Consider the following 144,179-nt stretch of genomic DNA (forward strand, 5'->3'; position numbering starts at 1 on the left):
GTTCAATTTTAATAATAATGTATATAAATATTTCAAACCTGTATTACAATACATGTGATAAAAATATATGATAAGGACTTAATTGACTAAAAAAGAAAATAAATAAGGAATTCTTAGAAAGCCTCCTAAGGTATCCACCCTATATCCTATTGAGTATGAAAAAGCTTTGTGGAATGCTTTTCCACATAAGGAGGCTTCTTTAAACTTCTAAAAAATATATAGAATTGATAAAGTGAATATTGTAAAAATTTTTCTAACTCCTAAAGATCAGATACAGTTTGGATAATTTCGAGTATTATTCTAGAAAGTTTGATGTTAAAAAATTGAGATTTTCCTATCTAATTATATTAGATTAAGATCCCTTAACTATGAGCCTTGAGCCACTCACGAAATTGTTCTAATACTTTATGCTCAGTAAAGACTATTGGAAAGTCTTTTTCATAGATGCTCCAGGATACAGATTTGCTAAAGTAAAACTTAGACGAGGAACTTAAGATAAATATTGCAAAGCTGGGCCTGAGAGATAATACGGCTGGTAAGATACTTGCTTTGTATGCAGCTGACCCAAGTTCAATCGCAACACTACATGTGGTCCCCTGAGCCTGCCAAGAGTGATTGCTGAGTGCAGAAACGGTAGTCAACCCCCGAAACACCACTGATTTGATTCAAACACAAACAAAAAAATGTTTCAGAGTTTATAAAAAGAATAAAGGCGTATCATAAAGTAAAGGGTATACAGATTTAACAACTATAAGAGAAATTGAGGAAAATTATAACTTTTAAGTTTTTTGTTTGTTTGAAACTATACATTGTTTTCAGATTTAAAAGCTATACCTTTGTGATCTATGACCTATAGCAATCTACTATATCACATCTTATCAAGAGAACTGAAACATTTATATACTCCTGAACCTTTAGTAATTTTTTTATTGAATCACTATGAGATACAGTTAAAAAGCGTTTGTGTGTGGGATTCAGTCATTCAATGTCCCAACACCCATGACTCCACCAGTGTATATTTCCCATCACCAATATACCCTGTATCCGTCCTTCTACCCCTCCCCCAGAGCACCTCTATGGAAGGCACTTTCCTTATGTCTCTCTCTCTATTTTTTTTTTGTGTGTGTCTCTCCTTCCTTTTGGGGCATTATGGTGACATTACTGGGCCCACTTGAGCAAACCGATGAACAATGGCAGGACAGTGCTATGGTTGTAATACAGATACTGAAAGGCCATCATGCTTGGTCTTTGCCCCCATTCAGCACACATCTCCCATCCGGAGCTATCTCTTCCAATTCTTATTGTCGTAATGGTTCCTTCTCTATCCCAACTGTCCTCCCCAGCCCTTAAGGCAGGCTTTCAACTCTGAATCATTCGTCCTGGCCCTTGTTTCTACTATGTGTTTGTCTCATACTATGTTTTATTTTTTATATCCCACAAATGAGTGTAGTCATTAGTGAGTATATCTGAACTTCATGGCAATGTATCTGCATAAATGTAAGAATAATTTTTTTCTCCCCCAATAAACAATTTGTAAGCAGGCTGTAATACTGAGGCTGGAACATGAGAGACAATAGTGCTTCAGGAACTAAGAGGTACCTCCAGCTAATGAGGATAAAATAGTTTGCTGTCTTGAAAATAGGGCTCCAATTTAGTGAGATGGCGACAAAGGCTGCTCCTTGGCTGTTAGACCCACAACCCAAGTGATACAGGCGAATCCTGGTGGAGAACAAAATGTCTTTTTACAAAGCCCTAAAAACTTGTCACATCGTCCAAGCCTAAGAATCCATTGTCCCAGATTTATTCTTGTTCCTTAACAGTTATGATTCTCACTGAGGATCTGGATAAACTCAAGTCACTTTGGCTTCAAGAAGAGAGGACTTCAGACCCCCAAAGTAGTCTAACTATAGTCAAGCAGTTATGCTGTTCTGAGAAGAATTTTACAAGAAGAACCATTGTAATGTAATCAGTCTTTTCTCTTTTCCTCCTAAAAAGGAAAGAGAAACTCTAGGATTGGGAAATCTAAAACAGACCTGTGTTTGGAAGGGGTAACAATCTCCCTCTGAGACAACCTACTGTGTTCCAGTTGGTTCATTAACTGTCGATATATTGTCATGTGATGATATAAATGGTCGATACCATCTACTGATTTTATAAGGTAAAAAGCTTAACACGGATAAGGACTTTATAATCCTCTATGAATAGTATTTGCTATTGGAGACTGCATCTTAAAAAGAACAAGCAGTATGACTAAGCCCTTGATGATCCTTGAGAGCTAAATCTCAAATTCCTAGATGAAAAATTCTAAGAAAAAAACAATAAAAGCAGCAAGTGAAGTTCAGTTCTTTTGAAAGATAGCTGATTAAATTTATAAAGAATAAACTCAATTCGCAACTACATTAAAAATTAGGGGTAACAATTAAGAGGAAAATATGTTTCAATAACATACCTTTTGATGTATATCAGATCTTACTTGTCTTAATCACTTCTTTTTGGCAATCATCCTTTTTAAAAATCCATGATAGTTGGAGATAAAGATACAGGTTTCAAATAGATCACCACAATGGTATTTGGGCAAACCTTTTCCTGTTTGGATGGAGGCTGTGTCCGTTGGAATTAAACTAATCTGTCTGTCTTTCCTTCTTGCGCTCAAGGGAAACGGGTATAGTGAGAACTTCATAGTCCTTTATAAGTAGCTATGTTCCCAGTCCTCCCCAAAGCTTTTTTGGCCATACGTTAAAAAAAGAAATTATGTCTTCATTCATGTTGAGAGATGCTTGGACACTAATGACTCAAATATATACTTCAGTTTTCCAGGTAGTTATGAAGTGATAAAGGTCATCTCGACAAAGACTAGACTTTAAGTATTGCTTTTAGTTCTACAATAACATCTCAGCAGGAGGTAGTTAAAGAAATACCACAAAGCCATAAACCCCCAGTAGATTCTGGAATGGTGGTCAAACGGGAGAAAATTTTGTTAGTGTTATTGTTGTTGTTGTTATTATTATTATTATTATTATCACCATTTTGCTTTCTGGACCACACCTAGCAATGCTCAGGGGTTACTCCTGGTTCTGCACTCAGAAATTACTCCTGGAGGTGCTTGGGAGACCATATGGGATGCCAGGGATTGAACCTGGGTTGGCCGTGTGCAAGGGAGATGCCCTATCTACTGTACTATTTCTCTGGCCCCTATTATTATTATTATTATTATTATTATTATTAAAACCAATGACACCTACCATATCAGTACAAAATTTTTTCCAGGTAGAGAAGTCTGCCTCATCTGTGCAGAATATTAAGTTGTGTAGACTACGCTACGTGAGGGCCACAGGGTAGAAAAGTTAGCAAAGTGTTTAAATAGTGTTTTGATCTACCCCTCCTGGGAAGGAATCCAAACAAATATTGAATCCTAAGTATCTCTCTACTCCAGTTTACCCTCTAAGGTTAAGATGCTAAATTGACACCCTTGTCACAGCCCAGAACTCAGAGATCTAGAAGGATCCCTGCTGGACTGACATCTTGAAACCTATGATTTAGTGCTAGTTGGATTATGGGTTGGCAGGCAAATTTTCCCTCTTGGCTTGGAGAAATTAACCAATCTCTATCCTGTCCTGCAATTCTTCTTCAACTGAAATATAAAAGCCCACCCATAGTTGTAGGTATTTTCCCACTGACAGACTCCTCTTGAACTCTGTCAATAAGAAGATTACAACACAATATTTGAGATGGAAAAGGGTTACTCAAATGGAACATTATACTTGTAAATATTTAAAATACCACTGTCACTGTCAGTATCCTCCAGTTGTTCATTTATTTGCTTGTGCAGGCCCAGTAACGTCTCCATTGTGAGATTTGTTGTTACTGTGTTTGTCATATCGAATACGTCACAGGTAGCTTGCCAGATTTTGCCGTGCGGGCGAGATAGTCTCGGTATCTTGCCAGGCTCTCTGAGAGGGGCAGAGGAATTGAATGTATCAGAAAAAAATACTGATAGCTTAAAAGATATGAGATCTTTTGACCTTTGTCCTTTCAGTTAACATATTTCTATTGCATGGTTGGTACACACATATCACAAAATTTTCAGCTTGAAATAAGTAAATAATACTGCTTGTATAAGAGTATAGCTATTTGAAAAACATTCATCATTTGAATTACTTTATATCTTGATGAACACCTAACTATAATTTAATTGCTACATCTGAACTCTATCTCCATTTTTGCTATTCTTCCTTCTTTAAAAGACACAACGTCTATAAACCTTGAGGTAATAGCATCCATACACATAAAAAGCCTAATTAAAATGCTATAGTAACTTTTTCCAGACTGCATTTTGCTTATCTTTTATGAAATTTGAAACATATCATGCACACACACATCAAAAATCCATATTATGAGAAAATACATATTTGCTATGGTGATTACTTTTTCAAAGGCAAGTTTCTGGCAGCTGCGGGCACTCACACTTTATACATCATCCTCACAGCAATTTTGTTCTCATAAGAAATATATAAGTTGCCTACAAAGAAATGAGTCTGATTATTCAATATGCTACTAGAAAATATGCATATAAAGGAACTTTTCCCTTCAAAGTAGGTTTTAATTGTAAAGAGAAGATTTTTTTCATTGCCTTTTGAGATTCATCATCAAAACCAATCCTAACAGAAAGCAACCCATATCATTATTTCACTCAACAAATTTTAACAGTTCTTAATATGTGGCAGATTTTATACTAAACACCGGGGATATCATAGTACATAAATCACAATCAATCCCTGTTTTTGCACGATTTAGTTCAGAGCTTCACAGGGAAAGTCATATGGATAAATAACAAAAGACAAGTTGTGCTGATATGTGAATCCATGGAGGAAACTTTGGAAACCAGTGCTACACAGAGAAGAGAAAAACTGTCACAAATTTAGTTAGTCGGGGAAGGAAGTCATGCAGGATGTCAGCTGATCTGCTATTGAAAAACAAGGTGTTATATGTAACAGAAAATGGTCTGGAGAGATAGTACAGTGGGTAGGTTTCTTACCTTGCAAGTGACAGACCAGGTTTGATTCCCAGAACCCTAAATGGTTCCCCAAGTTACACTAGGAGTAATCTCTGAGTACAGAGCCAGGAGTATGCAATGAGTATTGCCCCCTGCCCCTCCAACACACACACAAAGCAAAAAAAACTTAAAAAGAAGTAAAGACTATTAGGTACAGGTAGCAAAATATTTAACACACGAAGAATAGCTTTTTTTCCTGGTAGCATACCAAAATGCTTGTTGAAATGTAAATATAATTCCATAGAAATCACACATATATTGTGATTGAAAAATAATGGGGCACTGTAGGATAACATTGTTTTGTCCTTCCTGCATGGCGTCAGTTAGTTTAGGTTTATTGGTTTGCTCCCATCACAGTGCTCCTATTTCTCTATGTTTATCTGTAATTTCTTTCTTTGTGCTCTGTTGACTTGTAAATATTGTTTTTCTCTTCTCCTTAAGTCCTTTGCATAATATATTCAGAGCAATGTCCTTTTTGTATGGACACAAAAAGACAGTAAATGCTATGCTTTTGTACATGGGAATTTATTGACTCTCAGGGATATTTTCCTCCTGGACATTTGTTCTCTCCACCTAAGCCTCAGCTGCCCTTACTTCCTAGCACCCCCAAAGGCAGGATCCCAAAGAGGGACTGGACGGAACAAGGGCAAGTGGTGAGCTATGTGCTACACTGACATTGAGATGGGCCTGGCCAAAGTATCTAATGCTTAACTATAAGCTAAGAGCTTGGTCATGGACAAATGCTGTCATGATCCAAAAAGTAATAATTATATTTAGACCCTTCTAGGGTTAGAAATGATTAATCGGGCTTGAGCACTGTAGTCTGAGTCTATGGCAAAATGTTCCCAGGAGAGCTGCCCTACAAGCCTCAATGTATCTCTTACTGTGTCCATACAAAAATAACCAATATTAAGATGTTGATTGAGTTATTGGACTGAGGAAAGGAGAAAAACACCTTAAGATGTATTTTGCCCATGGGCAGTCAGGAAGGGCTTTTGAATTCCCCTACAGTGGTGTTTCTGCCCTTGAGCCTGATAAGCAAAGGAAGGGCTTTGTTATATTGATTTTGCTACCTGACTAGGTGTAGCTTGGTCCCAGAGGGCAAGGTATAAAGAGACAAGTTGGTGTGGAGAGATGAGTGGGAGAGAGGCAGAATCCAGAGAACTGGGATCAAGGAATGAGGAGCTAAGGACGAGTTGGAGCGGGATGAGAGAAAGATCAGGGCTGTGAGATAGAGCATGGAGAGACTAGCAAGGTGGACAGAGGGAGAAGGATGTAGACGAAGAATGCAGGAGGAGGCACCTGGAGAGAGAGAGCCCAGGCTGTGAGAGGGAGTGCAGAGAGAAAAGTGGTAGAGACAGGAGGAGACAGGAATGAGGGGCAGTGGGAGACTAGAATGGGGGGCTCAGTGAGACTGGGGCAGGCACGTGGGGAGAATTGAATAAAAGGCATCTGATCAATATACATACAGACAGTGGATAATGTTAGGCTTTCAGAATGGAAGGAAGCTGATGAAAACAATGTTTTAGACACATCATTTTGGAATCTTTTTGGTAGGGGGGTAGCATAGAAGACTGACATCAAGACTTTAAATAAAGAATGGAGATGAGGGCTGAATATAAATAAAAGGTACATCATGGGTGGAGAATATAGAATATACTCATGAAACATTAATTTAGAAGTATACATTCTAGTATTCCATGTCATATATATTTATATAAACTGCATACATGTATAGTATGTTATATATGTTTAATAACACTGTAGCACTGTCCTCCCATTGTTCATCGATTTGCTAGAGCAAGCACCAGTAACGTCTCCATTGTGTGACTTGTTGTTACTGTTTTTTTGAGAAATCAAATACGCCTTGGGGAGCTTGCCAGGCTCTGCCATGTGGGCAGGATACATGAGAGGGCCATCAAGCTACTGAGAGGGATAGAGGAATTGAACCTCAGTCAGCCGAATGCAAGGCAAATGCCTTACCCGCTGTGCTATTGCTCCAGTCCATATATGTTTAGTATATAATATTATATCACTGCATCACTGTCACCCCTTTTTTCATCAATTTCCTCAAGCAGGCACCAGTAACGTCTCCATTCGTCCTAGCCTTGATATTTTAGCAAGTACCAAATTGGAGGCTCTTTCTGCATCAGGGGAATGAGACCCATCATTGTTACTGGGTGTTGGCACATCAATACACCATGGGGAGTTTGCCAGACTCGGCCATGCAGGCAGGATACTCTTGGTAACCTGCCGGGTTTCCCGAGAGCGAGAACTAGACAATAAGAGGCATTTGCAGCCTCGCAATTCCAGGAGCTTGGTCTTATAGTCTCTGGGTCTAGACCATTAATGGGATTACGCGACACCAGGGGCAGTTGGTGGGTGTAACTGTCTAGCTACTGGAAGATGGGGGATGTGGGTGGAGGAGGCCCAGTCCCGAACTGAGCAGGCTTGGAGATCCCAGCCCCAGGTCCCGCACACCTGAGTTCCTCTGCTGGTTCCTTCATGCATGAGGCTTGTGGAGCATATGGAGAGTGGTCTTAAGAACTTAAGTCTTATAATAAAAATATTGTATACATTAAATATATACAATATTATGCACGTTAATAGTATATATAGCATATATACATACATATACATATATGTGTATGTATAATATATCATATATCCATATATGATATATATGGATTTAACCCACACACATATATGGAATATATGGATTTAACCCACACACACATATATATGTATCATATGTGTGTATATATGTGTGTATGTGTGTGTGTTATTGGCCATGGGATGTGAGGAAAAGCGAACTATAACCTTTAGTTTCTTCGCACGAATTACATGATCAATTTTGCCATTTGTGAATTTTGAAAATTTAGGTTACTATTAACTGTCCTCCCATTGTTCATCAATTTGCTCGAGCGGGCCCAGTAACGTCTCCATTGGAGACTTTGTTGTTACTGTGTTTAGCATATCGAATACATCATGGGTAGCTGGCCAGGCTCTGCAGGCGAGATACTCTCGGTAGCTTGCTGGGCTCTCCGAGAGGGGTGGAGGACTCGAACTCGGGTCGGCCATGTTGACTGTGTGCAAGGCAAACGCCCTACCGCTGTGCTATCACTCCAGCCCTTGAAAATTTAAGTACTTAAAAATAAATAAAATAAAATAAAAAAAGAAAAATAAATTTAAAAAAAACTTTTATTACAGCACCGTGATTTACAAAGTTACGCATAGTTAAATTTTAGACATACAATATTGTAACACTGATGTCAACACTAGAGTCAGCTTCCCTCAACCAATGTTCCCAGGTTCCCTCTCTTATCCCCTACTCTCTACTTCCCAACATGTCATCTTGACAGACAGCTTTCTAAGTTGGGTTGTCGTTAAAGTTTGAGTCTCGATTTCACTCTCCTTGACTCTGTGGTTTGGATATTTGACACTGTCATTCCTTAACATCACCTTTGGTTTTTAATTCCCTGACCTGACACCATTGCTCCCTATCTGGCTCTTGTGCCCCTCATCTCCACTATTTCTTTCCTTCCCCTCCCTATATTCTGGGGCCAATGCTGACCTGGATGCCCCCCTCCCGCCCCTTTAAAGCATTGCATTCCCTTATCCAGTTAAGCAATGTTGAACTTGGCTTTCACCTCTTTAAGTTTAAGGCATGTATGTGATTTATTCAAATGGAGCTGTGCCATGTTTGACCAAATAGAAAAAAAAAATTGCAGTTTCAACAATTTTAAATTTCAATTTTAAATCTGTGGGTTAAATCAAAGTTACAATCTTTTGACTTTGTGAAGACCACAGAATGTTTCTAAAATTTGGTTCTTTATGTTTGAAATTGGGATAATAACACCAATCTTACAGGTCTGCTTGGGCAACTCTGATGTATATATAGTGCATGTCCATGCCTCTTAGAAAAACTAGTAGTGAATATAAAGGTCACAGCATTTCACCAGAAGTAGTTTCTGGTCATATTGTGGCACTTTAATCATAAGGGCACAGCTGATGTAAAGAACCATCCACAACTTGGCAAATACATGTCACAACTGAATGAAGTTCTGGAGTGCGAGGCTGTCTCTGTTGTTCAATGCTGAATCCTCAGCACCTCAAACATATAATAGCACCAAAGTTTCCTGAGTGGATACAATGATAAACATACCAGAAAATATTTGAATTTCCAAGATTTACCTGAGTCGGGTTGGAGCAATAGCATAGCATGTAGACTGACCCGGCTGACCCAGGTTCGATTCCTCGGCCCCTCTCAGAGAGCCTGGAAAGTTACCGTGAGTATCTCGCCTACATGACAAAAACTGGCAAGCTTCCCGTGACGTATTCGATATGCTAAACACAGTAACAAGTGTCACAATGGAGACCTTGCTGGGCCCATTAAACCAAATTGATGAACAATGGGAGAACAGTGACAGTGACCTGAGTCACAAAAACATTTATATTTTCTGGCAGATTTTGTCGACAATGTAGGTTCTTAAAAATACATCTATCTATAGTTAAACCAGAATATAAATATTTAAAGTGTTCTGTAAAGAACATCGTCACTGTCACTGTCACTATTCTCCCGTTGTTCATTGATTTGCTCGAGTGTGCCCAGTAACATTGTGAGGCTTGTTACTGTGTTTGGCATATCGAATACGTCATGGGTAGCTTACCAGGCTTTGTCATGCAGGCGAGATACTCTCGATAGATTGCCGGGCTCTCCAAGAGGGGCAGAGGAATCAAACTTGGTTTGGCCCCATGCAAGGCAAACGCCCTATCCACTGTGCTATTGCTCCAGCCCCTAAACAACAATACTCAGAAAAATAAAATACAAAATATTACAGATATATCAGACTTAATTCAGATGCTTGACAATTAATATCATACCCCCGATTCTTTTTTGGGAGGCATACCATGCTGTGCTAAAGGCTTAGCACTGACTCCTTACTCAGGGATTGTTCTGCAGTCTTGGAGTCCATATGGGGTTCCAGGGAACTCACATATGTTGGCCATATACAAGGCAAGCACCATGCCTGCTGTAGTATCTCTCCAGCACTCATACTCCCTATTCTAATGTCTTCCATGAGAACAAAACCCTTTGCAAAACAATTTTTATTGAATCTTGTAGTTTCTTTTTATCTCTCTCATTAACTACCATCCATCCCCTCCCCGCATACATCCTACAATAAGTGCATAAGGGAATATTTTTTATTAATCTTTTAAACCCTGTTGTTTACAATTTGCTTTCATTACACTGGAATAAGAGCAAGGAAGGAACAGTGATAAACTACAAACCCATGAAAGGTATTTAACAGATATACAAGTAAACTCAGAAGAGTCTTGAGAGAGGCCAGAAAAAGTTAAGCAAGATTGACGTAAAAATCGCAAATTACGCTTAGTTAAAATGAGAAATGATCTCTTGAGATTAAATATGAAGATTCTGAGTGTATCCTTGTGTGCCTGTTTTTGCCTGTGCAGAGATTTTATATATCTCTGTGTTACACGCAAATGGATATTCGATCACTGTCCTTAATTTAATAGGTCCCCAAAGTTGCACACTGCATAATGAACAGAGAATGGGAAAATGGTGATTGTAGGCATTAGAAACTTTAAGAGGCAGCAATAAGGTACACCTGTGTTGTCATGATTAATTATACCTGTTGTTAATTCTCAGATTTATTTCCTTCATCGACACTGTGATCTCACATGAAAGCATTTAAATATACTAAAAAGAATTAGGATCATTTTGGTGTGTGCAATGTTGTATTCTAAACAATTCTAGGCCTTTTCTCAGTCATTCTTGTCACCTTATTTCATTATTTTATTCTATTATTTGTAGCAAAATTACATTTTATTATTACCTATGCTGGGACCACTCTCCACACGTCCGGACGGGCCTCGTGCACGAAAGAACTGGCAGAAGAACCCAGGAATGCAGGTCCTGGGGCTGAGGTCTCCAAGCCTACTCGGATTTGGACTGGGCCTTATCCACCCAGACCCCCCATCTTCCAGTAGGTAGGCATCACACCCACCAGCTGCCACCAGCTCCAGGTTGGTTCCATCAACGGCCAAGATGCAGATACTATAAAACCCACCTCCAGAAGCGACATCTTATTATCTTATTTTTCCTTTGGAGAATCTGGCAGGCTACCAAAAGTATCCTGTCAGCATGACAGAGTCTGGCAAGCTTCCCGTGTCGTACTCAAAATGCCAAATACCAGTAACAATGATGGGTGTCATTCTCCTAATCCTGAAAGAGCATTGAAATGGCTCTTTTAAAATTTCAGGGCTAGGAAGGAGACGTTACTGGTGCCTGCTCGAGGAAGTTGACGAATAGCAGGATGATCGTGATCGTGGTTACTCATTTATTCATCTCTCACACTTCAGATATTTGGGGCTCATTCCCCTGTGTGCCTGTCCATGGTCCTTCACTTTCATTTTTTTAATTTAATTTAATTTAATTTTATTTTGGGCCAGAGCGATAGCATAGCGAAAGCATAGGCCGTTTTGCCTTGCACATGACCGACCCGGGTTCAATTCCTCCATCTCTCTTGGAGAGCCTGGCAAGCTACCGAGAGTATTTTGCCTACACAGCAAAGCCTGGCAAGCTACCCGTGTTGTATTCAATATGCCAAATTGACAGTAACAAGTCTCACAACGAATATGTTACTGGTGCCCGCTCAAGCAAATGGATGAACAATGAGAGGACAGTGCTATAGTGCTATTTTATTTCATTTTCTAAAAATTTTTTTAATGAATCACCGTGAGGTACAGTTATGGTTACAAACTTTCGTGTTTACGTTTCAGTCATATACATGGTCACCTTATTTCTCTGCTCATATTCAAACAGGTAATAATATTCAAACCAGTTGTAATAAGAGTAAACGAGACCAAATTCCCATGACCTGCGTCTCAGAGGAGATACACTTTTCTGGATGTTTTGCCTTTTTTTCCTACCACTTCCCAAATTACCAAAACTTTCACCTCTTTCATTCCCATTTCCTGAGTTTTAGGTCACTGACTTTTATTGATAGATGAGAGGACAGAAAAAGAAAATAAAAGTGGTCAAAGCAGGAGGTGAATGTTGAAAACAAAAAGACATGAAATTAGCAGATAGGTGTTCAAAACTCAGGAAATGGTAAAAAGGGAAGTTTAGGACATGTATAGTCGATATTAAAGATTGAGAGTCAAAAATGAAACCTCTCACCTCCAACTCAGCATTACTAGATGATATCCAATACCTTTAACACACTGCATTTTTTAATTATTAAGACCCACCTTAAAATATAAGGCCACTTTTCTCAAATATCTTCGAATTTTGAGAAATTTTTTATCCCTCCATAGCTCAAGTTATAATCCCAATGCTACCTCTTCTCCAGATATTTCTTTCACGCTACCCTGCAATTATGAACTATCTGCTCTTTTTTTGGTGAAATTTGTTTAAAATTACTTTAGCAGAGAAGCCAGCTGGCTAGGCAATGAAAAATTCTTCACATAAACCATGATCACAGGCATCACTTAAAAAACTTGCTCTTCTCTCCATTTTATGACTTTCAATTTAACCTTTTGAATACTTCCTTAAATTTGCAAGCATCCATCTCTTTTCTTTTTATGTGCCAGTCTTAGAATTTTGACTAAGATTCATACTGATTCTCCATCCTTCTAAGTTTTCATTTAAAGTTTTGGCAGCCCCATGTCATAGTCTTTACTTTGACCTTTAATAGGAAAAAATTTAATAGGATTAAATGCATCCTAGCCTCCAGGGATATATAAATATATATACGCTATACATTTTCTATGGTGCAGGTTTACAGGATCTTGTGAGTTTTGTCTCCTGAATCTCTGTTAAAGACCAATTAAACTAGGTATATAGCAAACCTAAATAAAAAATTTACGAAGAGTAAAAATAAATTTAGGACTTAATTTATTTGCAAAATCTTTGATTTTCGGAAATGCTAAAATAAAGTAAAAGTATATTAATATGTTATACAATCTATTAAACTAGCATATGTGGTCAGAGTCAAATCGATTTTGAACAGCTGTTATAAAACAGACATTTAGGGCCTTTAGCTACAGCGGGTAGGGCATTTGCCTTGCACACGGTCGACCTGGGTTCATTCCCAGCATCCCATATCATCCCCCAAGCACTGCCAGGAGTAATTCCTGAGTACAGCGCCAGGAACAACTCCTGAGCATCGCTATGTGTGACCCAAAAATTAAAAAAAAAGATATTTAAAGGGAACATGAGTCAGTGTCTATCATTTATTATTCAGGAAATTGTAATCCAAGTACAAATAATATATCACCTTACACTTTTGAAAATAGCCTATCAAACAAATAAAAAACTAAAAACACTGTATCTTGCTGAGAATGGAGAGATGAAGTAATGTGCTGTTAGTAAGAATATAAATTGATATAGCTACCATGAGAGAAAGGACAGAGAAGAAATGTAGAACTTCAATCTTATCCAACAATTCCAATCCTAGATATTTTGTACTAACAATTTGAGAACACTAATTCAAAAATACATAACTATACATATACATGCATTTGAATATACACATTGTATATGAAATATTGAAAAATGAAAAGAGTAAAGATAATCTGAAAACTAGAATCATCACAGGATTTTTTCAGTTTTGTTATATTTTAAAGCAACTAAGGATCTAAATGTATATAGTTGGTTTAGTCACTTTGCCCAGGGGAAGAAACCCATTAACAAGATGAGATGATACTACCAAAATAATCTTGGAGAAAAATACATCTAAACTTTCAAAGAAATGGAAATTATCACTTGTCTTTGGCAAAAAAATACATATACATATTTGAATTAGTGTCTTCATATACATACATATACAACATATCTCCTAAAACTTATGCAATATTCTAAGTCAATTATATATAAAACGTAAACAAAAATTGTATATTGAATGTTTCTATTCTAAAAATAGTCATAGTTTTGTTTGGTTTTGTTTTTTGCTTCTTTTTATTTAGGAAGCACAAAATATGTGACGGTCAAAGAATTTTTCTGAAGAGTTGCAATCTTGAACAAAGGACATAAGAATTACTAAGTGAGTCACATGCAGTATGTTTTATTGATTATTATTCAATTTGTTAAACAATCATAGACATAAGTCACCATGCCAACAATACTCCTTATTCATTTCACTTGTCCTCCATTAATGGTAGAAGAGTTTCACAAGATTGGAAACAAACGGCTCCCCTTCTCTGAGAAACCCTAAGAGAATCCAACAACTATAATATGTGTCCGATATCTTGTCAAGAGAAACTCATTATGCTGTTCTGCATTAACAGGATTAGGAAGGTTATGTATTTATAGCTCTTCATTTTAGATAATAACAATCTCCTTCTCTGTTATACAAAATACTTCTTTGTTGTACTGTCACTAGGCCAGCCAGGAGATTCTGATCAGGTTTCCTAGCAATTGGAAAGCACACTAAGGTAACAGCCCTTTGAGCAAATATGAAAATATCACTCTACTTAATTTAGCTATTGAATTAGTAATGGGCAATATGACTTCTCACAAACGTAGATTGCTGAAATTGCAGTGCAGTTCTTTGGCTAAAGCAAGTGATCATTTCCAATTTTTTAGAAAGTTTAGAAATATTTTTCCCCAAGGTCAGTTTGGTATTATCATCATGTTAATGGGTTTCCTCCCCTGGGCAAAGTGACTAAATCAACTATATACTTTTAGATCCATACTTGCTTTAAAACGAAACAAAACCAAGAAGAAAAAAAGCTCTGCTATGATTTTAGTCTTTGGATTCTCTTTACTCTTTTCATTTTGCAATACTTTGACAAACCAACAACTGTGCTGTCAAGGGAAGAATTTAAATAGACTTTCAAAAAAAAGAGAAAAAACCTTCATGAACACCAGCTGTAATGTCAGCAAAACTAATGCCATCTTTATTTTGTCTTTAAACAGAAAGCATAGACTCACTAACGGCTCTTGCCAGCCCCAGCTTGGGAGGTAGTCTGGAAGGGAGTAGTTCTTTCCATCTGTGGCAATCCAAACAGAATCACCAGAAAAAAATGTGGTGGAAGAAGTCTATATCCTTGGGAAGTCACATCGATGCTACTTTTAGAAGAAGAATGTTCTAAAGTCATCCTTGTTGGGCAATTGAATTAAATCTTGAGTTTGATATGGAATTCGGTAATCAAGCAGAAGCAATTGTGACCAGCCAGGCCAAACCCTTTCCATTGCTTTTTGGGACTTGAGAACTTTTGTGAAAAATTCAAATATCGTTCTCTTTCACTGGCCTGATGAAGGGAGAAAGAAAGGCAGGAAGTAGGGAACAGATGGAGATGGTGACAAACCAACAATCTACGGCTAGATGCAGTTGACAAAGGATGAGGATCAAGATGTTCAACCCTGTTCCATTGATCTACGACTCTGCCTTTGTTTCAGTACCCGAATGGTCAAAAGACACATAACAAATGCTCCTCGTAGTAACTAATCATCAGGGAGATGCAGATCAAAACAACAAAACAACAATGAGATATAATCTCATACCAAAGAGTTTGGCCCACATCCAAAAGAACAAAAGCAACTGGTGTTGGCACTGATTTGGGGAGAAGGGGACTCTGCTTCACTGCTTATGGGAATGCCGACTGGTTCAGCCCTTTTGGAAAACAGTAGGGATGCTTCTCAAAAAATTAGAAATTTAGCTCCCATTTGACCCAGCAATACCACTCCTGGGAATATATCCCAGAGAGGCAAAAAAGTATAGTCGAAATGACATCTGCACTTGTATGTTAATTGCAGCACTGTTTACAATAGCCAGAATCACACAATCAATCACAACCATCCTGTTATTTGTCAATTGCCTCGAGCAGGCCCCAGTAACATCTCTTCGTCCTAGCCAGAATCTGAAGAAAAAAAAAAACAGTGCCTGAGAACAGGTGACTGGTTAAAAACAAAAAAACAAACAAAAAAAAACTTTGGTACATCTACACAATAGAATACTATGCAGCTGTTGCACTGTCTGTAGTACTGTCCTCCCATTGTTCATCTTTTTGTTCGAGCGGACACCAGTAATGTGTCCATTGTGAGACTTGATGTTACTGTTTTTGGCATATCGAATTCGCCACAGGGAGCTTTCCAGGCTCTGCCATGGGGGCGGGATACTCTCGATAGCTGCCAGGCTCTCCAAGAGGGACAAAGGAATCGAACCCGGGTCAGCTGCATGCAAGGCAAACACCCTACCCGCTGTGCTATTGCTCTAGCCCTTAGGAAAGATAAAGTCATGAATTCTGCATATAGGTGGATCAACATGGAAAGTATCATGTTAAGTGAAATGAGTCAGAAAGAGAGGTACAGACATAGAAAGATTGCACTCATTTGTGGAATATAAAGTAACAGAATGGGAGACTAACACCCAAGAATAGTAGAGATAAGTTTCAGGAAGATTACTTCACAGATTAGAAGCTGGACTCACATGCTAGGGAAAAAGGGAGCTCAGATAGAGAAGTAAAGGGTGCTAGGAGGGCTCACTTGTGATGGGTGATCCTGGCTGAAAGTAGACTATAGATTGAACATGATATTGCAAACCACAACACCCAAAAGGAGCGAGAGGAAAAAGGAATGCCCTGTCACAGAGGCAGGGTAGGGTGGAGGGGATGGGGCGGTGGTGGTGGGAGAGATGCTGGGACCATTGGTGGTAGAAAATGGGCACTGGTGGAGGGATGGGTACTTAATCATTGTATAACTGAAATGCAAGCACAAAAATTTGTAATTCTGTAACTGTATCTCATGGTGATTCACTAATTAAAAAAAATTAAACAGACAGACAAGCAAAAGAAAAAGAAAAAAAAAGAAAAAGGATCAAGAAATAGGAGTCAAGAAAGATTGGACCAGAGTCTGGAGTGATAGCACAGCAGGTAGGGAGTTTTCCTTGTATGAGGTTGACCCAGGTTGGATTACCAGCATCCCATAGGGTCCCCAGAGCCCTGCAAGGAGTTATTCCTGAGTGCAGAGCCAGGAGTAACCTCTGAGCATCGCTGGGTGTGACCCAAATAGCAAAAGAAAAAAATGAAGATGGGACCAGAGAGATAGTACAGTGGGTACTACTTACCTTGTACAGAGTGGAATCAGATTTAATCCCTGGCATCCCTTCCCGAGGAGTGTCAGGAGTTATTCCTGAGTACAAAGCCAGGTATTACCCCTGAACATCTCTGGGTGTGGCTCCCAAGCAAACAACCACTCAACATGCCAAAAAAATATATAAATTAGAACAAAGGAGATCCAACAGAAGAAGGAAAATCATATTTAGCAGGTTAGATCGATGCTTTCTAAATTCTGGATATTATTTACTTTACATTAATATCTGGTGGAGAAACTTATCTAAGAGAACAAGTGAACCAATGTACGCATTGGAAAGAGAATAATTGAAATAAAGTACTGGACAAAACAGAAAATATAGAAACGTTTGTACTGAAGAAAGAGAGATTAAAGTGTGTAATAACATTCACATTTAGACTTGCAGAACAATTTTTTTAATTCGTACATTTTACAGGATAAGGAATTGATGATTATGTGCCTGTAATTGATGATTATTGCTCAGATATTTTTTATTGAATCACCGTAAGCTGCAATTACAAAACTTTCATGTTTGAGTTTCATTCATACAATAACTGAACACCCATCCCTCCACCAGTGTACATTTTTCATCACCAATGTCCCCAGCATCTCTTCCCATCCCACCCCTCCCCCTGACTCTGTGGCAAACCATAATACCCATAAACAGAGAGAGAGAGAGAGAGAGAGAGCGAAAGAGAGTAAGAGGGAAATTGTCTGCTCAGATTTTTATCTGCAGGAAAGTCTCAGCCACCATTCTGCATCCTGGTCTTCGATCTGCAGATTCTTGTGTCTGCTTGGGGTTCATGTGTGTTGGTAAGTGATGACAAGAATCTTCTATTTTATAATCACAATTCTTAGGTTGTACAGTGTAAAATTGAACTGTTTAGTATAGTAGACAGTAGACCATGTGGCTATCGAGTAGTCAAGTATATGACTGATCTAAATTGAGAGACATCGTAAATGTAAAATCCCCAATTGATTTCAAAGAATAATTATATAAATAAGAACATAAACTATGTCACTGGTGGTTTTGATATTGAGACTATGGATATGATCATAAATTCACATGAAAAATATAAATTATTAAAACAAATCCTATTATTTTTGTTTCTTCTTTGAATATCTCTCCCAGAAAATTTTAAATGTCAGGTATGTCTTACATTTGTACATTTTGTGATTTTTCCATTAGACAGTGCTAGTATAGAATGTCAAGGAAGAATAGGAATTTTACCTTTCTTCACACAATGAGTCCTACTTTAAATCAGATGTCAAATCATCATTGTAAAGTAAAACAGGTTTCAGACAAACAATCACTCATAAGGAAGCATATTAAGAAATGTGATTGGGGGAAGGCAGAAGCAAAATTTTTTTGTCCAGATGACCCTGCATTTATGGAAAATTAGTAACTGAAATTTGTGTGTTTAGTAAATCAGAAGGCTAGCAGCTGAAAATAGAACATTTGATTTCAGTAACAAATTTAACATGACCTCTTTATTATGGTTTGGGCTATTTGTTTTTCTGTCCTAGCTGGCAAAATCTCTGAATAGGGCATAGTAATAATCATTAAATTTTGATTAAACTTTGGGATTGATCTCATAAGAAATGCTATATTCCAATGTCATCCTGGATTTCCCTAAATATAACAAAACAGGTCCGAAGGATTTTTTCAAAAATCAATTCAGGAATTGGTTTATGGGCGTTATCTTACTTTGGCTGTGTGCTTCTGTATTCATTGATAGGATTCCCAAGTGTTGCTAGGATAAAATTGGGAGAAGAGCATTATCTTTATAGCGATGCCCTTGTGTCTCATGCACCTTTTATGTAGTGATGAATCAAGAACTGTGCTGTCAACGATATAGAAAACTCAGAGCTTTTCTAGTTTGCACATGCATAAAAATCACTTACTTATAGAGCTGACAATACTTACTAAAATGCCTTTGAAGTCAGAGGGGGAACTTAGAACACAGAATGTATCTTCTAACTCTATCAACAATTTCATTGTAATATCGACCTTCAGGCACAAAAGTAGATGCATGCACAAATGTTGTTTTTAATCCAACTAAGATCTTATTTGATGTTGCCACTGTAGGGCAAATTGTGGGAAACCAAGCAAAAAGATTTCAGGAAGATTAGAATTTATTGGAAAGATTTATTTACTATTCATGAAAAATTAACCATTAATATTCATATGGCTACTAATACGGAGGGCAGAAGGAACGACAGTTAAAATGACAGGTATTCTTCATTATCACTCTAAAGTTAGAGGAAGATAGGGTGAGTGAGTGAGGTCATAGACTTGATAGCATGCTAGTGCCTGAATCCACTTTGGTCCAATGCCTGGAGGTGGGGGGCATTGTGTGGTGTTTAAGAGCACCCGTATGGCTTGGGTGCTAGTGTCCCACAAGGCACACATCAATCTGCACTCAAGGTCCACTTGATCTACCAGGTATGAGAATTCCTCCACAACATCCAAGTTTTGGAGGATCTGTAGGCATCATGGCTGGAGTTAAAGCAAAGCGTGTCTCTCTCTCTCTCTCTCTCTCTCTTTTTTTTTTTGGTCTCAAAGTAGTTTTAAGAAATATAAAGGGGAAAGGTGGGAGGGAAAGAAAGGGAGAAAGGTGAGGGGAAAAGACTCTGTATGTGTGTGTGGCGGGGGTGGGTATGAGACAGTATGTGTGTGAGAGAGAAAGAGAGAGAGAGAAGGAAAGAGAGACAGAGAGGGGGAGAGAGAGAGAGAGAGAGAGAGAGAGAGAGAGAGAGAGAGAGAGAGAGAGAGAGAGAGAAAACAGGGGCTTTTTAAATTGGAGAGAGCACAAATAGGTTTTATAGGCATTTTTCCAGACTGTCCCAATTGGGAGGACTCCACACCAGGGTGTTTTAATGGGGTTCTCCAGAGGGAGCCAGGTGAGAGTCCTCCCTGCCCAAAGGGACAAAGACCCGGCAGCTGACCTCTAGAACCCAACAGCTGCCACGCTCTAGGCCGCTTTCCACACACTTGGGCTGAGACTCACATATGAGTAAACATATTCCTGGACACATCATAAGACATTCCCTATTCATTTTTCACAATTACCACACGATATTTGATGGGGTTCAGACAGTAAGCACACAAATATATGTATATATTTCTCTCTATGATGCACAGGGGTTACTCCAGGCTTTGCACTCAGGAATTACTCTTGGCGGTGCTGGGGGGACCATATGGGATGCTGAGAATCAAACCTGGGTCGGCCACATGCAAGGCATATGCCTCTCGGAGAACCTGGCAAGCTACCGAGACTATCCTGCCCGCATGGGCAGAGCGTGGCAAGCTTCCCATAGCATATTCAATATGCCCAAAACAGTAACAATAACAGGTCTCATTCTCCTGACCCTGAAAGAGCCTCCAATCATTGTTAAAGATGAGTAAGGAGAGGCTGATAAAATCTCAGGGATGGGATGAATAGAGATGTTACTGGCACCCCTCAAGTAAATTGATGAACAAGGGGATGACAGTGACAGTGACAATGACAGCTCCACTTGGGTTTTCCTATGCAGATCCAAGTTTATTGATATTAAGGAGGGGGAGAATTCTGGTGGCCTTTCAAATACTTACGTTAAGGCCTTTTGTCCCTGCTAAGTTTCTTCTCTCCTAAGGGGATTCAGCCTTCTCTGAGCTGGGTTGGTGCTTAATCATTAGTCTTATCAGACCTCAAGCACAGAAACTCCTCTCAGACTCTCATGCAGGACTGTAGGCCTCACTCGTCTGTTTTCCATCTGCAGCAGCTGATTGCAACTTATAATAACTCTGTTTAAATTTCAAAACCACAATGAGATATCATTTCACACCACAGAGACTGGCCAATGTCCACAAGAACAAAAGCAACCAATACTGGCGCGGATGTGGTGAGAAAGGGACCCTCCTTCACTGCTGGTGGGAATGTCCACTGGTTCAGCCCTTTTGGAAAACACTGGACGATTCTCAAAAAATTAGAAATTGAGCTCCCATTTGACCCAGCAATACCACTCCTGGGAATATATCCCAGAGAGGCAAAAAAGTATAGTAAAAGTGACATCTGCACTTGTTTGTTCATTGCAGCACTCTTTACAATAGCCAAAATCTGGAAAAAAAAACCTGAGTGCCTGAGAACAGATGAAAGGTTAAAGAAACTTTGGTACATTTACACAATGGAGTACTATGTAGATGTTAGAAAAGAAGTCATGAAATTTACATACAAGTGGTACTACATGGAAAGTATCATGTTAAGCAAAATGAGTAAGAAAGAGAGGGATAGACATAGAAAGATTGCATTCATCTGGGGAACATAAAGTAAAAAAATAGGAGACTAACACCCAAGAATGGCTGAGATTAGTACCAGGAATTTTCCTCCATGGCTTGGAGGCCAGCCACACATGCTAGGGGAAAAGGGAGCTCAGATAGAGAAGAGAGCACCAAATAAAGGGTGGTGGGAGGATCCTCCCAGAGTGGGAGAAGCATGCTGAAAGTAGACTATAGACCAAACATGATTGCCACTCAATGCCTCTTTTGCAAACCACTACACCCAAAAGGAGATAGAGAACAAAAGGGTATCCCCTGCCACAGTGGCAGGGTGGGATGGGGGGATAGGGGGTGGGAGGGATACTGGGATCCATGGTGATGGGAAATGAGCACTGGTAGAGGGATGGGTATTTGATCATTGTATAATTGAAACCCAAGCACAAAAATTTGTAAGCCTACAACTGTACGTCATGGTGTCTCATCAATAATAAATAAATAAATAAATAAATGTAGATTCCATCTTTTTTTTAAAATTTATTTTATTGAATCACTGTGAGTTTTCATGGTTCATGTTACAAGCTTTCATGTTTGGGTTACAATCACACAATGATCAAACACCCATCCCTCCACCAGAGCACATTCCCCACCACCAATATCACCAGAATACCTTCCCCTTTCCCACTCTCCCCCTGCCTCCATGGCAGACATGATTCCCCATAATCTTTCTCTACTTTTGGGCATTATGGTTTGCAATACAGACCCTGAGAGGTTATCATGTTTGGTCCTTTATCCACTTTCTTCACACATCTCCCATCCCAGCTAATTACTCCAACCATCATTTTCTTGGTGGTCCCTTCCCTATTCCAGCTGCCTTCTCCCCTTTGCTCATAAGGCAGGCTTCCAGCTATAGAGCAATCTATCTGTCCCGTGTAACTACTATCCTTAGATGTCAGCCTCATGTTATGTTGTTTTATACTCCACAAATGAGTGCAGTCCTTCTATGTTTGTCCCTCTTTTTCTGACTCATTTCACTTAGCATGATACTCTCCATATCTATCCATTTATAAGCAAAGTAAGCAAAGTTCATGACTTCATCTCTCCTGACAGCTGCATAGTATTCCATTGTGTAGATGTACCAAAGTTTTGTTAACCAGTTATCTGTTCTAGGGCACTTGGGTTGTTTCCAGATTTTAGCTATTGTGAACAGTGCTACAATGGACATATAGGTACAGAGGTCATTTCTACTGTGCTTTTTTGCATCTTCTGGATATATTCCCAGAAGTGGTATTGCGAGGTCATATGGAACACTCTTTCACTGTTGGTGGAATGACCACTAGTCTAGCCTTTCTGGAAAACAATGTGGACAGTCCTTCAAAAACTATATTCTGTCGCTTATTAGTTCCAGGCTTTCACACTTTGGCTTTTGTGCTAGTGTCAGAGTCAAATCTTTAGAACATCTCTTAGCTTTATGACTTCCCAAGAAGCTCAATGTTTGGATGCTTCATCTACATGCCTACCTCAACAGGAAGGACTATTCTCTGACAAGACTACGTATAGTAGTTTAAAGAATGAACAATGTGTGTGTGTGTGTGTGTGTGTGTGTATAGAAATATGGGATTAAGTTACTGTTACGCTACTTTAAAATCTGAGTAGATTGCCTTAACTCTGCACCTAGAAGTCAGGTTGTTGCCATTTGAGTTTATCCTCTTATAAAATTACACCTTGGACTCTGTTCATATCCTTGTATTCCGCAAGATCATGTGCTGGCCAACGTTACTAAAATTGAAGTCAGTAGTGAGACAGTGCAGCTATGCCAGAGGAAACCATAAAGTATATTTAAAACTAATAATCTCTTTAATCTCTTAAAGTCCTTTGATAATTTTCCTTAATAGGACATTTCCTAAGGTTCTCTTTCTTTCCTTATTTTCCAAATACAGTCTCTTGTGCCATTGTGTTTGTTAGGGGAAGTCCACTGAGATTTTGACAAATTGACTAAAATAAATATTTTATTGATGGTGGTGGGTTTTTGTTAAAAAATTCAATTACTTTTTTCTGATTATTATGCCATGATAGCTTATCCGTACACTAAGTAAGCTCAGAAAATAGTTTTTACTTATTTGGTGTTACATATATTTATGGTTTTCCTGTATTATTAATTCTAGTAAGACCGTCAAAATTCTTTATTTATAATCTCCTTCTACTTTCGATCTGCTGTGGCTTATTAAAGCTTATTATGAGTCTGTCTAAAGTTAAACTACCACTAAATAAGAAACCGCAACGTCCCCTTACGAATAAACTTATGACATGTATTTTGACTGCTGAAAGCATTTGTTTTGTTTACATCTCGGTTTTCACATTTGTTCTGAATACTTAAGCTGTGGACATGGGAGCTGGATAAGGAGGAACTAGTATAGTCATTCAAAAATAGAATTGTTAGGGACGGGAGCAATAGTACAGCGGATAGGTCACTTGCCTTGCATGTGGCCAACTTGGATTCTATCCCCAACACTCCATTTGGTTCCCTGAGCCCCATCAGGATTGATCCCTGTGTGCAGAGCAAGGAGTAAGCCCCAGTGTGGCCCCCAAACAAAACTAACAGTTGAAGGGAAAATACTATTAGGAAGAGCTAAAACATTTAATTATTTGCTCAAAATACAGGAAAGACAATATTTTATTAATGCACATTGCATATTAAATCAACTCCAGATTATAATAGATATGTTTCTAAAATGGGCTGGAGCGATAGCATAGAGGGTAGGGCGTTTGCTTTGCACGCAGTCAACCTGAGTTCGATTACTTCACCTCTCTCGGAGAGCCTGGCAAGCTACCGAGAGTATCTCACCCTCACAGCAAAGCCCGGCAAGCTACCCGTGACGCATTCGATATGCCAAAAACAGTAATAACAAGTCTCACAATTTGTTGTGAGATGTTGCTGGTGCCCGCTCAAGCAAATCGATGAACAACAAGAGGACAGTGCTACAGGGCTGTTTCTAAAATAATACATTTTTCAATTTTTAAAAGTAAAAATATTCAAAAGACATTACAGAACATTTCACTATATAGGGGCTGGAGCAATAGCACAGAAGGTAAGGCATTTAGCCTTGCACACGGTCAACCTGGATTCGATTCCCAGCATCCCATATGGTCCCCCTGAGCCAAAAAGCAAAAAAACAAAAAAAAAACAAAAAAAAAAACCAAAAAAAAACCAATAAACATTTCATCATATTTCAGAGGTACTCTAGCACAAGGTTACAATTATGCACTCATGAGCCAGAATCACTGGTTTTGAAACTGTAACCATTCTACTTTTTAGCTGTGACATTAAAAAAAATAACAGAATGTCTCTATGCTTCAGATTCTACATTTGGAAAATAAAGATAATTCAATTCTATATATGCCTATTGTATTTAGGAAGATAAAATGAGTTAATATATAAATATGTAAAATATCACTTGATATATCTTATCAATGGAAACTTTTACTACCAAAAGAGCTATTCTACATGATGGTTTTATTTTTTCCTTCAAATTATATTTCATGTAATTTATATACTTGTAACAAATATGAACTCTACAAAGTCAGGGACTTTTTAAAATTTGTTACTTAATTTAATATCTAGCATGGTGTTGATGACAGTAAGAAATCAGTATAGAGTTGCTGAAAGAATGACTGAATATATCATAATAGAAAATTATTTTAGGTATAACACAGAAATGTCATTGTGGATGATGCAGTGAAATGATTTTTGCTGTGGTAAAGAATAAAAGGTTAGTGTTGACAGGGTCAAATTCAATTATGATGAGTTATGTTATAAATACTTTGTTCTTTGAGAAGTTTTTCCTTAGTTTTTAACTAAACCTGATTATACGTTAATACCAGAAATGATGACCTAGTGCTGCATTATATTTAAATTATTCATTTTATCATTAATAAACATGAAACAAATAAAAAAATATATATACATTATATAAGCGTCTGCTTTGATTTATAATACTCTTGATATCTGAGGGAAAATTTTACAGGAGATAGTGAAAATTATTATAAATAGAAAGTTTTATAATGTTTTTGATAGCAATACAAATATCTGAAAATATTTTAACCAATTAAAGAAATCTTAAGATATTTTTATTAATATCAGAAATAATCTAAATTTTGAATTCTAAAATTCTGAAACAACCAATGTAGTGAAAACTTACAATGAAAAGTTGAAAACATAGAATCTTAACATATTCAAAATGTTAATATAGCAAAGAAAGCACACAAAGAGAAAAAGTTGTAAAATATGAAGATTACAGATACAAGAAAAATGTATATATAATGCAGATTATTGGTACAGATTTTAATGCCTTATTTTTGTACATCTATTTATTTCAATAAATGCTTTTGTATAATTTAAATAAATTGTTTACAAGTGAATAAACTTAATTGTTAAGTCTCTACAGTCATAATTAAGATCACTAAATCAAAGATCATTCTCCCAAAATATGGGAGTGCATACTGCAAGTGTTCTAATAGAAACTAGATGACATTTCCATTTAGTAGCAGATGTTTCACTTGTTTACTTCAATAGTTAAAATAATTTACTTCTAACACAGAACAACTCTATCCACTTTCTCATAAAGACCTGTCAGATAGAGTACAATGAATTGAAACATGGTTTTACACCATTAAATTTGCTCTTGCTTTCAATTCTTTCCTGTTTACCATACTTTGAATGAAATCATTTCATAATGGTGACAATAGTCAGTTTTTGTAATCTTTCAGTTCCCCAAAAATATCATGCTATCCTTTACTTGATAACTTTAATTCCATTCTTGCTCATAATTTTCATATTTTATGCTAGAATAGATAAGATAAAATAAAGAGGTGGCCTTGTTCTTATAAGTTCATATATTATATATATTGTAATATGATAAAGAATAACACCATAGAATTTGATCATAAAGTAAAATATGACCAAATATGTCATAGAGTAAAATATGACTGTGAATATTAGAAAGACATTGATTCTTTTCATTTAGTTATAATTAGGCACCAGAAGATCTCTTAGATTTTGTGGACCCAGCAACAAATATAACCTTGCTCTTGGTCCCTAGTGGCTAACAGTCTACCAAGGTAACCAAGAATAATTAACAGAAATAATTTCTTTTAGAGGCAGAGTGGAGCTTTAACTAATTTAGACTATGGGAAAGGGGATGAAAAAGATCATGGTTGATCTTTGACAAGCAGAGTATGATTAAGGGAGAAAACTTTTCTTAAAATTAATTTTTAAAGTCAATACATTGATTTGTATTTTCTGATATATTTCAACATCATTATTTTCATCTAGGGCAGGTTCTCCTTTTAATTGGCTTTTAATGTGTTACCATTTGAGATCTCACAAAATCATGATCATGTGGATCAAACTATTCCTTTAATCTTGAAATGACTTGAGTATTTTTTCCATGGAGTTTGAAAGTATCAAACGAAACTGTTTATAAGTTGATCAGAAATCAGTCATGTATGTGGGCTTTCCCTGAAGACCAAACACATAGTCTTTTCCACTAAAACCTTGGAATTCACAAGTTTCCTCCAGGAAACTTCTTGGGAAAAAAAAAAAAAAACATTAGACTGGATACAGCCAATGTTACTGATGGTTGAATTACAGTAACTGGAAAGTTTTTCAGCAAATCCAAACTCAATCTGCCCCCTACCCCCCATTACTGAATATTTGTGTGCTTTACTGCAGAACACACTTATCACAGTAAAGTGACCATGGTGATGGGTTATAAATTACTAACAAAAGAGTGATTGATGTCCAAATTTTGAACATTTGAGAAGAGTTCAAAAGTGTTGTGCCACAATAATCAGAGGAAGCACTGTAGGACTGTCCCCCCATTGTTCATCAATTTGCTCAAGCGGGCCCAGTAACGTCTCCATTGTGAGACTTGTTGTTACTGTGTTTGGCATATTGAATACGTCACGGACAGCTTGCCAGGTTTTGCGGTGAGAGCTAAATACTGTTGGTAGCTTGCCGGGCTCTCCGAGAGGGGCAGAGGAATCGAACCTGGCTCAGCTGGGCAGGCGGTTTGCAAGGCCAATGCCCGACCACTGTGCTATTGCTCCTATAATACCATTGTAGAATGTTTTTCCTTTTAGGGGAAAATCTTCTCATGTTGAAAGAAAACAGCATATACAATTGAGAGGATAATGGTTTTGAGAAATTGTAAGAATAATCATTATATATTCTTAAGGTAGTAACAAGCAATGGTCATATGAAAAATGGAGAATCTTCATGCAATGCTTTTATTCCTAATGCAATTATATCAGTAGGCCCCAAATTGATGCTCTCTCCAAAAAAACACTACACATGTAAAGGGGAAATAAAAAACATTTCCTTAAACACCTTTGCATATAATTAAAACAGAAACTCCCTAGTAAGAGAGAGGAAATGGGCATTTAACCTTCAAATATTGCTGAAAAGCCCAACAGATAAGGTCCCTTCCTTGATGAAACTCACATTTTAATACTGAAACAACCAAATCAAAAGCCAAAAATACTGACATTTTCATCGTGCATCTTTTTGATTGTTTTCACCTACTGTTTGCATATTCACAGTTGAGTGTAACTGACCCTGGAGACCAATAAGCAAAAATCTGGCCCTCATCTGGTAAGGTTGTTAAACAAGTAAGTGATAGTGAAGCAAATTAATCCTAGTGTACCAATTGGTGACATGTGGGAGGAAACAAAGGAGGGAAGATGCAAATTGCTCTCAACCCTATAGTCATGTGTAAGTTAGAAGGCTCAGAAGTGCTAAGTCCTCATATGGCACTGTAGCACTGTCCTCCCGTTGTTCATTGATTTGCTCACGCGGGCCCAGTGACGTCTCCATTTTGAGACTTGTTGTTACTGTGATTGGCATATTGAAAACGTCACGAGCTATCCGTTGTGTATTCGATATGACAAAACCAGTGACTACAACTGGTCTCATTCACCTGACCCTGAAGGCTTCACCGACATGGCAGCACTGAGAAGGATGAGAAAGGAGAGGCCGACAAAATCTCAAGGCCGACCTAGGCTGCCACAACGAAGGAAGACAAAAATGAACGTCTGTACTTTCAATGCACGTACACTAGCATCAGATGCATCCATCGAGGACCTGATGGTACAAGCATGAATGATCAAGTATGACATCATTGGTCTGACCGAAACAAGAAGGCACGAATCTCACCATGCCGTTTTCGACACTGGAGAAGAATTGTTCCTCGGAACATGCGATAAAAGAGGTGTTGGAGGCGTCAGTGTCCTTGTCAACACAAACTTGGCCAAGAGCATTGATTCATTCGAGTGCCTAACAACCTGAATCGGACGTTTACATTTGAATAGATGTGGCTCACTGCCTGCAGTTTCTATCTTCGTTGTCTATGCACCAACATCTCATTATGATGAAAGAGAAATAGAGAAGATCTACATGGAGCTAGAGAAGTTCTATAAAGAAGACCACACCTTCTACAAGATCATTGTGGGTGATTCTAATGCCAAGATAGAACCGAGAAGATCAGCTGAAGAACTTCACATCTGGATCCATGGCCTAGAATGGAACGAACAGGGTGAGAGACTGTCATGTCGACCAAGACCATGCATGGTAACTCACAGTTCCAGAAGGCAGAATCTAAAGGATGGACATGGGAATCTCCCGGTGGACAATTCCACAACAAAATAGACCACATCATATTCAATCGACGGTTTTGCCTGACTGATGTCACTGTTGTCCCAAAATTTCGAACGGGATCGGACCACCGTCTCCTTTGTGCAAAATTCTACTTCACAGAGTGGGGAGAAAGGGCTGCAAAGTTCAAAAAGAGAACTCCCAGAATGACCACCAACTGGGAACTCTTTGGTACTATTGCGGCAACATGGGAAGATGCCATTGTTGACAACATTGACGAGGAATACGATCGACTGGTTCAGCACCTCCATGAATGTGCGAGGAACGCCAAGAGAGAGTTAGCCACAAAAAATCGCTTATCTTCGAAAACTCTTGAGCTAATTCGCCAGCGTGGTTTGGCGCATGTCTCAGGCAACCGCAAGCTAATGTCTGAGCTCGCAAAGCAGTGCAGAGATGCGATCAAGGAAGACCTCAAAGAGAGAAGAGCAGAAGTACTGGTAGATGCGGCAGAAACTGGGAAAAGTATTCGTAACGCCCTCCTGTCCTTCGCCAACTACAAGACCAAGATGACTGCCCTCCGATGTCCTGATGGATCCATCACATCCTCCAGAACGGCAATGGAGAATATTATCCATGACTTCTACTCAAATCTCTTCTATAGGCATGTCTACTTGCCGACATACCAAATTCCACATGATGGATATGTCGTTCCCAATCTTCTCCCTTCCAAAATCCGACACGCCATTTCGTTGGTAAAGAAACAAACAGCATCCGGCCCAGACAAGGTCAGACCTGAACACCTGAAGAACCTGCCGTCAGTACTCAACAATACACTGGCTCGGCTCTTCACTCGCTACCTGTCTGAATGCAAGGTTCCGTCCCAATGGAAAACCAGCAGGACCGTACTACTGTTCAAGAAGGGAGACATCCATGACATTGGCAACTATTGCCCTATCTGCCTATTGTCTGTCATCTACAAGTTGTTCACGCGAGTCATCCTAAATAGGATTGGCAGAACACTAGATGAAGGACAACCATGCGAGCAAGCCGGGTTTTGCAAAGGATTCAGCACCATCGACCATATCCACACGATAACCAAGCTCATTGAGGTTTCTCGGGAGTTCAAGATGCCGCTCTGTTTAACGTTCATTGATTTAAAGAAGGCCTTTGATTCTGTTGAGACGGAAGTGGTCATTGAAGCCCTAGCCAATCAGGGCATTCAAGCCCAATACATCAGGATCCTCCATGAGCTGTATTGAGGATACACTACCAGGATCTCACCATTCTACAAAGAAGTGATCGTTGATGTCAAGAGAGGGGTGCGGTAGGGTGATACCATTTCACCGAAACTCTTCAGTGCCACCCTCGAGAACATCATGCGACAACTGGAATGGGAAGGAATGGGAGTGAAGATAGATGGTCGGCAACTACACCACCTCCGCTTTGCTGATGACATTGTTTTAATAACACCAAACATCAGCCAAGCGGCACAAATGCTGGCCGACTTTGACCGTGAGTGTGGAAAGGTAGGACTACAGCTGAATCTTACGAAGACAATGTTTATGAGAAACAGCCTCGTTCCTGACGCCCCATTCGCTCTCAACGGAAGACCATCTCCGAATGCAACAGCTATGTGTACGTAGGTCGAGACGTCAGCATGACAAATGACCTGGCACCCGAGCTGCGCAAGAGGAAGAGAGTGGCTTGGAACGCCTTCAAGAACGTTGAAGAAATAGCTAAGAGGACGAAGAACCTCCAGCTCCGGGCACATCTCTTTGATTCCACTGTTCTTCCTGCATTAACATATGCCTCAGAGACCTGGGCCCTATGCAAACAAGCTGAGAACGCTATTCAGGTCTCCCAAAGAAGAATAGAAAGAGCTATGCTTGGAATATCACGTTTCACTCAAATGAGAGAATGCATCCGGAGTTCTGACATCCGTTGATGATCAAGAATCAGGGACGCTGTCTCACTTGCCAAGGTGTCGAAAATCAGATGGGCTGGTCATGTAATGAGATTTAAAGACGACCGCTGGACTAGAGCTGTTACCAACTGGATTCCACGGGATGTCAAAAGACCGCGTGGCCGCCCACCTACCAGATGTTCAGACTTCTTCGTCAAGATCATGAACGATCGGTTTGAGGCCCTTCATGTTCCTGGAGCGAACAGATGCCACTGGGCAACACTAGCACGTGACAGGGACAAATGGAGACGTTACTGGGGCCCGCTCGAGCAAATCGACGACTAACGGGAAGTTAAGTGATTAAGTGATTAAGTGATTTCTGTGTTTGGCATATTGAAAACGTCACGAGTAGCTTGCCAGGTTTTGCCTTGTGGGTGAGATACTCTCGGCAGCTTGCCGGACTCTTAGTGAGGGGCAGAGGAATCTAACACGGCTCGGTCGGGCTGGCTGTGTGCAAGGCAAATGCCCTACCACTGTGCTATCACTCCAGTCCCCTCATATGGCAGTTACTGCTAATCAAGAAAAAAAATGCACCAGCTGCCCACAAGTTGACTCCCCTGTGGCACTGCTCTAACCATTTACCACTAAATCTCTGAGGAGATGTAAGTCACACAGTGAAAATTCATGAACACACCAGTGCTTTCAGATAAAAACTCTAGAGCAAAGTCAGGAGAGACAGTCGAGTCCCCACCCTACGAAAGCCCTGAAGGCAGTCCCCACACCTCAGCTCTGCAGCCATGCTGAGGGTTCAACTCCATCCTTCCATGGTACTGTCTGCAGAAACAGCAAACTGTGAAGTATTTCAGGTACCCCTTGACCAGGATGAGAGAAATCTGGCGTATCATGGAGAGTATCATGCTAAGTGAAATAAGTCAGAAAGAGAGGAACTGACAGAAGGATTGCACTCAGTTGTAGAATATAAAATAACAATATGAGACTGACACCCACGGACAGTAGATACAAGGGCCAGGGATATTGCTCCATAGTTGGAAGCCTGTTTTAGGAGCTAGAAGAGAAGGCAGATGGAATAGAAAAGGGATCACTAAATCAATAATCATTGTTAGGAACTACTCGGAATGGGAGATGTGTGCTGAAAGTAGATAAAGAACCAACATGTTAACCTCTCAGTATCTGTATTGCAAACCATAATGCCCAAAAGTAGAGATAGAGTATGAGGGGAATTGTCTGCCATGAAGGCAGGGGAAGGGTTGGAAAGGGGGGCTATACTGGGGACATTGGTGGTCAAGAATGTGCACTAGTGGAGGGATGGGTGTTTGATCATTGTATGACAGAAAAATGAAAGCTTTGTAACTATCTCAGGGTGGTTCAATAAGAAAGAAAAAGAAAGAAAGAAAGAAAGAAAGAAAGAAAGAAAGAGAGAGAGAGAAAGAAAGAAAGAAAAGAGAGAAAGAAAGAAAGAAAGAAAGAAAGAAAGAAAGAAAGAAAGAAAGAAAGAAAGAAAGAAATCTGACGTCTCATTGGAGAGGAGTGGAAAGCCTCCCTCCATACTTCCAGAACCCTTGAGAGCCACACCCACCTCTCACAGCTACCACCCTGTCAACTCATTGCCCCTGACCTTGGACCCTGGAGTGTCTGGACTATGTCAGTGGCTATACCATTTGAAATTCTTCAGTACTGGAATCCCAGCAGGGGCACATTAAATTAGATGGAAGTCACGTAAAAGCCAACTAAACTCAACAAAACAAAATAGCACTGAAGGCTCAATTAGCAACAAACAGATTAGTAGATCTTTAGACAAGGACTTAGAAGCCCCATGGTGAGATAGAAAATTTTATGCCAAAAGAAATTTAGTGTTCAGTCTGTCAGTTTTAATATTGGAGCGTTGGTATCTACTCAATTTTAACTCTAGAATTACATCAACAGTTGTGGCTTTTGTTTATGTTAAGAACTTAAATTAAAAAAAAGAAAAACACATAATATGCTGTCTCCATGTTCTCAAGGTAAACAACATAAGTGAAAGTATAAATGTTGATTAGTAAAGGAGGACTTCATAATGAAAGTGCAAAGAGTTCCTGAGCATCAATTTATGTCTGTCCAAAGGCAAATCACGAGAGGTATGAGGCAAATTAAAGAATGAAGGCCTATCTCTACAGATGTACCACATTAAAGGCATGCACAAGGGGGCCGGAGCTATAACACAGCAGGTAGGGCATTTGCCTTGAATGTGTCCCACCCAGGTTTGATTCCCAGCATCCCATATGGTCCCCCAAGCACAGTCAGTAGTAATTCCTGAGTTCAAAGCCAGGAGTAACCCCTGTGCATTGTCGTGTGTGACCCAAAAGGCAAACTAATAATAATAAAACAAAATAAAAATAAAGGCATGCACAAATGTCTTCAACTTTGCAGGTAGGAAAAGCTTCTCTAGGAACGGAGTGGCACAGATGCCACTGAGATTAGGAATGCCTGTTTGAGTGAATTCCAAAAGTATGGTTGCTATTAGGTGAGAAGGAAAAACACTGAAAATATTGCCGTTGTTTGTGAGACAGTTCATTTCTGAACACTCAACCTTCGAGTTTGTTTCTAAAATGATCTTCAATTCACATAAAAGTTGAATTACAAAAATTAGATTTCATCTTGGGCAGTAGAACCCGAGGCATGTTATTGCTTTGCTCTGAAGAGTTCTTGATGACAATGGAAATGGTCATCAATAGTATTGATGGAACATTTTCTCATCTATTTTTTTTCTATAAGAAAACTCTGTTACTAAAGTTGCATAAACAAAATCTATAATTTATGCCTGCTAATATCTGTATATACTCTTTGATCATGCGTATGGAAGTAAATCCTAGAAATCAGATAGGTGAAATATAAAATTTTATTTTTTTATTAAAGCTCACCCAGACTTTGAGTTAGGAAGAGAAAGAAACCTTGTAATCAAATCAAATAAAAGTGTATTATTGGTATAGACAGGATGCTCTTTTGAACACCTACAGTTTTTCTTTTGATCCCTGAGATTCTCCAAGACAGTCAATTACCAACATGCTTTTATTTAACCTTGGAGCTTTTACTGTTACCATGAAACTATATGTTAAGTGACACTTTCATTCAAGAAACTGTCACAAGACAGGAAAGGCAACAATTCAGGATATAGATATTTGACCAAGATTTATGAAGCTCTAAGAAATAAGTTTTCTTATATTGTATACCCCATTCTGTTCCATTTTTATCTTCCAAAATTGCACTGCTGTGATCTCTGCATTATCAGAAAAGATCAAAAGAATTTGTGTACCACTGCAATTTCAAAACCCTCCAGTTGGGAAATATTTGTTGTCAGCTTATGAACAAAGCACTTGATCTCTAAGCATCCTCAATGATTCAGCATTACAGATTTCTTCACATATCTAGACAACTTGACAAGTGAATCTACTCTTTATGTTCTGAATCATTATGACATTAAAAACAGCTACATAATAACTATAAGTTAAAAATGCCAGTAACACATTCAATTTTCCTGGGGTGAAACTTTGAAGCAATGAAAACACTTAAGTCTTAAAACTGGAAAAATAAATTAGGGAAAGATTTTGTGAGTCTTTCAGGACTGGAGTTGATAAACAGTATTGAAGATTTCCAAGATAAGTGATCAATGACAGATCTGAATTTTGAGTCTTATCATCATCCCTTTTCAAACCACTTTGTAGAGTAAGAATCATTGATCTTAGAAGGTCATCTGCCCTTCTGATGTGTTTAAATACTTTTATATCTAGCTTGTATTCTCCGGACTGTCCAGTAATGACCTATCTTTGTATGTCAACATTATTATTGATGACTTGAAAACATTTTCCATCATTTTCATGTCCCATTATTTTTAGTTCAAAAGAATGCCAATAAAAGTACACTTATCAATTGTTAGAGGGATACATTGAGATGAAAAAACAAACTTGTTTCAATAGAGTAACAAGGCTATTCTATTGTTAACTCTTTTTTTGAAACCTAAAAAAAATTAACCCTCAAGAGTGTAATTAATTAACATGTACATAGTGTCAGAATGTATTATCTGACTATTTGAGTAAATTTATTTTGATCCTCCCAAAATGTCAGTTGAAATTGCTGTTATAAAAACAACCTTCCTCAAACTGTTGATGAGTCCTATGTCAAGCCATCTGAAAATTAAAATCTAAAGAATGAAACAAAATTCAGCAACTCTTACATTGAAAGGCTGTCTTTTGATACACTATGTGCATTACAGTGACTTAAGCTAATCCAAGTATATACAAGCATGGCAAACTTAAAGTCAGAAAAAAGAGAAACACTGAATCATTTGATTTAGAGAAGGAGTGTAACTATTTTCATATGAGAAATTATTATAGGCTGGACTCTGAAGTTCTAACAGTTTTATGAAAGAAATAAATTTCAAGACAAAGTTTGCCTAGAAAATATGAGGGATAATGCTAGTTCTAAATATACAATTGTATAAATCTTAAAACATATGCATGGCATTATTATTATGAACCATCATATTCCTAAAATGCTCCATATTTTAACATACAATACTTAAGAAAGCACTTATCTTTTGTGAAACTAATTCACTGCTTATCTCCTTATGTATGTTCATTAGGAATTATCTGAATTTCTTTTGAAAACTTGGAAATATATCAAATATGCCTGGCATAAAATCATTACAAATATATATATATATATATATATATATATATATATATTTGTGGCCTGATGCATAGTGCAGAGGTTATATCAATTGCCTTGCATGTGGTGAATGCCAGTACCGCATATGGTTGCCCTGAGCACGGAGCCTTAACATTTCCACTGTAACCCTAAGACTTCAGGACCCAAATATACACATATGTATATTTCAAGTCAAACTAAATGAATCTTAATTAGCATCCTGGGGAGTGTGGACATGGTTGTTTGGCGGAATGCATGTTCTTGCATGGGTGATGTGGTAAGAGCTTCATTCTAACATGTCTAAAACAATTCTGTCTTGCCATGATATTCTTGCATACATAACCGACTTCTTATGACAAGATTTCATGGTGGCCATGTATGTGGTTCAAGTATGTCTCAGGCCCTGGTTTCTATTCCTGAGTACCACAAGGGATTAATCCTGAGCACAGATCTAGGAATTGCCCCTGAGCACTGATGGGTATCCCCCAACAAGATAAATGAGTAATTCTAACTGCTGTGAAGTGATTTTGGTTTCAACTTACAAGTTAAATCTTCTCACTTTTTCTTAGGTCTAATTCAAAATTATGAAATATCTTATACGAAGCTGAAAGGAAAACATAACTGAAGATTTAAGAAATACCTTAGCAGTTTGTCTGTTTCCTGTTATGTTGCCTTTGAATCATATGTTGCTACATCTCTGGAAATCATTAATTCCCACATATAAGGGAGATCATTCTTAATATGTTCTTTTCATGTGAACTAACTTAACTCAGCCTGATATCCTCTCGTTTTATCCATGTTTCTGTAAATGTAATGATTCTGTTCCTTCATAGGCTGCATAGTATTTCATTGTACCATATCATCTTCATCTTTTGTTGCTTTTACCTACGTCTTATGCTTTTGAAATTATATACATAAGAATACATGCATAGGGGCTGGAGCGACAGCACAGCGGGTAGGGCATTTGCCTTCCACGCGACTGACCCAAGTTCAATTCCTCTCTCCCTCTCGGAGAGCCCGGCAAGCTACTGAGAGTATCCTGCCCACATGGCAGATCCTGGCAAGCTCTCCGGGGTGTATTCGAAATGCCAAAAACAGTAACAACAAGTCTCACAATGGAGACGTTACTGGTGCCCGCTCAAACAAATCGATGAATAACAGGAGGACAGTGCAACGGTGCTATATGTCAGTATATCAATTCTATCTATCTCTCAATACTTATCTGTCTTTTGACCAGTGTATGGAAGTATGAATCAATGCATTCCATCATTACAGTGATTTTATTTTTTACATTTGTACAGAGATTAAAAAATTGTTTACAGTATTTTAATGCAGTGTTTCTTAAGTGGTGTTGTTTCATCCCAAAGGGGATATACACCCTTTTTTTGAAGGCTGCTTAATCTATCATGACTTTGGGCTGTTAGTGTGCTCCTAGCATCTACTGGAAAATGGTCAAGAACACTTGACAGTGAAAAAGAGGTCATGCATAAAAATGTTTATGCAATGCACCAAAGTGTCATCAATGCACAAGTTAGACGTTCCATCTGAGGGGTCTGATCCATAGTAAGGCAGGTAAGGATCTTGCCTTGCACACGGCAGATATACATGAGTCCCTGGCACTCCAATAGAGTGTCCTGGTCCCCACCAGGAGTGATTCCTGGGATGAAATCCAGCAGTTATCCCTGAAAACAGCAGGTCTGGCCCCAAAATAAAAACAACAATAACAACTAAAAAAACTTCCTTCTGGATGTTATGTACCTATTAATGAAAATTCCCAGTCTTATGGCATAACCATAATAACGTCTTCAAGATAATGTTAAAGTGTTTTTGGAAGCAGTTATCTCAATGTGTGGGATTTTTCAAGTCCAGAACAATTTTGATATAGTTATCATAAAGCATTAAGATAATTATAGGTGACAGATGAGTTGAATATTATTTACATACCAACTACTAATGTGCTTTACATTATTTATGTACTATATTATTGCATACTACATTGTTACTAATGAGTTTTATATTATTTACATACTAATTACAGCTTTTGCATTTCTTCTCAATGGAATGCCTGTGCCTCTTTTCCTTTATGAAATTTTACCACTTTATATTCCATACGTCACTTTAACTTACTGATGTATAAAGGGTCTTAGTATATTACCAATACTGTGAATTTTAGCAGTAATGAACAAAAATTTCTTAATTTTTTCTTCAATGTTGATGGTTTGTCTTTTGGGTTTATGCCCTATTTAATATATGGACTTACACATATTGTCTTACATATTTATTCTCAAACTATTTGAAAAATTTTTTTCAATATTTATTTGCTTAATGCATCTGAAATTAATTTTTGGCCATTAATTTTCAGCACATTTTGGTAAACGGAATCCTGAGAACTATTTACTGAAAAATCCATGATATTCCTTAATCAGCAACGTCAATTCTTTCACAAATTAGATGCCTCCACAAGTGTGAGTTGGTTCATCACTTAATCACTTAATCACTTAACTTCCCATTAGTCGTCGATTTGCTCGAGCGGGTGCCAGTAACGTCTCCATTTGTCCCTGTCGCGTACCAGTGTAGCCAATGGCATCTGTTCGCTCTGGGAACATGAAGAGCATCAAAACCGATCGTTCATGATGTTGACGAAGAATTCTGACCATCTGGTATGTGGGCGGCCACGCGGTCTTTTGACATCCCGTGGAATCCAGTCAGTAACAGCTCTAGTCCAGCAGTCGTCTTTAAATCTCATTACGTGACCAGCCCATCTGATTTTTGACACCTTGGCAAATGAGACAGCATCCCTGATTCTTGATCTTCGACGGATGTCAGAACTCCGGATTCTTTCTCTCACTTGAGTGAAACGTGATATTCCAAGCATAGCTCTTTCAATTCTTCTTTGGGAGACCTGAATAGTGTTCTCATCCTGTTTGCGTAGGGCCCAGGTCTCTGAGGCATATGTTAATGCAGGAAGAACAGTGGAATCAAAGAGATGTGCCCGGAGCCTGAGGTTCTTCGTCCTCTTAGCTATTTCTTCGACGTTCTTGAAGGCGTTCGAAGCCGCTCTCTTCCTCCTGCGCAGCTCGGGTGCCAGGTCATTTGTCATGTTGACTTCTCGACCTAGGTACACATAGCTGTTGCATTCAGAGAGCGAATGGGGCATCAGGAACGAGGCTGTTTCTCATAAACATTGTCTTCGTAAGATTCAGCTCTAGTCCTACCTTTCCACACTCACGGTCGAAGTCGGCCAGCGTTTGTGCCGCTTGGCTGATGTTTGGTGTTATTAAAACAATGTCATCAGCAAAGCGGAGGTGGTGTAGTTGCCGTCCATCTATCTTCACTCCCATTCCTTCCCATTCCAGTTGTCGCATGATGTTCTCGAGGGTGGCACTGAAGAGTTTCGGTGAAATGGTATCATTTTTTTAATTATTTATTTTTTCTCATAAATGTATTAATGCTATATATAGTTATATAATCACTGTCATCCTGTTGTTCATCGATTGCCTCAAGCAGGCCCCAGTAATGTCTCCTTCATCCTAGCCCTGGGATTTTAAAAAGTGTCACATTCCAGGCTCTTTCCGGGTCAGGAGAATGAGACCCATCATTGTTACTGGTTTTTGGCATATTGAATATGACACGGGTAGTTTCCCAGACTCTGCCGTGTGGACAGGATAGTTTTGGTAGCTTGCCAGGTTCTTCAGAGTAAGAACTAGATAATAAGATGTATAAGATAATAAGATAATAGGTTACATGTAATATATAATATCTAATATTATATATAAGATAATAAGATAAGATAATAAGATAATAGGTTACATGTAATATATAATATCTAATATCATATATAAGATAATAAGATAATTATAATAAAATAAAAGTTAATAAGAACTAGATAATAAGATGCCGGGGGCAGTTGCTAGGTGTAATGTCTACATACTGGAAGATGGGGCATCTGGGTGGAGGAGACCCAGTCCCAATCCGAGCAGGCTTGGAAATCTATGCCCTGGGTCCCACACACCTGGGATCCTCTGTCGGTTCCTTCATGCGTGAGGCTCTTCTGAACGTGTAGAGAGTGGTCTTAAGCATGGCTGTGGCTGGAACCAGAGGTCTTCAGCTGCTGGGACTCTGCTGGGGGTGGGGAGGGAAACTCAACCCACTCTCCTCCAAGGGGTCCTGGTGAGGACAGCCAGGCATGGAGGCAGGAGACTGCTCTGTTCTCTTCTGGGAGCTGGGTTTTTTAGTCTCTGGGTCTTGGCCATTGATGGGATTACATGGTGCTGGTGGCAGTTGGTGGGTGTAAGGCCTACACACTGGAAGATGGGGTATCTGGGTGGAGGAGGCCCCAGTCCCAATATGAGCAGTGGTCTTAAGCATGGTCTTAAGCATGGCTGTGGCTGGAACCGGAGGTCTTCAGCTGCCGGGGCTCTGCTCGGGGTGGGGAGGGAAACTCAACCCACCCTCCTCCAAGGGGCCCTGGTGAGGACAGCCAGGCACAGAGGCAGGAGACTCTGTTATACAAACCTGTCATTTATTAACATATACCATCCTATTTTTTCTCGTATCTGAAAAATGCCAGTTATTTTACTTATAAATCAAAAGTTTTGGTTTTATTGATCTTATAATCATAACCACTATTTAGTTCCAGAATAAACGCTGTGCTATTTATCTGTATTAGTTCTTGTTCCCCCATTCTTCTAAAGACTGGAAATCACTAATCTGCTATCTATGTCTGTGGATTTTCTGTATCTTGATATAACACATAAATGTAATCAATAAGTGTGAGTCACATTTGTCAGTTTTCTATATTCTTCATTTTCTGGTCCCCAGCTAAAGGTAAAGGTAAAGGTAAAGGCCCTCCCGTTGATCATCGATTTGCTCTAGCGGGCCCAGTAACGTCTCCATTGGAGACTTTGTTGTTACTGTGTTTGGCATATCGAATACTCTCGGTAGCTTGCCGGGCTCTCCGAGAGGGGCGGAGGAATTGAACTCGGGTCGGCCATGTTGGCCGCTTGTAAGGCGAATACCCTACCGCTGTGCTATCGCTCCAGCCCTATTATGTAATAGCTGGTCCTCAGCTATTACATAAAAAATCTAGTATCAATTTTTTAATACAAAAATGTAATTGAAAATTTGATAAAGATGCCATTTAGATCACTCTAGAAAGTGCTTCAGTTTTAGTGATTAAATCATGGATTCCATGAGAAAAAAAAAGCAATTTTATTTAGTTCTTTTATTCATGTGAGCAATAATTTTAATAATTTTTGTTTTGAGGTGATAACCAGCTCTTCTCAAAGATTATTTCTGGCTCTGCACTCAGGCATCACTCTTCATGCTACTTGGGGACCATACGCAGGGCTGAGAATGAAACACAGTAAGTTGAATTCAAGAAAAGTACCATACCTATTGCACTATCTCTCAGAACCAGTAAGTTTTATTTTAAATTGTTTAAGTTTTATGCCTCCTAGGTTAAATATATTCTTAATTGCATTATTCTTTTTTAATAGTGCTATGTATGGAAGCTTTCCTTAGTCTGTTTTTCAGATTGTTTAATTTTCATGTTTAGAAAAATGTAGGGCTGGAGCGATAGCACAGCCATAGGGCATTTTCCTAGCACGTGGCTGACCTTTCCTCTGCCCCTATTGGAGAGCCTGGCAAGCTACTGAGAGTATCTCTCCCACACGGCAGAGCCTGGCAAGCTCCCCGTGGCATATTTGATATGCCAAAAACAGTAACACCAAGTCTCACATTTGTTGTGAAATGTTACTGGTGCCCGCTCGAGCAAATCAATGAACAAAAGGAGGACAGTGCTACAGTGCTACAGAAAAATGTAACTGAAATTTTAATGTTTTGATGTTTATTAACTCCAATAACGTTTTTTATGTGCATGTATTGACTTCTTTGGGGTTTTCGACCTTAAAGATGATATTCATTATTCTTCTACATTTAAGATGTTTTTTGTCTAAGTTCTTGTCTATTTTCTCTGGTTTCAACTTCTAGATCCAGTATTAGTGGCAAAGTCTTTCACTATCAAAAAGATAGACATATAGATAGATAGTTAGATAGATAGATAGATAGATAGATAGATAGATAGATAATATCTATGTCTATATAAAGTAATATGTCTTGAAGTGAATAACTACCAGGTTGCTGGTGCTAGAAGAGAAAGGGTGGTTATTCACTCCAAGACATATTAACGTTATATAGATATAGATATTATCTATCTATCTATCTATCTATCTATCTATCTATCTTTTTGATAGTGTAAGACGTCTCCATTGTGAGACTTGTTGTTACTGTTTTTGGCATATCAAATATGCCACGGGGAGCTTGCTAGGCTCTGCCGTTTGGGCAAGATACTCTCGGTAGCTTGCCTGGCTCTCGAGAGGGGTGGAGGAATCAAACACAGGTCGACTGCGTGCTAGGAAAATGCCCTACTGCTGTGATATTGCTCCAGCCCTACATTTTTCTAAACATGAAAATTAAACAATCTGAAAAACAGACTAAGAAAAATGTTTCCAAGTAGTAACAATAGCTGCATGGAACTTAGCAAATTAAAGTGCTCCAGACCTTTCCCACCAAATCCAAGAGGCTTTTGAATTAAACATCCTCTTAGTTGTTGTCAGTTTAGGTTTATTAAGTTAAAAAACAATCCTCAAAAGTGACCTTTTTTGCTATCTTCCCTGCTACTTTTTGTGAAGAAATAGTATTTTAAGAGTTCCTTTCTTTGTCATTTTTATGAACAGCACTTAGATTAGTTTCTAATGTTTGGATCATCTGAGTGAAAACCAACATTGCTCTGGATAATCTGAAATGGTTTAAAATTCAAACATTTACTGATTACCTTCTATTTTGTGTCTCTGCTTTTGGTAAATAGCATGGCAATATGCTAATAAGTTTAGCTAATCACTTTAGGTTTGTTCTAATGAGTTATGTGCCTTCAACCTACACAAGTCATTAAAATTTTATCTTAGTATATATTTCACAGATGATAAAAAATGAAGCACAGTGATATTGAATGATTTCTTTAAAATCATTGGTAATAAAGTTATGGCTTCAGAATATGAATCCAAATGATACGGTACTAACTCTTGTTTTCTAGAATACTATCTTTACTACCATTACTATAGAGAAATATTTTTGGTGAAAGGTAATATCAATGAGAAGTAGCTTTAATTTCAAATTATTTATCTTTTTGAAATGATATTTTTCTGTCTCATTAAAGAAAAGAGTTTCAGCTTCATTGAAGATATTTGATTGATGTAGATACTCTTTTTTGTCATTCTGCATATACTATTTTGGTATAGTTTCATTATTTTTTGTTCTGATTTGATCTTTATAAATCCTTTTTAGATGAACTTAGAACCGAACTTATTTATGTATTTCACTTTATTTTTAAACATTCTCATTTTGTGGTCAATTAAGAGTTTGGATGGTTCTTTGATATGACATTTCTTCTAAATTTGAATATCAATCAAGGCTTTGACATTTGTATGAATCAATTTGGGTTTTACATTAACTTCTGGAATAATAACTACTACAAAATTAAGAACTTTACCCAAATTAAAGCAAATTTGGTGGGCAGTCACTTCCACACACAAGAATGGATTTACAATCTCTTTGACAGTTGTTGAAGTAGACCACTGAATTCGTTTGCATTAATGGTGGGGGTCTGAAGAAAGAAAGAATTTAAAATTACTAAGTGGAAGATGAAAGAATAAAATGAAAATGTCACGAAAATGGAGGATTTGTGGATTTGGTAACATTAGAGTAGATGTGGGTTTAGAAATACCGTAACCACAACATGCTTCAAATGGAAAGCTCTGAGATACAAGCAATTTCTTCATACGACTTGAAGTGAATTAAAGTTGGCAGCAAAACTCATGAAAAAAAAAGCAAGGTTTCCATGCACTTTGCTGGTACTTACCTGGAGAGCATCATATTGCTGAGTGAAGCTCATGAGAAGGAGGGACAAAAAAGGAATGATTTCTGTCATATGTGGGTTATAAAGAAAGAGAATGAGAAAATGACAAGTGCCTAAAGGCAACAGAAATTAAGAACTTGTCTTTATAGGAAGCTTATTTTGGGGTAGAAAATTAGAGAGATAGTATTGTGGGAATAAAAATAGGACAACAGAAGAGGGAAATAGGGAATGGTGCTAAAACATTTTATTCATAAAACCCTACTACTGTACACCACAATGCCTACGTTTTTTAAAAGCAAGGTTTCCTTTGGAAGTAATAGTACTTTCATGTTTTTTCCCTGTTAACTAATTTACAATAAATTATTTCAACAACTCTCTAAAATATTTTTCAGTGTAATCATTAATTGTGTGAATTAGATAAAAAAAACAATTATCTGGAAGATGGTTCAAAAATCCATCAGAGAAAAATGCTATGCTATGTAAGTGCTTAATTGCTAAACAAATTAAACACATATTATAGTCTAACCCAAACAAATCTGCATTAAATTGCTATAAATATGAGGAAAGCCTGAACCCTATTCTCTCAGGGATCAATATTCTCCAATTCTGAGAGGTGACAAGGATCGGGTCATTGACGCCTATAAATTAAAAGCATGTTTTTCTTCACCTGTTTGGGCTGTTAGAACAAAGCAACAGAGTTCTGATAGCTTGTTAACAACAACAACAAAAATCTTTCTTTCTTGACTTCTTAAAATTGTATTCTATATTTTTTTGCATTTTTCCTTTTATGTTTGTTGAGGTATCACGACTGTAACACTGTTAATGACAGTTTTGTGCTGATAGCATTCCAGCACCAGACTCCCTACCAGAGTGCTCATTTTCTTTTACCAAAGTCCTAAAGACTCTTCACATTCCCCCATCCCCCAAATCAGCTCCAATATTTAGACCAACACTATCCCTAACAAAGGAATTCACTTCGTAGTTCTTGTGCCATAAAGCACAAGATCAGAAAAAGAGTTATTTAGAGATTTAGTGGCCCGCGTAGAGCCAATTTTCCTAGCTTGTACGATCTCCTATGTGCTTAAATGTTGGAGGAGGAGGAGGAGGAGGAGGAGGAGTAGGGAACACTGAGAGGTATCTCTCTTTTTTTATTAAAGCATTATATTATAGTCATGAAATTTTTAACTTTTTGATCAAATGGCGTCCCAATATCCTCGATACTAGTGCAGCCTAATTACAAGATAAGATTTCAGCATATGAATTTGGGGAGGAGCCAAACATTCAGATTATAGTACTACCTAAGGTTTACTTTCATTGTTTTTGCTGCAATTTTTACTTAGAAGTCCTATCCTAAATACAGCAATGGGAAATCACACATAAAGCCCTCTCAGATCCATTTGCCTTTAAAAAGCTAGCTAATAGAATTAGTCTATGAGTTAGCAAAAGATTAGCAAGGCATTAGATATTAAGCACTTCAATAGGAGCTTTTTTTCATTGTGTGTTCCCAGAGTTCTGTTGAAATTTTTTTTGGAATATGACAAAAATGATATGTAGGATTAGGTAAGGATCTTCTTTATTTAAAATCATTATAATAGGAAAAGGTTTTCCATGGCAATAATGAGAATGTTCCAACCATGAAATTTGCAAATATCTCAAAGATATTGCACAGAGGAATTTTCTTTTGTTAGAAGGAAGAAGAAAGACAGAATGTGGTGCAGTGGGAGGGATCAATTGTGGAAAGATGGGAACAGAAAGATTTTTTCCTTGTGCCCATTGTAAACGCCTATTCTTATGATGAACCTTTTGCGTGAGAGGTTGATCTGTTATTTTTGTTTTGTTTTCTTTTTTGTTTTGCCTTTTTTTCCCACTTTTTTTATTTATTGAATCACTTTGGGAAAAGTTACAAAGCTTTCAGATTTAAGTCTCGGTCATGCAATGATGAAACACCTTTCCCTTCACCAGTACTTATTTTTCACCACCAAGAACCCCAATATACCCCCCTCCCCGCCTCCCAATGCTGTTTTGCTTTTTGGGTCACACCCGGCGATGCACAGGGGTTACTCCTGGCACATGAACTCAGGAATTACCCCTGGTGGTGCTCACAGGACCATATGGGATGCTGGGAATCGAACCCGAGTCAGCCGTCTGCAAGGCAAATGTTCTACCCACTGTACTATCGCTCCAGCTTCGGTGATAGGTTGATCTGAATTCCGATGTTTGTCAATTCCTGAGTCTGGTAGAGAAACAGAAGATCCAAGTTTGATCAGGTTAAGTTAGCAGACATTTTGTCTATATTGGTGAGTGGGTACATACAGATCAGCTAGTCATTTATAAAGTGGCAAATGAAAATGCAGAAAATCTCTGTGAAATGGATCCCCTCTGAGTCTTATAGAAGCATTATTATTATTATTATTATTATTATTATTATTATTAGTTTGTTTTTAGTGACTTCTTTTCTGGAGATGAAAAGGCCCTAGGATTTCTCACTTTCAATGTTTTCCAGCAACACAGTGGGTTCAAATACAGTTCAGTATTGTCAGATAAAAATGAAATAATGACAGCTGAGGTAGTGGATTAGCCAACCAATTTGAACACTTCTTGTTTATTATCAACCAATTTTTTGATACTAGCACCTACTGCTAGGCTGTTTAACCTACTAGGTCTCTGCTTTTGAGCTTCCTGTTTCACCAAAAGTGAGAGCCCTTGATTATCTTCCCATTTTACTTCTCTACCACATAATAATGAGGATTGATCCTGGGGTCCATTTCAAGCTTTAAGAGTAGTTTTCATGTACATTTCACCTCAGAGGCTAATATCAAGGGAAAATTGAGACACCCTTTGGCAAGCTAATTAAGTGATCAGCAACACTTAACAAATCTCCTCTTGTAAAGCCTAAACTATTAGCTGAGACCATTTAAGGATCAGATGCTTAGGCTACAGTCAAGATTCAAATCTGACAAAGTCATTTAGTGTCTTTGACTTCGCAGGCATTGCAGTCTTTAGAGAGATTTTAGCCACACCCCCTCAAGTTCATTGCCTCCTGTACAGGACTTTCTGCAGTTGCATTTGTTGGGAAGGAAATTAATCTTATTATACCTCTCTAGGTATATGCTGCTAGGAAACAATTAAATTGACACAAGGAAACTAGCAAGAGAAAACACAAACTGTAATTATATAGGCAAAGGATACATAGATAGAAAAATCATTCCGGTAAGTGTAGCTTTTAGAAAGGGAGTAGTGAATCTAGGAGGAATAAGCAGAAAAAAGAGTTTCATAGCCTGCGAGAAATAATTCTGTAGTGTTTTCTATATGTGCTTCAAAAACAGACCTTATAAACATTAAGCTGTGGTGATAAAGTTGTTTCTCTCTCTAGGACTACTGCAAAGAATATTTATTTCCTGTTTTATTTCCTGTTTTTAAGAAGACATATAATTGGGCAAAACATCATTTTTGGATCTGCTGTTTTTCAATTACCTTCAATTCAAAATAATCAGCATGCCACTTTGGCACATCCTGGGATAGCCTGTCCTTGGTCCCATCATGCTGATTATATCAGAATTAGCTCTTAGTGACTCAACCCCCAAAACAGACTTTCACAAAATGAGCTAATCAAGTCACCATTTATGTGTATATAAAATCACTGGCAGTACTTAACCGTGAATCTCATGGGTAACAATTTTATGGTGGTTGTAGTTTTATTTTATTTTATTTATTTGTTTATTTATTTTTGTTGCTTTGGTTGTCTTCTTTTTCTCCCAGGGAAAATGTAGAAGTATCGTGTTAATGAACAGCAATAAGAATCTTCAAATTTTAGCTGATTTGAACACTTCCGGCGCACCTATAATATTAAAACATCCTACGTGGATAAAGACACATTCCGAAAAAAATGAATTTTTCAATCAAATCAGCTCTACGAATCTATGTCCATTAGGAAGGTATTTTACTGGATAAGGCCAGGGTATTCAGAGGACAGACTTTCCAGAAGGTTGTATGCATTTGAGTTTTTCTTTGGGGGGCTTATAAGAAACCTATGCCATGTTTTGCCTAATCTTCCCACTTCTCTGCACTCTATGTTACTTCTCTAACCTCCTTTTTGAAGCATGTCCCACTCCCTCATTTAGCTCTGCTTCCCTGAATACGTTGGACAAACTCCTAATCATAGCTTTTTCTTTTTTTCTTGAAAGTGTCATTCTCGGCCTGGGATGTTCTTTACCCAGAAAGCCATTTGACCATCTTCTTGGTTAAGACTACCCTTAGGGGCTGGAGTGATAGCACAGAGGGTAGGGCGTTTGCCTTGCATGTGGCCGACCCAGGTTCAATTCCCAGCATCCCTTATGGTCCCCTGAGCTACATGCCCGGAGTAATTCCTGAGTGCTGAGCCAGGAGTAACCCCTGTGTATCGCCAGGTGTGACCCCAAAAGCCAAAAAAGAAGACTGCCCTTAAAGCACTGAATGCAGCTTGCATTACTTTGTTCTCCACTCTGTCATTCTGTTACTCTTTCCTCCAATCCACTTAGTAGATAGCAGTTATCATAGTCTAACATTTAATAGCATTGTTGTGTGTTTTTCATCTTTCTCCATTATAAGGAAGTTTAGCAAGTCTATCTACATCTGTACCTCAGCATGTGGAATCATGCCCAACAGATAATAGATGATCACGAGTTATATTCTAAGTCAATTAACTTTATAGTCAAAATTTTTTAATATATAATAATAGATGCACAACATAATTGAATATTATTTCATGATATGAAGCATTTTCTAATATGCATGCTCATTTTGAGCACAATATATTTCAGGTTAACAATTGATATCACAGTATTTTTTGTTTAAAATAATAATTGCTGTGTCTGGAGCAATAGCACAGCGGAGAGGGCGTTTGCCTTGCATGCGGCCAACCCGGGTTTGATTCCCAGCATCCCATATGGTCCCCTGAGCACCTCCAGTGGTGATTTCTGAGTGCATGAGTGCAGAGCCAGGAGTAACCCCTTTGCATCGTCAGGTGTGACCCAAAAAGCAAAAAATAAGAATAAAATAAAATAAAATAATAACTGCTGGGACTATTGTAAGAGAAGCTGGAAATATTTCCTGTATGTTGCAAATATTTATTCCTTTACTAGTTGTCATAAATGATATGTATTCTCTATTTTACATATATTTTCTGGCAGTAGGAAAGGTTAAAACTTACTTCTTTTCTATTAGGGTCTCCAACAACTTTATAAACAAAAGAAGAAAAATGTTTTGCTCTCCTCCCACTAGTCAAATACTCTTAGCTATGACTCTCACGTGATAATTCTAATATTCCATAAACACAGCTCTTTTTTTTGCTTAAGGCAGTCCCTTCTTCTATGTAATATCTTGCTTTCATTTAAAATGGCTGACTTGTGTCAGAAAACAAACTGTGAAGGAAAGATTCTTGCAACTGTGGAGTTAACAGCATGCAAAATCCCACTTTATTTTCACTATCTTAAAGAAAAGACTGATTATATTTGAAGAAATGATGGCTGGAAGGAAAAGAGGAGAAAAAATCAATTCCAACTGTCTCTAAGGAGCAAAGTAAATCTGAAAAAAAAATGTTCATTCAGAGTTCCTCGCCCCAAGAGAGAACACGAGAGGAGTCACAGTCTGTTAATCCCAGAGATACCAATCCTACAGAGTGAGAAATTCAGGAGGACCATATTGTTAAGAACCTCCTGAAATAGCACTCGAAACAGTGAAAATGGATGCTGGCTGTGAACTGTTCATTTGAAAGGAGCTTTCGAAGTACAAATGTTACAAATCTAAGAAAGTGCACAAACAGTGGTTAGAGACTCAAAGAAGAAATCACTGGACCCACGTTGGCTGGTGATGACCACATGTGTCCTTTCTTTCCAAAGGCATAGCATTAAAAAAATACAGGAGAGGCCACCACAACTGTTACAGAATTTCTCAAAATAGAATGTAAGAAAAGAGACTTCCCTGAAATCACTTAGTCTAGGTAGAAAAACGGTCTGATTTCTGTAATGGATATTTGCCTCAACCATCATCACAGCTATGTGCTTGCTACCAGTTCCTCAAGGGAACAGAAAGAGATTTAATCTGGGACAGCCATAGATTTAAACTGAAGGGTGAGTAGAAATGTTAGCAAGAGAAATCTTCTTTAGAGATTAGTAAATCCTGAGTGTGTCTCTTTCCCTGGAAAGTAACTTATTTCTCCATGTTCCCAGAGTCCAGCGAGAACTCATGAAGAGAATGAACACTTAGTAAGTCTGGAAGCACCAGGGCACTCCCATGTCTTCTGGATCTTTCTCTTTCATTGCTCTCAGGTATCACTGTATCACTGTCATCCCATTGTTCATCAATTTACTAGAGCTGGTGCCAGTAACATCTCCATTGGTCCCAGCCCTGAGATTTTAGCAGCCTCTCCGTACTCGTCTTTCCCAACCATTGGAGGCTCTTTCAGGGTCAGGGGAATGAGATCTGTTATTGTTTCTGATTTTGGCATATCTAATATGCCATGGGTGGCTCGCCAGGCTCTGCCATGCAGGCGGGTGGGATACTCTCGGTAGCTTGCCGGACTCTCCAAGAGGCATATATATTTTCTTCTATTATTTGTTGCCTACTATCTGAACCCCATAAAATATGATGTGGTAATTAGGGAAAATGAGTAGGGAGTGTCTCATGATGTGTTTCACGGTCCAGGAATATGTTCACTCATGTGTGAGGCTCAGCCCCAGCATGTGGAAAGTGGGCTGGAGTGTGGCAGTCATTGGGGAGTGGAAGTTGACTGGCAGGGCTGGGTCCCTTGGGGCAGGGAGGGCTCTCACTGCCCCCCCTCTGGGGCATGCTGAGTGAAAACAGCCTGGCGTGGAGTCCCTTGCTCTCAAGTAGGAAATTCCACTCTATTTTGTCTTCCTCAACTCTTGCAAAAATGTACTTATTGAGTCCCATTCATGTGACTTGATCAACAATTGAGACAGATAAGGAGGAGGTCAAGGTGAAGAAACAGACAGTGGAGCTGGAGTGATAGTACAGCGGGTAAGGCGTTTGCCTTGCATGCAACCGACCCAAGTTCGATTTCCAGCATCCCATATTCCCCTGAGCACCGCCAGGGGTAATTCCTGAGTGCAGAGCCAGGAGTAACCCCTTGTGCATCGCTGGGTTTGACCCTAAAAGGAAAAGAAAAGGACAGTACCCTAACCTCATTGGGTTTCTTTTGGAGTGGGGGCAGATAGAATGAATAATCATGAATCAAATCGTAAGTATACTGTGAGGCACAGGGAACTGTGACAGCTGTGTATGTATGCACGTGTGTTGCTGTGTCGGTAAGGCTGTGCCTATGCATTGGAGGGGCTGCAGGTGGGGAGGGGAGGGAGAGAGAGAGAAAGGTCAGGGAATTTCCACATAGACTAAAGAATAGACCTCGAAAAAGTCATTAATGAGACCAGATCTAAAAGATGAACAGAATGCAGCTCTATAAAGAAGAGAGAAACGGCATTTTCAAAGGCCTGGAGTTGACCTATTAACCTTCAGTGCTGAGTCTCCTTTTCACCAGCACACATTTACTTAGTCATTAAAAGAAGCAAAACTACACGTACCCTCAGATAAAAGGACACAAGGCTTTGACATTTCCTTAAATGGCAAGCAGTCATCCCAAACAGAAATTGAAATTGGGTAAAAAGGAATTAATATTTGATCAAGTCAAATATTCAGGGGTCATTTCTAATCATATCACACCAGGTCTCCCAGGCAGGAAGTGCTGGAGCAGAGATTTAAAGATTCGCTTTTTTATTCTGATTCCAACAGAAGCTGTTAGTTGAACACAATTTGAGACTTTTCTGATGTGATTAAGAGTCAGCACTCTGGAGCCAGATTGTCTGCATTTGAATTCTGGCTGTACCATTTACCAGCTCTGTGACTCTGAGCAAGTAACTTCAAACCACTCTCAGATTCAATACCCGCATCTGTAAATCACCGATAATGACAGTATCCAGTTCAGAGAGCTGTAGTGGTGAGTTACACTCATCTTTGCAAAGCACAAAGAACGGTGCCTGACACATAGTATTAAACAGGTGTTTGTTAAACACTCACACTTAAATACTTGATTATTATGGATGATCAGACCTAATGTTGATATAAACTGAAGTAATATTTACTGCAGGATAATAATTCAGCACTTCACATTAATGTAAATGCAAATTTATAGTTCCATATGAGTTGAGTAAAATTACTTTAGAATGATTCTTGGAGAAAGTGCTAAGCCAATCATTAGTAGTCTCTCTCTCTCTCTCTCGTTTACTTTTGAGGTGACACCTGGAGATTCTCAGGACTTACTCCTGGCTCCTCTGCACTTAGAGTTCACTCTTGGCGGGCTTGGGGAACCATATAGGCTCCTGGAGGTTGAACCCACATTTGCCACAGGCTAGGCAAGTGTGCTACACACCGTGCAATCGTGCAAGACCTCTCTTTTTCAATTAAGTTACGATTGAGGAAACTTGGTTTATAGTATTTTTTTTTCTTTTGGTACACAATGTTACTGCATCACAACCACTAAAGTGCCAAAGATTCTCCCTAACTGAACCTAGGTCCCCTTTTCTCCACTCTTCTTCCTTCTCTCCTCCCACCATCACTTCACACTAGGTGAAGCCCCAGTTGTAGGATTCAAAGAAATTTTCCCCTATGGACATGGCTTCGAAGTGTGGAGGACTTTGTCATGCATGTTAAAATTTCTAAAGGGACCATATTTTTTCTAAAGCATTTTAATAATATCTCTAAATGCTCATCTGATGTACTAATAATTACTCTTAAATAATTTATGAGATAACATTCTATAAAGTGCTGCTTCCTAATGATTGAAACTTGGAAGCTCCCTGGGGTATATTTAAATGACACCTATCATTTATTGATATCAATTTAACTTGATCTGCTCTCATTTATATTATTCTCTTTGCACTCTCACATTTACCATGTCCCACATCTGGGGAATAATGCAGAAGGCGACATACCTTAAGAAGGCAATTTTCAATATGGTGTTCTTTGTAAATAAAACAAGGAGCTGTAAGTTATCGTTTAGTGTTCCAATTCAACCCTACACACTGCACAATGATTCTAGAATTGAGTTGTTGAAGCTATTCCAAACATATGTTTCATGATTCTGTCAGACTTTGTTTTCTTGCCCAATACATGTGTCACAGTGTCAGTTTCATGTATTAGAGAGTAACTAAACATCTCCTCATAGGATTTATCCCACAGAAAATGTATTTTAAGAATAGTGTATAACATAACATATGTTTTATAATGTGGATTATGAATTCTACTGTGTAATGCAATAGTACATAATTAAATACACATTCTGTTTATATTATACATTTATAACATTAAAGAATATAAGGTATTTCATTATACTATATAATTATATTCTGTAAGCAAAAAAACATGTCTATCCATGTTGGACCCTACCCAGATTTAATATCTAATTTAATTTTATTTAAAAGCTTCTTCCAAATTGTGATCTTAATCTAATCAATCTAGAGCTTCCTGATCACTAATAGTGATTATATGAAAAAAATCCCCAATCCTGACTTCCTCTGAGAGATAGTGGTTTAATCTAAATTCTTTCTTTTCTTTAGCTAATGTTGTCTTTTTCTCTTTGTGACTGTAAGAACCTTCCATTCTATGCTAGCTCTTGCAATGTCTTTTTACTTGCTAGGTGGAATTCTGCTAGGTTTATGTATTCTTAATAAATTCAATTAGATTTCTATAGTTATTAAAAAGAATTTTTATTTTAACAATTGTATTTTATTTTATATAACTTATCTATTTTTAGAGATATAAGGAGCTGTCCTGGAATACTTTCACATTCTCCTGTGGAGTGGCCTCTTTCTTCTACATGCCTAATGTGACCAATTAATTTCCAGATAGCATCCGATTAATTATCTTTATTTTGTTTCTTCAGTGTTCATCATTTGGTCTCAAACTCTAACCCCTCTGCCTCAGTATCTGCTTTGCAAGTACACCATTGAATATAAGTTACTGTGAAGTCTTATCAAACTGTTCATGCAAATCTGGCTCATGTGCCCTATATAATACTGCATTGACACTCCTATTCCTGGTGAAGCAACCTATTATGATTATAATTCTATTTGCATATCATATCAAATCTTCTGCCATGTGTGGGCCTCCAGGCATGGTGACATGTGTCACCACTCAAGTGTTTGCAACTCCTCAAACAAGTTTCTTCTTCACACTGAGTCATCTGCCTACTTAAAATCCTCAAAATACACTCATTCTCCCCAATTTTTTGGTAAAAAAAGAGTGGGAAAACAAAGCCCAGCATCTCAATCAGCTGTTACTGGGTACAATGAGGAACACAAGAGGTAAAGATGACCTTTCAATATGGAGCTCATGGATATCAGCAGTGTGACCCAAGGAATGGATCATGCAAGAGAATAATCACAGACATTATTTGGGGGAGCAAATGCTTTGCCTCTATCATCTCACAAAATTGCCTGTACACCCCATATGGGCTGATAGACCCAGGACCAGATCAAGGCTTATTGAAAACGCTGTCCAGTATCTGTTCTCATTTTTCCACCCTTTGGAGTGTCAGTCATTTTGTACCAATATCAGTTAACCATTCAAAAAGTATGTTATTGGCTCATCATTAAATTTCCAGCCCTTAATTAGATGCTGTGAAATGCAGTGATGAGCAAGACATAGTCCTTCAATGCAACACACCCCAGAGGTAACAAGAGACTGTGGGGTCTGTAGTTAGCCTTATTTGGGTGGAATCCTAAGCTTTAGGGATTCAAGGAGCAAATAAAATTCCTTAAGGCAAGGTCAGAAAGTATGGGAAAGAAAAGAGGAGAGCTCATGATGGCATTTCCTGGGGGCATTGAGGGGATGATTGTCAGTGCACAGTTTCAGCTCAGTTTCTATTATGTTTCCCCTTTGATAAGTGAACTTTGATCACTATTGTTTCAACAGTCCACCATATACATGAATACTTAAACTTTTGGAAGAAGAATAAATACTCTTGAGTCATAGAAAAGGCCTGAGAGTGCTAATTTCAGAGCAAGTATGTAAGAGTCTCTGTCCCATTAAACTTTAACTAGGTGAAAAGCAAGAGAGAAGACAGATAATGAGGAGTGACAATCGGATAAACTATGGGGAGTCATGGAAACAGAGGTTACTTGGGAGGCAAAATGGTTAGAAAACAAATTTTTTTAACAACAGTAGGACTGGAAGAATAGAAAGAAGGGAAGAACAAGGTCATTGCAGCACAAAGAATACCATAAGAAAAAGAATGGTACACATGTATCTCCAAAGAAAATCTAACTTTTCTGTGACCCACTGAAAGGCATATTTAATATTCTTCAGCACCATGATAAGGCATTTTACTAGGCTTTTTCTAAAATATGTTCTATACTTAAAATATTCTAGACTGCATGTATTTCAGCATCCACAATTACTGAAAGTTATAATCCACAGATATTATCACATTAATTTATGATAATTTAATACAATGTAAAAGAAATCACCTTCTAGAAATTGATTTTAGTCATACACAATAGTTTTTTTTTAAATTATAAGATATAACATTAACCTGATTTACTCTGCTTATTCACATAAGGAGTACTCCCCCTATGCATGGTATCTGCATTATAATTTTCTTCAGTCTTCTAGGCCTGTATGACACCATCTTTCACCATCGACCCACCTAAGTCCGATTCATTTCTCAGGTCCTGGATCAATGTTATCACCTCTGATATCCTTTACCTGATCTTCAAGTATAGATCAGGTATCCATTCTTCTACTAGAACACCCCAACACTATAACCCAACACTATATATGTTATGCACACTATTATAACTATTGGGTCAGAATCTGGTTCTAGGTGCAGAATGAAAAGAATTTATTATGATATCTCAGAACAGAAAGCAAGTTTACTGAAGGTCAATATAATACTTTGGGGCCAAAAGATAATACAGTGAGTAGGGTGCTTGCCTTGCACACCCTCACCCAGGTTCAATCCCAAGCATCCCATATGGTTCTTTGAGCACTGAGGGCAGAGCCAGTAGTAACTACTGAGCACTACCAGTGTGTCCACCTTTAAAAAATAGAGAGAGGAAATATATTGGAAGTCTAGGAGCGGGCAGATAGATTACAGACTGCCCCAAGTAGACGTAAGATTTTTATGTCCTTTTTAATGGAAGTGAAGGACAGTTGAGACAAGGGGTGGATTATGGGTGGTCTTTCCTTGGAAAATTCACCCCTTCACATGCAATCATGTTTATATCCCCCTTTTTCTTTTATGGGACTGTCATGGCAAATTCTAAGAAAACACAGTTTAAGGGAAAGTCCTTAGTGGAAGGATAAGTGTAGTTGGGGCTCCAATCCTGTTGTGAGTTAGCAGTATTCCTGAGTCTAGGGAGGTCTAGGTCCTTCATTCGTAGGGTGAATTCAGAGTTTTGCAGGAGATAGCTAGCTTTGGGGCTCTCTGATTTGTTGTAGTTGTGCAGCTAACATTTACAATTGTAACGGCAAGGTATAGTTGAAGTTGGGTGGCATCAGGGCTCTCTCATTTGTTGTAGGTTAAGAAGCATACAGTTCTTCTGAAGTCAATAAAGGAGAAAACATCATTTTCCCCTTGCCAGCTGTTGTGAGCAGTCATAGTTTTGACTGACCCCACCCTACAATTTTTAATTGCTGTGAATTTCTGGGTTCTTTCTGATAAACAGAAGTTTAACAATTGCCCGTCATAAATTTCTGCCCCAGAGCTTAGGCTCACTGAGAGGCTAAGATTATAGGCAATACCCAAGGCAAATGGCCAGACAAGTATCAAATATATCCTTTTGACATTCTTGTCATTGATAAGTAATGCAAAGAACCCAATTTTCATTCAAAAGGTCTACACAGAAAACCTTATCTTTTTTTCAATTTAAAAATATATTTATTAAAATATGGTTTACAAAGTTGCTTATAATAGAGTAGTTTCAGACATCCAATGTACCAACATGAATCCTACCATCAGTGTGACTTTCCCTTATAAGAATAATTTTAGACAGAACTGAGAAAAGCTAAGTCAGTTTATAAATATATGAAAAGAAAACAAACACTGTCCTCCTGTTGTTTGTCTCCATTTTTAATAAAATTTTTATTAGTGAGACACCATGAGGTACAGTTGTAGACCTACAAATTTTGTGCTTGGGTTTCAATTATACAATGATCAAATACCCATCCCTCCACCCGTGCCCATTTCCCACCACCACGGATCCCAATATCCCTCACACTCCCCATCCCCCTCATCCCACCCTGCCTCTGTGGCAGGGCATTCCCTTTTGTTCTCTCTCTCCTTTTGGGTATTGTGGTTTGCAAAAGGGGCATTGAGTGGCAACTGAGTTCCCAAGAACAGATTAGTGGTTAAAGAAACTTTGGTACATTTACACAATGGAGTACTATGTAGCGGCTAGAAAAGATGAAGTCATGAAACTTTCAAACAAATGGTACTACATGGAAAGTATCATGTTAAGCGAAAATAAGTCAGAAAGAGAGGGATAGGCATAGAAAGATTGCATTTATTTGGGGAACATAAAGTAACAAAATAGGAGACTAACACCCAAGAATGGCCAAGATTAGTACCAGGAATTTTGCTCCATGTCTTGGAGGCCAGCCACACATGCTAGGGGAAAAGGCACCTCAGATAGAGAAGGGAGGACCAAATAAAGGGTGCTGAGAGGATCCTCCCAGGATCGGAGAAGCATGCTGAAAGCAAACCTTATCTTTAACTTCCTTGCATCCACCATAACACAAAGACCCAATTTTTCTATAAAAATCCCTCCAAAGGAGCCATCCATGGCTTAGTCCTAGACAAAGTTCCTCCCCACCTGGGGAATTACTTTTCCTCTCTCTTCTACTTTCCAATACACTGTTCTACTTTCTAAGGCCGAGTCTGTGTATTACTCAATATTTTCATTCGTGAAATTATTGAAGAATTTTGGAATTGTGGATGAAACCCAGAGACCTGCCATCTCTATTTCTGCTTACATCAGTAGGGCACTTGGGGACTTGGGGCCTTTCCATTACCAAAGCTCATTGACTCCTCTTTCAGCACAGTCTCTGCACCCAGTATAGGCTAATTTTCTGCTGCTGCAAAAATCGCGAAATCATTTGTGTCAACATTTGATGGGTATTCTCTCTAACCTTTTCTTATGTGAAATCTTTCAAGACAGGAGTTGATGTAGGCAGATAGATAGAAAAATTCCCCCATGAAAATGGAATTCCCAGGATCTGCCATATGGGTCCTTTCCTATCTCCTGTCTACATCAGGAGACACTGAACTCTTACTAAACAACAGCATCATGATGGACAGTCCTTCAACCTCTGTTGACCAAATAAATGTTTCCACTTATATGGATTTTTTTCAGACCCAACATATATAACTATGTCTGAGATCCAAAATATGCAACTGCTGGTTTTATTTCAGAAGAGACCAAGCACTTTTATAACCATCAAAATTAAATAGAAATACCTATTCTACTACATGTACTTAGAACTATTATCTTTTCAAGTACAAATTGTAGTTTTCTTTTTATTTAAGTGTCAGTTGGTCTTGATGTAGGCAGACAGGTAGACAGAGAAAGCCCCTATGGCAATGACATTTTTAGGTAATTAGGCCATCTGGATATATAAGGAAATTTCTGGGAAGCAAAGCTCTAAGTCTAACCCACCTAATGGATACAGAAAGCAATACCAGATAACATCTTCAGCAGTGACCCTGAGGAGACTGGACCCCTACCCATGGAAATGGTCTGAAGGAATGCCCTCCCTTAATCTTACTAACCTTTGCAGTTCAGCTCAAAGAAGACTTCAGAACATTCCAGACCAAGATAATCCTACAAGATATTCATATAAAATCTGGTCTAAAAACCCATTCAAGGTCCTTGGAGAAGCCCATGTAAACTCTCTCTCTCCCTCTCCCAGCTCTAGCTTGCTCTCCCTCTTGCTCTCTCTGCCCCTCTCTCCCTCTGGCTCTCTCTCTCTCTCACCCCTCTCTATCCCTCTCTCCTCTCCTTCCTAAAACTCTACAAATAAAAGCTGTCTTCACTGCTCGTCTAGTCCTGAAATTCTTTTCTGTAAGGCGAGACAAGGACCCGCTAACTCTGGGTAAAGCCTAGGACTGACTTTCCCTTCCTGAAAAGAGCAATTCGTCGCTCCAAACTTCTGTGGCTCCAGGAGAAATCAGGTGGTGTAGATCAACTCCCATGCTGGGAAGACCAAGTGGATGTAAGGTATGGATTGATGGCCACTTCTTCAGGCTGAAGGGACTCCGGCCCTTGCCATGGAAGTGCTCATTGCAGATTTAATCCATTCTAGACTTCCCAGTCTCCGGGACTATAAAACCCAACTCCCGGAAGAGAACAGCGCAGAGTCTCCTGCCCCTGCACCTGGCTGTCCTTGCAGGGGCCCCTTGGAGGGGAGTGAGTTAAGTTTCCCTCCCCGCCCCGACCAGGGCTCTGGCAGCCTAAGACCTCCAGAACCAGTCACAGACATGCTGAGACCACTCTCCACATGCATGAAGGTACAGGCAGAGGAACAAAGGCATGTGGGTCCCGGAACTGAGATCTCCAAGTCTGCTCTGATGGGGGCTGAGCATCCTCCACCCAGATCCTCCATATTCCAGTAGGCAGGGATCAAACCCACCAACTGGCTCCCTGGTGCCATGTAATCCCATCAATGTCCAAGACCCAGAGACTATAAAACCCAGCTCCCGAAAGCATGCAGCTGCATTTGCAGCCATGCAACATCTTATTATCTCATTCTTACTTTGGACAAACTGGCAGGCTACCGAATGTAACCTGTCCACACGGCAGAGTCTGGCAAATTCCCCGTGGCGTACCCAATATGCCAAATACCAGTAACAATGACTGGTCTCATTCTCCTAATCCTGAAAGAGCCTTGAATATGGCACTTTTTAAAAATCTCACGGCTAGGACAAAGGAGACATTACTGGGGCCTGTTCGAGGCAATCCGCGAACAACAGACTTCCCAGACAGCCTCGGGTGGAAGAGGCAGACCAGGAGAAAATGAAAATCTCTCTCCTTTCCTCCTCACATAGGCTCCTTGTGGGAGTCACCTATTTCAGTCTCAAATATTTCTGTTTTTCATTTTTCAATGGCTGGAGCGATAGCACAGTGGATGGGGCATTTGCCTTTCAAGTGACCGACATGGCCAACCCAAATTCGATTCCTCCACCCCTCTCGGAGAACCTGGCATGCTACCAAGTGTATCTCGCCCACATGGCAAAGCCTGGCAAGTTGCCCGAGATGTATTCAATATGCTTAAACAGAGTAACAATTGTCACAATGGACATATTACTGGGCCCGCTTGAGCAAATCAATGAAAAATGGGGGGACAGTGACAGTGACAGTGGAGCGATAGCACAGGGGTAGGGCATTTGCCTTGCGTGCAGCCAGCCCAGCCGAGATGAGCCAGGTTCGATTCCTCTGCCCTTCTTGGAGAGCCTGGCAAGCCACCGAGAGTATCTTGCCCGCACGGCAAAACCTGTCAAGCTACCCATGACTTATTGGATATGCCAAACACAGTAACAACAAGTCTCAAAATGGAGACGTTACTGGGCCTGCTAGAGCAAATTGATGAACAACAGGAGGACAGTGCTACAGTGCATTTTTCACAAATTCTTTTCTGATACTGCCAAAAATGCATATCTGATATTTTAACACATGCATGATTATAGCAACCTGTTTTAGTTTGGCCAAATACCAGTTTTACCAGTACTTGATATTTCTGGTTTGTTTTGGTGAAGATGAAATCAATCTTTCTGAAGCATTTTCTGTATAATTGCTATTATTATACTGAGCATAACATGTCCTGACTCATTACATTTTCTTATTTATTATCAGTCAAATTGAAATTTACTTTTATCTTATTTATTTATTACGAGTTCATTAAGTTAAGAGCTCATTATAGTGTCATATTTGTTGAAATTAAGCTGAAAATTACTTTTATCTCACCTCTTTACAACTGCTAAAAATGTTGCAATAGAAAATGAAGACCTCTACAACAATTATAAATCAAAGTTGATTTTATTTGAAGTAAAATTTTAAATGAAAAGACAGTAATTGAAGGAATACATGAATTATGATGACTTTCGGAGTATGTCGTCTCAATATGTCCCAAAATTAACAGTATAAAATTTAAATCATTTTCAAAATTTAGAGTTTCTTTTCCCACAAAGTATTATCAGGGCAGTAGTACAGTGGGTAGAAAGGGCACTTGCTGTGCATGAGGCTGACCCAGATTTGATCACCAGAACTTTTTAAGATCCCCTGAGCACACTAGGATTGATCCTTGAGTGAGTGTGCAGACAGGAGTAAGTCCTGAGGACAGCTGGGTGTTGGGGAGAAAAAGGAAGAAAAGAAGAAAAGGAAAAACATTGCTTTCTGTAAAGAAAAAAAATATGTTATTGGCAAATGAGTTGATTTCTTGGTTCTAGAAAAAAACCCTTGAATATTAAATCAGAATAAAAATTAACTTCAAATTGTATTTGAAGTTAAAGGAGCACATTTTCATTAAAATTATTTTTCAAAACTTGAAAATAAGTGGTAGAGAAGGTGAAACAGAATGGAACTCACTACTACGTAGTGCAAATCAAAATAATGTGCAATATTTTAGCTCTAAAACTGTGAAATACAGATAAATTATATTATTCAGTAAGTATGGGTGTTGAGGGAATAAGAACTCTCACATTTAGCTGGGGGAGTCTTATGAGTATAACTCTTTTGTTAGGATCAACGTTTATTAAAAATCAAAAGCTACTATACTGAATCCACATGTACTTCTCGTTAGAATACGAATCTGCAGTTACTTTAATAAAAGTACGGCATTTCCTAAAAAAGTAAACCATACACTTAACATAGGAGCAATCAACAACACTGCTAAATATGTTAACAAGATAATAGGGTATGTATGCATCTATTAAAAATTGTGTTCATAGAATTATTAGTCACAGTATTGAAACACATTAAAAAAATGGAAGGATCTTAAACATACATCAAGTGACTAATGAATATACATACAAGGCATTTTCATCCAGTGCAAAATATGACTAGTTAAGGCATATCATTGATGAGATTTTAAATCAGTCTTTAATGAAAAGGCTAATGTCACTTTAGTTACTCAATGCCTTTATAGTTACAGACAAATAAAATAACATGATTTTCTCACACTAGATGGTGAACATTAAAAACTTGCTAAGAAAGTAAGAAGTCATGAAAGACCACCTGTTACAAGATCTCATTCATATTAAAAGCCCATTGTAGGCAACTGTATAGAGACTCTAAATATATTTGCCTAAACAGGCCAGGTAGGGAGATTTTAGAGGAAACAGGGTTAAGGGGTGAAGTCTATTAAAAGACATGTGAGGCTTTTTATGAGAAAAAAATTATGTTTAACTTAATTGTGGTAACAGCTGTCTAACTCAATGTTAAAAACTAATAAATTATTTCATCTAAATGAAACATTTTGTACATTATGTTTAAGAGCTATTATAAAATGTTTTATGAATCACCTAAAGGCAGTTATTTAAAAAAATAAGGGAAACTACTGCCAAAGGTATCAATTGGAATGAAGATTAAAATTTTAATGCACTTTGACAGCATTTTGTTTCATGTATTAAAATATAGAAAAATTTAGAAATATATTTACTCAGTCAATCAATAATACATATGAAAATAATATATAAAGCCCTCAATTTAGTTCCAAGCCAGGTACTAGTTAAATTTGGAAAAGATCAAAAGCTTTAAGTATAATAAGGTATAAAGAAGATGAGCACGATATTTTTAGAGAGCATTTGATATAGACACTCAGGATGTGACCACAATAAAAATACACAAATATCACCACTCTATGGCATTACTACCTCGTAGAGAAATACATCACTGCATCACCGTATCACTGTTCATTGATTTACTCGAGAAGTCGCCAATATTGTCTCCATTCATCCCAGACATGAGATTTTAGCAGCCTCTCCTTACTTGTCTTTCCCAAAATATTGGAGGCTCTTTCAGGGTCAAGGTAATGTGAACTGCTATTGTTACTGTTTTTGGCATATCGAATATGCCACCACAAACTTGCCAGGCAGATATATATATATATATATATATATATATATGTATATATATATATATATATATCACTTAATCACTTAATCCCTGTTATTCATCGATTTATTCGAGCACATGCCAGTAACGTTTCCATTCATCCCGGTTGTGTGCTAGCATAGCCCAATGGTATCTGTTTGTTCTAGGAACATGCAGAGCCTCAAACAGATCATTCAGGGTCTTGACGAAGAAGTCTGACCATCTTGTAGGTGGGCGTCCACGTGATCTTTTGATGTCCCGTGGAATCCAATCAGTAATGGCTCTAGTCCAGCGGTTGTCTGTAAACCTCATTACGTGTCCAGCCCATCTGATTTTTGATGTCTTGGCAAATGAGACAGCGTCCCTGATTCTTGAGCGTTGACGAAGATCAGAACTCCGGATTCTATCTCTCATTTGAGTGAATCATGATATTCCAAGCATAGCTCTTTCGATTCCTCTTTGAGAGACCCAAATAGCTACTACACACATATATACATATATAATTTTTGTTTATATTTTAAGGAAACAAAGAAGAGCATAAAATAAAGTTTTTCAACAGAATGCTTGAAGTAAGATTTTCTGCACAGGAAAGATCTGAAAGTGAGGCCATGAAGCTATACAGCAACAGCAAGCAGTCCAAGTTGAAGAAAGGGCAAACGCAACGTCCTTGGAAAGGGCGTATATGAGGCCAATTAAGACAACCTCAAGAGCCCAATGCTGTTGAATCAAGGACTCTGACAGGAGATTGTAATTAAAGTTTGAGGTAACAAAGAGCTAGCAATTTAAGAAATGGCAGAGTTTGGAGGTCTTTAGAATCCTCTAATAATAGTAATATACTTCTTTGAAAAAGCAAGAGTGCAGTTTGGGACCATTGAAAATTTTGAATTATTTATTAGACTTCTAAGTGGTGAGGTGTAGCAAGAGAAAGTAACCCTTATAATTATGACAGTGGAAATCCTGGACTGAACATATAATTATGCTAGTTATCAGAGCAGTGCTGAGATTTGACTCTATGTGATCCAGCGATTTCATCGAGAGAGATAAGAAACAGTTTTAAGACTGAGAATAATCATCAATAGATTTGCCTGAAGAGGAGGAGAGGTTCATAAGAGTGAGGACTTGGGGCAGCTGGCAAGATAGGGAAGTAGGTAAGGTGTTCTTATTGCAAGTGGTCAAGCTAGGATCTAATTCTGTCATAGCACACGGTCCCCTAAGTGCTACTATGAATGATCCTGGAACACAGAGCTTGGAATAACCCCTGAACACTGATGGATGGGGTCCCCACAAAAAATGAAGCAAAGAAAGAAAAAGGATGAGTAGTCACAGGGACCAGAGAGATAGTACAGGGCTAAGGCTCTTGCCTTAAGTGTGACCAACCACAGTTCAATCACCGGCCAGGAAGGATTCCTGAGCATAGAGGAAGAAGTAAGCTTTGAACATGAACCTGGTGAGGTCTAAAATTCCTACTCCCCAGCCCTCCAATAAAGAAAGAATGATGAGTCATAGAAACATTGTAAGGATTTTAAAAAATCTAATAAGAGCACACGCAGGGATTTAATTATATCATTTTGTAACTTAAAGTTGTAAAAAGTAAGAAGCTAAAATGTCTAATAATCGTAAACTCTGGTGGATCCATTTAATGGGTTATACTATATTGATGAAACTTTCTAATAATAACTTGTTTTATTAAAATGGATAAATTTTTATTGCATTCAAGTGAATGGGAATAAACAGATTGAGATTATTATAGGTTACGTGGAATAACGCAGTTCTGAGAAGGTGATAATGTATCAGGAAAGTTAGACTGAAGCATTTAAGAAAAAACCTCATCTTGGGGCCAGAGCTATAGTATAGCAGGTAGCCCATTTACCTTGCACATGATGGATCTGAGTTCAAACACCAGCATCCCATGTGGTCTCCCAAGCACTGCCAGGAGTGACTTCTAAGCACAAGGCCAGGAATATCCTTTGATGATCACCTGGTTTGTTCCCCTACCCCAGCAAAAGAAAAAACTCATCTTAAAAAACAGATCTCATTTAATATGCATTCACTCGAGGTAGATATTACTACCAGTTTTATAATAAGCAGTAAAGGATCAGATACCTTCTACTGTACCCTCACTAATTCAACTCAAAGGTGTTCAGAGTATTAATCATAAGAATATGACATCAACTCAAAGTTATTGTTTGTATATACTCTTTAGTTTTTGACAAATATCTCCATATATAACTGGTCTAAGAAAACTGTGGTTATACCTAACAATCCAAGTTAAGTTTCAAATCACCAAGATAGGGTTGAACATTGTATCAGCCCAGCATGGCTTTGAGTGTGTTCTTGAATTCTACCACACTAAGCAATCTTTAAGTGTTTCACAGTTTCCACTTTACGTGGTTTAATTCATGATAGAGTTCAGAAGTGGCAGATGTCAGGAATCTAGAGCAAACCCTCATTTTCTGAATATCTCAGGGAGCTCTTTAACAGCTGAGTCAGTCCTACTGCCTTTCATCAGACCCAAGATAAAATAAAATATCTCTATGAGATTTAAATTTCCAGATGAGCAATATAACTTGTAATTTAAAAAAAATTTTTTTTTATTATTAGTGAAACACCATGAGGTACAGTTGTAGATTTACAAATTTTTGTGCTTGGATCTTGGTCATACCACCATCAAATACCCATCCCTCCACCAGTGCCCATTTTCCACCACCAGGATAATATCCCTCCGCCCCATCCCCCCCATCCCCCCATCCCCCCCTGCCACTGTGGCAGGGCATTCCCTTTTGTTCTCTCTCTCCTTTTGGGTGTTGTGATCAGCAAAAGAGGCATTGAGTGGCGAACATGTTCAGTCCAGTCTACTTTCAACCTGCATCTCCCCTCCTGGGAGGATCCTCCAAACACCCTCCGTTTGGTGTTCCCTTTTCTATCTAAACTGTCCTTTCCCTAGAATACCCGGCTGGCCTCTAAGCTATGGAGTAATCCTCCTGGTGTTGATCTCAGCTATTCTTGGGTATTAATCTCATATTTTGTTATTTTATAACCCCCAGATGAATGCAATCTTTCTATGTCTATCCCTCTCTTTCTGACTCATTTCGCTTAGCATGATACTTTCCATATTGTACCACTTGTATGTAAAGTTCATGACTTCATCTTTTCTAACAGCTACATAGTACTCCATTGTGTAGATGTACCAAAGTTTCTTTAACCAGTCATCTGTTCTTGGGCACTCAGGTCTCTTCCAGTTTCTGGCTACTGTAAAGAGCGCTGCAATGAACAAACAAGTGCAGATGTCACTTCGGCTACACATTTTTGCCTCTCTGGGATATATTCCCAGGAGTGGTATCACTGGGTCAAATGGGAGCTCAATTTCTAATTTTTTGAGGAACGTCCATACTGTTTTCCAAAAGGGCTGAACCAGTCGGCATTCCCACCAACAGTGAAAGAGTGTCCCTTTCTCCCCACATCCGCGCCAGCAACGGTTGCTTTTGTTCTTTTGAATGTGGGCCAGTCTCTGAGGTGTGAGATGGTATCTCATTGTGGTTTTGATCTGCATCTCCCTGATGATTAATGATGTAGAGCATTTTCTCATGTGCTTTTTTGCCATTCGGATTTCTTCTTTGAGAAAGTTTCTGTTCATTTCATTGCCCCATTTTTTTGATGGGGTTGGATGTTTTCTTCCTGTGGAGTTCCACCAGTATTTTGTATATCCTTGTTATCAACCCCTTGTCAGATGTGTATTCGGCGAATATTCTTTCCCATTCTGTAGACTGTCTTTGTATTTTGGTCACTGTTTCTATGGAGGTACAGAAGCTTCTTAGTTTAAGATAGTCCCATTTATCTATCTCTGTTTTCACTTGCTCAGTCAGTGGCGTGTCATCTTTGAAAATACCATTAGCCTCAATGTTATGGAGGGTTTTGCCAACTTTGTCTTCAATGTACCTTATGGTTTCTGGTCTGATGTTGAGGTCTTTAATCCATTTTGATCTTACCTTTGTACATGGTTATAACTTGTAATTTTGTTAATCACTGTCTCCCTTTATTCAAAAACAGTACACATACACCTTTTAATAATAAATGCATCCGTTCCCTAGGAAATTGGACACACACAAAAAAAGGGGCAAAGCAGGAAGAGCAATTTTAGGTCAGTGATTCTTTAACTGCACATTAAAACTCATGAGATCATTTATAAAGCACAGATGCCTTTGAAGCACCCTTCAGAAATTTCAGTATAATTGAAATGAGTTGGGTTCTAGGTATCAGGAGATCAAAAATCTCCCTAGAAGGTTCTAATGTATCCCTTGAAGTGAGAACAGATCCTTTCAGAAGTCACCAAGCCCTCTTCAAACTCTGAAGGCAGTTTTAGGATTTAGCTTTCTTATGCTGCAGGATTGGGCTATCCCTGTCCCCTTTACTTGGCTCGCTTTAGCACTAAAATACTGGGAAGTTGTTGTTTTTGTTTCCAGAAGTATGAAGAATATCAAGAGTCAGGTAAGATGATTAGTTTTTAATTGCTAGTTTACAGAGTTGAGTATATTTGAGGAATATGAGATTAAGGTGACCTGACCGTGCTGTTAATGAAGATGACAGGGACAATGTCATTTGTGGGCAGAGACGGATTCAGAGTCAAGAACAATAACAAGGCTTGACATCTCTATTTTTTATGTGTTGACATTTGCTTTGCCGGAGAAAGGAGAAACATGTATTCTTTTATACGACATAAATTATTATGATTATAAAACTGGATAATAGTACACATAATCACAAATCTCTTCTGATATAAAAATTCTCCGAATGTTACACATACAATGTAAGCTATAATTTAAAGGGATATATCAGGTCACATGCCTACTTATCCATATCAGAGAAGATATATTATCTGACAAACTTGGAATAGATTATGAAATGAAACCTTTCAAAAGTCATTGCCGACACTGCAATCCAATTCTCACATTTTATTTCCCTAGAAAGAATGGCATGGACTCAATCTAAAGATAAACATATAGCACTTTATTTTGCTTTATTCCAACTTTACGAATTGGATAGAAAATCCCTCTGGGTTCTTTTGATTATGGATTATTCCTTCAGAGTACCCTCACTGGAAGCGTTTCGTGACAAGAAGGTTATTGTGAAGTGACATTTTTTGCCCTTTTGAAGTAGGGATATAACAGTGAAAATAGCTTTTATGAGACCTTGTGGGAATCTTACTCATTGTGACAGTAGATGAGTATATTCAGAGATAGAAGAATTATCGTTTGGAAATAAAAAAGAAAACAAGCCTCTATATTGAAGTGAGACAGATATATTTTTTTTCCTTCCCAATTGAGCATCTTAGCTACAGTTTTTGAAAATGAGACCTTCAGTAGGTTAGTTGCATCTTCAATTTGAAATCCATAAGCTTGGTCATTCTAAAGATAATTTGGGGCAGTTCTAGTTAAAATAAACTAATTGAAATTTCACAACGCACTGACCTAGAAAGGCTTCAAGTTAAGCTTCATCATTTAATCCAAAGACAGAGCAGGAAGATGCCATTTGTTTGAATTTCACTTGTAGCCTCTAATATATTGTACAAAATGAGAGCAACTCGTTTAATAATATTAATTGGGTCCGCAAAGATCAAATATTACTCAAATAAATATAGAGGAAAGCTCTTCATCTGCCTCATGCTGTGTCTATATAATGGGAGTTAAATAGGGTGTTGGATGATTTATATTAAAAAAACATTGATGAGGATCACTCTTGACTACTTAAGGAACTGGCAGATATCCAAAAAATAAATACAAGCTCTTATTTTTAGGAGTTTATGACTTCCCAAAGCATTACTAAAGGACAAATTTGGAAAATTCTGTATTTCAAAGGAAATGATAGAGCCCATGAATTAATATACTGACTCTGTTCATGTTATCAATTGATTTTAGTAGGGCTCTCAGTCATCTTTCACATGATTTTCTTATTAACAATAATAAAATGATAATATTGGATTGAGTGAAACATGAATTATTGAGGGCTCTGGATTCAATGTGTGGGATGATGCAAAGTGGTAATCTGTGAAGAATGACTTTGATAGCATTAATTACCCTTATTCGCCTCACTCCAAAAGACTTGGGACTGCATCAAGCTGAGTTTCACACAGAATTAAGCAACCTGGAGTTTTCAGCATTCTGAATGAATTAATACAATTTTAAATAATCATGTTAAATGGGAAAAATCATTACAAATAAGATGAAATTTGTTAGGACATATGCAAAATAACCTACAATCAAGTAGAAAGAGATTTCAGCGTGTAACTTAATGACTCTAGACAACATTTCTCGTGATTCTAAAGTGAGCATGTCACTGTTTATAAAGAGATGTAAATACAATGACCGAGGGAGAATGACCTGCCTTAGTTAGAGGGTTTGTGAATTTCACATTGATTCGAGTAATTGACCAGTCACAGGAGATGGTAGTTTCAGCCAGTGTCCAGAAAAGGACGGTTTGGTAGATTTAACTATTCATACAGGGCAGAGAGAGAGTACAGTGGTAAGATATGTACCTTACCTTTCTTTGAAGGTGGCCCATATGGGTTAGATTCTTCTCTACCTTGAGTAGTCCCCTGAGCCCTCCAGAAGTAATTTCTGAGCACAGTCAGGAGTAAATGCTGATAACAATAGGATGTGGCCAAAGTCCTCCACCAAGATTTGTGTGTGTGTTTGTGTGTGTGTGTGTGTATATATATATACATATATATATTAAAAGTAATAAGATTAAAAGACAGGGTATATGATTTGAAGATGAGAATAAATTGTTGCAGAAAATACAGGTAATGTATTATATATAAATAATATAAATATATAGAAACTGTATTTATATATTTGTATATATAATTTGCATATAGTATATATAAATTATTCTATACTATACTTCTAGAATAATTTATATATACTATATGTAAATTATATTAATTATTATTATTATTTTTTGCTTTTTTTGGGGGGTCACACCCGGCGATGCTCAGGGGTTACTCCTGGCTCTGCACTCAGGAGTTACTCCTGGCAGTACTCAGGGGACCATATGGGATTCTGGGAATCGAACCCGGGTCGGCCGAGTGCAAGGCAAACTCCCTACCCGCTGTGCTATCTCTCCAGCCCCAAATATTATTATATTTACATATGTAGTAAGGTTGGAGCAATAGCACAGCAGGTAGGGTGTTTGCCTTGCACATGGCCCACCTGGCCGGGCCAGGTTCAATTCCTCCGCTCCTCTCGGAGAGCCCTGTAAGCTACCAAGAGTATCTTGCCTACACAGCAAAGCCTGGCAAGCTTCAATATGCTAAACACAGTAATAACTGTCACAATGGAGACATTACTGTGCCCGCTTGAGCAAATCAATGAACAAGGGAGAACAGTGACAGTGGTATATGTAGCATTGTAGTACTGTCCTCCCATTGTTCATGGATTTGCTCGAGTGGGCGCCAGTAACATCTCCATTGGGAGACTTGTTGTTACTGTTTTGGCATACCGAATACATCACAGGGAGCTTTCCAGAATCTGTTGTGTGGTTGGGAAACTCTCGGTAGCTTGCAGGGCTCTCTGAGAGGGATGGGGTGAATCAATCCCAGGTCGCCCACATGCAAGGGAAACACCCTACCCGCTATGCTATTACTCCAGCCCATGTACAGTGGTTAGGGGACAATAAGAGTAGACTGTAAATACAGCTGCACAAGGTCTGAGATGGAAGCTGGCTTGGACCTGGGAAGGAGCTAAGACCAGCAGTTGAGGCGGGACACACTTTAATTGCTGGCCCAGACCACGCAGCAATCTAGTCAAAAAGTCACTGGTGGTGCCAGGTGAAGATCGACAGTTTATAACTGAACAGTCGTGATCAACAAAAGTTCAAGTCAAAGGGTAGCCATCTATCATTCAGGCAAACAGTTGGCTTCAAAAGCTATAAAAACAATGCTTATATCAGGCAATGTAGACTTCAGATTTTAAAAAGTTTCTCAAGTTTTATGTTGCAAGGGTTAGCTTTCTAGACTGAATTCAAGGCTCTGGATTCAAATTTCATGGAATCTCTTTGTCGAGTTTGAATTTGAAAGGTTATCAGGGGCAGGGATGGAAGGACTGTAATGATAAAGGATCTACATATCAAAGAAGAGATTTCACTTATCAACACATGTGTATCAAATATAGGACATCCATCAAGATCTATTAAACAACTACTAATAGACTCAAGAAAAGATGAAGACATCAAAACACAATTGTGGATAGATTAACTTGGCAAACCATCCCTAAGGGAATATTGGTGGTATAGGAAGATACAGAAGGTCAGCCTAATAAAACTCTCTATACCCTGAAAGTCCAGTACACATTCAGCAATGCATATGGGACATTCTATAGGACAAGGACAGTTCACAAGCTCAGAAACAAAATGGTTCTCCATAAAATCAAGAGGACAGAAGTCATATCAGTATCTTCTCAGATCACAATACTTTGAAAGTATAATTAGCCACACAAAACACTATGGGTGAATTTGAACAGAGAGTTCATGGGTAAGGCATTTGCCTTGCATGCAGCCAACCTAGATTCAATTCCTCACACTATATAATCTCCCAAGCACAACCAGGAGTGATCCCTGAGAAAAGGACATGGAGTATTCCCTGAGCATGGCCTGGTGTGGCACAAGCACCACACACACACACACACACACACACACACACACACACACATGAAAAGCTGGAGAAAAATGCAGACACTTGGGAACTAAACAACTTACTAATGACTAAAGAGCAGATGAAAGAGGAAATCAAAGTGGAAATCAAAAGAACTCTGCAAACAAATGAGAATAAACATAGAAGTCACCAGGATATATGGGACACGGCAAAAACTAGGCTGAGGAAATTAATAGCAATGCAAGCATGAGGAAAAAAGGAAAATACTCAACTATATAATCTAGATTTTTTCATGAGGAAATAAAGGAAATACCCAAATATATAACCTAATTACACATTTTGGGATGCTAGGAAAAAACAACGAAGGGAAATTAAAGTGAGAAGGCAGTAAGGAACAAAACTTAACATTAAAATCATTAAAATAGGTCTCCTCCCAGAGAAAACAGAAAAAAAAAATAAAATGAGTGTAAAAATCAATGAAATATAAATAAGAAATCATTAGTCATTATCAGAAAATCCAAAAATAATTATTTCATATATAAATAAAATTAGTAGACCTATATTTTATTAAGAAAGAGGGCAAAAATGCAAATATGATAGAGAATATGGTGCAATATTAAAGAACAATTTCAGTAAACCTAAAACTTCTATATAAAATCTTTTAAAAAGAACTCTAGAATATGGATACCAGGAATCTTTGAACTTCAGCATTTGATTTATGTATTAGTACTTATTAATTAGTTTGGGGGGTCAAACATGCATCAGAGCTTGGTGCTAACCAAGGATTGAGGTTCTCCAGGCTTGAGGTTTCTACTGGTTGTCCTATTAGCAAGCCTGCAGATCCAATAACAAATTCATTTTTTCTTATTGTTTAAATGATTAATCATTCTAATAAGGTAATATAAAACAATGCATATTATAACATTTCTTTGTGGAACTCATTCTCTTTTTTTTTAAATGTAGGAGTACTGCTATTTATTCAGCCATTGATTAAGCTAATTGAATTGGCATTGCCATTCTTGTAGTAAGATCAATGACCCTGTAAGTTTATCATCAAATTTCTATAGCTAATTTTAATCTTATAATACTTTGTGACTCTCTGTTTTCTACCTCTTTCCTATTTCAGGCTCTGAATCTTTTTCCTCTGAATATTTCTGTCTTTATTTTCAAAGCAGAGTCACATTGAACATGAGTACTAAGCTATTATCTTTAGTCACCCCATCTGAAACAAACACTGAAATTATTTTTGTGTGTGTAGCACTGTAGCACTGTCCTCCCGTTCTTCATCGATTTGCTTGAGCGGGTACCAGTAACATCTCACAACAAATTGTGAGACTTGTTGTTACTGTTTATGGCATATCGAATATGTCACTGGAAGCTTGCCAGGCTTTGCCGTGCGGGTGAGATACTCTCAGTAGCTTGTCAGGCTCTCAGAGGGGGCGGAGGAATCGAACCCAGGTTGACGGAGTGCAAGGCAAATGCCCTATCCTCTGTGCTATCGCTCCAGGTTAATTTCTCATAAGGAAAGAAGCTAAATCATGCTTAGATGCATGGGTAGTGAGCGGCATACAGAACTTGTGCTCCCCAATTCATTTCTGTTTCCTTACTACCCTCCCAGAAGTAAAGAAAATAATTCTGGTGAAAAACACTAAACAATCAGAGTGAAAATTTGAAAATTTTAATTTCCATCTGTTATGATTGTGAAAGCCTTAAATTAGTTTCCTTTGGAATTCAACCTGAAATCTAAAACTTTCTTTTGGAAATGATCCCCAAATGAGAGAAGGAAGGCAGAGAACTAAAGATTAACCATTATAGTACAGTTTACTACAAGTCCACTAGTGTGGGCAACTGAGTTCTATTGCATTTGAGACTTCTAAGGGAAAGTGAAATATGCTTTGAAGTGGTTACTTAGAAAACTGGTAATTGTCCACTAATCCTTCATTATCTTAACTGAGATCTGATCCAAGGAATCCACCAAGAAATGTGTTCAGGGTCAGAGAAGGCCTAAGATAAACAAAGAAAGTAGTGTTGTAGTAATACATTTTTTTATATATATGAAACACAAATGCTGGGGATATGAAAATATCATCAGCATCATCTGCAATAGAGAAATATCACTGAGAGCTGACTAAATGTAAAGAAAAGGAAAATAAATAATTTAGCTTAGAATTGTAAGATAGTGTATACTTATTTGTCTTCCTTGAATAGATTAGTAATTTATAGTAGATTTCTACAGTGATTATATATCATTAGAGGACAGGGAAGGAACATAAAAGTATTTGTTTATTCAAAATATTTGTTTATTTCTCCTCAATGATGAGAAAATGTGATCATAAGATATCTGCATATTTTGATAAGACTTATGTAATGAATATAAGGTTACATCAACCTGAAAAAATAACTTGTTATTTCACCTTAGAAGTTACTATAAAACTGGGCTGGAGAGACATTACAGTGTAGTGAGTACTTACATTGCATGAGGTCCCACCAAGTTGGATATCTGGCACCCAAGAATATCCATCTCTGAACACAGATCTAGGAGTTAAACCCTGAGTACCACCGAATGTGGTCCAAAACAATACAAAACAACCAAAAGTTATTCCAAAACTACTTGAACGGTCAGCCATTGGGTATTTCTGATAGGGCACACTACTCTAGATGGTAACCTTGAAATCTCACCAATTAATTGGCTTCACCACTTTATTATTTTTCTTTCTTCTTCATCTCTGTCTGTCTGTCTCTCTCTTTCTCTCTCTGTGCGTGTGTGTGTGATATTGGGAAAAAATTTAAAGACAAGTGTTCTATGATTGTGTTGTATATTTTATCCTGATTTCCAGTTTTTATCTGGGCTGGAGCGATAGCACAGTGGGTAGGGTGTTTGCCTTGCACATGGTCTATCTGGCCAACCCGGGTTCTATTACTCTGCCCCTCTTGGAGAGATCAGCAAGCTACCAAGAGTATTTCCCACACACCACAAAGCCTGGCAAGCTACCCGTGATGTATTTGATATGCCAAAAACAGTAACAAGTCTCTACAATAGAGACATTACTGGGCCTGCTCGAACAAATAGATGAACAGTGGGAGGACAGTGACAGTGACAATGACAGTGACAGTGACAATTTCTATTTCTCATCCTTTAACTATTTTCCTCACCAGACTGGGCAATTCTGCTTTCTCTTAATTCTGAAACTAAATGCACTTTTCAACCTACCTTTACATATAAAACCTATTACCATGCCTTGCTGAATAAGTATAATATCATTAGTTCAGAGAAATTATATTAATAGTATATACTCACCCTAGAATGTAGTAATAACACTTTTGGCAATTGAAGCAATCGTTGGGCCCACATCTGGCGATTATCAGGTATTTCTCCTGGCTTGTAAGGATCATGGATCATGGATAATTCCTGGCTGACTCTGGGATCATATAGGGTGCTGAGACTCAGACCTAGGTTGGCTGCATGGAAGGCAAGTGATCTTCCACTGTGTTGTCTCTCTGTCTTCAGTAGTGGTGAATTTTAGTGGTTGTTTTTCTCTTTCACATTTATTAGGGAAAGATAAAAGAAATTCATAAAAGAAAATCAACTGCCTAGAGATGAAAGGAAAAGTTCGTTAAAAGTTCCCAAGTAGCTATAGTTCAGAATCTGAACATGAACATATTAAAATTAAGGAGTAAAGTGTCAAAAATTTTAGCAGGTCAGCCCTAACACATCATCTTCATCATGCTCTCTAGACAAAACTAAGAAAAAAAATATTTCGGGAAAAAATTTCATAAAAGATTAAGATCAGAGCAAAAACTATCTTTAATATATCTTACTTTTAAGTAAACGTTACAACCAAATATATTCACTTATATATTATTATATTTTGAGATAGATATTATGTTAGATAGGCATTTTAAGTTTGGAGACTCAACAATATTTTAAAATGTATGTCCCTTATTATGTTCAGGATTATTTGCAATGTAAGGATTTATTTAAAAAATAGCAGACTGGGGCTGTAATTATATCAGGATGGGTGCTTGCCTTGCATTGGTCAAACTGAGTTGGATCCCCAGCATTCCATGTAGTTTCTTTGAGCACCACCAGAAGTGATTCCTGAGTCACAGAGTCAGGAGTAAACCCTAAGCATTGTCAGGTGTGGTCCAAAGACAAACCAACAGAAAGGTAGCAGATAACAGAGATTGATTCATTCACAAGTATTTGAACACTTACTATTTTGCAACATATTTTAGATATCAACATATTTTAGTGGAATCAAAAATATGTATTGTTATCCTTCATTTTCTCTCTGCTTACTATGTTCTTATCTTTATAAATTTATGTGGCTTTTCTGGGTCCCAATTTCTTTATTTCACAAATCTCAGTTACCATATTTGTTTTACCTGATTAATTTGCATAAGCAAGACTATTGTAAGTAAAATACTCAACCCTTGTAGAAGAAAAAGAAATTTTGCATACACAGAAACATTGAAAAGAAACATCATTTTATTCACTTTTACAAAAACTAACAATTCATAAGTTCTTTGAGGACTTAGGTCTTAATCAATTTTATTAATCATCAGAACTTCAAGTTTTGACTTCTTTGTTTTCTGGCCACATCCAGTTGTCCTCTGAGCTATGCTTGGCCCTGTCCTCAGAGCTCATTATTGGCAGTGCTCAGGGAAGCATATGTGATGCCAGAATCAAACTCAGACCTCCCACAAACAAGGTATATAATCCAGTCCTTTGAGATATTTCATTAGCCCTAGTTATGATTCTTAATATCTGTAAGTGATGCAACGCTTGTCATAATCTTTCTATTTCTAATATTTGATCCCATTAATACACATGAATGGCAAATCAACACTGCATAGTGAATGGTCCATGAATTTAGAGTGGAAAAGTTTTACAATGATTATTCACTGCCTCTGTGACCTTGAACAAGAAACTGAATCTCCCTTCCTTTTGCCTGCTTGCCTGTCTCCCTCCCTCCCTCCCTCCCTTCCTTCCTCCCTCCCTCTCCCCTTCCTTCCTTCCTTCCTTCCTTCCTTCCTTCCTTCCTTCCTTCCTTCCTTCCTTTCTTTTTCCCTTTCTCCCTCATCCTCCCTTCCTGTCTTCTTTTCTCTTTCAGTCTTTTTATCCTTTCTTATGTCCCTTTACCTCTGAAATTTAAATATCATAATTTTCTTGTAATTTTTATGCTGTTACTTCATTAAGAGTTAAATTCTTATGTGGCCAGTAGAATATCATAATTTAATTTTGTGGTTTTTGTAAATATTTTTAAATTTTACAAGGTGTTAATATAAGACAAATACAGATGAAGAGCAAGTGGGAACTTTTGTGTACCACTTTGAAATTATTCTGTGACTAAATTCACTTCAAGATAAAATCAAATAATAGGAAAAAGAAGACCTTAGAAGATCAATTGGAAAGACCAGAATATATGATAGGTGTTAAAAAATATTAGGGATTTTGTGTTAAAATTTTAAGTGATATCACTAATTATATAGGATAACAAATTTTCTTTGAGTCATTTGTGCTGAAATATTTTGAACTTCCTAAAAATAAACATAGAAGTTGGTTTTGCTGATCCAAAAAAATTCCAGGTACATTATTTATGTATAACATAATATAGATAAATCAAAGAGCTAATTATTACTGAATATAAGTGATATGATTATGAATAATCTTTATAATAGTCTCAGACAATTTCCATAGTTTTATAAAATTGCAAACTAAATGTATCAAAATTGACATGCTCCATTCTAATTATAGTTTTCTTCCCATACTAATTATGCCTTAATACTACAATAGATACTATTCCTTGTCTAAAGTGTCCAGAATAAAATTAATTCCACTTTTTCTTTACTGGTCACTTCGAATCCTGTGCCATTTTGACTGATTCTTTTATGATTAACTTATCATGACTGGATCAAGTCAGCCATGTAGGTCTGGTTCAATGTAGTTGCTCCGTTATGGAGAAAATTTCACCACATTGCATCTTGATTATTTCTATAATACTCGTATTCCTTGTCAGTAATTTTTCTTGGATTCTGTCTATGCATGAATGGATTTAATCACAGTAATTACCTTGAGGACTTTGATAATGGAATTCCCTAGAAGACAGGTCAAAAATTTGAAATAATTTTCAATTATTATTAAAGATCTCAAGTGAGGAAATCTCCCGTGACTAGCCTATTTTCATTCAGAAAGTCCTCATTCTATTAGATATCTCTAACTTCTTTCAAAATTTTCCTTAAAGTGGTAGAAAAATAAAATTACTTTTTTCTTTATACTGACTCAGAATGTATGGTAAGGCTGTTATTAAACCTTCACTTTATGCTATTCTCTTTGCTTTAGGAATCCTAGCCCTTTAATATTGGATGAAGCCACTACTTTCCATAACTCCAATACATTTTCAGATCCAGTATAATTTTTGTAATAGAAATAAATTTTGTTGAAATATAGTTATTTAAAGGAATAATTATCATATTTAAATGTTGGGTCAAACTCTAGGTCCTCAACACCTCCAAAAATGAAACTAAGTCATCTTTCTGCTTAAAACGCCACAAAATCAAAGATATCCTTCATTTCCATTTGAATATGGTTGAATAATATAGTAAATGGAAACATGCTCAGAAATCAGAAAGTAGATGAAGTGAGATGAATCATCAGTTTTAATACCTAGAAACTAGAGTCTTTCAACATTCTGTTTGACTTATCAAAGTTATATTTTCTTATCTGGGAAATAGGATCGCTGACATTTACTGTGCCGACCATCCAGTTGTATCATAAGTGTCAAACTTGACAATCATTTTTTATCAATAACTTGCTATCAACAGGCATGTGAAAAGAAGTTTATTATTAGGAAAATACAAATCAAAATTATAGCACCTCATATATGAAAGTTCCCTCTCTCTACATATGTACATATATGAATATATATTTTCTGTAAAATGAATTTTTCAGTAGATTTTTTCACAAAATTAAAGAAAATTCATTAGGTGAATCAAGACAACATCGTCAATATATATTTTACTTACTCATAACGTTTTGTTTACATATGATTTAAAGTTGACAATGAATATATACTTTCCATTTAATCTTCCCGTTTAATATATAATTTATATATTTATGGCCTGACAATGAAGTAAAATCCTCTAAATAAGTAGAAATAAGCACAATCATCTTTAGTGGTTACCAGATGCAGACAAAGGGAGAGAGGTGCTCAGAAACAATGCAAAGGGATTTTTAATCCTTTAATGTTCCAAGAATTTATCTTCAAATTGTTATACTACTCTTAATAGAACAGTAATGCAAAGGTCTAGAGGTCAGCACATTGAAATAATTTTTATTCTAATGTGAACAGAGAATGTTGGACATCGTTAACAGCAAAAATGTCACTGTTATAAGTAAAATGTACTTTGTGTTCAGTTTTAGAATGAACAAAAAGAAAGTTTTTCTACCAACTTTATCAGTATGTATAAAGACCCTTAAAATTTTCCTGCATCCAAAAAATTGCTATCGTTTAGAAAACATAGCAGCATATTAATTATTTACCAAAATACGCAACAAAACAATGGAAAAGGCAAAATTTACTGAGATTTTTTTTCAGAATACTAGGGAAATCATCGTTGTAAAAGGTAGTATTTTTATGTTAGAAATTATATAATACAAGATTCAAGGAAAGACATTATATCTTTTGTCATTTGATCCATTCTCAAAATATTTAATTAAAATCTAACATTTATGTCTATGTTGACTGGGCAAGAGCAATATTTATTCAGTTAATATGAACATCTTGTATTAAAAAGATAAGAAATAATCAGTGTTGGCAAAGATGTGGATGAAAAGAGAGCCCCACCTACTGTTGGTGGGAATGTAAATAGGTCCAGCCTCTCTGAAAGAAAATATGGAAATTTCTCAAAAGATTAAAAATAGATCACCACATAGTATAGTAACCCCACCCTTGAGAAGTTCTCCAAAGAAAACAAAACCACTTTTTCAAAACGTTATGTGCATGGTAAGGCCAATGCAAAGCTGTGTAGAGTAGTGAAGATCTGGAAGCAACTCAAGTACACAACAACAGATGTGTGGAAAAAGAAGTCATGCTATATATATATATATATATATATATATATATATATATATATCCAATACTAATGGACTAACTCAGCTTTGCACTATTGTGACTTTACTTTTTACTGTTCAGTGCATGTATCTGAAATATGTCATGATAAGAAAGATAAATCAGAATGAAAGAGAGATGTGCCAAATGACTTCACTCACCAGTAGTGTACAAAGTAACAATGCAAGAGAAAAAGATAATAGACAATATCTAACCCTTAGTTTCTGACTATGAAACTCAAGTTATCAATGTGAAATAGTAGAAGTTCTTAACCTCTGCAATAGGCATTGCTATGTTAACACTGTATCCTTAAAACTTACAGTTACAGCCAAGTAAATTATCATAATGCCAATTAAGACAAAACAAGTGGTGTTATATTTGAACATGATTACTATGCAATTAACAACAAACATGACTTATAAACATAACACTTCTTTTACCTACACTGTAATATTACATTTTGTATGTTGATTTGCTAGCTTTTAGGCTTCACATTAACATTATGATATTCTTTTTCACTTGACAGCCCACTTGAACTATATTTTTTTAGGATTTGGAGGGCCGTACCTGGACGTTTTCAGGGCTTACTCCTGGATCTATGTTCAGGATCTCTCCTGCAGAGCTTGGGGGACTTTATGAGATACTGGGAATCAAATCCAGGTCAAGCAAGAGCCCTACCTGCTGTATTTTCTTTCCAGACCAAATTGAAGGATTTTTAAAATAGGCTTATGCTAATGACTTCATCAAGGTATAATAAGCTTAATATCAAGTAGATGGCTGAAATGTCCTTATTTTATCTATGTAAACACTGAAATAAGTTACTTTCTCTAACTTTAATAACTACTTGGAAATTTCTGTATTATTTGAATTGATATTCAACATTTGAAAGACATCATAAACTATCATCTAGGAGTATAATCATGGTCACGGTCACGGTCCTCCCGTTGTTCATCGATTTGCTTGAGCGGGCCCAGTAACGTCTCCATTGGAGACTTTGTTGTTACTGTGTTTGGCATACGAATACATCACAGGTAGCTTGTCAGGCTCTACCGTGCGGGCGAGATACTCTTGGTAGCTTGCCGGGCTTTCCAAGAGGGGCAGAGGAATTGAACTCGGGTCGGCAATGTTGGCTGCGTGCAAGGCAAACGCCCTACCACTGTGCTATCGCTCCAGCCCAGGAATATAATGGAGATATCATATATGTTTTTGGAGCATCATATATTAATTCATCATTTTAATGTGCCCAAATGTATATAAAAATCATCATTGTCACTGTAAATCTACAGTGTTCCAAAAACATCTGCATTATCATATGGCATGATAATACAGACAGATGTAATACACACATTGCCATAAATTCCATTTTCCCAAATGTCAGGATGTATGATAACTTCTATGAAATATTTCTTTGTCAGTTACCCATAACAACAGTTTACTACTAATTCTTGCTTATTGCAAATGTGCTTTTGTCATAAGAACCCGGGATTCTATGAGATGTCCTTGCTCATAGAAGCTAATGCAAAATAATATCATTATAATAGACTCTTAAAATTAAGTGATGTTTTCATCAGTTTAGCCCTTCATTTAGTGAAAATGCCCTTAGAATAGGCTGGAGTGATAGCACAGCGATAGGTAGGGTGTTTGCCTTGCACATTAACTCACATACACTGACTACTTGTTCAAGAAAGTTTGACTGGGTTCTCTGATTTAGATAGCACACTTAAGGGCTGGAACGATAGCACAGCAGTAAGGTGTTAGCCTTGCATGCAGCCAGCCCGGCCAAACTGGGTTCTATTCCTCTGGGTTCTATTCCTCCACCCCTCTCAGAGTGCCTGGCAAGCTACTGGGAGTATCTCACCCACATGGCATTACTGGGCCCGCTCGAGCAAATTGATGAACAATGGGAGGACAGTTCAGTACAGTGGCCTTGGAATTATTTTATATTTTTACTTATCTCAGAAGAAAACCACAGCTAGCTTAACTAGTTTAACTAGTCATGTTTTATAAATGGGAAAAGTCCAAGCCATTAATAATGTTCAAAGTGACTATACTACAATTATTATGCTATCCTGTCCAAATATTAAGTAAATGAAGAAACTTGTAAGTAAATAGGATATATATGCTTGTGTGTATATAGGTTTTGGGATCACACCTGGCAGTGTTTGAGGGATCATATGGTGTCAGAAATAAAACTCAATGCTCTCACATGCAGAATATGAGCTATCAACCCAGAACCAGGAAGAGGTATATTTTATCTTGGCAGTAGATAAAAGAAGCTCTCTGCTAAATGTCAACTTCTAGCTACCAAATGTTATCCAAGGTCTTTAGAGGTCAAGAAAATATTTGACTTTAAGTTAGTCAAGATTTATACGTTAGCACCCTCAATCTGAGTATAGATTTGCGTTTTTGTTTTCTCTTTTGCCAATCCTCGAATCTCAGTGCAACTTTAACTAACAGCATTCAGTTGAAGAGGGAAGTAATACAAATAAAGGTTGAATGCCGTCTTTAAAGTAAATTCATAAAACTCATTGAGTTAATAATTTGACAGGATAGTATAATTTTTGCACTATATTTATTTTTAACTTACTATTTCAGGGTAAATGCATCATAAGGTTGGAAAGAAACTGCAAATAAATAGAGCATTTATAGACAACTTATGCAGGAAATATGAATTACTAGATGATCATCTGTAAGGAGTGCAATGGAAGCTAGAGTCAATGGTACCAAGTCATAGCTGGCAAGAAAACACTTTTTCAAGAAAATGTAAGAGAAGGGACCTGGTTTATTTAGAAATTATCTATTTCATACAAATTCTATTATAAAGCAGTTGAATTTCAGGGCTGAATAGAAAATGCTATATGTGTTATTTGTGGGTAGTTTTATATTGTCCCCATTTTTCCCTTGCCTTGCTATGTTTGAAAGTTCCCTCAGTTATTCAAACACTAGACAGCTCGCTTTATGTCAGGGAGATTTAAAATGCAAGAGAACACATATCAAGAGGTTGTGCATTACTGAGAGTTTAAGAGTTTACACCCAGGACAACCTTCAGCAAGGAGAGAAGGGGAAACTCGGTTCTACAACTGCAAAAATATATATTTTTGTAACAGTAAAAATGAGTTTTGAAGAGGATCCTTCCATAGACTCTCCAGGTAAGGGTCCAGACTGGTTAATTCCTGAAGTCACACGCACACACTGTCCTCCTGTTCATCTATTTGCTCGAGCGGGCCCAGTAACATCTCCATTTTTTGAGACTTCTTTTTACTGTGTTTAGCATATTGAATATGTCACCGGTAGTTTGCCAGGCTTTGCTGTTCCGGTGAGATACTCTCAGTAGCTTTCCTGGCTATTTGAGAGGGGCGGAGGTATCGAACCTGGCTCAGCCTGGCTGGCGGCCCACAAAGCAGATGCCCTATCACTGTGCTATAGCTCCAGCCCTTAAGTGTGCTATCTAAATCAGAGAACCCAGTCAAGTGTTCTTGAACAAGTAGTCTGTGTATGTGAGTTAATGTGTGCTTTAAACCCATAAAGTTTATAAAAATTTTGGCACAAAGAGAAAAATAATGCAGATAGTCATATAAATTAATTTAAGATTTTGTGAATAAAGTGAATGAATGAATGAGTAATATACAAAATATCTGTTGTTTGCACAAGAATATTAATGGTGAATATAGTGGTTATAGCTATTTGGGTAGGGATATAGTGACTACAATGATGAAGTAATACATTAGTTCAGTATTGTCACTGTCACTGTCCTCCTGTTGTTCATTGATTTTGCTCGAGCAGGCCCAGTAACGTCTTCATTGTGACACTAGTTACTGTGTTTGGCATATCGAATACGTCATGGGTAGCTTGCCAGGCTTTGGCGTGCGGGCGAGGTACTGTCAGTAGCTTGCTGGGCTCTCTGAGAGGGGCAGAGGAATCAAATCTGGGTTGGTCAGGTTGGCCTTATGCAAGGCAAACGCCCTACCAGCTGTGTTATTGCTCCAGTTCAGTATATACTCTAATTTATCCATTAATTCAGTGTGTGTCTAATAACCAAGATTTTAAAAATTATTTATGGATCTCAATAATACGTTTTCTTAAAGCTTTTCATTGTTACTGTATATATATATATATATATATAGGCTGTTTTGAAATATGCCAACTGGCCCACATCTAACGGCTCATGTACCATGTAAGCTCATCTATTGGCCTTGTACCAGAGATTCATAAATAACTCTTGAAAGAGACCAACTATCCACAAAAATTTCTCAGGCACCCATTCCTTGCTGAGACCTCCAGGGTGATCTTGGAAGGGCAGGGACAGGCCAGCTGCTGCCCTAACAAAGCCGTGGTAGCCAATCCCACACCCCAGAGTGGTCGCCATACCTCCAGTTGGACTGCCCAGTTAAATATTCTCAATTATCTGCAGAACATGCCAAAGTCTTCCACACTGCCATCCTTGTAGTAGCACACCAAAATGGTTGTAAAAGGGATGTTACGCAGAAGCCAACCAATCTCAACTAACAGATGCATTAACACAGAAGGCTAAACTTGCAACAATTTAGTAAAGCCTCAGTCAAGGACTTAATGTCTCAATGGTGAGATACAATAATTTTCAAAATTTTTCTTCTACAAATGTGTTTTTGTATCATTCCATTAAGCATTTGGTGGTAATAAGCAATATGAAATAAATTATCGTGGACCAGCTTTGGGACAGGTTGACCAAATGGAGATAATGATGGAGGGAAGGTGAAATTGGTTGTGGGATTGGTGTTGAAATATTTAATGATTTTCTAACAAATGCATAATGAACAACTTCGTAAACCACAGTGTTTAAATATGCTCAAAGTGAGCATATCAGGGGGAGAAGAAAATGTGCTAACTCAAATACTCTTATGTGGTCCCATTCATTTTGACAACATTGGTTTTTACCTAGGTACTATCAAAAGTTTAATGTAGGTAAAACTCAATAGCACATCACTTAATGAGAGCATAACCTGCATCCTGTCTTGTGAACAAGAGATGTTGAGATGTTAGGTACTTGTGCCTACTTAGTACATGTCCATAAATTGAGTGATGGAGAACATATGCTTCATAGATGAATTCTTCCTTCCTCCACCATTCCGTCTAACCTGGGGGTACACCGATACAAATAGTGCTTGTTCATGGCTCTGGTGTGCGGGCACCAGTACTATTCTTCCCAACCGCATGGGGGCGCCGGGCTGGGCCATTCCGCCCTGGCTCCCAGTCATCCCCTGATCCCTGAAGTCACACCCACAACTCTCCCCCAGAGCCATCTTGAGCACACAGCATCAAAGAAAACTGGCTAGAGGACTCCACAACTCCCGGAGAATACTCAGGACCCCATACTGAGCTGATATCACCAGGAGGTCCCAGATGGGTTAGGTGTGGTCTCCCACCTTCTCCAGATGGAATCCCGGTGACCATGAGCTTCTACACGCATGTCTCCAGTATGCATGCACCAGGACTATTCTTCCGAACCTGATATTCTTCCTGATATGCAAAGTGAGCAATAGAAAATAAATGATCCAGCATCTGTTCCTGGAAGGCAGGCTTGAATGGTGGTGGGAAAATCTGAGCAAAATATAATGCCCAACTGAAATGTATCTGGACTGTGCATGTAACTATGGTGCTATGCCACCCTGGGAGGGGAAGGGCGTCTGTCCCTCTGCCTGTCCCCCCTTGCAGTGGTGGCATGGTGGCTACCATCTTTTAAAGCCTAATGGATGGCCAGGTATGAGACTTCATTGACGAGGCACTCAGGGCCTTGTGGGGTGGGGGATGGAATAGGCCCTACTCCCCATCCTGACAGGGCCCCGGGTTGGAACCCACAAGCACCTCCTCCGGCTCCTGAATGACCATGATCCCAGAGGCAAACAAAGCAATCTCAGAACCCAGGAGCTTTTGGCAGTAATCCCTCTAGGCTTATTACTTAATCACTTAATCACTTACCTTCCCGTTAGTCGTCGATTTGCTCGAGCAGGCACCAGTAACGTCTCCATTTGTCCATGTCGCGTGCTAGTGTAGCCCAATGGCATATGTTCGCTCTGGGAACATGAAGAGCCTCAAACCAATCGTTCATGATCTTGATGAAGAAGTCTGACCATCTGGTAGGTGAGCGGCCACGCGGTCTTTTGACATCCCGTGGAATCCAGTCAGCAACAGCTCTAGTCCAGGGGTCATCTTTAAATCTCATTACGTGACCAGCCCATCTGATTTTTGACACCTTGGCAAACGAGACAGCGTCCCTGATTCTTGATCGTCGATGGATGTTGGAACTCCGGATTTTTTCTCTCATTTGAGTGAAACGTGATATTCCAAGCATAGCTCTTTCTATTCTTCTTTGGGAGACCTGAATAGCGTTCTCATCCTGTTTGCGTAGGGCCCAGGTCTCTGAGGCATATGTTAATGCAGGAAGAACAGTGGAATCAAAGAGATGTGTCTGGAGCCAGAGGTTCTTCATCCTCTTAACTATATCTTCGACGTTCTTGAAGGCGTTCCAAGGCGCTCTCTTCCTCCTGCGCAGCTCGGGTGCCAGGTCATTTGTCATGTTGACTTCTCGACCTAGGTACACATAGCTGTTGCATTCGGAGATGGTCGTTCCATTGAGAGCGAATGGGGCATCAGGAACGAGGCTATTTCTCATAAACATTGTCTTCATAAGATTCAGCTCTAGTCCTACCTTTCCACACTCATGGTCAAAGTCGGCCAGCATTTGTGCTGCTTGGCTGATGTTTGGTGTTATTAAAACAATGTCATCAGCAAAGTGGAGGTGGTGTAGTTGCCGACCATCTATCTTCACTCCCATTCCTTCCAATTCCAGTCGTTGCATGTTCTCGAGGGTGGCACTGAAGACTTTCGGTGAAATGGTATCATCCTGCCGAACCCCAATCTTGACATCAATCATTACTTCTTTGCAGAATGGTGAGATACTGGTAGTGAATCCGCAATACAGCTCACGGAGGATCTTGATGTATTGGGCTTGAATGCCCTGATTGGCTAGGGCTTCAATGACCACTTTCGTCTCAACAGAATCAAAGGCCTTCTTTAAATCAATGAACGTTAAACAGAGCGGCATCTTGAACTCCCGAGAAACATCAATGAGCTTGATTATCGTGTGCATATGGTCAATGGTGCTGAATCCTTTGCAGAACGCGGCTTGCTCGCATGGTTGTCCTTCATCTAGTGTTCTGCCAATCCTATTTAGGATGACTCGAGTGAACAACTTGTAGATGACAGACAATAGGCATATCGGGTGATAGTTGCCAATGTCATGGATGTCTCCCTTCTTGAACTGTAGTACGGCCCTGCTGGTTTTCCATTGGGACGGAACTTTGCATTCAGACAGGTAGCGTGTGAAGACCCGAGTCAGTGTATTGATGAGTACTGACGGCAGGTTCTTCAGGTGTTCAGGTCTGACCTTGTCTGGGGCGGGTGTTGTTCATTTCTTTACCGACGAAATGGTGTGTCAGCTACCTCCACTACCCAGTTGGCACCACACTCCAGGACGCTTTCCGGACCAGCGCGTCACATCATAAGACACTAAATACCCATCTTCCAGAATTTTCGTACCATATTTGATAGGGTTCAAATATGGTAACACCTACGAGGGAGATTAAAGTTCGCCCCCAAAGCCTCTATCCCTCTTGGAAAGACTGGCAAGCTACCGAGAGTATTCTGCCCGCACGGAAGAGACTGGCAAGCTATCCGTTGTGTATTCGATATGCCAAAACCAGTAACTACAACTGGTCTCATTCACCTGACCCTGAAGGCTTCACCAATATGGCAGCACTGAGAAGGATGAGAAAGGAGAGGCAGATAAAATCTTAAGGCTGCCACAACGAAGGAAGACAAAAATGATTGTCTATACTTTCATCGAGGACCTGATGGTACAAGCACGAATGATCAAGTACGACATCATTGGTCTGACCGAGAAAAGAAGGTATGAATCTCACCAAGCCGTTTTTGACACTGGAGAAGAATTATTCCTCGGAACATGTGATAAAAGAGGTGTCGGAGGTGTCGGTGTCCTTGTCAACACAAACTTGGCCATGAGCATTGATTCATTCGAATGCCTAACAACCCGAATCGGACGTTTACATTTGAATAGATGTGGCTCACTGCCTGCAGTTTCTATCTTCGTTGTCTATGTACCAACATCTCATTATGATGAAAGAGAAATTGAGAAGTTCTACATGGAGCTGGAGAAGTTCTATAAAGAAGACCACACCTTCTACAAGATCATTGTGGGTGATTTTAATGCCAAGATAGGACCGAGAAGATCAGCTGAAGAACTTCACATCGGGACCCATGGCCTAGAATGGCATGAACAGGGTGAGAGACTGTCTGAGTTCATCATGTCGGCCAAGACCATCCATGGTAACTCACAGTTCCAGAAGGCAGAATTTAAACGTTGGGCATGGGAGTCTCCCGGTGGACGATTCCACAACAAAATAGACCACATCATATTCAATCAACGGTTTTGCCTGACCGATATCGCTGTTGTCCCAACATTCCAAATGGGATCGGACCACCGTCTCCCTCTTGCAAAATTCTACTTCACAGAGAGGGGAGAAAGGGCTGCAAAGTTTAAAAAGAGAACTCCCAGAACGACCACCAACTGGGAGCTCTTTGGCACTATCGCGGCAACATGGGAAGATGCCATTTTTGACAACAATGACGAGGAATATGATCAACGGGTACAGCACCTCCATGAATGTGCAAGGAACGCCAAGAGAGAGATAGCCACAAAAAAATGCCTGTCTTCAAAAACCCTTGAGCTTATTCGCCAGCATGGTTTGGCGCATGCCTCAGGCAACCGCAAGCTAACGTCCGAGCTCACAAAGCAGTGCAGAGATGGGATCAAGGAAGACCTCAAAGAGAGAAGAGCAGAAGTTCTGGCAGATGCGGCAGAAGCCGGGAAAAGTATTCGTAACGCCCGCCTGTCCTTTGCCAACTACAAGACCAAGATGACTGCCCTCCGACATCCTGATGGATCCATCACATCCTCCAGAACGGCAATGGAGAAGATTATCCATGACTTCTACTCAAATCTCTTCGATAGCCATGTCCACTTGCCGACATACCAAATTCCACAGGATGAATATGTCGTTCCCAACGTTCTCCCTTCCAAAATCCGACACGCCATTTCGTCGGTAAAGGCTTATTACTAAAATATCAGAAATCCAAAATCGCATGGCCGCTATTGCGGCCACACAACATCGTATGCTCTTCTTAATCAGCAGTAAAAAAATAAATGATCTAATAATGTCTTTTTGGCAGGTCTGAATGCTAGGGAAAATTACAAATAATAATGTTGGGTCTTTTGTCGTAATATTGAATGTGATCTACGTAGAGAGAGTAAAGTGGAAATTTGCCTCACAGGCACAGGGGTGGTGTTGGGAGGGGGGTATACTGGGTTTCTTGGCGGTGGAAAATGTGTACAGGTGAAGGGACAGATGTTTGATCATTGTATAACCGACCTAGACTTAAACTGAAAGGATTTGTGACTGTTCTCAAGGTGATTCAATAAATAAAACTTAAAAAACAAAAACAAATAGTGCTTGTTGTATGAAGCATCAGTGACTGGATTGGTAATGTCTCCTTTAATCTTTTTCTTCCTCGCTTTACATTTCTTACATCCCTGATCCATCCAAACTTCACTAACATAAAATACAACAGCACATTAGCTTTTGCCTTAGATACTTGCCCATAGTAAAACTTAGGAGTCTTGTATGAATTATATCATTTGTTTTGGTAATACAGATGGATCCAATTTTGTTCATAAGACTAGGGAATTGCCCCTTATTACAGCAAAAAGTGTCTAGCCTTCTTTTTCAGAAATTATCTTTCACTTAGTTTTATATACTTCAATTTACATGAAATGCCCCTCAATTGATTACACTCTGGTTTCATCCTTTTAGCTTATTATACCTGTCAAAATCATCAGGCATCTTGGCTAAAACCCTGGATAGGCATTTTTGTTTCTCTATTTTCTTCTGAAATCACTGAAGTATGGTGCGAGCAGGCTATCTTGTGCTCATTATAGGATCTTTGTCAGAATTAAGAGAGAAAATGCTTATGAGTCCTTTTAGATAATATATGTTCTGCGGGGTTGGTGTGGCTGTGATTTCTTATTGCAAGTGAGTGATTAAAGAAGGCTAGAAACTATACCTAGAAAGCAGCTTTAAATAATTTCCACAGATTATCATTAAGAATTTTGTAATTTATAAACACATACGCAGATTTTGTGTCCACACCATGGGGTTATGAAAAAAGATGTTTGCATGCGACAACTCAAAAAATGACTCTGTATTCATGTTTTCACTCTTTAATGTAGTCTCTTATTTGGTTTAATTTTAACATCATTCCAGGAATCTACCTATTTTCCAAAAGATATTTTACCCAACACACCTAACTTTAAAAGACAAATTGTGTTTTAAAGAGACTTATTTATGTCACTTTATGACAGTGTTTTAGTCACCCATAACAAAATTGAGTAGGATGTACAGGGTTTTTATTTCTTTGAAATGCAATAAATAGTCTTTCAAATAATCAACAATCAAATCAGAGAAGTATATTGTTATAATGAACCTGTTTGACACATCTTTTTTACCCAAAATTCAAAGTTTATACTAGTAGTCAACTGTGGGTTTGCTAATTATCTAAGTCTGTACTAATATATAATGAATTATTTCTACAATTATATATTTTATTTCTCTAAATGTTCCATGGGCTGCCTTTTTAAATTATTTCTGTCTTCTCAGTATTTTTTATATTTTATAATGTCAAAGAATTGGAATAATAAGTACTTAGAATTTTCACATTGACTACTTTCACTTAGCAATATGCATTTGTCACTCTGTCTTTTTAAGAACTGATATTTGATTCTTAGTAATGATAGTGACTGGAGCGATAGCACAGTGGTAGGGCATTTGCCTTACAAGCGGCCAACATGGCCGACCCGAGTTCGATTCCTTCGCCCTCTTGGAGAACCCGGCAAGCTACCGAGAGTAACTCGCCCACACGGCAGTGCCTGTCAAGCTACCAGTGACGTATTCAATATGACAAACACAGTAACAACAAGTCTCATGATGGAGACGTTACTGGGCCCATTCGAGCAAATCGATGAACAACGGGAGAACCGTGGACCGAGTAATGATAGTAACATTCCATTGTTTGAATTTACTACACTGCTTGCCGATTAACCTACTGAATAGCATCTTAGTTGCTTCCAAATGTTAGATATTTTGGGAAAAGCTACTGTAAACATTTCCATGCAGGCTTCTGTGGAGACATATATTCCAGTTCCATTTGATAATGACAGGATGTCTGGTAAAACAATATTTGGTTTTGTTACAAACAGCCAAACTGAAGAGTGACATAATCAAGATGGAAGAATAGGTAGATACAAATATCAGGCTCCCAAGAAATGACTAACCAGCAACAATTTATAGTAAACTTTGTACAAATCTCTGAACTTGGAAAAAAGACACACTCATATACACAGACACACACAAATGTTTTAGTCGGGTAAGAAGAACCATTGTTCAATGTGTAGAATCCTCCCACAAACTGTCCAAACCCCATATTAGGGTGTCCGATTGGCGTTGGGCCTATGGTTTCTCCATGTAGGAACAGTAGAGCCCAACCCTGGCTGCCATGTTAAGGGACATGTCAGTAAGCCTAGTCATATCTCACTTCCTGGGAAACATGAAAGAATCAATTGGACTATACTACTCATAAGTAGAAACAAAGAAGGGAGATGAAAACCCCTAGAAACCAAAAAAATAATCTTTGAGGCCTGTCCTCATAAGTAGGCAGTAATTAAGTCGAGATACACATGAGCACCACTTCCAAATTGTAGAGTTGAATTCATTACTCTCTGGCCAGCGAACTTGGTTGGCAGTTCTACCTCAGTTTTACCCTCCCCGATGGACACTGTTGGCCATGGGGCCGTTATATGTTCCTGCCCATGTAGGAAAATGATTTGGTAGCTTTAGGAAGCTGCTAAGCTGTCTGCAGATGACGAGGAAGAATAACAATTGAATTCTAGCAGCTCTGGGGCCCTTTGGACCAGGTAGAGAAGCAAGTCAACAACTTGTCTCAACTGTTGAGAAGGCTTCAGCCTTATATACTCAAGAGATACGATCATCAAAGACAGTTATCAGTAGCATTCGCCCTTTGTGACTTCTGGACAGTCTCATAAACCATCTGAGAAACCTGGTTAGAGACCCAGACAGTCATGGAATCACGCTACAGCTTTCCCTGGCAAGGACATGTTCAACAGCTGAGCATTGCCTCCTTAAAACACAGCTCTTAACTATGTTTTACCCTAGAGCCTGAACAATGACTGTGAACACCCGGGAATCTGGTCCATGCATTACCACTAGGCTTATAAATTCACAAGATTGCCAGGAGATCAGGCTCAAGGGCGGAAATACCACCTACCGGTTTTTCTCCTTTCCTTAATCCAATAACTTAACTAACATCTTAATTCTACTTCTTAATATTAGTTATTTTGTATGGACACCTGAAGTAAAAGATACATTAAGCTCATAGGGTAGCTTTCCTGGGGGCATCTCACTATAGATCTCAGACCACAGTGCTCAGGCCAGATTAATCTTTCATAATCCTAGCAGGGTCCTAATCTAGTTGTTACTTTTTGGATCATGACAGAATTTGCCCATGACTATGCTCTTAACTTATAGTTAAGTATTAGGGGCTTTGGCCTGACCCATTTTGATTCCAGGGTAGCTCACAGCTTGCCCTGAATCCATTCAGTCCCTCATCAGGAACTTGCTTTTGGGTTGCTATAAAGTAAGGGCAACTGAGAGTTAAGCCAAGAGAACAGATGCCCCATAGTGAATATTATTTGGAGTCAATTAACTCACAAGTTACAAAAGCATAGCATTAACTGTCTTCTTGTGTCTATGCAAAAAGGACTTTGTTCCGAATTAACTATGCGAAGGACATGCTGAGCAGAGAAAAGTAATAATTACAAGTTAACATACTCTGATTAGGAGGTAAAGGTGATTGACCAATTGGGGAAGCAGAGCAAAATAAACACAGAGGAATGGGAGCACGGTGATGGGAGTAACCCACTAAACCTAAACCCCCTATGACAAGGTAGAGAGGACACACCAATGTTATGCTACAGTCCACCCACAAAGCTAGTCCTATGGATCTACCTGATGGCGTGAGCAGAACTTATTGCCTTGTCCAGAAAGAATGCCTCACCAGCTATGTAGATCATAGTCTATGGTCATTCCTGACCCAGGGACCCAGACAGTGAGTCTAGATGAGAAGGAAAATCCCGGATGAGAAGCAAAATCCCCAAAGCCGTCTAATTGTGGGGCACAGTTGGTGAACACACCTAATCAGGGATCCTAAGTGACTCCAGCAAACAATAGTGTCCAGCCAGGAGATTCCCAAATGGTGGCTATCAGTTTGTGCCTTTGCTCAACTTTGAAGCACAGTCTTCAGCCTTGACTCATTGCAGAGCACAGTATGAGGCCCTGTTTACTAGCAAACCCATTCCTGTGGTGTTACCTGAACATAATCTAAACAGCATGACAGCCCTGCCAGGGGACATAATCAATAACCCCAATCAACCAATCAGAGGCGATTGTGACACCCAAAAATGCCACTGACTGACTACAGAGACCCAGACATCATCCTCATTCAGTCAGCAAGTGCTTCCATCCAATCAGAGAGGGCAACCTTGAGCCCTACCCAGACCCAAGGCAACAGCCTCATCCACTTTAGGAACCCAGTATCGGGTCTGTTTGTCATGGACAGTATGGCATCTAGAACCCTCAGTTTGAACTGACAGTTAATGTTTGCTGTGGTGAGGTAAACCTGTAAAAGCTGAAGAAGGAGACCACTTCCTCACATGGGCAGATACCAATGCACAAATATAAAAACTATGAATGTATGCTAACCAAGTAAAACATAGGAAGCTCTAATGACTGATTCTAAAGACATGCAAATCCATGGAATGCCTGATAAACAACTCAGAATAGGATGGGAGAGAGAGCTTGGAGACTGGAGGGCATGTTTTTCATGCCAGAGGCCCAGTTTTGACCTCCAGTACGACGTGGTCTTCTGAGCACCACCATGAGTGACTCCCAAGCACAGAGCTAAGAGTAGCACCTGTATGCTGGCTGGGCGTGATCCCAAGACTGCACTGCACTGTCACTGTAGCACTGTTGTCCCGTTGTTCATCAATTTGCTTGAGTGGGCGCCAGTAACGTCTCAATTGTGAGACTTGTTACTGTTATTGGCATATTGAATACTCCATAGGGAGCTGGTCAGGCTCTCCCGTGCGGGCAAGATGCTTTCAGTAGCTTGCTGGGCTCTCGGAGAGGGGTGTAGGAATCAAACTCGGGTCAGCCGTGTGCAAAGCAAGCACCTTACCCTATGTGCTATCACTCCAGTGCAGTCCCAAGACAAACAAAAAAAAATTCTGAATAATTTTTTTATTTAAAAAGCTTAGAGGGGCTGGGGAGATAGTACAGCAGGTAAGGTGTTTGCCTTGTATGCGGTCGACCCGGGTTCAATTCCCAGCACCCCATATGGTCCCTTGAGCACTGCCAGGAGTAACTCCTGAGTGCAGAGTCAAGAGTAACCCCTGTGCATCGCCGGGTATGACCCAAAAAAGCCAAATAAAAACAAAAACAAAAAAAAGCTTAGAAATCAACAGATAAGCAAGTAAACTGCATTGGGAAAAAGAGGCCTAGACAAATGAGAAGCCCAACATAGCAATAGACACATTTCAAATAAAAAGAAACATCAGAATCTTCATCACGATCACGACCACCCTGTTGTTCGTCGATTGCCTCGAGCAGGTGCCAGTAACGTCTTCTTCATCCTAGCCCTGAGATTTTTTTTTTTTAAGTGCCATATTCAAGGCTTTTTCAGGGTTAGGAGAATGAGACCCATCATTGTTACTGGTATTTGGCATATTGGGTATAGCACGGGGAGTTTGCCAGACTCTGGGTGTGGGCATGTTACATTTGGTAGCCTGCCAGTTTGACCGAATTAGGAATGAGATGATAAGATGTCGCACGGCCGCAAATGCGGCCGCGCGCTTCCAGGAGCTGAGTGTGATGATCTCTGGATCCTGGCCGTTGTTGGAGTTACACGGCAGTTGGTGGGTGTAACTGTCTAGTTACTAGCAGGTCCAGTCCCAAACTGTACAGGCTTGGAGATCTCAGCCCCGGGTCCCACACACCTGGGTTCCTCTGTCAGTTCTTTTATGCGTGAGGCTCATCCAAGTGTGTGGAGAGTGCTCTCAGCATGGCCTTGGCTGGGCCTCGGTGGTCTTCAGCTGTTGGGCCCAGAATCTTATTGCTGAATAATTAAGTGACTATATTTAGGGATGTAAAAACTTACAGGAACAACTGACTAGAAAGAGACCTTTATTGGCAAAGAAACAGTTTGTAAGGAGAGAAGTCAGTTAACCAGGACAGATCATGGAACAAACTTCAATGAAAAGATATTGACATTTGTTTTCGAGCCGACCAGAGCTAAGAGAGGCACAGTTTATACATATTCAGATAGCTTTTTAGGAAACTAATGCATATTTATGAGAGGGTACAAGTGGCACACCCAGTTTGATCACTATAACCGGTATGTACTGCATATATAAAACACTGCCAGGGTGTGCTTTTATAGTTCAATGATGGACAGATATATGCTTAGAGGTGAAAAGAGTGGGCCATGTGCATACTCACCAATCACTACTCTTCATGGAGGGTACCGGGGTTCTTAGCTGGACAATCGTGCTCTTGACCCAATTAGTGTGATAGAAATGCAGCAATGTGGTTTCTCAAACCACATTATCAAACTCTCCCAGCTGAAGGCCTCAGTCCAGTGTATTTTTATTTTTCTCACCCCCAGAGAGGACATCTAAATTGGGGCATAGGGGAAAAGGAGCCCCATAGCTGCCAAGAGTTTTGATTATTCAATTACAACCCACACACCCCCAAGGCCGCAAGATGAATTTGAATTTTAAGTTAAAGCTTATTTTGTTTCATTTTGTAAGCCATTCCCATGGTCCTCAGGGCTTATTCCTGGCTTTGTGCTCAGGCCCCTTGGAAGGGAGCTGGTTGAGTTTTCCTTCCCGCCCCGACCAGGGCTCTGGCAGCTGAAGACCTCCAGAACCAGCCACCAACATGCCGAGACCACTCTCCACACACATGAAGGTACCGGCAGAGGAACAAAGGCACGGGGATCCCGGGGCTGAGATCTCCAAGCCTACTCGGATCGGGGCTGAGCATCCTCCACCCAGATCCTCCAAATTCCAGTAGGCGGGGGTCACACCCACCAACTGGCCCCCTGGCACCGTGTAATCCCATCAATGGCCAAACTCAGAGACTATAAAACCTAGTCCCCGGAAGACATCTTATTATCTAGTTCTTATTTTAGAAAGCCTGGCAGGCTACCGAATGTAACCTGCCCACACGGCAGAGTCTGGCAAACTCCCCGTGGAGTACCCAATCTGCCAAATACCAGTAACAATGAAGGGTCTCATTCTCCTAACTCTGAAAGAGCCTTGAATATGGCACTTTTTAAAAAAATCTCAGGGCTAGGACTAAGGAGACATTACTGGGGGCTGCTTGAGGCAATCGACGAATAACAGGATGGTTGTGATTGATTGTGATTGTGCTCAGGAGTCATTCCTGGTAGGTGCCTTCCATTCCTTGACTTAGCTTCTCTTTCTCTTGACATTTTCTTTTTTCTAAGTTTATACGAATAAATTCAAGGTCATCAGCTATTGCTTTCCAGTTTACCCTTGAAGTTATGACAACAGGGTCCTTGCCCAAACCAACAGCATCTATCGTCCTTCTACTTTAGTACCTAGAGACTTTATCTGATGGCTTTGAATGTTTTGGTCTACGATCCATTTGATTTAGCTCTCATGAACTGTGTTAATCTGCATCATTCTGCTCATGGATTCATTCTGCATGTGGATGCCCATCTGTTTAATCGCCACCCTTGAGGACACTATTTGTTCCATAACCCTGTTTCTCTTGCTGTCATGTGCTCTTGGATTTACCTTTGCCTTTCTTCTCACATGATAAAATCCACCTTTACCTACATATTGGATCCAAGACTCTTTCTAATAACCTCACACTATTTCATCTCCAGTTCTTCCTGTTCTTTCCATAGCCAAAATCTGATCATGGCATTCGCATGGTCACAATACTTGAATTCTTCCCTTTACACTCAGGATGAAGTCAGAAGTTATTAGCGTGGCACACAATTATCACTTTAACATGTTCCCTGACTATTTCTACAGCAGAGATCTTCAAATTATGACAGAATTCATTAGGAAGTCAGTAAAATCAATCAAGTTGGTCATGACCAGGACCTTGTTTGAGATGAATAATAAATGTATAGAATGCAATACACTAAATACAACACACTGAAATTTTTAACACAGTAAGACCATTTTACAAACTAAATATTTGTCTTACATATACATGTATATGAATGGATCATAATTGAAATGTATTTGTCAAACGTTTTAGTGCCTTTCTAGAGGTATAAGTGATATTGAAAAATGGCACAGAAAGAGGGTTAGAATGATAGTATAGTGACTAGTGTCCTTGGTTTTCATGCATCTGACCTGGGTTCGATCCCCAGCATTTCATACGGTTTTCCAAGCAGAACCAGGGGTAATCCCAGGTTGTAGAGCTCGGTGTAACCACCTGAGCATTGTTGAGTGTGGCCAAAAGCAAACAAAAATATACACATAAAATGCATACAATTAAATCGGTTTAAACATCACAGTTAATGTACAACACATATATATTCAATCTATCCAAAACTTGGGCCTTTCTTTACCTTTTGTTTCAGTGAAAAGAACTTATCTAATTTAGTTATTTTGGATACACAGATTTTGCTGAATCATATGAAAGTTCCATCTGTTTTTGAGAAATTTCCATAAAGTTTTCCATACTTATTTTGTGTTATTATAATATTTTAAACACTATTGTTCTAGACTACCATCATATCCCATTTTTGCTCTGCATTCTACCATGAAACTCATACTTTGAACTTCAGTCACTCCTTGAATTGCACCAAGAATTCTCTTTGCACAAGTCTTCTAGAATAAAAGTCACTTGATCTTGTGTATCTTAACATGTATGTGCATAACAATACCTAAATAATGACCATCTATGACATATAGTTATAGGTATATATTCCTTGTTATGATCTTTGCTATGATTTGCAACGTTTCAATAATGATCTTGTATCACTTGTATAATTAGCAAAGTATAAAACCACATATTATTATTTTTGGGGGGTCACACCAAAACTTGCTCAGAGTCTTCTCCTAGCTCTGCACTCAAAGATCACTCCTGACAGTGCTCAGATTACCCTATGGGGTTCTAGACATGAAACTTAGATGGCCACATAGAAGACAAGAGCTGTTCTAGTTTTCTGGCCCTCCCTGAATACATTTTTAATAACTACACTGTCACTGTCCTCCCATTGTTCATCATTTTGCTCAAGCGGGCCCAGTAATGTCTCCATTATGAGACTTCTTGTTACTGTGTTTGGCATATTGAATACTTTCAGTACCTTGCCAGGCTCTCCGAGAGGGGAGGAGGAATCCAACCCAGCTCGGCCGGGCTGGATGCATGCAAGGCAAACGCCCTACTGCTATGCTATCACTCCAGCCCTTCAATAACTAATAAGAAGCAAATAATAAGAGTGAAAATGATAAGGACAAATAATTACAAGTACTTTTAAGATGAAATTTTGTGCATTTTGCTAGAAATAAGGGATCATGGACAACCATGCTGAGTTCCCTTCATGTGTAAATCGTAATGTAAAAGATAGTGAGGGAAATTACCAGACAGGCAAAGGGAGGAGAGCACTGCAAGAAGAGGTAGGAGGATGCTTGTCATGCACAAGGAGTGGAATCATGTTTTGAAATACAACTTCATTGGCTCTGAGTGGACACATATGCGGTGGATAAGAGACACCAGTAAATGCACATGGAGAGGAGTGAGCCCATAAGATTTTAGTTTACTCAGCAAGCTACAGAGTGGTATGTGATACTCAAAGCAGGAACGCTTACAAGCAGGTCAGGGTTTGAAAACGGTAATTACTGTGGGAGTGTGGAGGTGGAGGTTCGAATGGATCTAGAAATTGACACCTGTCCCCAGTTTTATCCAGTGGCAGCCTGTATGGTCATAGAACTCCCGGATTCCCTCTGAGCCCAAACCCGGGGAGTAATTATCAGGTCCTGAATCTGCAAGTCTTGCTCAGTGCCTTGAGCCAGCCTCACATAGGTGAAGCTATGGTCCCTCAGAGCTAGATGTAGTTGGCCACCGGGAAGCATTGAATGCAGCTGTTTGTTGGGGGCATACATGGAAGGTGGGGGAAACAGAAGGAACAGAAATCCTAGGAAATGATTGGTTTCCGTATCCATATTTATTCGAAGACACTAAAGGAACACCATGCAGAAGGGAGCGCCATAAACACACTCACTACACCTCCACGTGTCCTTTATTCCCAGCGGTGCAACCCCTTGAATTATCTGTCAGGCCTCATAAATGGCCTTAACCAGCATCCCAAGTCAGACTTGATGTAACCCTGACATTCTGCCAATGCCCGCCTGCTGACAGCACCGCTGACTAATGCAGGATCTTTTCTTTTACTTCCTCAAGAGAAAGGCTGACAGTGAGATCAATGTAGCCTTTACAGTCCAACCCCCAGTAGAATCCACATTTAACCACTTGCAAACATTGATTTATCTATCCTGGGAAAAGAATGCCTGACTAGCAGTATTGATTGGTATGTTGAGTGAGATAGCCACTGTCAAATTCCTGGCACGTAATTAGGTCTCAATAAATAGTCATGATAATTATGCTAATGTTATGCTAATGCAATGGTGCTTAATGGCAGTAGCAAAGAAAATGCATTGAGTATACATGTCTGGGCATGTTGTGAGTTGCTTTATATATATTGACTCATTGCATATTCACATTTTAAAAGGAAAATAACTGCAGCTTGGAAAACTTAATTTGCCTAAAATCCTAAATCTACCAAGTCACAGAGTTGAGACCATCTCATTATTATATGGCATTAGATAACATACGTAGAACCTACTCTCTGATATTATGAGACTAACAAATACGAGTTTCCTTTCTTTATTTCACATTTTGTCCTTTCAATAATAGCTCATGCTGCTCCTTAGAAGATAGAGTAATGATGTTCATTAGTTTGCAGCTTTGATTAGTGCTATTAGTAAAACTTAGCTGGCTGGGTTTATTTGCACAACTGTATAAGGCATATTAAAGCAACTTCTAAATAACCTGCTAATTTGGCTGTTTAGGAAAAAATTTATATTTCTGGTCAGAGATAGACTTGAAAAGCAGCAGTACTATGCAATTATTATTATTATTATTATTATTATTATTATTATTATTGCTTTTTGGGTCACACCTGGCGATGCACAGGGGTTACTCCTGACTCTACACTCAGAAGTTACTCCTGGCAGTGCTCAGGGGACCATATGGGATGCTGGGAGTCGAACCCAGGTTGGCTGCATGCAAGGCAAACACCCTACCTGCTGTGCTATCTCTCCAGCCCCTACTATGTAATTTTTAAAATGATTTTCAGAAATAGTTATGTTGTAGGTGCTCAGTTATCTGTGCTCAGGGATCACTCCCGGTAGGACTGAGTAATTGCACTGTTCAGCTGCATGGAAGGCAAGTGCTGCACCCACTGTACTATCGCTCTGTCAATTGCAGAAAAGAATTTCAGACAGAGAAAAATTGTAAAGGAAAATATTTTAAGAATATGGAAGGAGAGAGATGCGTGTTCAAGAGCAAACGTGGACTTCTTTCGAGGGCAGATAACCCTAAATAAATGGCGTAGGGGTGCAGGGAAAGAGGGGCTGTTATTTAAACATAATTTCCCGTTGTTCCTTTCCTGTTGTTCACTGCAAGCATGAAAGTTAAACAAGGTGTCTTCACAGGGGAAGACTTTTCAGATTTGTCCTATCGTGTTGTTGTCCCAGTCTTGTTTCTCTTGGAACTTTTACTTTACTGAGGAGATCCACCCTTCTCTGGATGGTACCTCAGATTCTGCATCTCTAAAGAGAGTGGAGCCTACCTACTCCAGGGTGGTGACAAGAATGTTTTTCTAGCACTCTTAAGAAACTCAGTTCCCCCTCACTCCCCCCATTTACCTGCCTGCTTCAGTTCCTAAAAAGTCTCATTCCATTACGTCATGCCTACTATAGTGCTGAAAAGGAAAGAAAGGGTAGGTATTTTTATCATCTAGAAATAAGTGCTTCAATAGTACATATGTTGTCTTATATTTAAAAAGCTAGAAATAACATAAGGACACTTGCAGAGGGTCTTGGAGACATTGCTGTGGTGAAGGTGCAAAACTGAGTACATCAAAACCAAACACTTAACACTACTATAACTGTGTTCCTTAAATTAAAACCAAAAAACAAGGCCCACCTCTTGCAGCTGCCACCATTTTGGTTCACTCCTCCTTCTACCCCTACTTGGCTGAAAATTCTGGGAAACCCTTGGCAAAAATCTATCCACAATCCCTAACTTCTGAAACTGTGGCAGCCACACCCACACCCACTGTTTCACCCACACAAGGTCTCAACTCCACCGTTTCACTAATATTCTCAGCAGAGACACTAAACTGTGAAAAAACTCAGGTACCCCAGTGTCCAGGCTGAGAACTCTCAGAGTGCAGTGGAGGTGAGCAGTCTCTCCCCATCTCTGATCCCCAAGCCCCACCATACTTCCAGAAGCCTTCCCCAAATCCACATATCCACTAATTCAAACTCATTGTCCCAGACTATAGATCCTGGAGTTTCAGCAGCATATGAGATCGGACATCACCTCCAAATTTCACAATACCAAAATTTTAGCAGGAACACATCAAATTAGATGGGGACAGTAACACAGAAGCCCACTAAACCCAATAAACAAAAAGAATAACACAGAAGGCTCAACTTGCAACAAAAAATAAGCTTAGGAAATCTTTAGACAAAGACTTAGCATCATGTTGCGATATAACAATTTTCATATAAAAATAAAATTTTAAACATGTTGATGTTGATATTTGAGCTTTGTTATCAAACTAATTTCAACTCTTAAACTGAATCAACAGTTGTGGCTTTTGCTTACCTTAAATTTAATTAAAAAGTTATAAAATAAAAAAGATGAAAACTAACTCCTTCTTACTATCACAACTCAAATCACTGGAACAAAGTAGGAAATGTATCTCTCTTCGGGAGACTTATGAAAGCACATAAATTATTTGAAATAGGAAAAAAATAATAAATGAAGTTTTATTTCTACCAGAACTAAAACTAAAACTCTCTTTTTCATTCCTTTCCTTCCCTTCTTTTTCTTTCCTTTTCTCCCTTTCTTTCCTATCCTTCCTTCCTTCCTCCCTTTCTTTCCTATCCCTTCCTTCCTTCCTTCCTTCCTTTCTTTCTTTCTTTCTTTCTTTCTTTCTTTCTTTCTTTCTTTCTTTCTTATTTCCTTCATACCCTTTCTTTCTTTCTTTCTTTCTTTCTTTCTTCCTTCCTTCCTTCCTTCCTTCCTTTCTTTCTTTCTTTCTTTCTTTCTTCTTTCTTTTCTTTCCTTCCTTCCTTTCTTACTTCTTCCTTTCTTCCATCCCTTCCTTCTTTCTTCTCCCTCCTTCCTTCCATCCTTCCTTCCTTCCTTCCTTCCTTCCTTCTTTCCTTCCTTCCATCTTCTTCCTCTTCTTCCTCTTCTTCTTCTTCTTCTTCTTCTTCTCCTTCCTTCCTTCCTTCCTTCCTTCCTTCCTTCCTTCCTTCCTTCCTTCCTTTCTTTCTTTCTTCCTTTCCTATGACTCACTGCACTGCATGTGGCTGACATGAGTTAGATATCAGGTACCGCATATGGTAACACAAATCCATCTAGGAGTGAGTGATCCCTGAGCAAAGTTCCAGAAGGGAACAAAAAAAAACCTGCGCTCATCTGGTCTTACCCATAAAATCAAAGAGAAAAAAGAAGAAATTTAAGTGTGTTCTACTTTTTAGTTGAGAGGCAAAGTGGGGGGTTATAACACTTGTCATTAAACAAAATCATTGAGAAACAGTAAGTGATAGTTCCATGGGTTTTTCAGTCACCAAAACTTCTAAACTTGCCACAGCACAAATGTTTGTCCTGGACCCACACATCCTTGTTCTCTTAGTTGAAGTGACTCCGAGATGTTTTGATATATAGGGACTATAACAGAGTGCTAGGTATTTCACAGCATTAGTAAGAAATGGCTTTCAAGGGGGGACAATGGTTTTAAATGTTCAACCTGAGCAAAGAATCATAAAGGAATTGCTCCAAGCATCATAGCAGGGAACAATGTGCTTTAACCACTGTATAATCTCTCTGGCCCACACTTACAGTTTATTGCTAAGGTTTCTGCTTAGACTCATACCTATGCAGTTTGTGCCTGCAAAACATTCATTCAGATTTAATTATATTATCTCTTTTTTGTTTGCTACTGTTAGAGCCACACCTGGTGTTTCTGGATATTGAACCAATGTCAGTGGTTGCACAAGGTAAAAATTACTCCCCTCTGTACTATATCTCTGTCCAAGGTATTAACTTTTTCTCAGAAATATTAAGGAGGTAGATGATATTATTATTCCCAATTTGCTGGTATATGGTATCTAATCTGATGATTAGAGATGTGAAGCTATTTGTCTAATATGACAGCTAAGTAGAGGGAGAAACAAGATTTTAAATAAAGACTTTGATGTTTCTTTCTTAATATTTTTACAGTTTCCCATATGATTTCTCTACCACTCTATTCACTCCTGGATTATTCATTGGAGTAAGTACTTTAATTTCTACATTGTGTTTTAATGACAGGAATTTATGCATTTTCCTTTTATTGAGTTTAAACTTTTTGAGAGTAGACCAAATATTTTTTTCTCTTTTCTTCATGTAAATTTTACCACAGTATGCCACAAGGTATGGCAATATTAAGTGAAGAATTTTCTTTTTTTTTCATCTTCCTGTTATTCATCAATTGCCTCGAGCAGGCCCCAGTAACGTCTCTTTCATCCTAGCCCTGAGATTATATTCAAGGCTCTTTAGGAGAATGAGCCCCACCATTGTTACTGGTATTTGGCATATTTGGTACGCCATGGGGAGTTTGCCAGACTCTGCCTGTGGGCAGGCTACATTCGATAGCCTGCAAGTTTGTCCAAAGTAGGAATGAGATAATAAGATGTCATAAAAAGATGTCCTGATAAGATGCCCAGGAGTTGGATTTTATAGTCTCTGAGTCTTGGCCGTTGATGGGATTACACGGCGCCAGGGGGCCGGGTGGTGGGTGTGACACCCGCCTACTGGAATTTGGAGGATCTGCGTGGAGGATACTTGACTCCAATCCGAGTAGGCTTGGAGATCTCGGCCCCGGAACCCGCGTGGCTTTGTCCCTCTGCCAGTACCTTCATGTGTGCGGAGAGTGGTCTCCGTGAAGAATAGTTGATTAAATCTTTGATTTCATTTTTTAAATAATCCTCTCAGCTTTATTTTCTACTGAGCAAATTATTATTCTGAAGCAAATCTTCAAACAATGTAAAAAAACTTTAAACATACTTTAAGTAGGGTAATTTTATCAGAAAGAGTAAGACGAGGCTATAACAGATGATGAAATATTATAAAGTTAGTGACCAAATACTATGGTTTTGTGAGGTGATTAATTATCCCTACATTGGCTATCTAGATGATGTTTTGCTTACATCTTGCTGTAAGCAAAACACAGGGCTTCCTCCTCGCCTTCAGCTCATGAGACTATCTGCAGTGTCCGAGATTGACTCTGGTTGGTGGTGAGAAAGGCAAGCACCTTTATGTATTGAGCAAGTATCTCTCCAACACAATTTATAGATTTCTTATACAGATTTTATAGATTTTATATCCATTTTGTCCTTGAATTGCTTCATGAGTTTGAGAGAACATTGCATTAAAGATGGAGAATTTGTACCTTGTGTAGCTCATAAGCAGTAGAGATGAAATTAGTATATGGGTCTTGACTCCGCTGCCTTTCAGAGGACTCTATTCTAGTGACCAGAGATAGAACCATAGCATTTAATTTCAACTTATACTTACAACCTCCTGTACCTTCTAAACATCTTTGCCATATTTATGTTCTTTGCCTATTTTGTATGCTTTTGGGCCTCACAAATGGTGCCCAGGGATTAACCCTGGCTCTACCACTCAGAGATAACCCTCTAGGAAAGTTCCTAGGACTATATTTGGTTTCACAGATCAACCCAGGTCAGCCACATGCAAAGCAAGCACCCTAACAAAAGTAATATTACTCTGGTCCTTCTAGTTCATTTTTTTTGAGCCAGTATAATTTTTATTACAGACAATAGCAAGTACCATGTTTTAAAACTGAACACAAACTATTCTCATTTTCACAGATATTTGCCATATATGGTTGTTTTATTTAGATAATAGTTGCTATGATATCAATCAAGAGCCTGTTAGTACCTAGAAGGCTTTATTATATATGAGATGGCCTCACTAATAAGGCAAACACAGAGACACCAAGAATTCCATAAGATTTGTTTTATATGTGCGTATATTAAACATATATTTGATGATTAAGATACGTCAAGTAGCTGCTTTCAACCAACAAACACTGTGGGTATAATCAACGTACATAATGGATTTGTAATAAATTTTCATTTCATTTCATTTCATCATCCTGTTATTCTTCGATTGCCTCGAGCAGGCCCCAGTAACGTCTCTTTCATCCTAGCCCTGAGATTATATTCAAGGCTCTTTAGGAGAATGAGACCCATCATTGTTACTGGTATTTGGCATATTTGGTACACCACGGGGAGTTTGCCAGACTCTGCCCTGTGGGCAGGCTACATTCGATAGCCTGTAAGTTTGTCCAAAGTAGGAATGAGATAATAAGATGTCATAAAAAGATGTCCTGATAAGATGTTGTGCAGCCGCAAATGCGGCCGCATGGTTCTGGGAGCTGGATTTTATAATCTCTGAGTCTTGGCCGCTGATGGGATTACACGGCGCCAGGGGACCAGGTGGTGGGTGTGACCCCCGCCTACTGGAATTTGGAGGATCTGGGTGGAGGATGCTCGACTCCAATCCGAGTAGGCTTGGAGATCTCGGCCCCGGAACCCGCGTGGCTTTGGAGTCGAGCATCCTCCACCCAGATCCTCCAAATCCCATCAGCGGCCAAGACTCAAAGACTATAAAATCCAGCTCCCGGACGAGACCAGTGCAGTCTCCTGCCCCCGCGCCTGGCTGTTCCTCGCCGGGGTCCCTTGGAGGGGAGCGGGTTGAGCTTTCCTCCCCGCCCCGACCAGGGCTCCGGCAGCGGAAGACCTCCAGGACCAGCCACCACCATGTAATAAAAGTCTCTGTATAATGAGAACATCCAAGAGAGTTGAGAGTAATTCATTTTTAAAGACAAATAATAAAGCAGGATGGTTTTCAATGTGGGGATTTAAACAAACAGTGTTTTTGTATCAACCCTCCTCCAATTTTCTCCCACCAGTGTCTCCAAATTTTCACTCAACTCCCAGCCTGTCACCTTGACGGGAACATGTCTATGTTTGGTTTATGTAGTTTGGTTTTTGAGTTTTCAGTGCTATTGTCTCCGTGATTTGTCTATATAGTTATATCACTTCTCTTTACCACTGATGCCCTTGACCCACGACCCCTATTAATTTTAATCCATCTGTTCTGATGATCTAAAGATCTAGGCGTACCCTCACCCCTGTCAATACATTGCATTCTCACAACCAGTTATTCTATGCATCACAGATAAGTAAGATAATACTGTGTTTCTCCTTCTTTTGGCTTACTTCACTTAACATGATATCTTCCAGTTTCATCCAAGTTGAAACCAATTGAATGACTTCATTGTTCCTTTCAGTGCATAGCACTTCGTCCTGCATATATGCAATATCTTTATAATTCAATCATGTATTGTTAAACACCTAGGTTGATTCCATAGCTTAGCTATCGTGCTGAGCTAAGTGTTCAATCAGTAACGATGTGCATATGTCCTTCTGAATGAACATTTTTGTATCCCGGATATAGTGAAGTTGCAGGGTCATACGGCAGCCGATTCTTAGCTTACTGAGAATACTGTTTTCCATAGGGATCATACCATACATTTTCACTAGTGGTAGATGAAAATTACTTTTTCACCATCTCTTCAACATATTTTCCCAATATTTTATATGTATTATTGTCACAGGTGTGAGATGATATCTCATCGTTTCCTTAATTTGGATCTCCTTAATAAGTGATGATGAGCTTTTGTTCATGTGCTGTTGGTCATCTGTTGGTTTTCCTTGCAGAGAAAAGTGCCTATTCAATTCCTATCTCCACTTTTATGAGGCTTAAAGATTCATTTTTGCTGATACTTGTGAGTACCTTATATATCCTGAAAATCAACCCTCTATCTGATGTGCTGAGTGTAAATATTCCCTCCGATTCAGTTAGGTATTTTTTTTTTTAGTTTTAACCTCCTATTCCTTATACAAAAACTCTTTAATTTGACAGAGTCTCATTTATTTATTTTTGATTTTGTTGACTTTGAAGGCACATTTGATGTACAAAATCTTGGAGCATCCTGCATATATTTTTAATGTATTTATAGATTCTGGTATGATCTCAAGTTCTCCACATTGAACTGAATTTTGTGTAATGTATGAGATCTAGATCCAGCTTTAATTTTTACATATGGATATACAGTTTTACGAGCACCATTTGTTAAAGTAGTTGTTTTTACTCCAGTTCATGTTGTCAGTTTCTTTGAAAAAAGCAAACTTGCAGTATATATGGAGATTTGTCCTAAAATATTATATTCTGACCCATTGGTCAGAGGTTATCCTTACTCCAATACCATATTGTTTTGATCACTATAGCTTTACTGCATAGTTTCAAGTTAAGTAATTAAATGCCTCTCACTTTTTTATTTTTTAGTCTGGCTTTAGTTAGTTGGTATCTTTTATAATTCCATACAAACTATATCAACGCTTATTCTAAGTCCCAAGTCGTTGAAGAAAAGTATCTGAATTTGGATGGGGATAGCACAGAATATATATAGTTGTTTAGATAAGATGGCAATTTTGATAATAATGATTCTTCCAGTTCATAATATAGCTTTCAATAAATCATTTTGTTTCTTCCTAGATTTCTTCTTTAGTCCAACTGTTATCTAGTAGCTCTTTGCTCAACTCACAATTGTCGAACATTTTACCATTCTTTGTTTGGTGATTAATTTATACTTTTATGGTGCTGTGGTCTGAGAGGATAATTTGTATGAGTTCTATATTTGTGTATCTATATATAACTGAGTGTTGCCATAATATGTTATTTACCCTGGAGAATAAATGTGTACTAGAGAAGAATATGTGCTCAATTTTATCAGTTGGAAGGTGATGTATATGCTTATTAATCCCAATTATTCTAGCACCTATTTTAAAGCTTTTGTATATTATGTTCTGTCTATTTGATCTGTCTAGTTTCAGAAATGGAAAGTTGAAGTTTTCCACCACTATTGTGTTTCTATCAATGTGATTCTTTAGGTTTGGGAGCAGAGGCTTTGCGAAATTTGCTGACTTTTAATTTGGTGCATAAATATTGATGGGTCTATTTTATTCTATTCCCTTAACCAATAAGTAGTGTCTATCTCTCCCACTAATTACTTTCTTTAGGTTGAATGCTATTTGTTCTGATGTAAGTATAACTGTACCAGATTTCATCTTTCTACCATTGGCTTCTCTTATTGCTTACCATTGTTTCTCTCTGACCCTTATTTATCCTGTGAGTTTAGGTTCGTTTCCTGTAAAAAAGTTTCCTGATCCATCTAGCTACTTTATCATGATTATGTTCATTCTATTGTTCGTCGATTGCCTCGAGCAGGCCCCAGTAACTTCTCCTTTGCTCTAGCCCTGAGATTTTTTTAAAAAGTGCCATATCCAAGGCTCTTTCCGGGTTAGGAGAATGAGACCCATCATTGTTACTGGTATTTGGCATATTGAGTACACCACGGGGAGTTTGCCAGACTCTGCCATGTGGGCAGTTTGCATTCGGTAGCCTGCCAGGTTGTCCTTTTTAATAATAGAGTTCAGTCCATTGACATTCAGAGAGATTATTGATATAAATAGCTAGATTGCCATTTTTGTGGGGTGGCATTTATTTTTGCAAATGTCTATTTGTTTCTCTATACAGATTTTTAGCAATTATTGCAAAATTGGTTAAGTCCATGCAAATATTGCCAGCTCTTTCAAGTTTTTTTTTTAATTTCTCCCTCAAATCTAAATAGTGACTTCTTGGGGTTGTGTCCTCTTGGATTGAAAGTTTCTTTTTCATTCTGTACTTTTAATATGCAGTTCCACTTTTTATACTCATATAGCTTATACAGTCTTCTATGGTAGATCTGTTGTGATATGATATTTTCTTTGTACTTGAGGTTTCTCTGTTTTCTTGCTGGTTTAAGTAGTCTGTCTCTATGTTTTGTTTCAAGTTACAATTATATATGCAGGACCAGGAGACATGGTCTTTTGTAATAACTGCCAGAAGAACTGGAATATGTATGGTGTTAGCACTACTGCAAACTTGGCAAAGAAACATTTGCACTGGGACCAGGTGTGACAAACAAAGCTTTGAATCTAATATCTCTCCTAATTGAGACTAATAACTAGGTAATATGTAAAAAGTCAACTCTTATTTAACAACGTATCAGCAGTAACTAGACAAGAACTAAAGGAAATCTTAACTTCTTCAATTAAATTACAATTGTATTGAGGTAACGTTGACTTATCTGAGTGGAAATGTTTGTGTCTTAGGAGTACAATGTCGTCACATCATGCCCATCACTGATAAGCCAGTATCCTTCCAACAGAGTCCAAAGGACTCTTTCTTTCCTGTACTTGTTCCTATAGGCCCCCTCTGTTCTGTGATCAGTTCACAGTTCTGTTTCCAGTGGACGTTGTCTAGCCCCTTGCTTGTTTTTATATAATACCCGTTTTTTTATGTGCCCATATGAGTTTGATTATCCAATATTTGTCATTTTCGGTCTACCCGTTTCTTTCAGCATGAAAAGAGATATATTGTCTCATCCACACACAGACAAAGACAATATATAATCTTTTTTATCGATGAATATTATGACATTGTACCACGGCTTCTTATCTACTCATATATTTTTGGACATTTCCTAGCATTGGCTATTGTAATTAATGTTGCAATAAATGTAGGTGTGCATATCTTTTCAAATTGTTTTTGTTTTCTTTATAAAGACTTCTGGGTGTGGAATTAGTAAATCATACTTTAGTTCTTAGAATATTTTGAGAAATCCATATACTGATTTCCACAGAAGCTAAAACAGTTTACATCCCACTAATAATGAGAACAATATTTGTTGTTTCAGGCCTTTATTATGTAAGACATTATCATATGTATGAGGTGATACATTGCCATTTTGGTTTGAATTTCACTGATAATCAGTGTCCCTGAACAATTTTTCACATGTACACTGGCTATCTTTACATATCTTTTCAACTTTTTTCAGAGATATCTATTAAACAATTCCCATTTTGGGACAGAGATATTTTGTATCATGCTGAGTTTTGAGGATTCTTTATTGATAATGGATATAAGCCCTTTCTCAGAAGTATGGTGTGTTAAAACTTTCTCCAATACCATAAAATGGCTTTGCTTTTTATAATAGATTCTTATGGGGGTGTCCTGTCTTGTGCTTGGGGGTCACTAGGGTCACACCAAATAACTCTCAGGAGCTGAGTGCCAGTGCTCAAAATTGGGACCTTACATATGCCAAGATTTCTCCCCAACCCTGTGACAATCTCTTCAAAAGTGCAGAAAATTTTCAATTGGAAGGTGATTGCATTCCTATGTTTCCCTGCCAATGGAGTCAACTCACTCAAACATAATAAAGTCAGTGTCATGGAGTGCTATGTCTAGGCTTTCTTTGATGCATTTTATGGATGGAGGTGTAACAACAAAGTCTGTAATCCATTTGGAATTGACTTTTATGCATGACGAGGCAGTGATCCAATCTCATTCTTTTAAATGTAGCCATAAAATATTTCCAGCACCATTTGCTGAAGACACTTTCCTTTCTTTATTCTGTGCTATTATCTCATTTGTTGTTAATTGACTATCTATGTATTTCTGATCTGAGTATCTGCATTTATTTCAATACCAATGCCCTTTTAGTTACTAAAACTTTATAATATAGTTCAAACTCACAGAATGTGATATATCTCTTTTTTTCTCATAGTTGCTTTGTTTTTGCAGATTATAGCTCCACATTTTAAAATTCTGTTCTATCTCCTTTAAGAATGCCATTGTACTTTGTTTAGGGATTGCATTAGGCTTGTATAAAATGTTTAGTGTTACCATCTTTTTAATAATATTTATTCTTTTTATACACAAAAATTGACACTTCTCCAACTAAATACCTGATCTGTTTCAGGGGAGCATGCTTAATTAATGGCATAGCTAGTTAAAGCCTTTTCTTTTGCTATGCCTATTATTTCATATATTTATCTTTTCTTCTATTTATTTCAATCAATATGCATTGCAAAATAGATTTACTCTAAATTGAAATAAAACAAAGAAAAACAGAGAGATGATTTTACTTGATAAAAATGTCATTATGTTCCCAAGTAACACATTCTTAAATATAATATCATATATATTAGACATTAATTATTTGATTTTTATTTCAGAATTCAGAATATTAATGATACAGTTACAAAGCTTTCATGATTGAATTTCAGCCATACAATGACCGAACACCCATCCCTCCACTAGTGCACATTCTCCACCACCAATGTCTCCAGAATCCCTCCTGCCACCCACACCTCACTCCCTGCCTCAGTGGCAGACCATTTACTTCTTAAGCTCTCTCTACTTTTGGGCATTATGACTTACAATACAGATACTGAGAGGCCATAATCAATATATAATTTTGATGCTACATAAGCGTTCTGTCTGTAGCACAACTTTTTTTTTGCCTCTGTACCTCACAATGTTCTTTATAAACAGCACACATATATTTTGGATCTATATAGAACTGTCCTTCTGGTATAGGAAGACTAATGATGAATTTTGAAATGTAAGAAACTTTGCTATAGATGTTTAATCAGAATTTTTTTTTGCAGAGAATACTTACTGTCCAGGGAGCTGCCCTTTTTACTGACACTGAGCTAAAGCTGATGCTTTATCTTTTTATTGAATCACCAATGCTTTATCTCAGTAGCCGTGTCTACTTCACCATGATGCCTTTACCAAGAAGATGGAGAGTTTTATTTCTTAAGTATAAATGACAGTAGGCCATTAATGTGATGAATAGCTTTAATTTCAATAAGTGTATGCAAACCTGAACAAAGCCAGAACTGTAGCATTCTGCTGATACATTCCAAAAGCAATGTCACTATCCATCAATAGTTACTTAATCAATCCATTTGGACTCCCAAAAAGCAAAATTGGAAGCTCAGAAATAAATGAGTTTTAGAAATATCAGAGTTTTTCTTTAATAGTCGTTGTTTTTCATGTGGCAAAGAATTAGATGGTATTCCTGCACTAAATTAGGAAAGTAAGCTGGGTTCCAATAATACCCAGCAATTTTCCTGACATTGAAAGGGTATAAACCACCACTGTCTTGAAACATCCCTTACAACTCAGGAGCTTAAGGCATTTATGAAGTCCAAATATGCCTCTTATTTCTGATTTTTATCGAGTTTTAACAATGGAAGTGCTTAAAAAGTTATAAATAATTTATTATAAATGAAATACCTAATTAAGTGGGCATTCACCAGAGACTACTAATCAACACCTCTTGTTTTGTAAACTCCTAATGCTGTGAATATCTATATTAACCTTTGCAAACATTAATGACAACAACGTAATCAGCATTAGTAATATATATTACTTGGTATAATTGTGTGAATTCAAATCCTACTCCCATTACTCATTATGTGTACATCTTTGAGCAAACCTTGGGGATCTTCTATACCTTAGCGTGCATCAGTCTCCTCAACTGCAAAGTGGTGATAAGAATATCATGTAAGGAATATGAGGATTGTGTTAATGAATTCAATGAGAATAGAACATTCATGGGACCTACTGATTCCTTGTACATGTTAACTTCTTCTATTCTATTTTAGTATTTTATCTTTAAGACACTCACCTTCATGGGACTCTCCTTGCAAGGGAGTTCTGTTGCAACATAAAACATTATCTACCAATTCTGGTAAAGCTGTGTTACTTGAACAGGAAAAAGGAAAATATTAAGGTATATGATTATACAATACCAAGGAAATCTTGTAGCACTCTTTTTTTATAAACTGAACTTTGAAGAAGTATGCATTTTAAAATAGTTCTAGAATACTAAAATCCCCACAATTATAAATCCTCTGAAAATGTGTTTGATTTACTGGACATAATTGTGCACTCAATTATTTTGTCTTATATAAAGAGAGAAAGTTTCCGTAAGAAGGGATTTATTATAGGAATTGGATTTCCAAGCATTTCTCAGCAAGTTTGGAAACTCACTGGGAGAAAGAAGAGGCTGAGCAAGGATGGGATGTTGCCACATGGTGTATGACTACTTGATCCAAACATTTACCAAGAATGTTTGCAATAGTGTGTAGAAAAATAAATAAAATAGAGATTGTCTCAAATCAAGCAATGCTTTTAAACCTTCGTATGGCATTACCACGACTTATTTTCTAATTGACAATTATTATCAATTGTCAAGTATAATCCTTGCCATACTTTACTAAAATATGGTACTTAGTGAAAATTATAATGTTATGAATGTACTAAATGCTACAAATATGATTAAATATTCACAGTATTGATTTATATTAATGTTAATTGATATCACGATATTTATATGCATATTTTATTTTCTTCTTTAAATCAATGAACGTTAGACAGAGCGGCGTCTTGAACTCCCGAGAAACCTCAATGAGCTTAGTAATCGTGTGGATATGGTCGATGGTACTGAATCCTTTTCGGAATCCAGCTTGTTCACATGGTTGTCCTTCATCTAGTGTTCTGCTAATCCTATTCAGGATGACTCGAGTGAACAGTTTGTAGACGACAGACAATAGGCAGATTGGGCGATAGTTGCCAATGTCGTGGATGTCTCCCTTCTTGTATAGTAGTATAGTCCTGCTGGTTTTCCATTGGGATGGAACCTTGCATTCAGACAGGTAGCGTGTGAAGAGCCGAGCCAATGTATTGATGAGTACTGATGGTAAGTTCTACAGGTGTTCAGTTCTGATCTTGTCTGGGCCAGGTGCTTTTTGTTTCTTTACCGACGAGATGGCATGTTGGATTTCGGAAGGGAGAACATTGGGAACGACATATCCATCATGTGGTATGTGGTATGTGGGCAAGTGGACGTGGCTATTAAAGAGATCTGAGTAGAAGTCATGAATAATCTTCTTCATTGCCCTTCTGGAAGATGTGATAGATCCATCATGATGTTGGAGGGCAGTCATCTTGGTTTTGTAGTTGGTGAAGGACAGGCGGGCATTATGAATGCTTTTCCCAGCTTCTGTCGCATCACGTGGACGCCCACCTACAAGATGGTCAGACTTCTTCGTCAAGACCCTGAATGATCAGTTTGAGGCTCTGCATGTTCCTAGAACGAACAGATACCATTGGGCTACGCTAGCACACAACCGGGATGAATGGAGACGTTACTGGCACCCGCTCAAGTAAATCGATGAATAACGGGGATTAAGTGATTAAGTGATAAAAGTGATTTTATTTTCTTATTTGACTCTTGAAATCAGTATAACAATTATGATCAATATACTTCATAAAATAATTATAGATATTGTAGAGTCACCAGTTTTATAAAACATGTACCATTCTTTTGGAGGTAATTATATGCGGGAGACATATTTGTGGAAAAAGAAGGTACATGCGAAGTTTCTAATTTTCTTAATTTTTTAAACCTCAATTTCTTTTAAAAGTATATAAAAATTTCAAGAACCCATTCTTAATAGTACATTATAGGAAAGTTAGGGGGAATTATTTTTCACTCCTGCACAGTACTTTCCCTTAAGCTTATGTCATCCTGTTGTATTTGCTCTTCTCTTATTTTTCTAGCAAATTCTTTTTAGAATGAGATTGACAGTTTATGTTCCCATCAACACATTCTCATCAACACTTTGTATACTATTTAAAATCATACTTGCCAATTTGATAAGCAAAACTTTTTAATTTACATATTTTGTTTACTAATGTTAGTAGCTCCACAGCTTAAACTAATTATTAATAATATTGGATGTTTATATTATGTCTTGGTATTTTTGTTATTATGTTACAGAATATATCCAGGTTTCCATAAAATTGTGTATGTATCATATGATCCATTTACTGGGCAACAGAAATCGAATTTGATTTTAACCTTCTGATCACTGGGAACTGGTATCAGAAATACAGGAATAAAAAGAGATGAAAATTCTTGTCCTGGGGCCAGAAAGATAGTATTGTGGGTAGGGCATTCCCCTTATATGTTGCTGAACAGAGATTGATCCGTGGCAACTCATTTCATCCATCAGTACTGCCAGGAGTCATTCCTGAGTGCAGAGCCAAGGCATCGCTAAGTGTGGTCCCCAAACTAAAAACAAAAAGAAAATTCTTGCCTGGTAATTTTCAGGTGAGTTTTGTATTTATCTTTATATAAAAGTTCATGTGATAAAGATGATGCAAATTGAAATGAACAAATTGAGATTATAGTGAGACTAGGTGAAAACTCGCTTGAACAAAAATTAGATATAATAATGATTAACATAAATAATAAACTCAACTTGCTTTGGGATATTTAGGTTCTACAACTATATACTCACATATCACTCTGAAAATACCATTACTAAAATATTCTTACAGAAAATATTTTTCAATCTCTAATAATCTTGAATTCTCTGCTTACATTTTCTCAATGTTCCATCATTGAGCATTATTTTCATACTTTGTGGATAAATTTCAACAGAATCTTTATTTTAACTATATATGATTCTATTCACTAATTAAACAATTTATTAATGTTTGTTGATTTTGTCACATTGGCTAGAGTTTTTTTCTAAATTTTTGTTCGACATTTTAATTTGCGATTTGCTTAATAAAATACGGCCAAGCTAGTTCAATTGCATTTTGTCTATATAGTTATACATATCTTTACTCATTTATTTTGCAGGTGGGGTCAGCCACACCTGGTAGTGTTCAGCATTTACTCCTAGCTCTATGCTCAAGCATCACTTCTGAGGTGCTCAGAAGATGATATGCAGTACCAGGGATTGAAAAATATTTGTCCATTTGCAAGGTAAGCCCCTTTACAATTGTACAATCTATTGCCTCCCACCCCCTTTTTAAAATGTGTTTTACAGCTTCTGCACTTACAGAATTATTTTGATTTCTTTATTTCTACCAATTAGTTATTCTGTAAATATTAATCCAAGTAACTTGTTTTATACTTAGTTGTCATACACTTTATATGATTACTTTAGTGAATGATTCAGAAAAGCCTATTCTCTGAGAATTTACACAATTTATTATTATATCTGTACACTAAGAGTAATTTTGTTAATTGCACATTAAAATTTTGTAAAAATTGATATCTGTTTCTGAGCTATCTTTAAGTCCATTTTCATATTACCATAATGTTTTTATAACTGTTTTATAATGGATACAGTCTTGTCACTGTCACTCTCCTCCCCTTGTTTATCGATTTGCTCGAATGGGCCTACTAACGTCTCCATTGTGAGACTTGTTACTGTGTTTAGAATATCGAATAGGTCACAGGTAACTTGCCAGGCTCTTCCATGTGGAAGAGATACTCTCAGTAGCTTGCTGGTCTCTCTGAGAGGGGCGGAAGAATCAAACCCGGCTCGGCCGGGCCGGCCATGTGCAAGGCAAATGCCCTACCGCTGTACTATTGCTCCAACCCTAACTGTTTTACAATATATTATCATATTTGATAATGCTACTATTCTCCTTAAATCATATGTAAAACTCACAATTTTAATTTCCTTCATTTTTTGTTTTTGCTGTATAGAATAATTTTATAGAATTCCATAAAATCTATAAAATTCTAGTATAATTTTAGAAAAAAATCATGCATTTACAATAATTAACAAATCGACAAAACAAAATCAGACCTACCCTTGTTTTATCAATATAAATGACATCAGTAGTCTTAGAAAAACTATTTACCATATTTGTATATTTGAGCGTTTGTTACTTGTGTTATTCATGAATTTATTTAAAATGATTGTTTGTATTTAACTATTTCCAAAAGTTTTATTAGTTAATAGAAAGAAGAAAAAAGTGAATATTTTGAGTTACAAAGTTCAACAGTTTACCTAAATTGTAAAGGATTGCTTTATTTTTCTAAATCTTTGGATTTTGAGAAAACTTATCAAAATCCATTTGTGGCACACGCTAATCTCTATGTTTTGGAATCATATTAAAAGCTGTTTTCATTTTAAGAAATTTACCTTGACTCTCTTTTCATACAAATACATTTCCATTGTGATAAAAATTATGCTCAAGACATACACATGTTCAAAGTCTTTGATGAATAACTTGACTGATATGTAAATCTTTGACATTTTTACATTTACAGTCATGTATTTTCAAATTTCAACAAAGTCAGTATTCCAAACTTACTTAGTTGTGAAGAAAACCTATTCTTACTGGTTTACCAATTCTTCCTAGACAGTAAAAGACTTTAGATTTTTTTGAAAGTGATTACTCCTTAAGTTGAATCTCAAAATAACTTAAATTATAGCATTAATACTGTGAGAATATATGTATATAAATTGGCATTTCTTAATAACTTGAAGATTATAACTTGATTATAATTTATAGCTTGAAGATTAGATGGAAGGAAATTTAAAATTATCAGTACTCTTCCAGTCTCTGTCCCACTTTTATTTTTGAGGGATCACAGTTCGCAATAAATGCCACAACATAAAACTAATTACCATATTTCTCCAAAACTTACAGAATCAGTGAAAATGTTCACAATTATGTAGTTTAATTTGGGGTCTGACAAAAATATAGAAATAAAAAGCTAAACATCTTGTGTTATGTCCACCTTTGATCCTTACGGATTCAGACTTGACACCATTTTGGACCTTGTACTCAAGGGATCAAGAAGCTTCTAGGCTCATCAATAATATCACCTATAGATTAATTTTTACTGCTAAGTAATTTCAGTATCTATTCCTATGAGCTTAATCACTTAATCACACTTAACTTCCCGTTAGTCTTCGATTTGCTCGAGCGGGCGCCAGTAACTTCTCCATTTGTCCCTGTCACGTGCTAGTGTAGCCCAATGGCATCTGTTCGCTCTGGGAACATGAAGAGCCTCAAACCGATCATTCATGATCTTCACGCAGAAGTCTGACCATCTGGTAGGTGGGCGGCCACGCGGTCTTTTGACATCCCGTGGAATCCAGTCAGTAACAGCTCTAGTCCAGCGGTTGTCTTTAAATCTCATCACGTGACCAGTCCATCTGATTTTTGACACCTTGGCAAATGAGACAGCATCCCTGATTCTTGATCGTCGATGGATGTCGGAACTCTGGATTTTTTCTCTCATTTGAGTGAAACGTGATATTCCAAGCATAGCTCTTTCTATTCTTCTTTGGGAGACCTGAATAGGGTTTTCATCCTGTTTGCGAAGGGCCCAGGTCTCTGAGGCATATGTTAATGCAGGAAGAACAGTGGAATCAAAGAGATGTGTCTGGAGCCGGAGGTTCTTCGTCCTCTTAACTATTTCTTCGACGTTCTTGAAGGCGTTCCAAGCTGCTCTCTTCCTCCTGTGCAGCTCCGGTGCCATGTCATTTGTCATGTTGATTTCTCAACCTAGGTACACATAGCTGTTGCATTCGGAGATGGTCGTTCCGTTGAGAGTGAATGGGGCATCAGGAACGAGACTGTTTCTCATAAACATTGTCTTCGTAAGATTCAGCTGTACTCCTACCTTTCCACACTCACGGTCAAAGTCGGCCAGCATTTGTGCCGCTTGGCTGATGTTTGGTGTTATTAAAACAATGTCATCAGCAAAGCGGAGGTGGTGTAATTGCCGACCATCTATCTTCACTCCCATTCCTTCCCATTCCAGTTGTCTCATGATGTTCTCGAGGGTGGCACTGAAGAGTTTCGGTGAAATGATATCACCCTGCCGCACCCCTCTCTTGACATCAATGATCACTTCTTTGTAGAATGGTGAGATCCTGGTAGTGAATCCACAGTACAGCTCACGGAGGATCTTGATGTATTGGACTTGAATGCCCTGATTGGCTAGGGCTTCAATGACCGCTTCCATCTCAACAGAATCAAAGGCCTTCTTTAAATCAATGAACGTTAAACAGAGCGGCATCTTGAACTCCCGAGAAACCTCAATGAGTTTGGTTATTGTGCGGATATGGTCGATGGTGCTGTATCCTTTGCGGAACCCAGCTTGCTCGCATGGTTGTCCTTCATCTAGTGTTCTTCCAATCCTATTTAGGATGACTCGAGTGAACAGCTTGTAGATGACAGGCAATAGGCAGATTGGGAGATAGTTGCCATTCCTATGAGCTAAGTTGTTCAATAAACCAATTATTGTTCTCTTTTTTTCCTTTTTTCAAAAAAGCTAAAACTCCAAACATTATTTTTACATTAAAGTATAAGCTCCCAAACATCAATCTACTCTTTTTTGCTAAACAAAAGAGTTGGCATTGTTATACCCATAAGCATATGATTAACCCATATATCCCTGTCTGCATACTCAGCTATATGAGCTTTCATACAGGTAATAAGAAACTTGCCCAGCACCCTCTCCCCCACCAGTGCTGACAGGCCTAAAGACAAGCTAAAGATTGAGTATACAAAGTACCTGGGAATCAGCTTAACTAAGGAAGTAAAGGACCTGTACAAAGAAAACTACAAAACACTACTTCAGGAAATAAAAGAGGACAAGAGGAAATGGAAAAATATGCCCTGCTCATGGATGGGGAGAATTAACATGGTCAAAATGGCAATACTTCCCAAAGCACTGTACAAATTCAATGTGATCCCTATAAGGATACCCATGACATTCGTCAAAGAAAAGGAGCAAACACTACTGAAATTTATATGGAACAATAAGCCCCCACGGATAGCTAAATCAATTCTTGGGGAAAAAAAATGGGAGGAATCAACCTCCCCAAAGGAATAATAATTAAAACAGCATGGTACTGGAAGAAAGGCAGAGCTGCAGACCAATGGTAATTTACACAATGGAGTACTATGTAGCTGTTAGGAAAGATGAAGTCATGAAATTCACATACAAGTGGTACTACATGGAAAGTATCATGTTAAGCGAAATGGGCCAGAAAGAGCAGTATAGACACAGAAAGATTGCATTCATCTGGGGAACATAAAGCAACGAAATGGGAGAGTAACACCCAGGAGTGGCGGAGATTAGTACCAGGAATTTTGCTCCATGACATGGAGGCCAGCCACATGTGCTAGGGGAAAAGGAAGCTCAGATAGATAAGAGAGCTCCAAATAAAGGGTGTTGGGAGGATCCTCCCAGGGTGGGAGAAGCATGCTGAAAGTAGACTATAGACCAAGCATTATTGCCACTCAATGCCTCTCTTGCAAACCACAGGACCCAAAAGGAGAGGGAGAGAGAACAAAGGGGAATGCCCTGCCACAGAGGTGGGGTGGGATGGGGGGGGGGTACGGGAGGGAGGGATGCTGGGACCCGTGGTGGTGGAGGATGGGCACTGGTGGATAGATGGGTACTTGATAATTTTATAATTGAAACCCAAGCACAAAAATTTGTAAGTCTATAACTGTGCCTCATGGTGTTTCACTAATAAAAAAATAAAAAATAAATAAAAACAAATATAAAAAAAAATAACCATGCCCAAAATCCAACCCATAACCCATCCCCATTCTGTTAACTTCACCAATTCACATGTTATGGTCATATCACAGAACTAAATAAAAATGAATTTTCTTTTGTAGTAAGCAATGCTAGTTCATGAAATGGTAAATGGAATTCTTTCGCTATGTATTTATGCAGTCATTTCACCTTGAAAGCACATAAAATTGACTAGCTTCTGAACATCATAATTTGTAGATCAAAATGTATGGAGGGCCAGGGAGATAGCACAGTAGGTAAGATGCTTGCCCTGCACTTAGCCAACCAGGATTCAATTCCAGACACCCTATATGGCCCCCCAACCACTACCAGGAGTGATCCCAAAACAGAGAGTCATGAGAAAATCCTGAGAACTGTAAGATTTGACCATCACTTGCTGCTAACACCCCCCAACCTCCAGGTCCCACCTGCTCCTAAAAAGAAATTTAAAAGAACAGTTCCTTAGATGAGACCTAGACACACTCTAAGAAGGGCACAGGGCTGTGATCTTTTCAGCTAGAGACATAGTACAGCTTGTAATGCACTGATTTCGCATCGGTTCCGGGTTTTATTCCCAGCACCATATAGGGTCCTCCAGGCACTACCAGGAAAAAGCTCTGAACATAGATTCGGGAGTAAACCCTAAATATTACTTTGATGTCGACCAGAAGAGATAGAAAGAGAGTGAGAGGGAGAGACAGAGACAGAGACAGAGACAGAAAGAGACAGAGATAGAAGCAGAGAGAGAAAGGGAGGGAAGATAGAAATGTTCATGTTATATTTGAGTCTGTTTTAGCAGACTTGAATAAGAGGTTCTCTGACTGGCTCTTAAGAAATAACCCCTTATGAAACATACACGGGCTGGTGTGATAGCACATTGGGTAGGGCATTTGCCTTGCACGCAGCCAACATGGACAATCCGAGTTCGATTCCTCCACCCCTCTCGGAGAGCCCAGCAAGCTACCGAGAATATTTCAACCACACAGCAAAGCCTTGCAAGCTAACCATGACGTATTCAATGTGCCAAACACAGTAACAACAAAGTCCCACAATGGAGACGTTACTGGACCCGCTCGAGAAAATCGATGAACAACTGGAGGACAGGGACAGTGACACTGACAGTGAAACATACATAGCAGAAGCACCGTCTGCACTCCTGTGTTCACTGAAGCACTATTCACCAAACCAAGAATGGGAACAGCCTGAATGCCCAAAAGCAGAAGAGTGGATAAAGAAACTATGGCACATCTACACTATGGAATACTATGCAGTTGTTAAGAAAAGTAAATTCACAAAATTTGCCTATAAATGGATGGACATGGAGAGTACCATGCTGAGTGAAATGAGTCAGAAGGAGAGGGAAAGAGATAGAATGATTGCATTCATTGGTGGTATATGAAATATATAGTAAAAGACTAATATACAGGGTCAGGGAAAACAAGGGATAAGACAATGGTTGGAATCAATCACAAAGGTGTGTGTTTGTGGTGGGTTAAGATAAAGATACGAAGAAGTAAGATGAAGAAGAAATTATTATGACAATAATCAGTGGGAATTATCATGCTGGACGAGAACTCAGAGTTAAAAGTAGGTAAGGGGATATTCTTGATAAACTTTCAGTATTAATATTGCAAACCACAATGCCCAGAAGGAAAGAGAGAAAGAGACAGAGACAGAGAGGGTGGGCAGCTTATAATTATGAACAGCTCTGTAAGGGTCTATCTCAGAGTGATTAAATAAAAAATTTTAAAAATAAGCCATCACATCATGTGAGGTGTACATGGTCCAGATCTGTGTACAAGGTCTTGAAGCTTAAAGTGACCCTAGCTAACTGACATTAAGAAAATGGTGGTGGGCACATGCTAGGGGAAAAGGGAACTCTGAGAAGGGAACACCAAATAAAGGGTGTTGGGAGGATCCTCCCAGGATGGGAGAAGCATGCTGAAAGTAGACTACAGACCAAACATGATTGCCACTCTTTTGAAAATCACAACACCCAAAAGGAAAGAGAGAACAAAAGGGAATGCCCTGCCTCAGAGGCGGGTGGGATGTGGGGGATGGGGAGTGGGAGGGATACTGGGACCTGTGGTGGTGAAAAATGGGCACTGGTGGAGGGATGGGTGTTGGAGTACACGGAGCTTGGGTTTATCAGATTGTACCCATCACAGTGCTCCCGAGTCACTCCCATTACTTTGTCTGTCTGTGACCTCTTCTATGCTCTCTTCCCCAACCAATTTGTAAGGTCTCATCCTGCTTAGACACTGAAGCTGTACTGTAAGTTAATATTGTCTTTCTCCTCTCCTTATGTCTTTTGAGCACTTTACTTTAATGCAATGTCCTTTTGTATAGATACAGGAAGACAATTAATTAATATGCTCCGTAACTTAGGAATTGATTGGCTTTGAATGTTATTCACTCCTGGGCATCTGCCTTCTCAACTTAAGCCTCAGTTGCCCTCACTTCCTAGCACCCCAAGGGCAGGGTTCCGACGTGGGACTGGATGGAACCAGGGCAAGCCGGTAAGTTATGTGCTACCCTGGCATCGCAATGGGCCAGGCCAAGGTGCCACGATTCTTAACTATAAGTTAAGAGTTTGATCATACGCAAATGCTGTCATGATCCAAAAGTAACAACGAGACTAGGGCCCTGCTGCTAGGAATAGGAAAGATATCTGGCCTGAGCACTGCAGTCTGAGATCGAGATGGCCCTAGGAGAGCAATTCTATAAGCTCAAAGTATTTCTTACTGTGTCCATACGAAATGATTAATATTATGTATGCTTATATGTTGGTTGGACAAGGAGAGGAGAAACATGTCCTAGAAGCAGTTTCCTGTGTGTCCTGACTAGCTTGGATGAGACTGCTTTTTTGGAGATGTAGATTCCAAGCTCTAGCAGACTGGTCTTTGTTGTGCTAATCTAAGTGCTTGCAGTTTGTGAAAAGGTGAGGCCCGGATTACTGGCCTGGGGATGTAAGGAAACAATGTATGTTTGCTGCCTCAATGTTCTTTCTGTAACTCCTTTTGATGACATCATTATATTGCGCCTTTAGAGGTACTATGATCTATATAAGGGAGATTTCAGGGCTCTCAGGGGGGACACGTGCATCAGAGAACCTGGGAAGATGGGGCTGAGGACAGAAGCGGAGAGAACAAAGGTGCGCACGTGCTCGAGGATTCCTAAGGCCTCCATGACATACATCTCTTCCATGTAATAAACGGCTACTAAGACCAACCAGCTTGGCCTCGTTTCCTTCCTTCGCCTGACCGTCGCCATCGACCTCCCTGGAGTGGGGAAACGGCCTGATCGCCGGCCGTTTTATTTTTTGTGTGTTTACACAGATGGGTACTCAGTCATTGTATAACTGAAACCCAAGCACAAAAATTTGTAAGTCTACAACTGTACTTCATGGTATTTCACTAATAAAAATTTAAAAAAATATAAGAAAATAGTGGTTGGGGCCAGAGATAGAGAGTACAGTGGGTAGGGAATTTGTCTCATATGTGGACAACCCAAGATCAATCAGAGGCACATCATATGATTCTCCCAGCACCACCATCATTCCTAAGCACAGAGCCAGAAGAAAGCACCTGAGCACCCCAGGTGTAACCTCAAATATGAAAAAAGGATCAAGGAAATGTGACAATTTCAAAACGTTAAAGAATTAAATTCTGCCACAGTAGCATGAGATTGGGAGGAGAATCCACACCTCAGAAAAGAATGCAATAACACTGATGCCTGTTTTTTATAATGTCTGCATAAACATTGACTAAGCCTGCCGGGGCTGTCAGAGAATTCTCTTCTCTATGTCGGTCTGACTAAATATGAATATGCACAACTGGGAGGACGGCCTAGATTTAAGTCTGAGTTGGATATTTTTAATGTCCTTATCTAGGAGGCTGAGTTCAGGTCTGTGTGTGTACTTGTCACTAAGTTTTATAATCTACGCACTTGTGATTATAGGTTGTTCATGGAATAACTAACAAAAAATATATGCCTTTTATTTCAGCTTTATTGAAATATAATTTCATATAGTATTGTGTACATTTATATTTCACATTATTTGATCCATGTATAACTTATAAAAGGTTATTACAATAAATTTAGTTAAATATTTGAGTACTTGTCTTGGTATGCATTTTATGATGTTGTATATTATATTATAAACACATTAGATTTCTCTTTGGGGAGGCTTGGGGTCAAACGCAGCTGTGGTCAGTGCATGAGGCAGAGTAATTCTGGCTTTGCACTCAAGGATTACTCCTGATGGAACTCATGGAAACATATATGGTGCAATAAATCAAACCCAAGTCCTCTGCATACAAGGAAACATCCTATCATCACTCTGGTACTTTATTACAACTTTTTATTCTATTATTAGTCATTTTATTTACTGAAAGCTTTCTAATATCTGCACATTCGACTGGTCACTTACATGATTGTCATCCTTGATTTTGCAACTAGTTAGATAAGGTATTGTCTTGACTATCTATTAAGAAGATTGTGGTCGAGAGATTCTATAATTTTCCCTGGATAGCATGGACCTGGTGTACATGAGGTTTAAGAGCTTTGGCTGTTGACCTTGAAGCTGACCTTTCCATTATTTGCCATACTGTTTTTGTTGTATCTGCAAAACGTTGCCTCATAGTTAGATCCACCTTTATCCTTCATGTGAGTTTCATGTCCTACTATGTGATCCTCATGGCCAGGCTCAATATCTGAAACATACTACTTCATACATAACTTAGGGTAAATAAATGTACTTATGCTTTAAGATAATAAAATGTTGGTTCAGACAGATAGCGCATTGTATAAGGAGCTTGCTTTGATCATAGCTAATCTTTGTTTGGTTCCTGGAATCATTTATGGTTCTGAACCCCACAAGGAGTGATCTCTGAGTGTAGAGCCAGGGTAAGTCCTGCATAAGCAGGTGTGGCCTAAACACAAAAGTAAAACAACAAACAACTTATGAAATATTGTACATTTTATTCCGAATAATTTAAACTTATAAAAACATTCAAATAACGGTACCTAGAATTGCGTGTCCCATTCATTTTTTATCACACATACCAACAATGTATTTGATAGTTTGTGGCAAGCCAGTCAAGCATCATACATTGCATCTAGTATATGCATTGAGTATCTTTTAACAATGAATATTTCCATAGTTCTCTCCTGATATTTAGGATCTTAGACTGGCTGCTGGGTGTAGTCCTTAATTGTTTACATCAATAAGCACTTACTTCTACTTATGCCAATATATTAAATATTGTTTTAGAACTGATCCAGTCTGATGTCATATGGCAAGGTTATTTCTAATTTTCCTTCTTGTCTGTACTTTTTAAATTTCTTCAATGTCACTATTCCTAAAAGTTCTATCTATTTATTCTTTCACTTAATCCCATTGAATGCAATAACTTCTTAGAACATCTCAGTCTACTACCCAATAGCCATGTTCTTCTCCATGGCTTTTTGACTGAAACATTAAGGAAGTGAAAGAGAAAGGGAGGAAATGTTGGAAGAAATTAATACATTCACTACTATAGTTTTTTGCATTTATTTTAAACATTAGAGCATTTAGAAAGATACCCACTCATGATTATTTTATTATATCTTTATTAGCCCATTTACACAAATCCCTAAAATTGTGAAAATATATGGTGACAATTAAATTACGATCTCTTTCATTTATCATTCCCTTTTTGAAAAGACCTCTAGCTTTTCATACTCAAACTCCCTTAGGTAATTAATAGCTATATTCCATACCAAAGCTCTGCAGAGGATAAAAATAGTTTTATCAAACTTAAGTCTCCAACAAGCCAATTTGAAACGTTACATTTACTCTAGCCAACTCTATTCAGAAAAACATCCTGAGTTAAACGGAAGTTAGTACTTTTACACTCCACCCAATTTGACACAAAGGTGATATAAGAAGAATGAAATTAATAAGAAAAGTGTCAATATTGTTTGTGTCAAAACCCTATTTACTTTTTCCTATTTGGTTTTGTTTTCTTCTGAAGTCAAGTCATTAAAGTTTGACCTTCTGATACTTCAGTGAGAAAATGTACACAACAGTTTTTCTGATTAGAATTGTCTTGTGAATTTTATGGTGTTTGACATTTGCTGTTTCATAACAGGTCACTACAAAAGCAAGATATTTTATTGTACCAGTGGGAAGAAGCAGACCTGGTTAATGGCTTGGAACTCACAAGATATTTTGTTGTGAGATAGTCACTTGGGCCACCCTCGAGGCAATTTATTCCCTCTCTTTTTAGCTTAATAGAAAGTCTGACACCAGTTTTCCCAAAAGACCGGCACTAGTCCATTTGGACACATGTTCCAAATCTGTGTATGTATCTGATATAGTTTTCCTGTATGCAATAGCCATGAGCCTAAAAACTAGGAGCTTTAATTCTTATTCCACAAAATAACAAGTTCATTAGGAATGACTCTATACAAATTAATTAAACTCTCTGTGATCCGCCTTCCTTATCTATAAAACAAAGTTGATATCAGTGCATTTTTTGTTTGGTGGTTAGAAAGGCTAACAGTTAAAAGGCATAAAGTGTCGGTATAGTGCTGCCAGCAGGTCAATCTGTACCTGTAAGGCAAGTGCATCAGCAGCCTGATGGTGCTCCAGACTTCCAGATACCCCCAAATTGCTGCTGTGCCTTTGGCCAGACCCCAAAAACTTGGGGCAAAGTTTACCAAGAAAGTAAAAGGCCAAAAGTTAGGTATGTGGGAGACACACACACAAACCATATCCGAATCAGCTATATAATAGGAAGCATGGCATCTCTGGCGCCTAATTGAACTGCTTTATGGCCATGATCCCAGAGACTCAGAAACAAATCTCAAAACTCAATGGCTTTTGGCAGAAATGCATCCAGTCCATGCAGTAGGTTATTGGCGCCTGCGCCTTGGCCTGTTCTTCCTGGTGGCCCGGTGGCCACGATCCTCCAGAGGGCATTGGACTGTCAACTTTGGGCCCCGCAGTGACAAGACATGTGGGGCCTCTTGGCATGGGGTGGAGCCAGCCTTTTCCTCCATGTTCCAATGAGACACAAAGTCACCGCCCATGAATGGCCTCTCTGGCTCCTGATCAAACTGCTTAACTTCCATGATCCCAGAGACTCAGGAACAAATCTCGGAACCCAGCAGGTTTGGCAGAAATCCCTCCAGATTTAATTGTTAAAATTTCAGAATTTAAAAATCATGCTGCTACTGCTGCAGCCGTGCGACATCATATGTTATTCATAACCAGCAATAGAAAACAAATTGTTTACTGTTGACTTTTTGGAAGATCCGAGTGTTGGGGTAAAATCCCAAATAATAATAATGGTGGGTCAGCTGTCAAAATATTGAATGTAATCAAAGTAGAAAGAGAATAATGTGAAAATCATCTGCCCCACAGGTAGGGCGAGGGTGTGAGATGGGCGTATACTGGGTTTTTTGGTGGTGAAGAATGGGCACTGGTGAAGGTACGGGTGTTTCATTGTATGACCAAGACTTAAACCCGAAAGCTTTATAACTGCTCTCACAGTGATTCAATAAATAAAATTATAAAAAATGAAAAAATAAAATAAAATTAAAAAAATTTAAAAAGGCATAAAGCACTTATACCAGGATGAGACATTCAATATTACATTTGGAAACATATAAGTAGAAAAACAGGTTTTGCATTTGTGAAGATACATGTGTACACACACGTGTGTGCTCAAGATTAAGGATAAGATGGGACCAGAGTAAAGGCCCTCCCGTTGATCATCAATTTGCTCGAGCGGGCCCAGTAATGTCTCCGTTGGAGACTTTGTTGTTACTGTGTCTGGCATATCGAATATATCACGAGGAGCTTACCAGGCTCTGCCGTGTGGGCGAGATACTCTCGGTAGCTTGCCGGGCTCTCCGAGAGGGGCGGAGGACTCGAACTCGGGTCGGCCATGTTGGCTGCATGCAAGGCAAACGCCCTACCGCTGTGCTATCGCTCCAGCCCTATATGGCCAGAGTAAGAGTACAGTGGGTGGGGTGCTTGCCTTGTACGTGGCTAACTCAGGTTTTATCCCCGGAACTTGATATGGACCCCTAGGTACCACCGCTAGGATTGACTCAAGTGCAAAGCCAGAAGAAGCCCTGAGCACTGTAGGTGTGGCCCCAAAGCAAACAAAAAAAGATTAAATTGTAACATGATGCAAAAATTGATATTATATATGATTTTTAAGAAATTTTGAAAGAATAATCGTTTTTAGGCAAGCAAGATTAAAAATATAGCACATTTTTAACAGAACCCACTTTATAAGAAAAATGTTTCCTGTGGCTTGAAAACAATTCAGCACAACTTCTGTTTATTTCTAATAAGGTAAGGTAAAAGGTAAAGGCCCTCCTGTTGTTTGTCGATTTGCTCAAGTGGGCCCAGTAACGTCTCCATTGGAGACTTTGTTGTTACTGTGTCTGGCATATCGAATACGTCATGGGAAGATTGCCAGGCTCTGCCGTATGGGCTAGATACTCTCTGTAGCTTGCGTGCTATAGCTCCAGCCCATATTTCTAATAGTTAGAAGGTATTTGCTAAAGAGTTTATTGAGTCATAGGCTGAGACAATAAACTTAAGCATCAACTGCTAAGATCCCTGCATATCAAGAAATGCACAGATAATTATAAGGATGATTTCAATAGAACCAATTTGTGGTAGAATGTCTGATAGAGATACCTCAGATAGAATATAAGAGTATGATCTAAGAATAATGACTTTGATCAGCTCATCAGGTCATGGTTATTGCTGTGGGAATGGAGTTTCAAAGTTTACCAATTGGGGTAAATTCTGGAGTTCGAGATGTAACCTTGTCCATTTTGTTCAAGTATTTATTCATTAAGACATAGCCTTACATTTCATTCCTGGATACAAAAGTGTGAATAAGTAGCTGAACACTTCTCTGGTGAATCTCATACTAAGTCATTAGAGTTTTCAAAAGAAATCCTTAAATGCTTCCCATTCCAGATTGATGAAGGAATTCCATGCAGACCATTTGGCTGGCAGCCTTCCACACACAACAGAAGAGGATTTTGCCATCCAATGCCAAGGTTTCAAATTGGCATTTTCATTAAAACAGGCAAAGCATCCCATTATCTAATTGATGTCCATAAATTATGGTGGCTATGGGACTCAATGTCAAGGTCCGTGGTGATGAGCCTCCTTTGGGCAAGACAGTCAATTTTAGGCTTGGAAAATCTCTGTCCAAACAGAAGCCTAGAATTCCTTGCTAGAATAGAAATATAACCTTCATCATTTAAACAACTTTAACATACACAATCTCTGGGAGCAAATATTAAAATTCTTTACAAGTCACCTCTGCAATCTATTGTAACAAAAACAAAATGAAAAGACATCACGATATTTAAATTAGAGGAACACCTACTATAGGTGCATGTGTATCTTTACAAAAATGTCTTTTTTCATTAATAAGAGTTGTTTATATTCATTTTTGATAGAAAGACTGTTAGCTTTATCTTATTTTCTTCACACTCAATAATAACGACTATTCTTGGCTTATTTCAGAAAAATAAACAACTTAATGTCATCACCAACGCATACAATATACCATTTTTAAAAGTAGACATAAAGACAGAGGCACTTTTGTAAATAAATGGTGTTTTGCTAACAAAGAGAAATCTGTTAGGGAGTAAGAGGACAGAAACAAAATAAAATTAGATGATTCAATCCTTCAACCCAGCCCCAGTGACTGCACTGAAATTTGCAGGGTGACCCAGAGAAGTTCAAATATTTGTCTTTCAATGTACAGCTTTTAAAAAAACTAAGCAGCATATTAAACTCTTCACTGCAGTTTTCACATTATGTGAGTAATAAATGTTCCTACTTCTGTAAAATTCCATTGTGCTTGTTATAGGGAATGAATAGGTGAACATATGTTGATTGTTTGAATAAATCAGACAGACACCAGCGCTACAACTTCTTGTGAATTAACTCATGAACTTAAAGTCATCCTTGGGCCTGAAGGAACAAAAGAAGGAGAATTTAACTTTCTAGTTATTAAGTGCCCACAAAGTGCTAAGTACTATATAAAATTATGCTAAAGTGATTTTACCTAGATCTTTTACCATTCATCTTTTAAGTAGATATACTCATCTTAGGCTCACTGAAAGAAAATAGACCATGGAGTAAGGAATAGTTAGTTTTTCATCACTTTTCTAAGGGTTTTAATTCTGCAGTTGATAGCACTTTATTTAATTTGTTTTTGTAGAAGTATGATGACTAATATGGTTTATAATAATATGGAGATTTATTCTTTAGGCATACAATATTACTATACTACACCTACTATACCTAGGTCCCTTCTCACCCCAAATTACCCACCATGCACTTGGTGAACTACATTCTGTTGACACAGCCTAAAGGTCGATTTTTCATTGGCCATTGTCTATTTCTTAGCTTCTCTGTATTTCCCACAGCGGTAGGTAGTTCATCCTGTATGTTTTTGAATTCTGACTCATTTCACTGAACTTGGCACTCTCTAATTCTGTTCAACGTATAGCTAAAAGAAATATTTCATCTTTTTTAAGAGCTGAGTTGTCCTTTATGTGCGTGCTATACAATTTCATTGTTTTAAAATATTTTTACTGAATCACTGTTCACTACAAAGTCACAGAGTTTTTTATTATTGACTTTCAAATTTACTTGATGTGCAATATCCCAATCCCTTCACCAGCATCCACTTCCTTCCACCAATGTCTCCAGTTCCCCTCCTGCTCTTCAGGCACCCTCTATGGCAGGCACTTTTTCCGTTTACTTTTTTCCCTTTTTTTAATGCCATTGGGTACTGTGGTTTACAAAATTGTTACTCTGACAGGGAGTTATCCATGTCCCTGTACCTCCTTTCAGCTCCCAGTCCTGGTACAGAGTGACCTCTGTTATTGTTGTAGTGGTCCCTTCCCTCACCGATTTCTCCCCAACCCTGACCCCACCTGGAAAGCTTGCTACTAAGAACCTGTTTTCCTTGACTCTTCATTATTTAGGGCATTAGTGATTCATTTTATGTTATTTTTAGTTTAAAAAAATTGAGTAAGGGACCATGATTTACCGAATTACTTATAATTGATTTTCATACCTAACATGTTCCAACATCACTGGTATCACCACTGTCAGCATCTCTCCATCAATGACACTAGTTTCCCTCCCAATCCCAGAGCTTTCCTCCTTGACAGGCACATTTTTAAGTCTGGTTGTGGTTTGTGTCTCACACTTTCAGTTTTGTGGGTCCCAATGTCCAGGTATATAAATACACCTCTATTAGCTGTACACCAACAATGTGTCTGAGTTCCCTGCCCTCACCCTGTTACCTCCCATGGTCTCTTCTTACTTCTCCACTTGATTTCTCTGTTTCCGAACACTTCTCAGTTTGATAATCTAGGGGTCATGGTAATCTAGGGATCCCCAATTTGATAACTTGCATTCTCTTGTCCTGTTGTTTTGTATACCACAGATAAAGTGAAAACTTCGATATTTGCCTTTCTTCTTCTGGCTTACTTCACTTAAAACTTACTTAACACTTCACTCCAGTTCAATAGCACTTTTAAATGAGATATGATTCTATTACATTTGAATTGTGCTTATTTGTAGCAGTTTTGATGGATATTTATAGATATGCTACTCTAATAATAAAAACATTTTAAGGAGAAACAACTTATATCAAATTCACCCTTTTAGAGTGTGAAATACAGGGTTTCCTAATTTATAGAGTTGTAAAACCATCTCTATCATTTAAGTCCAGAGCATTCTGGTCACATGAATAATTCCAGAACTTATTAGCAGTCACTCATGGGTTCTGCTTTATAAAGATGGGATACAATGGTTGGTTGGTATGCTGGCCTCCATTTTAAGCCATAATTTTATTATAATTCACATAACATATATTTGGTCCATTTAAAACATACTATTAAATGTACTAGAATTCTAGACTACCATAGGCTTAAGAGAGGGGAACAAAAAAAAGTGAAATATCTCAAAGCTGCGTCCTTATAAATACACAGTCATTTTTCTTCTTTTGGGGGATGTTCTTGGTTTTGGGGCTACACCCATTCTAGGGTTACTCCTGGCTATACGCTCAGGAATTAATCTTAGTGATATTTCAGAGATCACATTGGATGCTGGGGTTCAAACCCAAGTCAGCATCATGTGTGGCAAATGCCCTAACCATTGTGCTATTGCTCTGTTTCCACAGTACATTTTTCTAGAATGAAAGAAAACCTCATTGCATTTTCAACAGAATTTATTTAATTCCAGGGTTTTGACAAAACTACTACTTGACAGTTTCTGCCTACATTTTTATTGCTTTTATGCAAGAGTGGGTTTCATTGTTTTTAACTCTATCATTCCTTAAAAAAACTTCATCTATACAACTATAATGTAAAACAAAACAAAACAAAAACAACCCTATTAAGATGCTCCTGGCCCATTTGTAAAATCCAAATTACATTTTTATTGCAATAGCAATACTGAACTTGACTTAGTTTTGTGAACATATATGACTTGTATTGAGTACATATATATATATATAATACACATTTTTACTTCTACTTTTCTTTTTTTCTATAAATATTTGTTTAATATACATTAGTTACTGGATTACAGTAAGAAAATTGGGGATAAAATATCAAACTCTGTACTCATATATTTTGGACAATGGCCAGGCACAATATACACATACATACGAAATATACACATCCAAGTACACCTGGGGCACATATAATATTTTATTGGCAGTGGAACAATGGTGGTGGAATTCTGACACCATGGTTGTGGGTGTTATAGAGTAGCATTGTATTCATAAAACAATAATAAAATTATTGTAAACCAAGATATCTCAATAAAAAATTATGCTGTTGCATATGCAGATATGCTTGGAGTGTGTTTATAGGGTAGGTGGCTATACATATTTGCCTTTCTCAAGGAAGTTCTGTAGGAGGATGACATTTTGGAATTCATTAACACAATAATACATCACATGCCAGGTGCCATGCTGAAGCCTTGGTTGTGCCAGTAAACAAATCAAACATGGTCCTTGAACCAGGGATATAGCTTAAAATTTAAGTGTTTATCCTACGTGTGAGAGATCGTGGGTCCAATCCTTATTCCTGATGATATCATGCACAGTCACAGTCATGGTCCCCTCGTTATTCATTGATTTTCTCCAGCGGGCCCAGTAACATCTCAATCATGAGACTTGTTGTTATTGTGTTTGGCATATTGAATATGTCACAGGGAGCTTGCCAGACATTGCCCTGTGGGCAAAATACTGGGTTGGAGCGATAGCACGGCGGTAGGGCATTTGCCTTGTGCACAGCTGGCCCGGCCGAGTCAGGTTTGATTCCTCTGTCCCTCTCGGAGAGCCAGGCAAGCTACCAAGATGATATCATGCAATCAAACAAAAAGAAAACATGGTACTTGACTTCATGGAGCTCGTGTTTCAAGAAGGGGTGCTAGAATTCCCTAAATTCCCAAATTCACTGATGCCAGTCACTAAACCTATCTATAGTAATAGAAAAGATGATCATACTTTTTAAGTGTGGGATAATATAAAAACAAAGGAGAGAAATGCATGAAAAATCATAGTAGAGCTATTATTGATAATAAATTTTGTGCCTTTTCATAGAGTGAACAGGCACCTAATTTTCCTGAAATTTTCCTGGACTTAGCACTGATATCCCAGCTCTTGATGTAAAAATGACATTTTATGATGTTACTTGTTAGTATTTACAATGGGAACTACAGAAATATATAATAGCTTTGTTCTGAATAGCTAAATAAACATGCATATATGTAGTTAAAAACACTTCTACTTAGAAGGATCACTTATTAATGTGTGTGCATTTGCATTGGGGTAGGCTATATATACAAAGTAAGATTATAGATAATGTCCTCGTATACTAACAACAATAACAAATACAAAATAAAAATATAAACGCAGAAGTCATATTCTTTGCTTATATTCAACTTCGGTGGCTTTATATTTTTGGTTTTAGGGGTCACACCTGGTGATACTAAGGGTTTATTCATGGCTCTGTATTCAGGATTTACTCTTGGTGGTGCTTGGGGGAAAGTATGGGGTGCTGAGAATCAAACCTGAGTTGCCCGTGTGAAAGGCAAAAGCCTTACTTACTGTACTATTGCTCTGGCCCTTATATTCAACTTTTTCTCTAGGGATTATGTTTTTTCGAAATCTCTGCCAGGAATGACTTAAGACTAGAATTAACCAAAAATGCAATTCTGAGAAATGTGGGAAGCAGAAGTGAAGAAACCATCATCGTGTTCCAAATGTCATCATTGTTTAGAAGCAATGAGAGACAGACCAGAAGCACTGTCTGTTGCCAGTGCATTTTTTAAAAACCTTCATTATATGACTCTCAGCCCTCTCTGAAGTGTGGGTCAAAAGAAACCCAAGACAACTACCGAAGCATCTCTGAGAAGGTACAGAAATGGTAGGCACAGAGGGTGAAGTACCATAGTTTAGCACTGTAGCACTGTCCTCCCATTGTTCATTGATTTGCTCGATCGGGCACCAGTAACATCTCCATTGTGAGTCTTGTTGTTACTGTTTTTGGTATATCAAATATGCCATGGGGAGCTTGCCAGGCTCTGCCGTGCGGGCGAGATACTCTCAGTAGCTTGCCAGGCTCTGTGAGAGGGATGAAGGAATCGAACTGGGGTCGACCACATGGTGATGCAAGGCAATCACCCTACCCACTGTGCTATCGCTCCAGCCCGTATACAATTAATGAAATACAAAACACCTCATACCTGTTAGGAATGCTATTGTCAGGAGGGGAAAAAAAAACAGAAGCCAGGGAGGTAACTCAAAGTGCTTATGTGCATGTTTTCCACGCAGAGGGTTCTGATTTGGTCTTGGCATTGTATGGGCCTCTGAGCACCTGTGGGGGACCCCCACAGAACTGTACCCGGAGTGGTATCTGAGTTCCCTAAGTACAGCCCCAAAAATGAAAGAAAGAGGAAGAGAGAATGAAAAAGGAGAGGGAGAAGAGAAATTCCTAGGTGTCCTGATGATGTCTGGAAGAATTCAGAGCCTCGAGCTTTGCTGGTGAGGATATAAATGCTAGTATGGGAAACGAAACAATGGTTCCCAAAACCCTAAAAATAGAATGCTCATGACCATAGTATTATGTGTTCTAATTCCCTTTCCAGATTCATTCTAGATTTGCTTGTTTGTGTGAATCAGGACAGGTTAGTGACCTTTGCCTTGTCTTTCAACTCACTCAAATTCTCCCATAATTGTACATTGTCTACTTCTTATGATGAACTTCTTATTCCAGACTGATAGATGGAAGATCAAAAATTTCTGATACATGTGGTCTTTCTGATGGAAATACATGCTTTGATTAAACCTAAGCTTAATCCCCTCTATCTTGAGCACTTGTCACTGGCTGAAAATTAACACTGTGTCTTATGCGTTTTACTCTCTGATCTCATTACTTCATCTTTGATAGAGGTAACACAAGTAGTTTCACTCCTGACCCCTTCTTTTTCTGACATTTAAAAGTCATAAGAATGATTTTAATGATGATTAATATTAATTATACATGCATTGCTTTCTAAGCACTTCACATGCATAACTTAATGCTTCAAAGCAACCCAATGAAGTAAGCTCTTTTGACAGGGTCTATATAAGAGGAAATTTGAACTCTTAGAGATATTAAATAACAAAATCATTGAACTAATAAGTGAGAGAATGATAATTAGAAACATAATTGACTTAATTACACCATTTAAATAAGATAATTTTGAAAATATTCATTTCAAAATGCTGTTCCATCCCCCATCTAAATATCATGCAAGTGTTTTTGTGGGTTACACATAAAATATCTCACTTGATAATGCGTATTATAATTTTGCACTTGAGAAACTCCTATACACTATTATGAGTTAGGTTTCAGTGTCCTTATTTTATAGTTAAGGGAAGTTAGGCTCAAAGATATTACATCTGACGATGATAAATAACCATGTATCATTAAAGTAGCAATTAGAAAAATAACAACTCACAACAGGTACTTTAGCAGAGAAGCTAAAAGATTTTATACCCCAAAGACCTTAAATAAAATAATACTTAAATAGGCAAAAATCTTATGAGAGAACACTAAATATTTAGAATCTTGGGCATGGTAAAGTCGATGAAAGGAAGAATCTTAATGCATTAATCTTAATGCATCCAAAACTGTAGAATGACAAAGAACAGAATAAGTAGTTAGAAATGATAATATTAATGAGAGAGTCCCAGAAATGTAATCTTAAAGGAACCTTAAACAACTTAAGGTTTCTCAAGGTATAAATGTTAAGAATAGGGTCCTAAAATATTTGTAAGTGGAGGATCCCAAAGATTTATAAATATAATGAGCAGACTTAGAGGGTCAGATCATTAAAATGATCTAAACTGGTAAGACAAGACTCACCAACTAATGGTACATCCTTCATTTTGTTTCAAGATCTTGCGCAGGAGCTACTTGACCAACATGGTCCAAAGGAATGAAACACACATGCCTTAGAGAACAGAAGGCATAGCATCTGACTTCGTATCTTCAGAAGCATGCGTAGCTGTGTAAACCCTGTGAGTTCCACCCCAGGAGAAACAGTCACAGGGGAGAGACTTCGCATTCAAGGAAAACATATAGCTATAGACAATATAAAGAATGGGGGTCATCACAACACCCAAAAGGAGAGAGAGAACACAGGGGATTGCCCTGCCACAGAGGCAGGGGGGGATGGGGGGATGGGGGTGGGGGGATATTATCCATGGTGGTGGAAAATGGGCACTGGTGGAGGGATGGGTATCTGATCATTGTATAATCGAAACCCAAGCACAAAAAATTGTAAATCTACAACTGTAAAAAAAAAAAAGAAAGAAACAAAAGAAATAAAAAAATAAAAAAATAAAAAAAGTAAAAAAAAAAAAGAATGGGGGTCATTTACTTCTCTGAATAAAGATGCCTTCACATTTCATGACCATCCTATACTTTCTAAACACTTGTCTTTTGGCTTTTGGGCCACACCCAGCCATGCTCAGAGGTTATTCCTCACTCTGCACTCTGGAATTACTCCTGGTGGTTCTTGGGATGCTGGGGATTGAACCCACGTAGGCCATATGCAAGGCAAGTACCCAACCTACTGTACTATTGCTCCAGCCCCAGAATTCTATATTTTAAGAAATTTTCTTTTCACAAAGTCTATCTCTAATCTTCTCTCACTTTGAAGCAAGAATAGGAGTTGCTACAATTTCACCAGCCCTCCACATATTTCTTTACTCAGATGAGACAAGAAGCTGGGGAGTATAGAGAAGTAAGTATCTCCACACTCCCTATAAACATTAATGTACAACTCTCTCACTATATATATATATATATATATATATATATATGTTTTAGGGTCACACGTGGAGGTGCTCAGGGTTCACTTTTGGCTCAGCTATCAGAGATGATTATTCCTGGTGGTGCTCAGAGTACCATATGGGTTGACTGAGATGGGGACCGAGTCAGCCATATGCGTGGGAAGCACTCTACCCATTGTACTATTACTCAGGCTCCTGATTTGTAACATTATATAGGTGTCATGTGTATCAACTTATTTATGAATATCTGTGTTGATTGGCTGCCGATCATGAAAAGTCTAGACGCTCTCCTCTGCCATGCGATTGCTTCCTTCTACTCAATTTAAATTAAATATTAAAGCAATGATGATTTTCACATGAAATATGTATCCAAACAATATTTCTGAATTAATAGTAAATATGAAGAGAACATGGAAGGTAGACTTCCGAGGGGGAGAAAGGGCAGATCTGTTGGAGTGAAGAATGTTGGCTTAGCCTAACCTGTTCAGAAACTAGAACTTTCACATGAATGAAAAATTTTCTAATTTTGCACAGCTGAGCTAGGGTTCTAATCTCTACTTCTTAAAGACAAAACTTCTGTTAGTATGTATTTTCAATTTTAGACTGTCATCTCTGCTATTATAACACCTAAGTGGAAATTCACAATTTGCAAATCAAATTTGTAGTTATGATTACAGTTATTCATCATATTCAAACACAAAAGATCTATCTACATTAAGTATTTTAAACAACATTTAAATATAATAAGACTAAAAGTTGCTAACTTAAGTAAATCCACTGATACACTATTAGGATGTGTAAGGTCCCAAGATAAATCTCTATGAATTTCATGCAAAATAGTACCTTTTTCACATACATTAATCAGATCAAGATATGTAAACAAACAGAAACTTATTCGACAAAAAAGAAAATCAGAAACTACTTATCTTTGGCCTTATTAGGCATCATATACAAACCAACCATTTAAAGTATAGTGAAGCATGTACACAAAAGTGCTACCTTAATACTCATAATAAGATTTATTTTTGTGGTTTGTGCTTTGACAAATAAGGTATTTCTTTTTTTTTGATAATGAACATGATCACATCACAATCAAATTATAAGTAAAGCAGAACCCTTCCAAACCTGGTTTGGTTATCTGAGATCATTAAACTTGGTTGGTTCTATTGATATGTACAAAACCATCAACTATAGTACAAAACATAAACATATTTTCTGTGAAAACACAAATCAAAACAACAAGGTAGTATCTGATACCACAGGTACTGGCACACATCAGAAAGAAAAAGAACATTCAATGTTTATATGGATGTAGCGGGAAAGGAATCTCATTCACTGCTCGTGGAAATACAGACTGGCTAAGTCTTTCTGGAAAACAATATAAACATTTCTCAAAAGAAATCCTAGAAACTGACCTTCAATAATATCCAGAAATTCCACTTGTTGCTGTGTATCTAAAGGAACCCAAAACACAATGGAGAAAAGATATTTGTACTTCTATGTTCCTTAATCCACTGTCCACAATAGCCAAAATCTGGAAACCCAAGTGTCCAAGAATAGATGACTGGATAAAGAAAATATGGTGCATATACCCAATGGAATATTACTCAGCCATAATAAAGCATAAAATATGACATGCTGTTATGTGGATGGAACTGGATAGTATCATGCTGAATGAAGTTAATCAGAGTGACAGAGATGAACATAGAATAATCACTCTCACATGCAAAATAAAACATAATAGTATAAAAAATGACCACAGACAACAGAAACAAAGAACACAAAAACTGATCTTCATAAAAGGTGTGACACTTTGACTCACGAGGGTCTTGGGTCAGGCTAGGGACGCAGCAGTGGGAGCCCACGTACTCTGCTCATTGTGTACTACAGCAGGGTAAGGGACAGTCCTTGAACAAGAGTGAGAACGCAGGGCCATATGAACTGACAATGAAAAGACAAGACATGCACATGCTTTGGGACATTCTGCAGGGAGAAGACTCAATTTATTGCAAGCAGTGTCAGGTTTGCAATCCTCAAGAAACAGGGAACCAACTTTTCATGGGAAACAAGGAAACAAACGTTTCATGGGATCTTCACCACACACTTGCACAAAAGGCTTTCGGAGGTTGTGTTTGTTGATTCCTTCTAGGTCCGGGGTCCAATTTGTTCACTGGCTTTGTCTTCTGGCTCCAAGGAGGTGATTTGTATGGCACTGCTGGAGGGCTAGGTAGGGCGTTTGCCTTGCAAGCCACCGACCCAGCTAAGCAGGGTTCGATTTCTCCGCCCCTCTTGGAAAGCCCAGCTAGTTACCGAGAGTATTTGGCCCGCAGGGCAAAGCCTGGCAAGCTACCTGTGACGTATTCGATATGCCAAACACAGTAAAAACAAGTCTCACAATGGAGATGTTACTGGGCCCGCTCGAGCAAATCGATGAACAATGGGAGGACAGTGCTACAGTGACAGTGCTGCAGGGGAGAGTGGAAGGGAGAGGAGAGAGGCTGCTGCCCGGAAGTCAAAAGGGGGAGCTATGGGGGAGGGGCTGCCTACCACATGACATTGTTGGGCCAAGTCTCAGGGCTCCATCTTCAACTCCAGTCACTCCCCAGTTGTTCCTGGCAACGCCCCATGAGAAGGGAATATATAATAACGGATGAGAAAAGCAATGAGGTGGAGGGGAGAAGCTGGAAGGTAGTAAAGTGTTATGCCTGAAACCCTATTAGACGCAGTACTATAAACCACAGTGTTGAAATTTATATTTAAAAATCTATACCTCTAATAGATTTTGAAGATTTGCTCGATTTGCTCGAGCGGGCCCAGTAACGTCTCCATTGGAGACTTTGTTATTAACTGTGTCTGGGCTGGAGCGATAGCACAGCGGGTAGGGCGTTCACCTTACAAACGGCCAACATGGCCGACCCGAGTTTGATTCCTCCGCCCCTCTTGGAGAGCCCGGCAAGCTACCGAGAGTATTCGATATGCCAGACACAGTAACAACAAAGTCTCCAATGGAGACATTACTGGGCCCGCTCGAGCAAATCGACGATCAACGGGAGGGCCTTTTTACCTCTAATAGAGGCAGACAGATGGGTTAAGGGCAAAGGGACTCACCATTGGTGAGGAGTGGATACTGGTGAAGGGATTGGTTCAGACATTGCCTGCCTAAATTCCAATCATGAATAACTTTGTAAGTAATGGTAATTTATATTTTTACAAAATACTTTTAAGAAAAAAGTCAGGCTAGGCGTTGGAAATTTTTGCTTTCACCCCTCCACCACCATTCCCACTAGCTGTACTCAGGACTTATCTCCGGCTATGTCTCAGGGATCATTCCTGGCTATGTTTACTTTTGCGTGTGTGTGATTTTTATGAATTTTATTTTCATAAAGTATTTCATAATAGTTCGTTACACTGTATCACTGTCATCCTATTGTTCATCGATTGCCTCAGGCAGGTCTCAGTAACGTCTCCTTCGTCCTAGCACTGAGATTTTATTTTTTTTTTATTTTTTTATTTTTTAGCACTGAGATTTTAAAAAGTGCCACATTCGAGGATCTTTTAGGATCAGGAGAATGAGACCCATCATTGTTACTGGTTTTTGGTATATTGAATATGCCACGGGGAGTTTGCCAGACTCTGCTGTGTGGGCAGGATACTTTTGGTAGCCTGCCAGGTTCTCTAGAGTAAGAACTAGATAATAAGATGTCTTCCGGGAGCAAGGTTTTATAGTCTCTGGGTCTTGGCCATTGATGGGATTACATGGTGCTGGGGGCAGTTGGTGGGGGTAATGCCTACATACTGGAAGATGGGGGATCTGGGTGAAGGAGGCCCCAGTCCCAATCCGAGCAGGCTTGGATATCTACACCCCATGTCCTGAACACCTGGGTTCTTCTGCCGTTTCCTTCATGTGTGAGGCTTGTCGGAACGTGTGGAGAGTGGTCTTAAGCATGACTGTGGCTGGAACCAGAGGTCTTCAGCTGCCGGGTCTCCTTTCATTGCAGATAATATTCAAACACCCACCCCACCAGTGTGCATCTTCTCACCACAATAATAGGGAAGTGCATGAAGGTCGTTGTCTTTCATTCTGGAGTAAATTAAGCCCATATATAAGAGAATACAAGCAAGTATGTTAAAACCAAACAAATGTGTGCTACTTTATTTACATCAGTGGGCTAGAGTGTAAGATGTCTGTCGCTCCAGGAAATACTGCATCACTCTCTCTCTTCTGGGAGTTTTATTTTATTGTCTCTGGATCTTGGCCATTGATGAGATTACATGGCACCGGGGGCAGTTTGTGGGTGTAACCGCCAAGCTACTGGAAAACTTGGGAGCTGGTTGGAGGAGGCCCAGTCCCTATCTGAGCCGGCTTGGAGATCTCAGCAACGGGTTCCGCATACCTGGGTTTCTATGTTGTTTCTCCCTCATGGGTGAGGCTTGTCCGGGCATGTGGAGAGTGGCCTTGAGCATGACTGTGGCCTGGTTCTGGAGGTTTTTGGCTGCTGAGGTTCTGCTTGGGACGGTGAGGGAAACTCAACCTGCCTCCCTCCGAGGTGGCCCAGCAAAGGACAGCCTGGCACGGGGTCAGGAGATTCTGTGTAACTCTCTACCTGGAGCTTGAGTTTATAGTCTCTGTATCTGGCCTTTGATAAGACTGCATGATGTCGGGGGCAGTTTGTGAGTGTGACAGCCAAACTACTGGAAAACTGGGGAGCTGGGTGGAGGACTCCTGGCTATGATTTGGGAACCATCTGTGGTGATGAGGATTGGGATTGGAAGGAGCTGGCAACATGGACAAGGACTAAACCCTCCTACTGCATCTTTGCTTATATTTGGTTCTTTTTCTTCCTTATTTGAAAACTCATTTGTGGTTTTGGTGGGGTAAGTACATGTATGGGTGGTACTGTCATGGTTTGGGCATGATAATTGATTTTCTAGTTATGGGAAGGGGCCACATTCAAATTCTAAGACTGGAAGGTGAGGAGGATGAGGTCCGGGTGGCCTTAGTTTTAAGTTGAACTTTCCTTTCTTGTTGCTTGCTCATCCCCTTGTGTCTTCTGCTACTTGATGTCCTTCTGCTACTTGATTGTCTTCCTCCTCCTCACAAGCCCTCTTCCTTGTCTGATCTACCTCCTCATTAGATTTTACTTCCTCATAATCTTTGTCACTAGAATATGTCTCTTCGCTTCTCTGTCTCCTCTACAAGTTCTTTCTTCTCCCTGAAGGCCCTGGTGGTGATTTCAGAGCTTTGGTCCTTTGAGGTGTCTGACAAGGTAGAGCATCATGATCCGCTAGAGTGGATTAAGAGGAAAGTGCATTTGGCAACTGGTGAAATCAGTCCTTGACAGCAGGATATGGGAACAATGCAGGATGACTTCAAAGCAGCTTGTGGGGACAATTTTAACTAAATGAAGTAAAAGAGAAATTTGCCACAAATATGGCTCAAAACAAAACCCGAGAGAAAAGTTCAATGTAACGGAACTTGGTAGTTCCCCTAAAGAACAGTTTAAAACAACAGTTATAACGATGCTACCTAAACTAAGAAAATAATTGTTAAACAATATTATTTACAACAGAGAAAGAATCATTTTAAAAACCTACCAACAGTACAGAATTTTAAAAATACCATATAGGTCTGGAGAGACCATACAGAGGTTAAGAAGTTTGTCTTGGATATATAGAACCAAGTTGATTTGGTATTCCATTAGGTCCCCTGAAGTTTGCTAGGAATGGTCCTTGTTCACAGAGTCAAGAGTAAACCAAATACATTTGAGTGGTACCCCACTCAATTTAATCACTTAATCACTTAACTTCCCGTTAGTCGTCGATTTGCTCGAGCGGGCGCCAGTAACGTCTCCATTTGTCCCTGTGGCATGCTAGTGTAGCCCAATGGCATCTCTTCGCTCTGGGAACATGGAGGGCCTCAAACCGATCGTTCATGATCTTGACAAAGAAGTATGACCATCTGGTAGGTGGGCGGCCACGCGGTCTCTTGACATCCCGTGGAATCCAATCAGTAACAGCTCTAGTCCAACAGTCGTCTTTAAATCTCATTACGTGACCAGCCCATCTGATTTTTGACACCTTGGCATATGAGACAGCGTCCCTGATCCTTGATCGTCGACGACGGATGTCAGAACTCCGGATTCGTTCTCTCATTTGAGTGAAACGTGATATTCCAAGCATAGCTCTTTCTATTCTTCTTTGGGAGACCTGAATGGCGTTCTCATCTTGTTTGCGTAGGGCCCAGGTCTCTGAGGCATATGTTAATGCAGGAAGAACAGTGGAATCAAAGAGATGTGCCCGGAGCCGGAGGTTCTTTGTCCTCTTAGCTATTTCT

Source organism: Sorex fumeus, unplaced genomic scaffold (assembly GCF_029834395.1).
Source record: "Sorex fumeus unplaced genomic scaffold, SorFum_2.1 ptg000075l, whole genome shotgun sequence".
Classification (NCBI taxonomy): Eukaryota; Metazoa; Chordata; class Mammalia; order Eulipotyphla; family Soricidae; genus Sorex; species Sorex fumeus.